Source organism: Cetorhinus maximus, chromosome 7 (genome assembly GCF_964194155.1).
Source record: "Cetorhinus maximus chromosome 7, sCetMax3.hap1.1, whole genome shotgun sequence".
Lineage (NCBI taxonomy): Eukaryota > Metazoa > Chordata > Chondrichthyes > Lamniformes > Cetorhinidae > Cetorhinus > Cetorhinus maximus.
In genome coordinates this window covers 13,513,153-13,616,587 of record NC_135885.1, presented here as the reverse complement: position 1 = coordinate 13,616,587, position 103,435 = coordinate 13,513,153, and the positions used below count along the sequence as shown (strand labels likewise).

The 103,435-nt window shown below is 43.2% G+C and overlaps 1 protein-coding gene across 2 annotated transcripts; it reads left to right on the top strand.

Moving 5' to 3' along the window:
• Positions 1-36,659: 36,659 nt before the first annotated feature.
• On the top strand, positions 36,660-101,471 carry cd99 (CD99 molecule). 2 transcript variants are annotated; one of them, XM_078545086.1, is made up of 12 exons: positions 36,660-36,968; positions 58,738-58,767; positions 67,742-67,804; positions 70,672-70,698; positions 72,364-72,420; positions 75,964-75,999; positions 77,058-77,108; positions 81,832-81,906; positions 91,979-92,002; positions 93,390-93,503; positions 96,817-96,879; positions 99,176-101,471. In XM_078545086.1, the coding sequence occupies exons 1-12, from the start codon at positions 36,908-36,910 to the stop codon at positions 99,217-99,219; spliced, it is 645 nt and encodes a 214-aa protein (XP_078401212.1). In that variant the 5' UTR covers positions 36,660-36,907; the 3' UTR covers positions 99,220-101,471. The 2 variants fall into 2 exon arrangements, with proteins under 2 accessions (XP_078401212.1, XP_078401213.1); XM_078545087.1 differs by lacking the exon at positions 58,738-58,767 and having other exon boundaries at positions 36,675-36,968.
• Positions 101,472-103,435: the final 1,964 nt, after the last annotated feature.

Here is a 103,435-nt window from a genome sequence, read left to right as displayed (position 1 = left end):
CACGCAGTAGTCGGAGGCACGCCCACTGACAATTAAGCGGGCGATTAAACCCATTAACGGTGCAATCGTCAGTGATTTTTCGTGCCCTGTCCAACCTTAGGGATGGCGTCGGGCCAATCGGCCAGGCGGCCTTTACACCTGCCTTCAGGGAGCTCGGTGGAAGCGCTCACCCAGCGCCCGCGGCGACATCGTCCGCGTGTTTGATGCTGGCTGCCCGTCAATTGGCCAGCCAGCGTGAAATCGCGGTCAGGGGCTGATCAGGCCAATGTGTGTGTGTTTTTAAACAAAAATGGCTATTCTTGTCATTAATGTTGCCGATCCCTGGGTTTAGATGATGCAGGGTGAGAGCTTGTGTGGAGCATAACACTAGCACACACACACACACACACACACACACACACACACACAAGTTGGGCCAACTGGCCTGTTTCTGTGCTGTAAGTTAATTCTATGTTGTTTTGCCTTCTAGTTCTCAGATGTAAGGAGGGCTTAACCATTTACAGATGCTTCACCAATACAGCCTGGAACACCCTGCTGGGATGGCCTCAGTGTGTAACTTAACTTGCTTCGCTTAAGAGTCACCGACTGCTTCCTTCCTACTAGCAGAAGGAATTAGAGATTTATCTTCATGTTAAAAAGCTACGCGTTTCAAAGTCACTTCAATGATTCAAGCAGTGCGGGCTAAGTTGATTCTAATTTAGTAAATCGTCAACGTCATCTTGTGACTTGGCAAAATTGAAGTAGTGAAATGATATTCAGCCTTTTCATACCCAAAGTTTCTCTGTGAATTTTTGTAAGTCAGTTAATAAGGGTGACTCATTCTGTTGTGAGGCTGAATGCTGTTTGGCCGATTTCCTGACTAGTAGATTGGAAAGTCAGGGTGGGGCAGTGTTTAATTTGTTTCAGCTTAGCACTAAACATATTGTTTTTCCAGGTCACATATATATTATCCTGCCAGTGATAAATTCCTTTCTCGTGCCTCAGGCAACTCTTCTGAACAGATTTCTTGTTTTGTTGTATATTCCTGGTTGCTTATCTGCCTTTGCAGTAAGGGAGGTGATGGAGTTTGATTGTCTTCCTTAATTAAATATCTCTGACCAGAGAGCAAAAAGATAATCCAGGACAAAAACAAAAGTGCCTGGAGAAACTCAGCAGGTCTGACAGCATCTGCGGAGAGGGATACAGTTGACGTTTCGAGTCCATATGACCCTTCATCAGAACTAAAAAAATATAGAAATGAGTTGAAATATAAGCTGGTAGATATATTTCATCTCATTTCTATATTTTTTAGTTCTGATGAAGGGTCATACGGACTCAAAACGTCAACTGTATCCCTCTCCGCAGATGCTGTCAGACCTGCTGAGTTTCCCCAGGTATTTTTGTTTATGTTCCAGATTTCCAGCATCCGCAGTATTTTCCTTCTAAGATAATCCAGGACTTGTGCTATTGGCCACATTATCCAGCTGTATGGATGTGGCAATGGGGAGTGGGGTACAGTGTGGTATTGAGTAAGGACAAGATTGGGCTAGGCTTTGTATCACCCACAAATAGTCTTTTTTTTCATTCATTCATGAGATGTGGGCATCACTGGCTAGGCCAGCATTTATTGCCCATCCCTACTTCTGAGGGCATTTAAGAGTCAACCACATTGCTGTGGGCCTGGGGTCACATGTGGGCCAGACCAGGTAAGGACAGGCAGATTGCCTTCCCTAAAAGGAATTCCTGAACCAGATGGGTTTTTATGACAATTGCCAATGATTTGATGGTCATCATTAGACTTTTAATTGAGTGCGTGTTCCAGAATACCACGAGGTGTCAGCTGTGGCTCAGTTCATAGCACCCTCGCCTTTGAATCAGAGGGTTGTAGGTTCATGTCCCACTCCCGGAAACCAAGAACTGTGATTGTACTCGAAAGAGTTGCAATCTGTGACTGTTGATAACTCGAAAGAGTTTCCAGAATACCACGAGGTGTCAGCTGTGGCTCAGTTCATAGCACCCTCGCCTTTGAATCAGAGGGTTGTGGGTTCATGTCCCACTCCCGGAAACCAAGAACTGTGATTGTACTCGAAAGAGTTGCAATCTGTGACTGTTGATAACTCGAAAGAGTTTCCAGAATACCACCACCTGTGGCAGGATTCAAACCCTGGTCCCCAGAGCATTACCATGGGTCTCTGGATTACTAGTCCAGTGGTAATACCGCTATGCCACTGCCTCCCCATTGTCTCTTGGTATTTGTAAGAATGCTAACAACCAATAAACTATTATATTAATGCAAAAGGCACCAGAGAAACCTTTAATCCCCTTCACCTTGATCAAGACACCTTTTGCGGTTTGCAGCTAATCTCCTTCCAGGGATTACCAGATCCCCAAATATGATTCGATGCTCTGTCCTGTTAGAATTATATTAACATTCATATGACCAAACCCCTATTAGGGTATGCATAAAACTACAGGGTGAAAGAGTGGTGGAAGCAGCTTTAATTGGGAAGAAACAAAGATTCCTTAAGAAGCATTCAGCATTAGAACTGCATGTGCTGTTAAAACGTGGATTCCTTTATTCTCCTTCTAGCCTCCCTCTGCTGGTGTCTGGGTATGGTGGCCTTAAGTGGACAAAGCGTCCAATGCAATTTTCAATGCACTACATCGGCTTTCGACAGGGAATTCAGCATATATTTGGGGAAAAAAATGATTCGCTGGGCCATGGGAATTGTGGTGGGTATTGTGACCAATGCATTTGCTCTTTCAAAGGGCAGGCACACTGTGCAGTATGATTCTGTAAACCCCCATCTTGCCAAATCAACAATTTTGAAATCAGACCATGGAGCCATAAAGCTTAATTTCTTTATTAACACCTCAATGGGAGGGGGCGGGGTGGGAATTTTTTTTTTAACAGGGGAAAGGAGAAGGATGACGCTACTCAGGAGCTGTCTTCAGTGTGCGGGGGCTTAAATTTTTCTTTGATACGGGAGGCAATGCTTTCTTTGGTCTCAATGAAGACATGCTGGAAGACCATATTTGTGCTCACTGTGTTGGTGGTGGCGGGATGTTAAGATAATCTGTTTAGTGATGTTGGTTGAGGGTTAAATATTGGCCAGAACACTGGAATAACTCCCGTGCTCCTTTTCGAAATAAGAACAGAAAATGCTGGAAAAACTCAGCAGGCCTAACAGCATCTGCGGAGAGAGAAACAGAGCTAACGTTTCGAGTCCGTATGACCCTCCTTCACTCTCAAGGGACATACAGACTCAGAATGTTAACTCTGTTTCTCTCTCCGCAGATGCTGTTAGACCTGCTGAGTTTTCCCAGCATTGTCTGTTTTTATTTCAGATGTCCAGCACCCGCAGTGTTTTGCTTTTATCCCCTTTTTGAAATACTGTTTTTGGGATCTTCTAGGTCCACCTGAGAGGGAGGAAAGCTCGGCCTCCAGTTTAACATATCGTTCAAAAGATGGCGCCTCAGACAGTGCAGCACTCCCCCGATGCCACACTCAAGTTCAAGTCCCTGGAAATATAACTTTCTGATTCAGAGTAAGAGAGTGCTACCCACTGAGCCACAACTTGTTTGAGCATGAATTTTTGCTCAGCAGGGTGGAGTTACATTGTTTTCTACTCAGTGAGGCTAGGGGAGAATTTCTTCTCCGTGCTCACATGTTGCTATAACAACCCCAAAGAGCACTTTACAGCAATGAAGCACAGTCAGTGCTATAGTGTGTGAAAAGTGGCAGCAAATTTGCACACAGTGAGGTCCCACAATAGCAGTCAGATAATGACCAGATAATCTGGTTTACTGATTCTTTACCATGTTAAAGACACTATATAAACACAAGTTGTTGTTGTTGTTGGAAGATAAATGTGGACCAGGCCATCAGGGAGAAGTCCTCATTTCTCCAAACTACCATGGGATCTTTTACGCCTGCCTAAAAGGGAAAGCATCGCATCTGACATCTTTGACAGTGCAGAGGTGCAGAGCTAACACGAGGTGCTGAATGGTCCTGTTCCTAATTCGTATATTCGTAGCATGCCCTCACGATTACATGGGTGTATTAGCCTGGATTATGGACTAGAGCAGAGAGTTGAACCTTCGAACACAAAAACAAGAGTGCTACCAAACTGAGTTACAGCTGATAGCTGAGTGAGTGGTTGGGAGGGGGGGGGGGGGGCGGGGGGTGCAGTGGGAGTGCGAGCAGGAGGGGGTGGGGTGTGGTGGGCGAGAGGGAGAGGGAGGTTGATGTGTTTTCTTCCACTTAGTTTCTGGGTGTAGGTAGGTACATGTCAGCTCAATTAGAGGGTGGGGTGATGACTGGATTTCTGCTCACAGTATGTGAGGAGTGATTCATAACAGAGGGGGTGGGGAGTTGTGCTCAGTATCACAGTATCTTTACAGTGCAGAAGGGAGCCATTTGGCCCATCGAGTCTGCACTGGCTCTAGCCCCACTCCCCTGCCTTATCCCCCTAACCTTGAACATTCTCTCTTTTCAGGTAGTAATCCAACTCCCTTTTGAATACCTCGATCGAACCTGCCTCCACCACCCTTTCAGAAAGTTTGTTCCAGACTCCAACCACCCTCTGGGTGAAAAAATTTTTCCTTACATCACATTTACCCCTTTTGCCAATTATTTTGAATCTGTGCCCTCTAGTTCTTGATGTTCTCTTGAGTGGGAATAGTTTCTCACTATTTATCCTGTCCATACCCCTCAGGATCTTGAATACCTCCATCAAGTCTCCTCTCAGCCTTCTTTTCTCCGAGGAAAACAGTCCCAACCTCTCCAATCTATCCTCATAGCTACAGTTCTTAATCCCTGGAATCATTCTTGTGAATCTCCTCTGTACTCTCACTGCAACTTCTTCTTTAACACATATAATATCCTGAGTTGAGCGTAAATTACCATTCCTTCATTATCACGAGTCAATATCCCATAATTCCCTATGGGAAAGCACCCTACCAGTGGCCCGGTGCTACTCTCCCTGACTTATATTGCCGCTTAGCCACCGAGCAAAGATAGAGCCAGCAGATCTGGCAGGAGCTCTAAGACCCACTAGAAAGAAAGATGCCATTTATGTTACTAATTCCTGTATTAGAAGAGTGGCTACACTTCAGAGATACTTCATTATAAAGTGCTTTGGGATGCCCTGAGGTTATGAAAGGCAATATATAAATGCAAATCCTTTTTTCTTCTATCATAAATAACACTGGGCGAATTGAGTGAATGCCATCTGATATAGTCATTAAACATGCCTGGTCAGCTGCCTTGGTCACCAGCTGCTGGGAGGCACAGGAAGAGTTTCCATTCAATGACACAACCTTTCTTGCTGTAGGAAGTGAATCATCAGTTCCTGATACTCCACCACCCAGCTGGAAGATGATTTTACAGCAGCAAGCATAAACTTGAATGCTGGCATTCTCAGACCCATTGTGTTAGATATCAATGCAGAGTGTGACTGGGCCTTATTCTGAAGACAGGGGAGACTCATTTTTCATGACTCTTTGCAATGCTGGTGCTCAGTTGGTAGCACTCTTACCTCAGAGAGCCAAGGTTGTGAGCTCAAATCCACTTCTAGAGTTTAAGCACAAAATTGTATGCTGATGCCTGTAAAGAAATTGCACTTTTCAGGATTTTATAGGCACACATTGAGGCACCACCTGGTAGAATATTGTTTCTCTCCCTCTCCGGAAAGACACATAAACAACCCCTGAGCAGAGGAATTATCCCTGGTGTCCTGGTCAATTATTCATCCCTCAATCAACAGCACAAAAATAGGTTATCTGGCTATTAACACACAGCAGTGTGCTGGACCTTGCTGTGTGCAAATTGGAATACATTACACCAGTAACCAGTAGGGATGGCCTCAAAGCATCCCAGAAGAGGTCAAGCATCCCCGCCAACTCATGAGAGACCCTTGATTTGTGACCAACCAAAAGGGAGAAGGCTTATAAGGGAAGGCACCAAACACATCAAGAGACTTCGTCCCGACTGTGCAGAGGTGAAGTCGAGGCATCGGACGGACAGTAGAAACCTCCAAACACAGCATCTACCCAACCCTTAAAGCACCACCTGTCCGGCATGTGGCAGAGTCTGCAGATCATGCATTGGATTTATCTGCCATTTCAGAACTCATGGAGCTGGAATAGAAGCAAGTGACCCATGATCCAGAGGGACTGCCTAAGAAGGAGAAGAAGTAAGTGTAAAAAGTGCTTTGTGATGTTGTGAAAGGCATTATGTAGGGACATGTCCTTTTTTTACCTTTTTCGCAAGCTTCACATCTGCCTGGTGTGTATAGATGAATGGCATCAGGTGGAAATACACATTAGTGTTAGGCATATATTCCCCATCATTTGGAACTGGTGCATTAAATCAACACGGTCTTTCTGCTATACATGGCAGATGGTAAAAGCAAAAAGCAAGGTAACCAACATTTTTAAAAAATACGAAGTATCCATTCAACAACTGCATCTCCTAATGTTTAGCAGTTGTATCCAGAATCTCATTACTGTAACAAGGTGCGAACAACTAATGGAAGCTGCTTGAAGCCTGAAATCAGTTGAGCTTTTTAAATTGTTAAGTACAGGGGAAGTTGGCATTTTAAGTACATTGCAAATGGTGTCTTTGCTATTGACAACTAAATGATTCGTACCATTTGTCTGACATAAACAGCTGCCCATGATAAGCACGGACAGCGTAAGTGGTTGGGACTGCATTGCCAAGTAAACAAGAAAGACTTGCATTTATGTAGCACTTTTCATGACAACTGGATGTCCCAAAGCACTTTACAGTCACTTTTGAAGTGTAGTCACTGTTGTAATGTAGGAAGGATAGCACACAGCACCGTGATAATGACCAGATAATGTGTATTTTTTGTGATGTTGAATGAGATATAAATATCAACCGGCACACTGAAGATAACTCCCCTGCTCTACAAAATAGCATCATGGGATCTTTTATACCACCCATGCAGGCAGATGGGGCCTCAGCTTAATGCTTCATTCAAAAGACAGGACTCCCACTGCCCTGGAGTGGCAGCATAGATTTTTGAGCTCAAGCTCTGGAACATAAGCACATAAGAAATAAACGCAGAAGTAGGCTATTTGGCCCCTTGAGCTTGCTCTGCCATTCAATAAGATCATGGCTGATCTGCTTGTATTTCGAATTCCACATTCCCATCTACCCCGCTAATCTTTGATTCCCTTGCCTAACAAGAATCTATCTACCTTCGCCTTAAAGATATTCAATGACCCCGCCTCCACCGCCTTCTGAGGCAGAAAATTCCAAAGTCGCACAACCCTCAGAGAGAAAAATTTTCTCCTCATCTCTGTCCTAAAAGGGCGACCCCTAATTTTAAAACAGTGTCCCCTAGTTCTGGACTCACCCACAAGAGGAAACATCCATTCAAGACCGTTCAGGATCTTATATACTTCAATCAAATCACCAATCACTCTTCTAAAACAAGCCCAGTCAGTTTAATCTTTCCCCATAAGACAACCTGCTCATTCCAGGTATCGACCTAGTAACCCTCCTCTGAACGGCCTTCAATGCATTTACATCCTTCCTTTAATACAGAGACCAAAACTGCACACAATATTCAAGATTCGGTCTCACCAAAGCTCTGTATAACTGATGCATAACATCCTTACTTTTATGTTCAATTCCTCTCATAATAAAGGAGAGCATCCTATTAGCCTTCTTAATTACGTGCTGTACCTGCATACTAACCTTTTGTGACTCATGCACTAGAACACCTAGATCCCTCTGCACCTTGGAATTTTACAGCCATTCCCCATTTAAGTAATACTCTGTTTTTTATTCTTCCTGCCAACGTGAACAACTTCACATTTTCCCACATTAAACTCCATTTGCCAGATCTTTGCCCACTCACTCACACTATCTATATCCATCTGCAACCTCCTTATGTCCTTTTTGCAACATACTTTCCTAGCTATCTTTGTGCCATCTGCAAATTTAGCCACCATGCCTTTGCTCCCCTCATCTAAGTCATTGAAGTAAATTGTAAAAAGTTGAGGCAGCAGCACAGACCCCTACAGGACTCCACTCGTCACATCCTACCAATCAGAAAAAAATCTATTTATGCATAATCTCTATTTTCTGCCAGCCAATCTTCTGTATATGCTAATATGTTACCCCCTACACCATGAGCTCTTATTTTTTGCAATAGCCTTTATCAAATACCTTCTGGAAATCCAAGTACAGTATGTCTACAGGGTTCCTTTATCTACAGCGCATGTCACTCCTTCAAAAAACTCCAATAAATTGGTTAAACATAATTTCCCTTTCACAAAACCATGCTGACTCTTCCCGATTATCTTGAATTTTCTAAGTGCCCAGCTATAACCTCTGTAATGTTCAATTCGAACAACTTCCCCATGACAGTCGTCAAGCTAATTGGCCTCTAGTTTTCTGCCTCCTTCCCTTCTTGAATAGAGGGGTTATACTTTCCAGTCTGATGGAATCTTTCCAGAATCTAGCGAGTTTTGGAAAATTAACATCAACGCATTTACTACCTCATTAGCCACCTCCTTTAAGACCCTAGGATGTAGTCCATCTGGACTTGGAGACTTATCAGCCCACAGAGGAGGCAGTGGTGTAGTGGTATTTTCACTGGGCTGGTATTCTAGAGACCCAGTAAATGCTCTGGGGAATTGGGTTTGAATCCCAACACGGCAGATGGTGAAATTTGAATTCAATAAAAATCTGGAATTAAAAGTCTGATGATGATGACCATGAAACCATTGCTGTAAAAACCCATCTGGTTCACTAATGTCCTTTTGATAAGGAAATTTGTCATCCTTATCTGGTCTCTCCTACAAGTGACTGCAGACCTCCAGCACTGTGGTTGAATCTTAAATGCTCTCTGAACAAGGGCAATTAGGGATGGGCAATAAATGCTGGCCTAGCCAGTGACACCAACAGCTCATGAATTACTTTTTAAAATGTCCATCAGTACTGCTTCCCTGGTGATTGCAATTTCACCAAGTTCCCCTCTCCCGTTCACCTCCTGATTTGCAGCTATTACTGGAATGTTTTTTGTATCCTCTATAGTGAACACAGAAGCAAAATATTTGTTCATTTCTTCCGCCATTTCCTTATTATCTACTATTAACTATTAACGCCCACTTTACTTACTCTTTTCCTTTTTAAATATCTGTAGAAACTCTTGCTATCAGTTTTTACATTTCCAGTTAGCGTCCTCTCATATTCTGATTTATTTCTCCTGATTAACCTTTTAGACATTCTCTACCATTCTTTTTATTTTGACCAATCATCTGTCCTGCCACTCATCTTTGCGCAATTAGATGCTTTTTCCTTAAGTTTGATGCTTTCCTTAACTTCTTTAGTTAACCACAGATGGTGGCTTCTCCCCTTCGAATTTTTTTCATAGTAGGGATATACTTACTCTGAATATTCTGAAATATCCCCATAAATGTCTGCCACTGCTTCTCTATTGATCTATCCTCTAGCCTGGTATCCCAGTTCACTTCAGCTAGCTCAGCTTTCATGCCCACATTGTTGCCCTTATTTAAGTTTAAGATATTAGTCTTAGACCCACTCTTCTCCCTTTCAAACTGAATGTAAAATTCAATCATATTGTGGTCGTTGCTACCTAGGGGTGCCTTTACTCTGAGGTCATTAATTAATCCTGTCACACTGCACAATACCAAGTCTAATATAACCTGCTCTCTTTCTGGAACCAATCTCGAAAGCATTCTAAGAACTCCTCATCCAGGCTACTACTACCAACCTGACTTTCCACATTATATATAAATTAAAATCACCCATGATTATTGTCGTCCCTTTGTCACAAGCACTGAATATTTCTTCTTGAATACTTTGCCTTACATTGTGGTTACTCTGAGGGGGCCAGTAGACCACTCCCACAGGTGACTTTTTCCCCTACTGTTCCTCATCTCTAGCCAAACCGATTCTACGATTACATCCTGATCTCCTGAACCAAGGTCATCTCTAACTATTGCACCAATGTCATCTTTGATTAACAGTGCGATCCCTCCACCTTTACCTGGATTCCTATTCTTCTTGAAGGTCATATACCGGTTAATATTCAGGACTCAATCCTTGTCGTCCTGCAGCCACATCTCCGGAGTAGGCGTTGTTCCTGTAACCTTGTGATTCAGAGGAATGAGTGCTGCCAACCGAGTGTAACTGACAAACAACTAGGGCACAAATGCCTTTAGTTTCTCTCAGCTGGGCTAGAGGTTCCATCAGTTGAACTCAGTACCCTCAGGTTATGGAGAGAGAAAGAATCAGTTCTGCTTTGGATTTTGGATTTCTTCTTCCTCTTCAGGTTGCTTGCTTTACAACCTCAGCGATCATGGCTCTCCAACTTTCAGTCTTTGATAGTAGCCAACATCTTAATGCTCTTCTCCAAGTTATTTACCAGTTCTGATGTTAAGCTCATGGTATACTTCCTCCCTTGTCTTGCTCTTCAAGAGATGTTCAAGACAGAGACCAATAGATTTTTAGTTGTTAAAGGTATCAAGGGATATGGGGATAGTGCAGGAAAATGGCACTGAGGTAGATCAACTTTTTTCTAGTTGAATGACAGAACAGGCTCAAGGGGCCGAATGGCCTACTCCTGTTCTATTTCCTATGTCCCTATGCTCCTCTTACTCTGCTACCCGCAATTTTAACAGTCACTACCCCATGTTCTCGTTCCTCTCTCCTAAGTTTGTGCCCAGAGGTTGGGATCTTCCTCTGCTGACTTTCATGCCGGGTTGAGAGTGGGTTGACTTTCCTGTTGAATCTTGACAAGAACCTGTTTTGCATCTCTTGCATGTTCATTAAAACCCCAACAGACTGGAATCATGTGGCCCCGTCAAATCCTCGACCTCACCAGCGGGAACATACACCGTTCAGTTTCCCGACTTCACAAACGTGGCATGCACCTGGTGAGGGACGTTCAAGGCTTACAGGGCAGTTGTTGCTGCCTCCACTGCTGGAGAGGACCACAGGAGATGGTGCACGTAGAAGACAGGAAGGCGGGTGGTTGGGGGGGGGGGGGGGGGGGGTGGGGTGGCGGTGCCATGGTGGGGAAGTGAGTGGAAGACTTGAAGGGGTGGGTGGACGACACGAAGCGGGGGGTTGGTGGAGTGAGGGGAGAGGGAAGGAGGACATGAAGGAGAAGGGGGAGTGATTGGAGAAGGGGGAGTGAGTGGAGAAGGAGGAGTGAGTATAAAAGGGGGTTGGGGTCAGTTGAGTCAATGTTAGAATCCTTGGGGGAGAACTGAGGATGCTGGTGGTAGGAAGGAACCATCATTGTAGGATACAGTAGGATGGTAGGGTCAGAGTTTGTGTGTGGTGGGCATAGTTTTCATCTGGAGGGTCATTGAGGAGGACAAGAATGGTGGCACAGATTACGGGAGTGCGCAGGGTGGGCATCGGCGCAGTGACTGGTGTGTGCTCAGCGGGAAGGAAGGCATGTCCAGGTTGACAGTGACAGGGTCCAGGGTGATGGTGGGAGGTCCAAGGGTTACCAAGGGGATGATGAAGGTCACATTGGGGGAGTTGATGGTGATGGTGGGGGGAATGTTGGTGGATGACAGGAGGAAGGTAAAAGGTGGTGGAAATGGTCTGAAACATTACACGCACCATTCTGAGACACAGGTAACTCACCGGGAAGGCAAAGCCCTCAATGGCCAACTGTAAAACATCGAGGTGAGAGGAGGGTGGAGCTGAAGGTCAGCACAGCTGGATAATTAAAGAGAAACCCTAATAAACGTGTGGAGATTGTATGAAAGCTTTGTGCTTTTGAAATCCACACTGTGTTGAAGGCCACATAGCAGCAGCTCTGGCCCAGAGGGTTCTCATTACAAGAGTCCAGCAAGGTGTGGCACTGCCATTCACTCTGATCCATTCGCCATCGGCTCCATTCTGAGTTAAGGAAGGAGGGAGCGAGGGAGGTGGATGTCTACAAGGTGCGTCCAGGTGAATGGCAGCCAACTCGCAACTGCAAACCTCCATCCTCAAGGGGGAATAGACCTACCTGACAAGGGCTTGTGTGTTTAGTCTTTCTATTATGACGAGACAAAAGTCTCTCCATTGAGTCTCCCAATACTGCTCCAAGTATCACGTCATATGTTAACTTGTGTTACGGCCAGGATGAGGGCACACAAATTTAAGGTTTTTAAGAAATTCAAGGGAGGATGTGAGGAAGAACTTTTTTCTGCTGCCTGCCACCACTGTTATGACGTGGCAGGTGATGTGTGCCAGGCCGATCAAATCCATGAGGGAAACTTGATCAAGCTGTCACATCGGTTTTGCTATTTGTATTTATTTCAAGATATGTGCCCTGAACACAGAAAGTCCACCAAGACTTCAGAGATTTTTTTTACAACTAGGTTAAAAATTTATGAACAAATGAAAAGATTTCAAGCATATACATAGGTCTACAAATTACTACTATAATAACTCCTAAAACCCCTAATTAACCTGGCTTCCAGTTACACCCCTGTTAAGGCAACAGTAAAAAAAATAGAAAATGCTGGAAAAACTCAGCTCTGAAAAAGGGTCATATGGACTTGAAGTATCGACTCTGTTTCGTCAACTCCGTCCACAGATGCTGTCAGACCTGCTGAGTTTTTCTAGCATCTTTTGCTTTTGTTTCAGATTTCCAGCATCTGCAGTATTTTCCGTTTATTGTAGTTAAAAAAGAAAATAGATTTTAAACAAATCCAGCAAGTTAAACACAATACCCTGGACAGTCGAATTCAAAGTGTCTTTTCCCAGCTTCGGTTTCTGTAGACAACAGGTTTAATGCACAAATTCTGGAGGTTTCTCACACTCTTGTTAGATCTTACAAGGCCTTCCTCCTCACACATAGCCTCATTCCTCTTTATAATCGTTCTCCATTTAATATGTAAATTCCATTGTCCATATGTCTTCAGAACTTTACATTTCTCATAATATAAATCTTTCATGTTGTCACTACTTTGTCAATAAACCTTGCGAAAAATAATCACATCCCTTATCTTGCTTGTCTGGCTGTTTGTAAACAGACTAATTTCCCTTTGAAAATCAAATCTCCCTTCATCTATCTACAAATGCAAATTCCCTTTACACCTTACATGCTAAGACCCCAACCATGTAACGTATTAAAGACACTTCTACACCTTACCTCTTTCCATAACTTCAACCTGCAGTCCACCTGGCTACATGATGTAATTAAATCACACACACACACACACACACACACACACACACTATTCAAACACCACTATTAACCTACTTGTACATTAAATCACGATAGTATTATGAGAATTATTATACTTTCGTGACACCACCTGGAAGTTCCCCACCAAACCACTCAACATCCTGACTTGGAAATATATCACCGTTCCTTCACTGTCGCTGGGTCAAAATCCTGTAACACCCTCCCTAACAGCGCTGTGGGTGCACCTACACCACATGGACTGCAGCGATTCAAGAAGGCAGCTCACCACCTGTGATGACGTACACCAACCAATTTACATATTCAGCAGTATGGTAGCCAGTATGTAAACTATATGCACTACAGAGACCTTCCACCCTGTCACAGATCCTCTTTTGTGTTCTTCCCCCTATTCCCTGCTCCCCTGCTTAAAAACCCTGAGATTATTAAGGCATACAAGATCCTGCGCTTTATAAAAAGGCAGAGTACAGAGCAATTATAATGAACCTTTATAAAACACTGATTTGGCTTCAACTTTTGTGTTTAATTTCGGGGCATCACACTTCAGGAAGGATGTGAAGGGTGCAGGAAAAGATTTATGAGAACGGATCTGGGGCTGAGAGACTTCGCTTATGTGGATGGGTTTTCGAAGTTGGGGCTGTTCTCCTCGAAGAGAAGGCCAGAAGGAGATTTTGTAGAGGTGTTCAAAATCTGAGTGGTCTGAACCAAGTAGACAGGGAAGAATTCTTCCCTTTGGCAGAACACTTGAGGACACAGTTTTGAGGTGAACGGCAAATAAGCGACATTAGGATAAAGAGGCACCATGAAGAAAATATCTTTGCACAGTGCGTGGTTAGGATATGGAATGCACTGCTTGAGAATGTAGTGGAGGCAGATTTCATTTTGGCTTAGAAGGCGAATTGAATAATTATCTGAAGAGAAAAAATTTGCAGGACTACGGGGAAAAGACGGGGGTGTGGAACTATCTGGGCTGCTCTTACAGAGAATCAGCACAAGACAAGATGTTCTGAATGGCTTTCTATGCAGTGACCATTCTATGATTCTATGATTTTATCTCTAACTTTTTCCAGTTCTGCTGAAAGGTTATCGTCCTTATAAAGGTGAACTTTATCTCTCTCTTCACAGAGGCTGCCAAACATGCTGTTTATTTCCAATATGTTCCGATTCCATATCAAGGCATGACTCATTGTGATTACCAGATAATTGTTCTCTTTCACAGGTGCTGCTGCCTCCTGGTATCATTAAAAAGCAGTGAAATGAATTTAATGAAGTTAATCTGATTTGGCGGTCTGGCAATGCCTCAATTTGAACATCCTTGTCCTTGTTTCCAAATCCTCCATGGCCTTATCCCTCCTTATTTCTGTAACATCATCCAGCTCTTCAACCCTCAGATTTCGGCACTTCTCTAATTCTAGCCGATTGAGCATCCCTAATTTTAATTGCTCCATTATTGGTGGCCAGCTGTTTAGGCCCTAAACTCTGGAATTCTCTTCCTAAACCTCTTTGCTCCTTTAAGGCGCTCCTTATAACCTATCTCTTTGACCACCTTTCTCACTTTGTGGCTTGGTGCTAAATTTTGTTCGCGAACACTGTGGAGTACCTTTGATGCTTTACTCATTAAAGGCACAATATAAATGCAAGTTGTTGTTGCTGGTTGGGGGATGAAAGTTGGCTGATCGTAGCAGGACTGACAGTTTTTTTTAAATTCATTCTTGGGATGTGGGCATCACTGACTAGACAGCATTTATTCCCCATCCTTAGTTGCCCTTGAGAAGGTGGTGGTGAGCTGCCTTCTTGAACCGCTGCAGTCCATGTGGTGTAGGTACACCCACAGTGCTATTAGGAAGGGAGTTCCGGGATTTTGACCCAGTGACAGTGGAGGAATGGCAATACATTTCCAAGTCAGGGTGGTAAGTGACTTGGAGGGGAACATGCAGGTTGTGGTAGGCAGCATAAAAAAGTTCTTCCTCACATCCTCCCTTGAATCTCGTGCCTAAAACCTTAAATTTGTGTGCACTCACCCTTGTGCCATCAGCCAATGTGAATAGCTTTTCTTTCCCTACCTTGTCTAAACCTGCCATAATCTTGTAGGCCTCTATCAAATCTCCCCCTCAGTTTCCTTTGCTCCAGGGAGAACAACCACAGCTTCTCCAACCTAACACTGTAGCTCAAATCCCTCATTCCTGGAACCATTCTGATAAATCTTCTCTGCACCCTCCTAAGGACACACATCCTTCCTCAAGTGCGTTGACCAGAACTGGATGCAGTCACAGAATAACTTCCCTGCTTTTGTTCTCAATACCTCTATTCGTGAAGTCCAAAATCCCATGTGCTTCACTAATTACTCCCGCAATACCTTCAAGGATCTATGCACAGAATATGTGCCTCTGCCAGTACAGTGCTCCCTCAGCACTAAACTGGATCCATGGCCTACACTTGTCAGCTCAAGTCTCTGGCGCGGGTCTTGAAGTCCCCCTAATCTTCTGACTCAGAGGTGAGAAAGCTACCAACTGAGACACAGCAGGTTGTCAATTGAATCTAATCGACCTAATCCTTCCTTTGACAATCTTGAGATTTATGGGTCCCCTTAGCAAAAGGGAAAGAACAAAGCTCAACAGTTTGTGAAATCTTTAAAGAAGAACCATACAGTTGGTTCTTTGATAGAGCTATCCATTTAATCCCAAGCCTCCATTCTTTCCACATAGCCTTTTTTTAACCTTCAAGTGTTTATCTAATTCTCTTTTGAAAGCTACTGTTGAATCTGCTTCCACCACCCTTTCAGATCACCACAACTCACTGAGTTAAAATCTGTTTCCTCACATTGCCTTTGGTTATTTTACCAATTGCCTTGAATCGACGTCCTCTGGTTACAATCCGTCTGATACTGGAAACAGTTTCTTCTGAAAAGAAAGAAGGAAAAATGAAAACAAGAATTGGCACTGCATCGTGCTTTTCATAACTGAAGGACATGCCAAAGCCTTCATAGCCAATGGGAAAATGACGATCAATTATTTCCTTTAGTAGCTAAAATAATTGTCCCCTATTTATGATCTCCCAAAGTGGTTACTCCTGTTGAGCTGTGCTTCAAAGGTGCCAAAACCCTCCCTTAATTCATCCAAAAGGCTACTTCTGATATGTCATTGGTTGGCAATGATCAGAAATGGGAAGCTAGTCATTTGTTTTCTTTCCTAGACCTAGAACACTGAAGCTGGGGTCCTGACCAACATTCATCCTTCAATTAGCACCACGAAAGAAAAAGATAATTCCATTCCCGTTTGTGGGAGCTTCCTGTTTGCAAGTTGTCTGCCACATTTCCTATATTACAACAGTGACTAGACTTCAAAAAAGCAGTACTTCATTGGTTGTAAAGCACTTTTGGATGTCCTGAGGTAGTGAAAGGTACTACATGAATTCTAGTTTTTTACTATCCACATGGACAAATCAAAAGTAAAAATTTCAACCCATTCTCTTTCGATGATGGGTTTGACTAGGCATTCCCACAAATGTTCGCTGATGATTGCCCAACGTTCATTTGCAATTCCTCTGATACTGAAGCAATCCATGTCCAAATGCAGCAAGACCTGGACAACATCCAGACTTGGGCTGACAAGTGGCAAGTAACATTCATGCCACACAAATGCCAGTCAATGACCATCTCCAACAAGAGAGAGAATCTAACCATCACCCCTTGACATTCAATGCCATTACTATCACTGAATCCCTCACCATCAACATCCTGGGGGTTACCATTGACCTGAAACTGAACTGGACCAGCCAGGTGGTGAGCAAATTAGTAGAATCAATCCTGAGAGATAGGATTAACTGTCATGTGGAAAGGCATGGACTAGTTAGGGATGGTCAGCATGGATTTGTTAAAGGAAGGTTTTGCCTCACAAATTTGATTGAATTCTTTGACGAAGTGACAAGAAGGGTTGATGAAGGTAGTGCAGTGGATGTTGTGTACATGGATTTTAGCAAGGCATGTGACAAGGTCCCACATGGCAGATTGGTCAGGAAAGTAAAAGCCCATGGGATTCAGGGTAATGTGGCAAACTGGGTAAAAGGTTGGCTTTGTAACAGGAAACAAAGGGTAATGGTCGATGGATGCCCTTACGAATGGAAAGTTGTCTCAAGTGGTGTTCCACAGGGCTCTGTGTTGGAACCCTTGCTGTTTGTGTTATATATTAATGATTTGGACATGAATGTAGGGGCCATGATTGGGAAATTTGCAGAGGACACAAAGATTGGTCGAGTAGTGGATAGTGTAGAGGATAGCCGTAATCTCCAAAACGATATAGATGGGTTAGTGGAGTGGGCGGTAAAGTGGCAGATGGATTTTAACATAGAGAAGTGTGAGGTCGTACATTTAGGGAGTTCAAACAGTTACAGGGATTACAAAATAAATGGGAATATACTAAGAGGGGTAGATGAAGTGAGAGATCTTGGCGCACAAGTACACAGGTCTCTGAAGGCAGCAGTTCAAGTAGACAAGGTTGTAAGAAAGCATATGGAATGCTCTCCTTCATTAGCAGAGGTATAGAATATAAAAGTAAGGATATAATGTTGGAATTGTATAAAACACTGGTGAGGCAACAACTGGAGTATTGTGTGCAGTTCTGGTCACCACATTACAGGAAGGATGTAATAGCTCGGGAGAGAGTGCAGAGGAGGTTTACAAGAATGTTGCCAGGGCTAGATAAGTGTAGCTACGAAGAGAGATTGGATAGGTTGGGGTTATTTTCCTTAGAACAAAGAAGGCTGAGAGGTGACTTGATTGAGGTGTACAAAATTATGAGGGGAATAGATAGAATAGACAGGATAAAATTGTTTCCCTTGATGGAGGATTCTAGAACCAGGTTAAGATTCAAGATAAGTGGCAGAAGGTGTAGAGGGGGACATGAGGAAGAACTTTTTTTACGCAGAGGGTAGTGGGTGTCTGGAATTCGCTGCCAATGTTGGTGGTAGAGGCAGAAACTTTAAAATCTTTTAAAAAGTACCTGGATCTGCACCTAAAGTGCTGTAAGCTGCAGGGCTATGAGCCGGGTGCAGGAAGGTGGGATTAGAAAGGGCACCTGGATGTCCTCGGGCTGGCATGGGCAAGATGGGCTGAATGGCCTCTTTCTGTGCTGTAACATTTCTATGGTTCTATGGTTCTATATAAATAGTGTGGCGACAAGAGCAGGTCAGAGGCTTGAGCCAGGATTTTATGGCCCCTCCCGTCCGGTGGGATATTACAGTCCCACCGATCTGAATGGGGATCTAAATGACTCGTCACATCCGCTGGGGTGGTGGCGGGGGGGGGGTGGTGGCAGGGGATAAGGAGACACTGGACACTGCGTTGGGGCCATAAAATCCTAGCCTAGGGATCGTGCGACAAGTAACTCACCTCCTGACTCCCCAAAGCCTGTCCATCATCTCAAGGCACAAGTCAGGTGTGTGATGGAATATTCCCCACTTGCCTGGATGAGTGCAGCTCCCACAACATTCAAGAAGATTGACACCATCCAGGACAAAGCAGCCCGCTTGATTGGCACCACATCCACAAACATTCACTCCCTCTACCACCAACACACAGTGGCAGCAGTGTGTACCATCTACAAGATGCACTGGGGGAACTCACCAAGCCTCCTTAGACAGCACCTTCCAAACCAATGACCATGTGGTGGAAAGGGAGACAATCAAAGATTTCTGAAGGAAGTTGGATGGGCACTTGGGGGAAATATACTTTCAGGCCCATGGGGATTGAGGGGTGAATGAGACTGGTTGGATTCTCTACAGAAGGCCAGCATGGGCTTGATGGGTTGAATGGCCTCCTTCTATGTCACAATGACTCTATGAATCCTTAGTGCACAGAAGGTTAAGGAGAGATTTGGTAAAGGTGTACAAAAGGCGTTGATAGAAGGTGATGATAGGGAAATTAGGGAGAAACTATTTCCACTATATTATACAGATTCATTTTCAATAGCCAAAGAGTTACCAGCCAGCAGACACAGATTTAAGGTGATTGGCTAAAGAGGCGACATGAGAGAAAAAAGAATAAAAACAAAAATACCTGTAAAACCTCAGCAGGTCTGACAGCATCTGCGGAGAGGGATACAGTTAACGTTTCGAGTCCAAATGACTCTTCATCAGAACTAAGGAAAAATAGAAAAGAGGTGAAATATAAGCTGGTTTAAGTGGGGGGGGCGGGGGGTGGGGGGGGGACAGGTAGAGCTGGATAGAGGGCCAGTGATAGGTGGAGATAACCAAAAGATGTCATAGACAAAAGGACAAAGAGGTGTTGACAGTGGTGATATTAGCTAAGAAATGTGCTCATGGGGACATTAAGGGTAGAAAGCAGGACAAGCAAGGGACAGATAGCCCTAGTGGGGGTGGGGTGGGGGGGGGGAGATCAAAATAGGCTAAAAGGTAGAGATAAAACAATGGATGGAAATACATTTAAAAATAATGGAAATAATGGAAATGAGTTTTTCCAGGTATTTTTGTTTTTGTTCTAGATTTCCAGCATCCGCAGTGTTTTGCTTTTATACGAGAGAAAAAGTCTACACAGCGAGTTGTTGTGACCTGGAATGCACAGGGTGGCAGAAGCAGATTCAATAATAGCATTTGGAAAGGAATTGGATAACCACTTGAATCGGGAAAATTTGCAAGGCAGTGGGGGAAAGAGCAGGGGAGAGGGACTGATTGGATAGCTCTACCAAATAGGCTCGATGGGCCAAATTAAACTCCGTTTGTCCTGCATCAGTCTATGATTTCTATCATTTGCAAACATGCCTTCCAGCATGAAAGATGCAAAGCATGTCACATGATGACTTGTTCGAGCGTCATGCAGCTGCCTTTGTTTTCTGCTGAGCTTTTGGTACAGTGCCATGGTCCATACTCCACGGACCTATACAATAAATCTTGGAACCATCTGTCAGTAGCAAGGAAATAAAAACCTCGCCATTTAAAGCAGATGATCTCTCTTTTGTTTGCCTGGCTACACATGAATTAAAAGGTGTTACAATTCGTAGAGAAACTTTCTGACCTTCTCCAACCCCACTCATTCCCACATTGACTGATCCTTTAAATGCAAACCTGGATTAAGGACTCATTGACTATTTCTCTATTGGAGGGCCTTACCCCAGATTAAAATCGATCAGCAGTGGTTTAGAGGTATTTTAGCACCTGTGGCCTATTGTTTAATGCACAGAGTTTTAACAACAGATCAATGACTGTGTTAAAATAACGGGTAAAGGAATCTATACACAGGTATATTTAGACTGTTCTACAAGATTAAATTGTGAACCAAGTGATGCTGCTGAAAGATATAGGCCCAAAATTACTTCGTGCTTTTTTGACGGGCTCCTCTAGTAGGAGTGTAGAGAAAGGACCCAGAAATAGGCCAGGATAGGCCGGGAATGAGTCCGCTTTTGGAATTCCAACTTGGCTTCACAAAGGAAGACGCCTCTGCCAATGAAGTACACTGGACACCAAGCAATGTATGCCAATTTTTATTGTAAATAGTAGCACAGCTTCCCTGGTAGCATTCTCGCTTCTCAGTCAGAAGGTTATAGATACCAGTCTCAATCCAGCACTTGAACATAATGACATAGGTTAACACTCCAGTGCAGTACTGAGGGATTGTTACACTGTCAGAGGTTCTGTTTTACGGATGAGGCATTAAACCGAGGCCCCGCCCACCCCCTGAAGTGGACAAAATTTCAAAAAAGAGCAAGTAAGTTATCCCTGATGTCCTGGCCAATACTTATCTGTCAATCAATATCACAAAGATAAATTATCTGGTCATTATTACATTCCTCCTTTTGTGAGCTGGTTATGTTCAAATTGGCTGCTGCATTTCCTACATTACAACAATACTTCAAAGATACTCCATTGGCTACAAAGCACTTTGGGATGTCCAAAAACACCAGCTAGTCTTTGGAAACCATATTTAAATTGCCAGTCAGTGTTGTCAATTTATTTGACAATGGTAGGCATCACATTAGACCCTAATTCTTTCCTAGCTCAATAAAAAGAAAAACAAGACTTGCATTTATATAGTGCTTTTCAGAGCCTCAGAACACCTCAACACTTTAAACCAATTAAGTAGTTTTATAGTTATTGTTGTAATGTAAGGAACATAGCAAACAATTTGTGCACAGCAAGGGCACACAAACAGTAAATACCAGATCAAACAATTGTACAGCACAGAAAGAGGCCATTCAGCCCATCATATCCTGCCAGCTCTTTGAAAGAGACATTCACTTAGCCCACTTCCTGCTCTTTCCTTATGGCCCTGCAAATCTTTCATTTTGAAAGTTACTATTGAATCTTTTTCCATCTCCTTTTGAGCCATTGCATTCCAGATAATAACAACTTGCTGCGGAAAAAGAAATCTCTTCATCTCTCCTATGGTTCTTATGTCAATTATTCTTTTTTTAGCAATGTTGACTGAGGGATAAATAATGACCAGGATACTGGGGAGAGGTACCTTGCTCTTCTTTGACACAGTGCTGTGGGATCTTTTCCAACCCCCTGAGAGGATAGATAGGACCTTGGTTTAGCATGTCATCTGAACTGACCACACATCCACATTTAACAGAAAGGATGAATGGGTAGAAACCAGCAGGGCTATTGGTTTACACTGGATTCTAAGGGCAGGATTTTCAGGTCAGTGTGTGGGCACGTGCCCGACACCCACGAGTGTGAAATAGTGTGCGATGACTTCGGGCAAGCGTCCTGTGGTCATTGCGCACTCACACGATGTTTCGGTCAGCGGGCACGCGCAAGAGTCGGCGGCGCGCCCGCTGACAATTAAGAGGGTTATTAAGCCCATTAATCAATTCATTAAATTGAATATTTTGCTGCCCGTCCAACCTTACGGTGGGTGGGCGGGCAAATAGGCCGGATGGCCTTTGCATTTTTTGTGAAGCCTCATCCACGGGTGGGATGAGGTTTCGAACAGTGACTAAAAAAAAAAGAATAAAAATTTTTAAAACTCATTTTTCACATGTCCCCTTTCATGTGACAGAGAAACATGCGGGGACATGTTTTCCTTATTTTAAAAATCTTTATTTTTTAATGTTAAAAACCTTCAGCTCCCTGAAGCAGCTCTGTGCCTTCAGAGAGCTTTCATTGTGCCTGTGCACACAACAGCGCTCACGCTCCTCCCAACCCCACCCCGGCAGCACTGAGGTTATCAGCGCGCGTTTCACACTGGCCGCCCACTTAATTTAGCCAGCCAGCGTGAAATCGCGGTTGGAGCCCGATCGCGGGCAGGCCGTTGGCGTGACTGCACTCGGGCTCACCCGCCCGAAGAGGGGAAAATCCCGCCCTAAGTTCTCACAAAGACTTGAAGATCACATGGCACAATTACGGCACTGTTAAATAATATTCACTGGCTTACCGCATCCAATTAAATTCAATTCTTTCCTTACAATGTGGACTTACAGGATTTTCTGGATGTTTACCACCCATTTTTCCATGAAGAAAGCAGATCAGTGGTCTCAGAGATCAGTGGAAAGAATCTGGACGATTTCTCCACTCTCTCGTCCAGGGGCACTGCAGCTCTCTGTTGACTACCTGAGGGGCTGCGCAGGCAGTTATAATAAAAGCAAAATAATATAAAAGCAAAATAATATAAAAGCAAAATAATGCAGACGCTGGAAATCTGAAATAAAAGCAGAAAATGCTGGAAAAAAACTCAGCAGGTCTGGCAGCATCTGTGGAGAGAGAAACAGTTAATGTTTTGAGTCCGTATGACTCTTCTTCAGCAGTTGTAATGTTAAGCAATCCAAACTGACCCACAACAATACCCGATAATCACTTCACATGCTGCACTTGAGGCAGGACCCGCTTCTCATGCATTGGTCTCCTTAGCCACAGCGAAAGTGCAAGATATGAAGCTACACCATCGCCATTGATTGGTCACTTGTCCATCATCCCACATGGGTTGGAAGGATGCCGACGGAATCCGAATCGCGAGTTGAAACGGGGATCTTGCTGAACTGTATATCTCAATTCCATCCTTGAACATGTTTACAACAAAGCCATCCGGAGGCATTGTATCTAACAAAAGAAATCTGAATGAATTCCTAATTTATTAATAAATTTAATATTAGGTGGTTCCCTCTGCAAGCCTTAGGCAAGTGACACTGCCATAAATTTAACCCTGAGAGAATGTTTTGTGTTTGGGGGATCTCATGCAAGTTCTTAAGCCATTCTGCTGTACTGGGCTAAAAAAAAAGACTTTCATTTATATCGTGCATTTCATGATGACTGGACATCCCTAAGTACTTTACAGCTAATGAATGACTTTTGAAGCATAGTCACTGTTGCACTGTAGGAAACACAGCAGCCAATTTGCACAAAGCAAGGTCCCACAAACATCTATGTGACAATTGTAGTTTTAGGATGTTCTGAGTTCAAAGGGTTAATGTGTGGGACTGGAGAAACAGTTCCTCCCACATGGTGATGTAAGAGAGAGAGACACATGACTAAGGTTTGAGAAGGCGAAAGCTCATGGCTTAAACTGAGTAACATCCATTGTCTGGTATGTCTATATATAGTTATGTTCATCCAATAAACCTGTTATTTTTCAGATATATCTTTGTCTCTGCAATTGTTCCTTAGCCAGTCGCAACCAAAATACAGCATGGGTTCAGAGGTGGGGTCTTACAAAAATAATGACTAGATAATCTATTTTTGTGGTGTTGATTGAGGGATAAATATTGGCCAGGACACTAGGGATAACTCCCTAATAGGGTCAGGGTATCCTTACATCCAGGGCCTTGGTTTAACATCACATCTGAAAGACAGTACTAGACTGGAAGATCAGCCTTGATTTTTGTGCTTAGGCCCTGGAGTGAGACTTGAACCTTGTAACTTAAGGGTAAGAACTCTAATCACTGAGCCACAGCTGACAGACTGCAAGGCTTGCTGTCAGGAGGAAAAGTTTTCACTGAAATTTTATTTCAATTCTTTTTAAGATCATAAGAAATAGGAGAAGGAGTTGGACATTCGGCCCATCGAGCCTGCTCCGCCATTCAATAAGTTCATAGCTGATCTGATTGTGGCCTTACCTCCACTTTCCTGCTTATCCCCCATAATGCTTGATTCCCTTATTGTAGATCAAAAATCTGTCTAACTGAGCTTTGAAAATGACCCGGCCTCCATTGCTCACTGTGGAGGAGAATTCCAAAGTTTAACGACCCTCTGATAGAAGAAATTCCTGCTCATATCTGCCATAAGTTGGAGACTCCTTATTTTTAAATTGTACCCCCTAATTCTAGATTTCCCCACAAGGGGAAACATCCTCTCATCATTTCAAGCCCGCTCAGAATCTTATAATTTTCAATAACATCACTTCTCGTTCTTCTAAACTGCAATGAACGTAGGCCTAACCGGCTCAACTTTTCCTCATAGGACAATTCTTTCATTCCAGGTATCAGCCTAGCGAACCTCGTCTGAACTGCGGCAAGTAAATCCCTCCTAAGTAAGGTGACCAAAACTGTACCCAGTATTATAGATGTGGTCTTACCAATGCCCTAGTTTTAGCAAGATTTCCCTACTTTTACACTCCATCCCCCTTGCAATACAGACCAACATTCCATTTGCCTTCCTAATGACTTGACGTCCTGCATGCTGACCTTTTGTGATTCATGTACCAGGACGCGCAGATCCCTCTGTACCACAACATTCTGCAGTCTCTCTGCATTTAAATAATATTATGCTTTTCTATTCTTCCTGCCAAGGTCGACAACGTCACAATTTCTCACATTATACCATTACAGTTAAAATTACAACGTATGTCTATTGTTGGAGAAGAACCATTCCCCAATGTTAACACTGGTGATATAATAAACAGAAATGAGAATGGTTTCCAAACCTTTTCTTGTTAGGCCGTGGAAGTGAGCTTCATTGCAGCTGCTGTTTTCGCTGATTACTTACGTGCTATTCTTGTTGGGTCTCATAGGACGATAGGTGCAGCCGTGTTACAATCTTGGTCTTCAGTTGGGTTTCAGCTCCAGGCCAGTCAGACTTGCTTGTTCCTTATCAATTTTTGTTGGTTAACCCTCTTTTTGTTTTTAATTTTCTGTCCCTGGTTCTTTAAAAAGGTTTGACCTCAGCGCTATTAGAATTGGGAATGAGCTATCAATAGGGAACCAACGCTGGAAATAGACCTTTCTAAAACTGCCAGTGCATCCTGCAAACCCACGCAGCTATAAACATAATGGCGTAGACAGCGAGGAGCATTTGACAGACTCTACTAATATAACCTGTGCTTTAACTTGAGCTCTTCTAAAATGCTGCTGCCACTACCCTAACTCACACCAAGTCCCATTCACCTGGTAAGCCTGTGCTTGCTGACTTATATTGGCTCCAGACTGGTAACATTAAATTCTCAATCTTATGTTCAAATCCCACCATGGTTTTGTCCCTATCTTCAGCCCTACAACTCTCCAGATTTCCTCCAAATCTTAACTCTTTTGCACATCAGATTTTAATCGCTCCGCTATAGCTGGCCATGCTTTCAGCTGCCTGGGTCCTAAGCTCTGCAATTCCCTTCATAAACATCTTGCTTCTCTGCATCTCTCTTCTCCTTTAAAATGGTGCTTAAAACCTACCTCTTAGACAAAGGTTTTGGTCAACTGACCCAATAACTCCTCAAGTGACCCAGTATCAAATTTTATGTGATAATGCCCCTGCAAAGGTCCTTGGGATGTTTCACATTAAAGGCACTATATAAATGCAATTTGTTGGCGTTGTGCTGCTTGAGGAGTGAAGTTTGATATTTATAAAACCTAACCTGATGAGATGGCATGCTGATCTATCTCATATCCTATCCCTTACCCATTGCCTGACATCTTCGCTTTGTGTATCATGAATAAAGGGTGTAACCTCAAACAATTTAAAGGGATTTATTTTCAGTAATAACACTGTAAAAATAGCCTGGCTGAACTGCTGTAGTGAAGACAATCCTCCAGTGGCTTAATTAAATGGTCCAATTATTAAGTAGTGTTACTGTGATGTTATGTGCAGGGAAAAAAACTACTCTGGACACTTATATGTAGCAATATTGTAAACGGGTTATGAAAATTTCCTCTGGCCTTTATTTCTGGTGAAATTGTAAACGTTTTGCTTTCAAAAGCAACCGTTCTTTCCGCACAATGAACGATGAACTGTTTGTACGGAAAATTACCTTGTGGCAAATTAAACGGCAATGATTAATATTAATTTCAGGTACAATTTAAGAAAGACTGAACCAACGAGTACAATCATGGAAGATATCAGTCTTCAGGTGAGAGCTTTGGCTGCGACAGCCAGTAGACTCTGGTCACGATGAGAGGTGGGAAGCAGCCTGTGCACGACCCTTTCATCACCCACGCTCTCTATCAAAGTAATTTCCAGCAGGGTTTTTTTTATTCGTTCATGGGGTGTGGGCGTCACTGGCTAGGCCAGCATTTATTGCCCATCCCTAATTTCCCTTGTGAACTGAGTGGCTTGCTAGGCCATTTAAGTGGGCGTTTAAGAGTCAACCACATTGCTGTGGATCTGGAGTCACACATAAGCCACACCGGGTGAGGATGGCAGATTTCCTTCCCTAAAGAGCACTAATGAATGAGATTGGTTTTTAACGGCAATAGTTTCAAGGTCATCATTAGACTTTTAATTTCGGATCTTTTATTGAAGAGTCATACAGACTTGAAACGTTAACTGTTTCACTCTCCACAGATGCTGCCAGACCTGTTGAGTTTTTCCAGCATTTTTTGTATTTATTTCAGAGTTCCAGCATCCATGGTATTTTGTTTTCATCAGGAGTAGGCTACACTAGGCCTGGTATTATGCAATGAAATAGGATTAATTGATGACCTCATAGTGAAGGTGCCCCCTTGGTAGCAGCAACCATAACATGATTGAATTTTATGTTCAGTTTGAGGGAGAGAAGAATGGGTCCAAAACTAGTATTTTAAACTTAAATAGGGGAAATTATGAGGGCATGAAAGCAGACCTACCTAAAGTGAATCGGCAAATTAGGTTAAGGGATAGGTCAGTGTAGATGCAGTGGCAGAAATTTAAAGGGACATGTCAGAATACACAGAATAGATACATTCCAATGAGAAAGAAAAATTCCAAGGGAAGGGCCCATCATCAGTGGTTAGCCTAAGAAGTTAAAGATAGTATCAAACCTAAAGAACAAGCACATAATTGTGCAAAGACGGGTGGCAGGTTAGAAGATTGGACAGGATATAAAAAACACCAAAGAATGACTAAAAGATTGATAAGGAGGGAAAAATAAGAGTACAAGAGAAAGCTAACTAGAAATATAAAAACAGATAGTAGGAGTTTCTATAGACATTTGAGAAAGAAAAGAATCAACAAAGTGAGCTTTGGTCCTATAGAATGTGCTTCTGGGGAATTAATAAGGGAAAATAAGAAGATGGCAGATGAATTGAGCAGGCATTTTGCATCAGTCTTCACTATAGAGGGTATAAGTAACAACCCAGAAATAGCTGTAAAACAGGAAATGGAAGGGAGGGAGGAACTCAAGAAAATTACAATCACCAGTAAAGTGGTACTGAGGAAATTGCTGGAGCTGCAGGCTGACAAGGTTCTGATGGACTTTGCCCTAGGGTCTTACAATAAGTGGCTAGTGAGTTAGTTGACGTGTTGGTTTTAATTTTCCAAAATTCCCAAGATTCGGGGAAGGTTCCATTCGACTGGAAAATAGCAAAATAACTCCTTTATGCAAAGAGGGAGGGAGACAGTAGGAAACTACAGACTAGTTAGCCTAACATCTGTCATTGGGAAATGTTAGAAGCTATTATTAAGGACGCGACAGCAGGGCACTTGGATAAATTCAAGGTAATCGGGCAGAGCCAACATGGTTTTGTGAAAGGCAAATCATGTTTAACCAATTTCTTGGAGTTCTTTGAAGATGTAACATGTAATGCGGATAAGGGGGAACCAGTGGGCGTACTGTATTTAGATTTCTAGAAAGCATTTGATAAAGTGCCACATCTGAGGTTATTACAGAAAATAAAAGCTCAAGGTGCAGGGGGTATCAAATTGACATGGATCAAAGATTGGCTAGCTAACAGGAAACAGAAAGTAGACAAAAATAGGCCATTTTCTGGTTGGCAAGATGTAATGAGAGGTGTGCCACAGGGATCTGTGCTGGGACCTCAACTTTTTACAATTTATGTTGTAAATGACTTGGATGAAGGGATCGAAGGTATGGCTTCTAAATTTGCTGACGACACAAAGATAGGTAGGAAAGTAAGTTGTGAAGAGGACATAAAGAGGCTATAAAGGAATATACATAGGTTAATTGAGTGGGCAAAGATCTGGCAAATGGACCGTAACGTGGACAAATGTGAAATTGTCCATTTTGGCAGGAGGAATAAAAAAGAAGCGTATTATCTAAATGGTGAGAGATTGCAGAGCTCCGAGGTGCACAGGGAATTGGGTGTCCTCGTGTATGAATCACAAAAGGTTAGTATGCAGGTACAGCAAGTAATTAGGAAAGCTAATAGAATGTTAATGTTATTGCGAGGGGAATGGAATACAAATGTGGGGAAATTATGCTTCAGTTATACATGGTATTGGTAAGACCATGTCTGTGTTACTGTGTACAGCATTGGTCTCTTTGTTTAAAGGAAGGGTGCAAATGCATTGGAAGCAGTTCAGAGAATGTTTACTAGACTAATACCTGGATTGGGCAGATTGTCTTATGAGGAGAGGTTGGACAGGCTAGGCTTGTATCCACTGGAGTTTAGAAGAGTAAGAGGTGACTTGATTGAAACATATAAAATCCTTAGGGGTCTGGACAGGGTGGATGTGGAAAAGATGTTTCCACTTGCAGGAGAATCTAGAACCAGGGATCTCTTTCTCAAAATGTAGTGGGAGCAGAGTCTTTAAATATTTTTAAGGCAGAGATAGATAGATTCTTGATTAACAAGGGGGTGAAAGGTTATCGGGGGTAGGTGGGAATGTGGAGTTGAGGTTACAATCAGATCAGCCATGATCTTATTGAATGGTGGAGCAGGCTCAAGGGGCCGAGTGACTTTGTTCTACTCATAGTTCACATGTACATGTCACTGAATCCCCCACTATCAACATCCTGGGGGTTACCATTGACCAAAAACTGAACTGGATCAGCTATATAAATACTGTGGCTACAAAAACAGGTCAGAAGCTGGGAGTTCTGCGGTGACTAACTAACCTCCTGACTCCCTAAGGCTTGTCCATGATCTACAAGGCACAAGTCAGGAGTGTGATGGAATACTCCCCACTTGCCTGGATGAGTGCAGTTCCTACAACCCAAGAAGCTCGACACCATCCAGGATAAAGCAGCTCACTTGAGTGGTATCCCATCCACCACCTTAAGCATTCACTCCCTCCACCACTGACGCACATGCTGACAGTCATGCTTACCATCTACAGGATGCACTGCAGCAACTCACCAAGGCATCTTCCAAACCCGCGACCTCTGCCACGTAGAAGGGCAGGGGCAGCAGATGCATGGGAACACTACCACTGGCCATCTCCGCTCCAAGTCACTCACCATCCTGACCTGGAAATATATCGCTGTTCCTTCACTGTCGCTGGGTCAAAATCCTGGAACTCCCTCCCTAACAGCACTGTGGGTGTACCTACACCACATGGACTGCAGCGGTTCAAGAAGGCTGCTCACCACCACCTTCTCAAGGGCAATTAGGGATGGGCAATAAATGCTGGCCTAGCCAGTGACACCCTCATCCCTGTGAAAGAGTATAAATAAAATATACCTGGCCATGTATGACATTGTTTATTTCTAATATATCTTATACAATTTCTGGGATTTCAGTGTTCACAGTATTTGATACCACGCGTAGCTAGTCTATTGAAACTTGGAATTAGACCATCCTTTGTTGTGACACTGAAGCCCCAGATCTTTTAAGCCTCTTAGACTTTTCATTTTCTCCCTCTTCTAAGGCAACCAATGCTTTCCTTTGGTGCCATTCCATGGGCGTTGGGCACACTATGGTACTTCACCAGTGTCGCCATTATTTATATGTGAACCTTGGCCACAGGTTTTTGCAGCCTACTAGGAGAATTTTTGTCATTTCGCCCTGAGTTCTCAAACGTGCACTGCAAGCGTACGTTGCTGGATGATGACCAGGAGCAACAGCTTGGCTGATGTTCCTGTCCCTAACACATGCGAGCCGAGACTAATTTTTGTTCCCCCTATTCCTACCCTGGCTGAGGTCAGCCAACTCAACACAGATGTGAGCTTGATCTTCGGGTGGATTGACAGTTCCTTCAGCAAAGTCAATGAATCAAATTAAATTCGAGACCCAAATTATTAATCACTTTTCCTCGAGTTTCTCCCCATCTTTCTGAAAGCAGTGATTCATGCTGGAGTCTAGTTCCGCAAATACCAGCAGCCCTCCTGGACATTATGCAAATAGTCATTTTTGTTTGGAAGATCTGAATATTGAGGGGTTTTTTTTAGGAGGTATTTGACCATGTGGCATCACAGTCTCCTTCAACTGTTCACCCTATATTGACTCACAAAAACTTTCTAACTGGATACCAGTTAATTTGTGATACCAAGTGGGCCGGGAGCAGCTACTTGCAGATAAAACTGTGTCAGAGGAGTGGGAGGCATTCAAGGAGGAAATAGCGAGAGTACAGGGCAAATATGTTAATACTAAGATAATGACCAGGCAATCTATTTGATGATGTTGATTGAGGGATCAATATTGGCCAGGAGACCAGGGGTAACTCTATTGCTCTTCTTCTTGGAAATATGGCAAAGTCCCACCGTTCACGGGGAGGACGTTTCAGCAAAACCTCGGCAAACGGCAAAATTGCGAATGACGAACCCACATGAAAATGGGAGTCGATTGGACAGATTCCAGCCATCCTGTCATTTGACATGTATAAAGGATTAAAGGCAATGAAAACTATGGGAAGAATTTTTCTCTCGTCGGGTGGGCGCGTGCCCGATCCAAACAGTAGAAAAATGGCATGCGATATTTCGGTCAGCAGGCATGCGCTGGAGTCAGCAGCACGCCCACCGACAATTAAGAGGTCTGTTAAGCCCATTAATTCATTAATCAAATGGAATTTTTCCCTGCCTGACCAGCCTTACAGCTGGCGGGCGAGCGTACAGGCCAAATAGCCTTTGGACTTTTGAGGAAACCTCATCCACGGGCAGGATGAGGCTTCTGTTGTTAATTAAAAATGAAATAAAAATGTTTAAATCTCATTTCTAACATCTCGCTGCTCAGGTGAGAGAGAGTCACATGAGGGGACGTGTTTACCTTCATTTTTAAATCTTTATTTGTAAAGTTAAAACTCTTCAGCTCCCTGAGGCAGCTCTGTGCCTTCAGGGAGCTTTCACTGAGCGCACCCACACGCATGCGCTGACTTCTGCGCTCGCCCTCCTCCTACCGCCCCACCCAGGTCGTGCTGAGCATTTCAAGCATGGGATTCATGATGGCTAGCCGTTAATTGACCAGCCAATGTGAAATCACGATCGGGGTCCAATCACGGGCGGCAGGATCGCTGCGACGAGGGGAAAATCCTCCACTATGTTTTTAATAAATTTAAAGAGGAGGTTACTGGAGAAATTGTTCAATAAAACAATAAAACATGACCAATGTAAAATGTGTCACACAGTACTTTACTTGAGTGTGATCAGGAATTAAATCTCACCGGCGTGCCAACAATAGCAGGCGTCAGAAGCGCAGTGCTCAGTTTCTAATGCAGGAAATATGTCGTGGGTCTATTTTTGACTTAATTTAGACATTTTTTTATTTTTCTTGGCATTTTCTAAAGTTGGCTTCTATTTATTATTTTCAGAACCGTTTCTTGGAATTTTCTAAAGTTGGCTTCTATTTATTGTTTTCAGAACCGTGGATAAGTGAACATTTGGGCCTGGGATGATCTGGGTGTAAGGACTTTTGCACAGATAAGCAAATTTGTGAAAGAGGAAGTCACAGATAGCAGCACTTTACTGTATTACCATTGGATCTGAGAGGGCAGACAACACCTCAGTTTAACATCTCATCTAAGAGACAGCACCTCTGATGGTGAAGGACTGCACTGGAGTGTCAGCTTTGATTTCTGTGCTCAAATTCTGGAGCGGGACTTCAACCCAGAACCTCAGGAGTCAGAGTTGAGAGCGCAACTGATCGAGCCATGGCTGATGAGTCATGACTCAGGATTTAAAGTGGAAAAGTAAAAGAAACAGGAAATAAATTACTGAGGTCCAGAACAAAGTTGATTACCTGCTCCAGATTCCCCTTCGTTAAAACAACTGCAATACTGAGATTGAGAAAAGCCGCTTGCAGAACAGGGCGGTCGGATAGAGCTAAATTATAACTTGGTTTCAGTGAGTTCATTTGAGGCATGATGTACAATATAAGCCTCGGAAAGCAGGAAATGCATGTGGCAGGTACAGAGTCAAGCCGACAAGACAGGTATCAGGTAAGTGGCATGCGAGAAGAGTTAGATAATTATTAGTAGAGGTGCCATGCGGGCAACCAGAAAGAATATGGTAACGTGGTGTGTAAAGTAGAATGAAGGGAGCAGAGAACACTGACAACTTCATAAAGCATTAGATTGAACCCTTGACAGATGGGGGCAGGTGGTGGCATAGTGGTATTGTCACTGGACTAGTTCGAATCCCAGCATAACAGATGGTAAAATTCGAATTCAATAAAAATTTGGAATTAAAAGTCTGATGATAACCATAAAACCCATCTGGTTCACTAATTCCCTTTAGGGAAGGAAATCTGCTCTCCTTACCTGGTCGCGCCTACATATGACTCCAGACTGACTCTGAACAAGGGCAATTAGGGATGGGAAATAAATGCTGGCCTAGCCAGTGACGCCCACATCCCATGAATGAATAAATAACTTTCATTCTGGATAATGTTCATAAGTGGATGATATCAAATTAGTCATAAGCCACACCCAACCAATTCCCTTTCCTTTGAAGTCAATTGAACTTAAATAGTATTTCACAGCTGGTGATAGCTTTATTTGTACAGGTAGTACCTGATATTGAGCTGTAAAAACCCAGAAGATCTGAAGTTTGATCCTCAGTCTTTGTGAAGTCTATTAGGATAATAGTGTGTCAATACTATTTGAGTTGGCAGAGGGGTAGGGCTCAATATAACAATGCATTTTGAATCCTGCCATCTATTCTGGGAAACAGCAGCTAATATTCATGCAGCTGGTTTCAAATGATTATCCAGATAGACAGAACTGTGGGACATATGCAGCATAAAGAACCAACACCTATACTTAATTGGCTGCAAACTACTTTGGAATGCCTTGAGGTTGCAAAAGGCGCTATCTAAATTCAAGTTTTTCTTTTGTCTTTAAAATGTTGACTAATGCGCCTCGTATTTTCAAGTATTTGAAAAGGTCTAAATTATGAGGACATGTTGCATAGGCTAGTCTTGTATTCCCTAGAATGAGAAGATTAAGGTGTTATTTAAATAAGGTATTTAAAATGATTCAATGTTTTGAGAGGGTAGATAGCGATAAATCATTTCCTTTGTGGGGGGTGGGGGTTGGGAGAGATTACAGAAGAGAACACTGCCATAAAATTAAAGGCAGGATGATTACAGGTGGTGTCAGAAAGCATTCTTTCACACAACGAGAATTGGAAATCTAGGGCTTTCTCTGTTAAAAACCTGTTTTGGCTGCGGGATCAATTTTTTTCCATTCATGTAATATCTGTGTTGCTGGCTAGGCCAGTATTTATTGCCCATCCCTAATAGCCACTGAGCAGGAGGTGCTGAGCTGCCTTCTTGAACCGCTGCAGTCCATGTGGTGTAGGTACGCCCACAGCGCTGTTAGGGAGGGAGTTCCAGGATTTTGACCCAGCGACAGTGGAGGAACGGTGATATATTTCCAAGTCAGGATGGTGAGTGGCTGGGAGGGGAACTTCTAGGTGGTGGTGTTCCCATCTATCTGCTGCCCTTGTCCTTCTGGGTGGTAGTAGTTTTGGGTTTGGAAGGTGCTGTCTAAGGAATCTTGGTGAGTTACTTCAGTGCATCCTATAGATGGTACACATTGCTGCTACTGTAGGTCAGTGGTGGAAGGAGTGAAAATTTGTGGAAGTGGGGTGCCAAACAAGTGGGCTGCTTTGTCCTGCATGGTGTCAAGCTTCTGGAGTATTGTGGGAGCTGCACTTATCCAGGCAAGTGGGGAGTATTCCATCACACTCCTGACTTGTGCCATGTAGATGGTGGACAGTCTTTGAGGAGTCAGGAGCTGAGTTACTTGACGCAAGATTCCTAGCCTCTGACCTGCTCTTGGAGTCACAGTATTTATATGACTAGTCCAGTTCAATTTCTGGTCAATGGTAAACCCCAGGATGTTGATAGTGAGGGGATTCAGTGATGCACTGCAGGAATTCACCAAGGCTTCTTGGACAGCATCTTCCAAACTCACGACCACGTGCTATTTGAAACGTTCTAATGTGTTATAAAATCATCACAATAATCTTCTGAGAAGCTAATGCTTATTGTACATCGGAGATTGTGATGGTGCAGTAATGCCACTGACTGGAAATCCAAAAACCCAGGCTAATGATCTGGGGACATGGGTTCAAATCCCACCACTGCAGCTAGTGGAATTTAAATTCAATTAATAAATCTGGAATTAAAAGCTTGTCTTATAATGGTGACCATGAAACTATTGTCAACTGTTGTAAAAACGCATCTAGTTCACTAATATCCTTTAAGGAAGGAAACCTGCCATCCTTGCCCAATCTGGCCTACATGCGAGTCCAGACCCACAGGAATATGGTGGACTCTTAACTGTCCTTTGAAATAGCCGAACAAGACATTCAATTCAAGGGCAATTAGGGATGGACAACAACACCTCTCATGAATGAATTTTTCAAAATTCTTTATGAATTGAACAAAGCCAACAATAAAGCAAATCATGAAAATGAAACTGCATTGCTGTTGCTTGCACATATGATAACTTGCAACGTGCATGCGGGAGCCGGGCTGCTTGTGTGACGTCACTCAAGTGGTGAGGATGAGGGTTCTGGCTTGTTCCCTCATATAGCTTTGGCCGTGGTGTTGCACGTCAGAGAATTGCATTTTGGATTAGCCTGAAAACAACCTGGGGGATCCTGGCTGACCACAACACTTTGAGAACCACTGGCATAGAGGTAAAGGGAAGAAGTGAGGATGCAGGAATTCCAAACTGCATCCCGTCTAACCCCAACCCTACCCAAAGCAAACCTATTCTCGCCCATTCAATTAGATTATGGCTGTTCTCTATCTTAACTCAATCTATCCATCTTGGTTCTGTAACCCTGAACATTCTGGCCTACCAGAAATCACTCAATACAACAGCAAAGCACTGTGGATGCTGGGAATGTGAAAAAACAGAAAATGCTCAGCAAGTCTGGCAGCACTCGTGGAGAGAGAAACAGAGTTAATGTTTCAGGTAGATGGAGAGTCGACAAAAGGTCATTGGCTTGAAATGTTAACTCTGTCTCTCTCTCCATCAATTCTGCCAGTGCTTCTGAGTGTTCCAGTGTTTTTGTTTGAATTTCAAAAACTTAATATCACAGTTTTGACATTTTTAATTGGGGCGGGTGGGGGGGGGGTGTTGGTTGGTGCGCGGTGGTGTAGGTATAGTGGTATTATCACTGAACTAGCAATCTAGAGACCCAGGGTAATGCTCTGGGGACTGGGGTTTGAATCCCAACATGACAGATGGTAAAATTTGAATTCAATAAAAATCTGGAATTAAAGGTCAAATGGTAGCCATGAAACCATCGCTCATTGTCGTAAAAACCCATCTGCTTCATGAATGCTCTCGAGGGAAAGAAACCTGCCATCCTTACCTATGTGTGACTCCAGGCCAGCAGCAGTGTTGTTGACTCTAAGCTGCCCGCTGAAACGGCCGAACAAAACACTCAGCTGTATCAAACCGCTAAAAAGCCTAACAGGAAGGAGACCGGACGGACCACGCGGCACCGACCTACAGACTGGAAACGACAACGACCAACTCAGGCCTGGCAACCCTGCAAAGTCCTCCTTACGAGCATGTGGGGGCTTGTGCCAAAATTGAAAGAGCTGTCTCTCAGTCTAGTCAAGCAACAGTCTGACATAGTCATCCACACGGAATCATTCCTTACAGATAGTGTCCCAGATGCTGCCACCACCACCCTATTATTGAATGCATCTCCCCCCAACAAATTGGAATGGGCCGGAGCTTTAAGAGCAACCAGGGTGTGGTCCTGGTGTTCTATTGAAGCTGTCAACTGTGATCCCGCCCTCTCCTCTCAATCTGAGCCTGCCCCCTTCCCAACGGTTGGCCAAACGCTGAGGGCTTGGTGGCCTCTCATTGGGCAAGGCGAGGTGTCAGTCAGAGGGACTGACAGGTCGCGGAGACACACCCCCCCCCCTCCTCCACTCCACTCCCCACCCCACCCTCCCCGGGGAAAGAGTCACTTTAAGCAAATTCACTCGCGCGTTGAAATCGGAGCAGGTAGGCGCCGGGATAGTCTTCAAATGGGTGTTTTGCGTAGGAAATAAAGTTCTTTGGAAGTTTTCTGTGGCAGAAGTGGCGCCATTGGCTTAGAAGAAAAGTTATTCAGCTCGGACTTTCTGCTTGTTCTGAGGAGGAGGAGGGGCTGTGTGTGTGTGTGGGGGGGGGAGAAACTTTTTGTTGTTTTAAAAAAAAACTTTGGGGAAACCATGTTGCCTTCAAGAGCTGTCCTCTTCATCGGGTTGACTTTTGTCTTTGTGGGAACGAAAGGTAAGTTTTATTTTCTTGTTCTCTATTTTTATGTGATAGAAAGGTCGAGAGAGAGAGAGTTTTTTCCTCTCGAGCGGATTTGATCCGATGTTAAGGGAAGCAATCTGGCTTCACCCTCCTCCCTAAACCTTTGTGTTTTTTTTTTGCGCGTTGCTCCTTTCGTGTCTTTTTTTTGTGTGTGAGATTTATTTTTTTCAATACTTCATCAGACAAGCTGAAAACTGGTACTGGTTATTTAAAGAAAAATAAATCACCCCCAAAGAAAAGTCAACTGCAGCCTGAGACCCTCAGAGTTTGTCTTAACTAACGAACCATAATTAAAACTATATATTTTTGTCTTTCCTTCATTACTTATGGAAACTAACTCAGTACCTGAGTATAATCTGATTTTTTTTTGTGGTAGGGAGTCTGTAGGGTGGATTTTTTTGGGGGGGTTTGGGGGGGGTGGGGGGGTGGGGTGGGGGGAGAGGAAAATATTGGTTTCACTCAGGAGCTTGTGCAGAGTTGTGGGCAGTGGCACTTCAGAGAGGGGAGTTATTTTCCCCACGAAGCTCATCCTTCTGGTTCAGTGATTGTGCCAACACCCTTTTTTTTCAAAAAAAAGCAACTTATCTTTCCCCACCCCCCCCCTTCCACCACCACAACCTCTGTTGTAACTGAGGTGGGGTTGTTCTCCTGTTGTGGGAGGGTGATTTGATAGGGGTCTTTTCCATCCATCATCGGTTTAATGTCTCATCCGAAAGACAGCATTTCCAACAGTGCTTAAAAAGCCCTGGAGTGGGATTTGAACCCAAACCCTTTGTGATTCAGAGACTGGTGTGCTACCAACTGAGCCATGGGTGACATGGCGTAACTGAGGTGGGTTTGAACGCAGGTTTGTGCTATGTTGAAAGAAAATTATATAATGTGGATGCTGCCCCTTTTCTAACCACTATTGGTTTGTACACCTTGTGTAAAATTCATCCTTGGGAATGTGGGTGTGGCTGGCGAGGTGAGCACTCGTTGCCCAGCTTTATAGGTGTTTTCGGAGAAGTTGGCGATGGGCCCCGCCGCCTTGAGTTGCTGCAATCCGTGCGGTGAAGGCTACTCACAACAGTGCTGCCTGGTAAAATTAAATACATGCAGCTGCCGAATGCTCTCCGTTTCAATCTGAAACTACAATTAAACGCACACGCGCTCACACACCCTTTGATGTGCCACTAGATCATCTGCTTTGTAGTATCTGTTCCTTTCATTGTTTAATAACTTGAAACTTTAAGTATTTGAATGCAATTTTGTGACAAAATAAATCTTCATTTTAAAAAAAAAATGAATTGACGATGTGGTTACGAAACTGGATCAGTAATCCAGATGTGCGGGCTAATAATCCAAGCAAACGTGAATTCACATCTCTTTATAGCGGTTTGAGAATTCGAAGTCAATTTGAAAAAAGAATTGGAAAGTGAAATGTAGTGCCAGTAAAAACCCTAACAGTTCACTCACTCATGCCCTTTTTAGGGAAGAAAACTATTATCCTTTACTGGTTTGCCCATGTGACTATTCTTTTCCTCTGAAGTTGTTATTGCCATTTTAAAACTGGGTGATGTACGTAGTTACTATTTTCTTTTTTGACAACTGAAAGATGAGTGGGATTATTAATTGACTTTTTGAGTATTGCTTTCTAAACTTAACGTGGAAAAATTAAGTTCTGATTTTTAAAAAATGTTCTATAACATTAATTGATCAGTTCACCCTTCTAGAATATTGCTGGATAACCACCCCCCCGAAAAAAAAAATACACAGCCCATTCCAAGCCAGAGACATTGCATTTTGGGTATGAGCCCTCCAGATTATTTACCTAATAATTTGGAAAAGTGTTTGCATAGTTATCCATATATGCTTCTCAGCTGAAGCCACAGTTATTTCCAAGTCCGTGTTGGTATGACATGCTTCATGAGTGGCTACTTTAATTTGTAAACAATTTGATATAATATTCTGTATGCAAGGAATTTAGCTAATTCAGTTGGAAATGGCTTTTGGCAATGCAAAGCTGTTTGCAGCTGCTTCGGGATCTATTGCTTTATCTCCACTATTGATGCTTTTCCGTAGGGTGCTGACAAATGTTTGGAGGCCAATTAAATTGATGGTTGAGGAATGCAGATAGATTTTTAACATGGAATAAACATCTGAAGGATGTACATGATGAAGTGATGTCCCTTAGTAATGGGTATAGAAGAATTTTGAAAGTTGATTCTAGAGTGTAGTTTTGAGCCCTTAATAATTGGCATCAAAATATCTTCTCAGTAGTATCTTGAAGATATGTGGATGCACTTTGAAACAAGACACAAGTTCGTGAGATCACAGTTGGCATATTGAGCACCTTTGCAACAGAGTTCAAACAAAAATGATGGGAATGGTCAGAGTGCTGTTTGTCTAGATAACAATGGTACTGAGGGTTCTAGAAAGCTGTTTGTCTAGATAACAATGGTACTGAGGGCCCTAATGATAAGTTGACATAAATGATTACAGTGTGAATGCAATGCTGTTGGATCGGAATGGGTAAAGACTGAGTGTGGAGCATATGTTATTTTTTTGAGATGTCTTGCTAGAGTCTTTGGGGGCAGGGAGAAGATTTTCTACACTTATTTGTGAGCTGTTGTGGAACTTTATACCATATTTCCTCTGAGATTTCAGTGGATGTAAAGAGGTCCATGGGCGATAGAACTGTGCACAGCATGTAGGAGGAATAGGCCAAATGGCTATTTCTTTTTCTGTGTTTTATCGAGTGTTGTGGAAAATCTAATAACTTTTTCAGGAAGAATTTTGATTGGGTCACAGCCTGCATGTTGTTAATAGTACATTAATTATATTATGGTATACAGATGATGGGCATTGTTTAATTACTTGGAGCACTTATAAAGAGAGACTGCTGGGACACGAGTGGTAGGTAGGAACCGTGACACATTTAATGCCACATTCTGTGAATAAGCTTATTATCAAGAAAAGTATTAGCATCCAGTTTCATACTTCAACTGATTTTGGGATTGCGATAACACGTTATAAATGATAAAGGTTTATTAATTCTCCATTGCATAAACTTTCATTTTACTTAAAATGTTAGAGAATTAACCATTGCATTGAAGGGTCTGGTGCTGGGATGCAGATAATCGAGGGAGGCAGTGGCATTGTGGTATTGTCACTGGACTAGTATTCCAATGACCCAGGGTAGTGCTTTGGGGACCAGAGTTCGAATCCCGCCATGGCAGATGGTGGAATTTGAGTTCAATAAAAATCTGGAACTAAAAACCTGATGATGACCACGAAACAATTGCTGATTGTCATAAAAACCCATCTGGTTCACTAATGTCTTTTAGGGAAGGAAATCTGGTGTGGCCCACATGTGATTACAGACCCGCAGAAATGTGGTTGACTCTTAATCAGAAGCATTTTTAGGGATGAGCGTTAAATGCTGGCCGAGCCAGTGATGTCCACACCCCATGAACGAATAAGAAGAAGAAATTGGTCACCTTGCCTCTTTGAGCTGATTTGTACTGAAATCTTCACCCATGATTGTGGCCCAATAAGACTGATGTGGTTTCTGTTAGGAACTACTGCAGTTCTACGTTTTTTTTTAAAAACCCTCAATTTATGCTCGGTGGAATTTTATTTTTATTGTTGCATCCCTTTTAAAAGAAGACAATCTAATACATTTATGTAATAATGTAAGTATTAATTTTAATTAATGAGTGTAGCATAGACTGGACATCAATTGTGAAATGAATATTTAAACCTTTGTGAAATAACTGAAGTAGAATTCTGATAAAGCTGAAAGGATTAATTCCCACAATGTCTTGTATTTACTCTCTCTTTCTCAACCTGTATCATCAGTGGATAGAAATAACAGTTGGAAGCCCTAACCCTATTTTGGACTAGATGTGCTACTGGCCTCACGATAAATGGCTCCCAACATACACTGTCAGTTGAGGAACAGTGGCAAGAGGACTGAACTTGGAGGACCTCATGACCAAGTAAAGCCCATCATTACCCTTGACCCTACCAGAAAGCATGCGGCTAAGGATAAGGATTAGAAGTGGAGAGTGGGATTAATTGGATAGCTCTTTCAAAGAGCCTGCAAAGATACTACAGGTTGCATGGCCTCCTCCAGTGCTGTAGGATTCTTTTAAATGGGAACCTTGTTTAATCAGGACTTCTGAAGCTGGTTGTAGTTAACTTGGCCTGGAACAGAAGTTGAACCAGAGTTCTGATCTGCACTTATATAGTTTGGCACCAGTTTAGGTTAAATGGTGCATGTTTGAAGGTGACAATGAGTCATGGGGGCAGGAGAACAGAGGAATACCAAGGTCAAGCTTCTTCTGAGATTTACAACTGAACTAACCCTTGGAGAATTTAAATTTCCAGAAGTGAGGCAAAAATCTGTTCCTGCGTTGGAGTTTCATAAAACCATAAGACATAGGAGCAGAAATTAGGCCATTCGGCCCATCGAGTCTGCTCCGCCATTCGATCATGGCTGATAAGTTTCTCAACCCCATTCACCTGCCTTCTCCCCGTAACCTTTGATCCTCTTACCAATCAAGAACCTATCTATCTCGGTCTTAAATACACTCAATGACCTGGCCTCCACAGCATTCTGTGGCAATGAATTCCATAGATTCACCTCTCTCTGGCTAAAGAAGTTTCTCCTCATCTCTGTTCTAAAAGGTCTTCCCTTTACTCTGAGGATGTGCCCTTGGGTCCTAGTCTCTCCTACTAATGGAAACATCTTCTCCACATCCACTCTATCCAGGCCTTTCAGTATTCTGTAAGTTTCAATCAGATTCCCCCCTCATCCTTCTAAACTCCATTGAGTATAGACCCAGAGTCCTCAAATGTTCCTCATATGTTAAGCCTGTCATTCCTGGGATCGTTCTCGTGAACCTCCTCTGGACCCTCTCCAGGGCCAGCACATCCTTCCTGAGATACGGGGCCCAGAATTGCACACAATATTCTAAATGTGGTCTGACCAGAGCCTTATAAAGTCTCAGCAGCACATCCCTGCTTTTATATTCTAGTCCTCTAGAAATAAATGCCAACGTTGCATTTGCCTTCCTAACTACTGACTCGACCTGCAAGTTAACCTTAAGAGAATCCTGGACTAGGACTCCCAAGTCCCTTTACACTCCAGATTTCTGAATTCTCTCCCCATTTAGAAAATAGTCTATTCCTCTATTCTTCCTACCAAAGTGCATGACCTCGCACTTGCCCACATTGTTTTCCATCTGCCACTTCTTTGCCCAGTCTCCTAACCTGTCCAAATCCTTCTGCAGCCTCCCCGTCTCCTCAATACTACCTGTTCCTCCACCTATCTTTGTATCATCTGCAAACTTAGCCAGAATGCCCTCAGTTCCTTCATCTAGATCATTAATGTATAAAGTGAAAAGTTGTGCTCCCAACACTTCTCCCTGCGGAACTCCCCTAGTCACCGGCCACCATCCTGAGAAGGCCCCCCTTATCCCCACTCTCTGCCTCCTGCCAGACAGCCAATCTTCTATCCATGCTAGTACCTTGCCTCTAACACCAAGTGCTCTTATCCTACTGAGCAGCCTCCTGTGCAGCACCTTGTCAAAGACCTTCTGGAAGTCCAAGTAGATAACATCCATTGGCTCTCCTTTATCTAACCTACTCGTTACCTCCTCAAAGAATTCTAACAGATTTGTCAGGCATGACCTCCCTTTGATGGAATCATGCTAACTTTGCCCTATTTTACCATGCACTTCCAAACATTCTGAAATCTCATCCTTAATAATGGACTCTAAAATCTTACCAACGACCGAGGTCAGGCTAATTGGCCTGTAATTTCCCGTCTTTTGCCTCACTCTCTTCTTAAACAGGTGGGGTTACATTAGCGATTTTCCAGTCCTCTGGGACTCTCCCTAACTCCAGTGATTCCTGAAAGATCACCACTAATGCCTCAACTATCTCTTCAGCTATCTCCTTCAGAACTCTGGGGTGTAATCCATCTGGTCCAGGTGATTTATCCCCTTCAGACCGTTCAGTTTTCTTAGCACCTTCTCCTTGGTAATGGCCACCATACTCACCTCTGCCCCCCGACTCTCTTGAACTTTGGGGATGTTGCTCGTGTCTTCCACCATGAAGACTGACGCAAAGTACCTGTTCAGTTCCTCCACCATTTCTTTGTGCCCCACTACTACTTCTCCAGCGTCATTTTCCAGCGGCCCAATGTCTACTTTTGCCTTTCTCTTACCCTTTATATATCTAAAAAAAAACTCTTGCAATGTTCTTTTATGTTACTGGCTAGTTTACCCTCATATTTAATCTTCTCCCTCCTTATTTCTTTTTTAGTTGTCCTCTGTTGGTCTTTATAGGCTACCCAATCCCCTGGTTTCCCACTGCTCTTCGCCGCATTGTATGCTTTCTCTTTAGCTTTGATGCTGTCCCTGACTTCCCCTGTCAGCCATGGTTGCCTCGTCCTCCCTTTAGTATGCTTCTTCCTAGGGATGAATATTTGCTGTGTCTCCCAAATTACTCCCAGAAACTCCTGCCATTGCTGTTCCACTGTCTTTCCTGCTAGGCTCATCTCCCAGTCAATTCTGGCCAGCTCCTCCCTCATGCCTCTGTAGTTTCCTTTATTCAACTGTAATACCGTTACATCTGATTCCAGCTTTTTCCTCTCAAATTGCAGGGTAAATGCTATCATATTATGGTCACTTCCTCCTAAGGGTTCCTTCACCTTAAGCTCCCTTATCAAATTTGCCTCATTACACATCACTAAATCTAGAATTGCCTGTTCCCTAGTGGACTCCACCACAAGCTGCTCCAAAAAGCCATCTCGTAGACATTCCACAAATTCCTTTTCTTGGGATCCACTACCAACCTGATTTTCCCAGTCTACCTGCATATTGAAATCCCCCATGATCACTGTAACCTTGCCTTTCTTACACACCGTTTCTATCTCCTGGTGTATCTTGTGCCCCACATCCTGACCACTGTTCGGAGGCCTGTACATAACTCCCATTATGGTTTTTTCACCTTTGCGGTTCCTCAACTCTACCCACACAGATTCTACATCATCTGACCCTATGTCATTTCTTGCTATCGATTTAATTTCATTTCTTACTAACAAAGCAACCCCCTCTGCCAACCTGCCTATCTTTTCACTTTCAAATATCCTCGGATATTTAGCTCCCAGTCCTGATCCCCTTGCAGCCATGTCTCCGTGATGCCCACCACATCATACCTGCCAATTTCAATCTGCGCCACAAGCTCATTTACCTTATTTCGTATACTGCGTGCATTCAGATACAACACCTTCAGTCCTGTATTTCCCGTCTCCTTTCTCATTGTCGTCCCTTTATCTGATGTGCTTGAAGTTAGATTCCTAGCCCTTTCCAAACACTCTGTCCTATTTTGTGTTCTGGAGACTTTAATAGCCTCTCCTGGACTCTCTTTTCAGTTTTTTCATAATTTTCCATGAAGTGAATCCACCCCCCACCACGCTAACCTGCTTTGTTTCCCATTAGCCATACTTCTTGGAGTTTTACCCTTTCCTCCACCACACCCCCCCAAACTTTCTAGTTTAAAGTCCTGTTGACCACCCTATTTACCCTTTTCGCTGGAACATTGGTCCCAGGTCGGTTCTGGTGGAGACCATCCCAACGGTACAGATCCCTCATGTTCCAATACTGATGCCAGTGCCCCACGAAATGGAATCCCTCTTTCCCACACCACTCCTTTAGCCACATGTTTACTTCCCTTATTCTCGCGTCCCTAAGCCAATTTGCATGTGGCTCGGGTTGTAATCCGGAGATTATAACCCTTGAGGACCTGTTCTTTAATTTAGTTCCTAGTTCCTGATAATCCCCGAACAGGTCCTCTTTCCTATTTTATTTGTCCTGACGTGGACCACAACAACTGGATCCTCCCCCTCCCTCTCCAATATCTTTTCAAGCCGGTCAGAGATGTCCCTCACCCTAGCACTGGCAGGCAACATACCATGCGGGACTCTCGATCCTGCTTACAAAGGAAGCTATCAATTCCCCTAATTATAGAATCCTTTACAACTACCACTTTGTCTTTTTCCTCCCCTCTCTTGAATGGCCTCCTGTGCCACGGTGCCATAGTCAGCTGACTCATCCTCCCTACAGCCCTGTTCCTCATCCACACAGGGTGCAAGTACCTCGTACCTGTTGGACAAGGTCAAGAGCTGAGGCTCCTCTGTTTCTGAACACAGGATCCCTCTACCTGCCTCACTTGCAGTCACACCCTGCTGACCCTGACCACTGACTGAATTTGAGGTACTTCATCTACCGGGTGTGACCGCCTCCTGAAACAAAGCGTCCAGGTAACTCTCCCCCTCCCGAATGTGCTGCAGTGTCCGGAGCTCGGACTCCAGCTCATCAATTCTGAGCCGGAGTTCCTCCAGCAGCCAACACTTGCTGCAGATGTTGTCACAGTGGCTCGCAATGGGATCTGCCAGTTTCCACATCATACAGCTACAGCATGTCACCTGCCCAGCCATCTCAACTTAATTAATTAATTTATTAATTTGCTTTGCAGTGTTTTTTTTTCAAATTTGGTGCAGATTTCCTACCAACCAATCAGGTCACAGCTTTCCTGTGATGTCACTTTTTCAGTATTGGCTTCAGTTACTCTGTGCTCCGAGGTCACCGCTCCGGTGCTCCTCCCTCCGAGTCTGCTCCCTGGAGACAAGGCCGCGAATCCCTGAGGTAAATTGGATTTATACTCACGGCTCCGGTGCTCCTCCCTCCGAGTCTGCTCCCAGGATTTACTCGCCAATCAGCTGCTTTTTAAAAAAAATCCACTTTGAGAAGAGTGTCCCTCGCAGGTCTGGTGCACTCCTGAAGGCACTGCCTCTTCCTCTCTTTTTTTTTAGGTTTGAGGAGGAGGGAGGGATGGAAACACTACAGCAATGTAATGTTTGGGGCTATTCCGTTCTTTGACAGTGGGTCCTCCTCGATTCCCTCCTGAGTCGTGGTGTCTGCGGTGACTTCTCCCAGAATGCTTCAGTCACTTCTCACCAGCGCCCCTTTCCTGTGTAGGGATTTATACACGCTTTCAAAAAGCATTTCCTCACCCTGCCCTTGGTTTGAAAATAATGTGCATGCAGTTTGCATATCCTGTAGCATTCTGAAATGTGTAAGCCTTTGTCTTTTGGACAAATTAACCCTATTGTCTGCTGTGCATATGTAAGTTTTGGTGCTGGGGCATTTAATTTTAAAACCCCGAGCATTTTACATTGGAGAGAGATTCCGTGTCCTGAAAATGGATGGTTTTCCAGTGATGCTGCACATGGCTATTTTTCAATGCAAATAACAAAACATTAAGGAAAAAGTACTATTTGCCACTTTGAACACTCTGCTGAAGTGATTCTATGCCATTTGGATCATTGAGCTGGTTCTACTATTTGTTAGTCATGACATCTTTTCTCTTTTTAATCCCAATTTCTCTTTTTCCTTCCCCCATGTTTTGCTTTATAATTGAGTGTTATATAGATTACCTTTCTATGCTGTGTGGTAGTTTCTATCGCAGCTCTGCGGGCATCTCTATCCATTTGCTGAAGAAAGTCTATGCAAACCATTGAAGGAGAAAACGCCTCAACGGCTTTTTAAAAAATTCATTCATGGATGTGAATGTCAGTGACAAGGCCAGCATTTATTGCCCATCATTGCACCTGGAGAGGGTGCAGAGGAGATTCACAAGGATGTTGCCTGGGCTGGAGCGTTTCAGCTGTGACGAGAGACTGGATGGGCCAGTGTTTACCTTAGAGCAGAGAAGGCAGGGGGGTACCTGATAGAGGTATACAAAATTGAGAGAGCATAGATAGGAAGAAACCTTTCCCCTTAGCGGAGGTGTCGATAACCAGAGGGCATAGATTTAAGGTAAGGGGCAGGAAGCTTAGAGGGCATTTGAGGAAACAAGTTTTCACCCAGAGGTTGGTTGGAATCTGGAACACGCTGCCTGAGGGGATGATAGAGACAGGAACCCTCAACATTCAAGAAATATTTAGATGAGCAGTTGAAATGTCATAGCATTACAGGGCTTTGGGCCAAGTGCTGGAAAATCGGATTAGAATAGATAGGTGCTTGTTGGCTGGCATGGACACGATGGGCTGAAGGGCCTGTTTCTGTGCTGTATAACTCTGACTCTATGACTGAGTGTCTTACGAGGTCATTTCAAAGGGCAATTAAGAGTCAACCGCATTGCTGTGGGCCTGGAGTCACCTCTAGGCCAGTCCAGATAAGGATGGCAGATTTCTTTCCCTAAAAGACATTAGTGAATCAGACGGATTTTTATGGTAATCCAGTAGTTTCATGGTCACCACTACAGACACTAGATTTTTTAAAATTCCAGATTTATTTAAGTAACTGAAGTTGCCCTGCTGCTGTGGTGGGGTTTGAACTGTCATCTAAAACAATGCTTCAAATGGTCAGGGGTGAAGTTAGCAGCATGTGGTGGGGCGGAGGGTGGGGGTGGTTAGAGGCTGGTGTTGAGGAGGCTGAAATGGAAGACCCCTTGTATTGTTCAAATGTTGGAAGAATTTGATAATTTATTGGGCATTTCAGGCTCATGAGCGAACGATGGTAGTATCAGTGCAACATCCATACAACCATAGAAAAGTTACAGCACAGAAGGAGGCCATTTGGCCCATCTTGTCCATGCCAGACCAAGGACACCCAGGTGCCCTTTCTAATCCCGCCTTCCTGCACCCGGCCCATAGCCCTGCACCTACAGCACTTTAGGTGCAGATCCAGGTACTTTTTAAAAGAGTTTAAAGTTTCTGCCTCTACCACCAACTTGGGCAGCGAATTCCAGACACCCACTACCCTCTGCGTAAAAAAAGTTCTTCCTCATTTCCCCTCTACACCATCTGCCACTTATCTTGAATCTATGTCCCCTGGTTCTAGAATTCTCCATCGAGGGAAACAATTTTATCCTGTCCATTCTATCTATCCCCCTCATAATGTTGTACACCTCAGTCAAGTCACCTCTCAGCCTTCTTTGTTCTAAGGAAAATAACCCCAACCTATCCAATCTCTCCTCGTAGCTACACTTTACTAACCCTGGCAACATTCTTGTAAACCTCCTCTGCACTCTCTCCCGAGCTATTACATCCTTCCTGTAATGTGGTGACCAGAACTGCACACAATACTCCAGTTGTTGCCTCACCAGTGTTTTATACAATTCCAACATTATATCCTTACTTTTATATTCTATATCTCTGCTAATGAAGGAGAGCATTCCATATGCCTTCTTTACAACCTTGTCTACTTGAACTGCTGCCTTTAGGGACCTGTATACTTGTACACCAAGATCTCTCACTTCATCTAGCCCTCTTAGTATATTCCCATTTATTTTGTAATCCCTGTAACTGTTTGAACTCCCTAAATGTACGACCTCACACTTCTCTATGTTAAAATCCATCTGCCACTTTACCGCCCACTCCACTAACCCAACTATATCGTTTTGGAGATTACGGCTATCCTCTACACTATCCACTACTCGACCAATCTTTGTGTCCTCTGCAAATTTCCCAATCATGGCCCCTACATTCATGTCCAAATCATTAATATATAACACAAACAGCAAGGGTTCCAACACAGAGCCCTGTGGAACACCACTTGAGACAACTTTCCATTCGTAAGGGCATCCATCGACCATTACCCTTTGTTTCCTGTTACAAAGCCAACCTTTTACCCAGTTTGCCACATTACCCTGAATCCCATGGGCTTTTACTTTCCTGACCAATCTGCCATGTGGGACCTTGTCACATGCCTTGCTAAAATCCATGTACACAACATCCACTGCACTACCTTCATCAACCCTTCTTGTCACTTCGTCAAAGAATTCAATCAAATTTGTGAGGCAAGACCTTCCTTTCACAAATCCATGCTGACCATCCCTGACTTCCTTTTGATTGACATTAACTCTTAGCTCTGTCGCTTGTTTTCTTGGCATAGTTTCAGCTATCCAAGCCATTTGTGTATTTTTAAAAAAGAAATACCAGGAAAACGGAACTTTGGAGACCCTTTATTGCACCTATGTTCCAGGATCAGAACGTAATCCAGTTGGGAAGGTTGTGTATTTTCACTATGTATGGTTTGTGCAGATCGAAAGGCTGTTGGGATATTCAGGCAGTGCAGGAGCAGGGTTTGTGTCTGGCTGGTGGCTCAAGTTTTGCCATTCGACCGGCTTCCCCAGAGAGATCAGTGCGCTTGTAGGGCAAACAGAATCGCCCTTGAGGTGAAGGCTAGAAGCCTTTCAAGTTTGCTGCTGGCTGTGCTTTGGGCCTGAAAGCTGCCCTCATTTGCGTTGGCGTTGCTGCTTGCTGCAATGTAAATTGAACTAGATTAGCAAGCCATTACTTGACTCAAATTGCACCAAGGCAATTGGTGAAACGGAATTCAGTGGGCTGAAGTTTCCCAGCCCTGTGGAAATGGTTTGGGGGTGGTGACAACGGTGGGGGGGGAGGGTTACCGGAAACGGGGATGGCTCCCTGACACATCCGTGTATGCGAGGACTTTCCCTGGGTGGAGTGGGCACCAAGACGACTGCCCACTCCATGGAGACGAGCAGCCAATTAGTGCAGTAAAGGCCCCACTTAGGGGCCATCTTGTGCCAGCATTTTACCAACATTGGAGTGGCCTCCACCATTCTTAATGGGGGATTTAGAAAGTTTCCTCTCGGCAGGTTGCAATGGTGGGCATGCTGCTGTCATGGGTGGGCTCAGGAGCCTGACATACGAGGCTGACATTCAGATCCCAATGCCTGTAGGAAAATCTAGTCCAGAAAATGTAATAATTGCACAAGTTGGTTTCAGTTATGGAATGAAGACCGCATAGAAGGAGGCCATTTGGCCCATTGAGCCTGTGTTGGCCCTCTCTGGTACAGCAACTCAACAAGTCCCTCTTCCCCTGCCCTTTCCCTGTAGCTCTACAGGTGCTTATCCAATTCCCTTTTAAAGCCAACCCCCTTCCTACAGTGCAATCCAGATTGTAACTGCTCATTGCGTGAAGTTGGGTGATTTTCAGGGTCACGTTGGAAAACAGTGAAGAGTTAACTTTGTTAGTGTGGGGTGGAAGTTGGAGAAAGCCAGATCAGGTAAGAACAACAGATTTCCTTCCCTCTTGGGGGGGTATAACAACCATCCAAGAACTACGTGCTTACTTATACATTTCTTTTCAGACTTTTTTTTTTAAACTGGTTTCAAATTTTTAATCTGCTTTGGTGGTATTTAAACTCGTGTTCCCTCTATTTCTGAACTCTTGGTTTACTAATCCTTTACACTATGCACCAATGCTTTTTTTTATTCTTGGGATGCAAGTGCCCCTCACACATGAGGCCAGTATTTATTGCTCATCCCCAATTGCCCTTGAAGGCAGTGGTGAGCTACCTTCTTGAACCACTGCAGTCCATGAAGTATTGGCATACCCACAGTGCTGTTAGGGAGGGAGTTCCATGATTTTGACCCAGCAACAGTGAGGAAATGGCAGTATAGTACCAAGTCAGGATAGTGCATGGCTTAGAGGGGAGCTTGCAGGTGGTAGTGTTCCCATGCATCTGCTGCCCTTGTCCCTCTAGGTAGTAGATGTTGCAGGTTTAGATGGTCATGGGTTTGGAAAATGCTGTTGAAGGAGCCTTGGTGAATTGCTGCACTGCACCTCGTAGATGATAGACACTGCTGGTACTGTGCGTCGATGGTGGAGAGTGTGAATGTTGAAGGTAGTGTGGATGGGGTGTCAGTCAAGTTGGCTGCTTTGCCCTGGATGATGTCGCGCTTCTTGTGTTGTTGGAGCGACACTCATCCAGGCAAGTGGAGAGTATTCCATCACAATCCTGACTTCTGCCTTATAGACAGTGTGTTCCAGGTCATTAGCACACAAGCATTAAAAATGCCTCTGTAATAAAGTATAATTGTTTCTTGACGAAACCAGTCTGCTCCATAGAGTCATCACAATCTCCTCTACTGCAAAATCACATCCAAATCATAGTGTGATTTCCACCACCCCCTGTCCCAAGTGCCTTGCTACCACATTTCTAATGTTTTTGGTGTATGAGGGTCTTGTAAGCCAGACCAGGTAATGATGGCAGATTTCCTTCCCTAAAGTACATTGGTGAACAGTTGAGTTTTTAATGACAGTCTGGTGGTCAGATGATTATTAATGAGACTGACGTTTTATTCCAAATTTATTAATTTAAATTCCGCAGCTGGGACTTGAACTCTTGTCTCTGGAGCATTAGTCCAGGCCTCTGGGTTTCTCGTCCAGTAACATCTCTGCTACCATTCCCTAGCATTTTCCCTGTTACTGGTGTCAGGATAATGGGTCTGTAGGATCTGTCTCCGTCCTCTCTTGAACAGTTGGGGTTACACTTGCTACCTTGGAGATTTTGGAAGATCAGAATCAGTGTGCCCATTATCTCTGTTGCCACCTCTTTCAAAACCCTATGGTGTAGGCCATCTGTTCCAGGGATTTGCCAGTGTTTAGAACCATTAATTTGTTCAGTGTGTTTTCTTTACTGATGGTTACATCAAGTTCCTCACTCTCATTAGACCCCTTGTTCCCCACTTTCTTGTAAGCACTTTGTGTTTGTCTTTACAGTAGCAGACACAATATTTGGTGCCTCACTGAACCCTTAAGAAGGTTTGACATTGAGCCACGTGAGATGAGACATGACCAAAAGCTTGGGTCAAGCAGGTGGTTTTTATGGAATGTCTTAAAGGAGAAAAGCTAGATGGAGAGGCGGAGAGGTATAGGGAGGGAATTCTAGAGATTAAGGCCATAGCAGCTGAAGACATGGCCAGCAATGGTGGAATGACTGAAATCAGGTATGTGCAAGAGACAGGATTTAGAGGAACATAGGATTCACAATATTTACAACACACGGAGGCCATTCAGCCCATTGTGGCTCCCCATTGGAGTAATTTACCTAGTACCACTCCCCGGCCTTCTCCCTGTGAACCTGCCTCCTCCACACCCTCAGGCAGTGCATTCCAGATCCTAATCACTTGATGCATGAAAATGTTTTTTCCCATGTCACCATTGCTCCTTTTGCCAATCACCTTAAATCTGTGCTATCTGGTCCTTGATCCTTCCACCAATTGCAACAGTTTCTCCCTATCTACTCTGTCTAGACCCCTCATGATTTGGAATACCTCCATCAAGCTGCATCACACTTTTGAGTCCCAACCTCTTAATGATGAGGCGGAACAGTGGCAAAGAAGGAAAGAAACAGAAGTAAACCCTACACTCCGGATCCCACTACCTCATGGAACATCCTGCCCCATATGCTTAAAGATCTGTGGGCTGAGAATCGGCCTGTTCAGTCACATGAAGGCCCACGGTAGAAACCAGGGGCCCTGAGTTGGCCTCAGCCTTGAATTGAGGGACAACTGATAGGATTGTGGGGCTGGAGGTGATTACAGGAGATAGGCGAAGCCATGGATTATTATTAAAAAATTATTCCTTGTTTTCAATTTGAGGCATTGCATAACCGGAAGCCACTATAGGTCAGCAAGCAAAGAAAGGAGTGATGGGCAAATGGGCCTTGGTGCAAGCAAGGACACTAGCAGCAGAGTTTGAATGACCTCAAGTTTATGGAAGTGGTGGTGGGGTAGAATGTGGAATAACAGCCAAAAGTGTATTGGAAATGTCAAATTGAGCAGTGTAGATGAGGGTTTCGGCAGCAGATGAGCTGAGGTAGTGGCAGAGTTGGGTAATGGTGCAAACATGGCATGGTAATGGCATGGACATGGAGTCAGAAGCTCATCTTGAAGTCAAATATGACACCAAGGCTGCAGACAGTCTGGTTCAGCCTCATTGTTGCTATAGAGAGGGAGGGAGCAGGTGGCTTGGGAATGAAGCTTACAGCAGGGCCCCCAGTAGTCAATTGGAAGAAATTTCTGCTCGTCTAGTACCGATGATTGTTGGTTACGCAGTCCAATAATTTAGCGACAGTAGGGGTGTTGAGAGAGATGATGTAAAGCTGGATGCCATTGGCATATATGTGAAAGCTGCAATGTTTTCAGATGACTTCACCAAGGGGCAGCAAATAGATTTGGAATAAGGAGGGACCAAGGTGAGATCTTTGATTTTCGGGGAACACCAGAGATAGCGAGGCAGGAACTGGAAGATAAGCTATAAGAATGGAATCAAAGTGCAATTCCACCCAGCCGGATGACAGTGGAGGGGGGTTGGAGGAAGATGGTGCTATCAATTGTGTCAAAGGCTACGTGCAGGTCGAGAAGGACAGGGAATAGTTTACCTTTGTCACGGTCACATAAGATGTCATTTGTAACTTTGTGTGCCATTTTGGTACATTTCGAGGGACAGAAACCCGATCGAAGGAGCTCAAGATGATGGCAGACTTGAAGAGGGTCAGTACTTGAATCAAGGAGGTGAGTCTCGTGGACACAGTGAGCTCGAGTGAAATGGGAGTGGGGTGGTGGGTGTCATTGGGGAGGGGGGGGCAGTTTGGGGAAGAAATGATGCTCCGACAGGGAGGAAGTTTGGCCTGGTGGGCCAGGGGAAGGGAGGGTAGTGGCAAAGGAAGCTGATTATCCCAATCCTAGTGACAAAGAAGCCTGTGAGCTCCTTCCACTTATCGGTGGAGGAGAACAGTGATGGTTTGAAGTCGAGAAAAGAAGTTGAGGGTTTTCTTGGAATTGCATTGTGTTCTCTAATAAACACCAGAATTTTAAAAGAAAATTAAAAGTTAACATTGCCACATGTGAATTTTACCCTGACTGCATTGTTTTGTAACATTGAATGTCTCTCATCTGGCAGGTGCCACTGTTATTGTTTACAGCCCTGTAGGAATAGCCTACGGCCTGCAATTTACATAGCCACCTTTTCCCCCATCGTTTTTTTTTTGGGAGGGTGGAGTGAAGGGGGCAAAGACAATGGTATGAGGCTTTTGCTGTACTTTGCTGTGAAGTGTTATTATGGATCGACTTTGCTATGATGCACATGTGGCCAAATAGCCCAACTAGACGTTCTCTAGGCGCCCACGTCAATGATGGTCAGTTGAGATGATGCGCTGAGGTACTACGGGCAACCTAGTGCAACCACGCTGGAGTAATAGTTGATACATTCAGGAGAGGAACTTGGGGAGGAGGAGGGTTGCGGAATACATGAAAACATACACTCGGGAAGAAGAAAAATAGAAAAGAGAGCAGCGAGCGGGAAGAGAAGATTGGAAAAATCGTCAGAATTTTTGCAGCTTCCTGCTAAGATTCCTGACCGTAGATGAAATAAGCCTACTTTAATCTACACCTTGGATGACCAATAAATGGTGAAGGCTTTTAACAAAGTAAATTCAAAATAAATATTCCATTACTATGTTGATAGCAGTATACAAATACAAGTTGTTACTGTTTCATTTCTGCTGCCCAGTGCAGCCTTGATGTGCTGCAATGGGTTATTGCTCCACCCTCAATACTTCTGGGGGTTAGTGGGAGAAGAATACTGATTTCCTGTAGGTGGTATGGAGTTCTTTGCATGAATAGCTTTGTCACTCTGTGCCTTGACACCTCTCTCCATGCTGGTGGCCAGGAACTTGCCAACGTAAGAAATTACAATTGGAACATGCAAACTCCTGGTCTACCAAACCACTTCCAGCAGTGAGTGCCATGGTGCACGCACTTGATGTTTAGCTGCCCACTTATCCTATGTAATTTTTCCAGTGTCATTTTGAAGTGCCATAAAATAGTAGAACATCTGCTCGCAACTCTAATGTCACATTTGACCCTGAGATGAGCTTCTGACCTCGTTTACACCGTCGCAAAGGCTGCCTATTTCCACCACCTAACATCGCCTGACTTCACCCCTGTCTCAACTTATCGGCCGCTGAAGCCCTCATGCAAGCCCTTGTTACCTTTAGATTTGACTTTTCCAATGCCCTATACTTGGTCTCCCACGTTCTAACCCCAGAAACGTAAGGTCATCCAAAACTCTGCTACCTGTGTCTTAACTTGCAGCAAGCCCTGTTCCCCTATCACCTGTGCTCGCTGACCCACATTGACTCCCAGTCAGGAAATGCCTTGTTTTTAAAATTCTTATCCTTGTTTTCAATTCCCTCCATGGCCTTACCCTTCCCTAACTGTGTCATCTTCTGCAGCACCACAGACTCCTGATATCTGCGCCCCTCTAATTCTGGCCTCTTGAACACCCCTGATTTTTAACCACTCCAGCTTTGGTGGCTGTGCCTTCAGTTGCTTCGACCCCTAAGCTCTTGAAATCCCTGCTTACACCTCTCCACTTGGTTACTTTGCTTTGTTCCTTTAAGACACTCCTTAAAACCTACCCCTTTGACCAAGCTTTTGGTCACCTGCCCTAGTATCTCCTATGTGGATGGGTGTCATACTTTGTTTTATAATGCTCCTGTAAAGCACCTTCAGGCATTTTATTATGTTAAAGGCACTATATAAATGAAAGTTATTGTTGTATTTATGACTTATTAGCATGTGACTGGCGATTTTCTGAGCAAGTGTGCAACCTTAAATATGTGAACCGAGGCAGTATGTGGTTGGTAGGTTAGTTCACTGGTGGGTACTACAGGCAAGCCAGATTCTGTTGCCTCTCCACCTTCTGTTTCCATCATTAGGTTAGCAACAGGAACCTGGGTATTTATATTTCACGTCTTTCTCCAGCACTGCTGCCACCACACTCCCAGCTAGGGATCCTGAGGCACTAGGAGGAGGGGAACATGTCTCCTTTGTGTTTTCTATTAGACTAATTTCAGTTCAAACTTGATCTCCTTGGCTGTGCACACTATCAAAGGAGTCTTTTTCCCTACATTTTCCATTTCCGTTAGTTTTATAGTTTTCAGTGCTTATTTCCATCTATATTTTCCATCAATAATCTTTGGCTGATTTTATTGAAATCTGATGCTATCCAATCTTAGTTTTGCATTTAAAGCTGTTGTCTAGTACCCCTCCTTAGCCCATGCAATTTATCCTTTGCCAATGCAATGCTTTATAACAGCAACTTGCATTTTTATACTGCCCTCTTCATCCAATAAAGCCTCAGAAGGTGCTTCACAGGAGTGTTGCCAGATATTATTTGACACTGAATGACAGCAAGGAAGTGTTAGACCAGGTGACCAAAAGCTGAGTCAAAGGAGGTTTTGAAAGGAGGGTAATTCCAGAGCTTGGAGCCAAGGTATCTGAAGGCATGGCTGCCATTGGTGGGGCAATAGAAATCAGGGATGTACAAGAGGCCAGAACTGGAGGAGAACACAATCTCTACGGTTTCTAGAGCTGGTGGAGGTTAGAGTTAGGAAGTGGTGAGGCCATGGAGGGATTTGAAAACCAGGATGAAAACGTTTAAATTTGAGATATTGGTGGACCTGCAGCATATGTCGGTCAGTGATGATGGGTGAACAGGATTTGGTGTGAGTTAAGGTATGGGCAACTAAATTTTGATGAGTTGAAGTTTATGGAAGGTGGGACACCTTCTTTCCTTAATATAAGTTAACATATTCGAATTGGAAGGAGCGTGGACACTTAATTGGTTTTACGATGATGATTAGCAATCGGTGAAAGTTATGACCCTTCAATGCTAATGGAACTCTGAATCTCTGGCACTGGCCTGGACCTGAATAATTGGAGGTCTGGAGAGTTAACACTGGTACTCCAATGTGGTCCTCCCAGGGCACAAAGAGGATCCGTGGCAAGCTGATTTTTAAAAAGTGGCAAAGTGGCACACAAGTTATGGATCTTTGCTACAGCTGTTTATAATCTTACTATATTTTGTGCTTACTATGACCCTAGCCAATTAGTGATGCACTGACTGGCAGTAAAACTCCTGGGGTTGCTTGCTATAACCAATATGTGAGTACACATTCTATGGTATGTAATGAAAGACATTGTTAGTGCAGTCATATTGGTCTTTAAGTCTAGAATCTGTGACTAAATTCAATTTGGAGAAGATTTTATGTATTTGTTCATAAGCAGATGTTATGTCAATGATAGCAAGCCTATTTTGAGTTTAAGTTTTGCTGGTAATGACACTTGATGTTTGAGGATTTCTTCAAACGGAATTGCCTTGCCTATTTGCTTTGTGGTATTTCCATTTATATATAATTTTTTGACATTATTAGAATCTGATGCTATCCTATTGTGTTCTATTCCATATTATCCTCCCTTTCCATTAAATTTGAGTTCTCCTTTGCTCTTCATCCTTTTCCTAAGTCATTGTTTTATTACCAAGCTTCGTCATGAGTCCAACAGCCTGTTTATGCCAGAGTTATCTGTTCATTTATTTCATTGCTATTCGTACAATGTGGGTACAGTAGCATAGCGGTTATGTTACTGGGCTAGTACATAGGGGACCTGGGTTAATTTGAAGGCATGAGTTTGAATCCTGCCACGGCAGGTGGTGGAATTTAGAGTGAATTGATTAGATAAATCTGGAATAAAGATATGGTATCACTAACGGTGATGTTACAACTATTGGGTTGTTGCAAACATTAAAAATTGATTCATTAAATGCCCTCTTAGGGAAAGCAGTCTGGTCAAGCCTCTATGTGGCTCTAGACCCACTGCATTGTGGTTGACCCTCTGAGTGACTTGTTCGGTTGTATTCAAGGCAGCAGGTCACCCCCCCACCACCCGGAGGGTGATTGGGGGTGGGGTATGAATTCTCGCCTTGCCAGTGATGCCTGCTGGACTTCACTGTGCAAATGGCTGCTATGTTTCTCAGATCATAAAAAAGTGCAATATTAAGGGCAGGCTCTTCTCTCTCCTTCACGCTTTCTTATTTGCTTTCTGATGCAGATGAATGTGTCAGTGTGCGAATGGGTGTAAAAGCTTGCATTTTATATTGTGCTTTAAACAGGCTCCTGGATGCCCCAAAGTGGCAGTGATTGTAAAGCTCCACACACACAGCAGTGATTTGTAAGGCCAGATGACACTTTATTCAGTAATGTTGGGTCGATGATAAATGTTGGTCAAGAAACTGGGAGAATTCAGCTGCACTTCTTTTGAATGTAGGTCATGGACCTTTTACGTCCTGCTGAGAAGACAGACCTGGTTTAGTTTTAATTGAAAGACGAGTACAAATGTTTAAAATCCCAAGCGATTGCACATTTTGTTGTGTGACCCTCTTCAACATGCACTCAAAAAGGAATGGCTTCACTGACTGAAAGTTGGATGGCCTGGCTGTTGTAGAACATGTTAGTTAAGCCATTGGCTTGGCTTTTCCAGTGGCTTATTGGCCATACCAGGTGCACTTCCAGAGTGTGTAGCTAAAGATATAAGTTGACTAATCTGATCGGAGTGGCAGTGGAAATTCTGTGGTTGGCACCAGGATCCCCAGGACACCTTTCTCAATCCAGATCACTATCCAGTGAATCTGGTTGAACAGTGTGTTTGTATGGGTGCCAGGTGAAACCAAGATTGCCTGAGATGTTAAGCTTCTGGGGTAAATAACCTGCTAGCTTTCTCTTAATTTTTTAATTAACTCCCTATAACAATGGCCACTTGGGTGAGATGCAAAAGGGCTTTCTGCATCTGTGAAAATGACGACATCAAATAAGTGTAACTTTGGCTAAAATGGTGAGATGGCGAAGCTTGTATTTGAGCCTCCAGCTGCTTCTGCTTAACTATTTTAATGGTGCTTGGTGTTTCTTTTGTATGTCTGCTGATTCACACTCGTGCAGATCCGTTGGGCTTAAAGGTTTTAGTATTAACTGCCTGCTTTCGCACTAAACAGTAATGGGCTCTTCCTTTTTTTTTCCCTATCTCTTTCTGCAGCTGCTCCTACGCAGGGTATTAATGAAACAGGTGAGTACGGGAACCTTATATGCATGAAAGCTGTATTGACTTGTGCGTTAATGTCTGTAGATTTACACTACTGTGTGTGTGAGATGATTCAACCAATAATGCTTTGATGAAACAATACTGCACATTAGGTGTGGAATGAAATCCTTTGAGTCATGAATTGTTCAGAGCTAGAGAAATGCAGCGGAAATGTAACTTGTTATGAAAGCCGCAATTAATTCACGGAAGAACTGTGCGTTTTGTAAGATTTCACTTTGTGCTGTCCCAGCTTGGTTGGGCTCTCAGATGGGAAGGTGGTGGAACAGACTGAGTGCTGGTGGTGTTGGTACAGACATCTGTGAAGACTTTTAAAAACCGCAATCTGCATCATAGACTCAAACCCAAAAATTTTTCGCTGAGTCCACTTTCTTTATATTCTGAATCATTTAAAGGAAACAAATGGGGCCACAGGATGTAATTCCACCGCCCAACAGAAAAATAGAATCCTCAAATTCCTCAAATTTGACCCAGTTGCTGTGATCTTGCTATTTATTCATGAACTTAACTTTAGCGACAAGGTTTTGCTTCCCAAAAAAGCTAATTAATTAAGCAACCAACTTTGCAATTTGATCAGAAACAGCAATGTGGGCAGTGAGATTTGGATGAAGATTACGCAGGAGTTCTGGCCTAATGAATGGTCAGCTGATTCTCTTCTCATTGTCGTGCTTGGGGAATGCTCGGTTGAATCTAACGGGTAGTGGGGTTTCCCGCTCCTGCCACCCAACTAGTTAGTGGGGCATGCATCATTGCCAATCATGGCTGCTCCTCTTTAACTTAATGCTCCTGAGTGAAGGAGGGGGGATGTCCTGCTTCAGCTGAAAGCCAATTTGACTCTGTAGACCCAACAGCAGCACTGGGAGTGGTGGTCACTGCGGGGATACACATAGTCCCACCAGTCTGAGTGCTGGAGCCCAAAGAGTCATGTAAAACTTGGATTTCACTGCAGGGTGGGGTGGGGTACGACAAGGTAAGGGTGTCCTGATGGCAAGGCCAAGGAGGAGAGAGAGCGCCTGGGATGGTGGTGGAAGGGTGCAGGGAGGATGGCAGAGGTGGGGGCAGTGATGGAGGCACCCTACCTCGGGTTTTCCCCAGTCCCTGAACTCATTCTGTTGGCCTCAATTTTGAGGCTGGAGTGGGAAGTGGTCCTTTAAGTGGCCGTGAATTGGCCTCACTGGCACCCTGTAAAAATTGTGGACAGGCTGAGGTCAGGAAGGTTGTTTTTCTATTAATTTACGGAATGTGGGCTTCGCTGGCTGGGCCAGCATTTATTGCCCACCCCCAATTGCCTTTCAGAAGGTGGTGGTGAGCTGCCTTCCTGAACTGCTGCAGTCCCTGTGGAGTAGGTACATCCACATTGCTGTTAGCTACAGGATGTTGACCTAGTAGCAGTGAAGGAACGGCAATATATTTCCAAGTCAGGATGCCGAACGTATGCATGTGTGTGTCCAGGGCTAATTGCACAGGGGGAAAGTTACTCAAGACGGGTTGTCTTTGAGGGTTAAGAGATGAAAAAATAAAGGTGTTAGGTTGATGCATTTGAAATGAGAAGTTATGGTGAGGTTGAGTTACAGGTGAATAGGTTGGATTTAAAACTTGCATTAAGAGATAAGTGGGAAACTTGGCTTTTCAGCTGTTGGATTTCAAAAGGGTTTTGGAGGTCGCAAGGAACATTTGCATCTTACAAAGGCTTCATGAGTGAACAGGGGAAGGTATATTAAATCTTATTGACCCGAAAATAGAGACAAAATAGAAAACATGAAAGATTTTTATATTTGGGAAAAGTTGATTTTATAGGTGTTTGAGGACAATGGAACCTGAGATGAAAGAGGAAAAAAGATATTTAAGGAAGGATATTTAACTGAGTTGGTGGTGGCTGTTTTCTGGGGGCTAGATGGGGCGGGGGGGTGAAGACCAGCTCCTTGGTGTGTGAGCCGTTGAAATACAGTGATAAGTTTTGAATTGGAGGCAGCCACCCAGTGTTAAGCCAGGAAATTTGTGTTTTAGGAAACAGCTTGCTTCTGAACCTCTCTTGGAATTCCATGTCAGAGTAGAAGTGTTTGAAAAGTCTTGAGATGTACCTTTGTTAATGTGAAGGCAGCTCCTTGACTTGGGTAATATTACTAAATTGTTAACCATAAAAATCGTAAGGGGTTGTTGCCAAGACGGTAGTACTTGGTACTTTTGACAAAGCAGGTTTTTTTGGGGGTTGTTCTGTAAGACTCTTTTAATTGTGTAACTTTAGTCTTGTGTGCTTAAGTTTTTCTTAAATCTTTCAATTTTTAAAATTCTAAAGGTGTCACTGGAGTTCTGTGCTTTTGAAGTCAGCATCTTTTCCTCCTCGCTTTCACAAAGAAAAGGTTTATCATCAGTGAGACAGGCTTCACTCTGGGGTCTGGGTTGCTCAGCAGTAACATCTGCTGGGATTGTAACAACACTATCCAGGACAAAGCAACCTGCTTGATTGGCACCCCATTTGCAAACATTCACTCCCTCCACCACTGATGCACATTAGCAGCAGTGTACACCATTGACAAGATGCACTGCAGGAACTCAGCAAGGCTCCTGAGACAGCATCTTCCAAACCCACGACCACTACCACCTAGAAGGACAAGGGCAGCTGACACATGGGAACACCATCACCTGGAAGCTTTCCTCCAAACTGCTCACCATCCTGACTAGGAAATATATCGCCATTCCTTCACTGTCACTGGGTCAAAATCCTGGAACTCCCTTCCTTAACAGCACTGTGGGTGTACCTACACACATGGACTGCAGCGGCTCAAGAAGGCAGTTCAGTGCCATCTTTTCAAGGGAAATTAGAGTTGGGCAATAAATGCTGGCCTTGCCAGTGACACTCACATCCTATGTATAAATTTTTTTAAAAATTACCACTACAGCCTGCTAACAAGTTCTCCAAATACTGCACAGGTGTCAATATTACGATTGCAGCAGAAGGTTCCAACAGTGCATTTAAATGCTGTTATCAGAAAATGTACAAACAAAACCTCATATACAAGATCTTGAACTAATGAATTTGTATCTTGAGAAAGCTGCAGCTGGCCTCATTCTGCTTCCTTCCTCTGATCTCCCTTCCTGCTACTGTACACCTAAAAGACCCTCTAATGGAAACTGGATATAACAGAAGTAAACAACTTTTGTCTGGTTAAAAATCCAGTTTTGTGCCAACCTAATGGGTAGAGATTGGAAAAGCAGTTTACTTTTACCCTGTGCAAGTAGAATGTAGTTATTAGTGATGGCCTATTTATTCTGAGATTGGGTCAGTGCTGATTTCTAAATGAGGATGGAATTGTAACCAGTGTTTTTGTTCAACAGCCACTTTAGGAATGCTGCAGACGACACACGACAGGGTGCAAATCTACAGCAGTGATTTCCCCCACACTTGAGTCATGCGTCTGTGGAGTTACCAAATAAAGCTTGCACATCCCCATATGGAGAGAAATAATTTATATCATCAGTAGCTCTCTATTACTTCCCACCATGCAGCAAGTGAAAAAGGAGTAAGGATAATCCTGCCTCCAAGTCACATTTCCATACTTTTTTTTGTTGCTGATGTTGGGCTGGATTTTAGTTCCAGGGTCCTGATCCCAATGCCAGGATTTTAAAATTCTCCTTGTTTTCCTATTACGAAGGTGACACTTGATTTATTTATGAATCGCCATGTCCCAAACCCGGGGAACAATTGGGAATTCCAGCAACACTCGAGAAGCTCAACAGCATCCAGGACAAATCAGCCTGCTTCATTGGCAGCCCATCCATCGCTTTAAACATCCACACCCTCCACTGCTGATGCACATTGGCAATAGTGTGTGCCATCTACAAGATGCACAGCAGCAACTTCTAAACCTGTCACCCCTACCACCATGAAGGACAAGGGCAGCAGATACATGGGAACGCCACCACCTGCAATTTCCCCTCCAAGCCAGACACCATCCTAAATTAGAATGATATCGTCGTTCCTTCACTGTCACTGGGTCAAAATCCTGGAGCTCCCACCCTAACAGCACTGTGGGTGTATCTACAACACATAGACTGCAGCAGTTCAAGGCAGTGGGGAGGTGTCTTCTCGAGGGCAATTAGGGTTGGGAAATAAATGCTGGCCTAGCCAGTGACGCTCACATCCCACGAAGGAATAAATTAAAAGATAAAATTACATTCAATATCCTCTGGAGGGTGCTCAGGGCTAATGTTTAATTCCCACAATCTGACGGTTACACCGTTCAACTCTTAATGGGTCAATCACATTAACACCAATGCACTCGGTATAAGAGGAGGTATCAGTATTTAAAAGCTACAATATGCTTCTTTTTCTAACCTCGTAATTTCGTAAGAAGTAATATCTTGTGTGTGACTCATTGTTTTTAGCAACAAGGAATTCATGCCATACCATAACAGTGAGGCATAGGGCTTAAGCCATGCCAACTTGTTCTTATTTAAATATGCTGCAATGCTTTAAATGCAGCTTGTTCATTGTCCTCTAAAGGTAATGGGCCTTTTTTTTTAATGCATATCTGATTCTTTTCCAGTTTTACTTTTGAAATTGTTTTACTGAGGAATGTGCTCCCAGAGATATGATTTTCTAGCTTTAAATGGATTTTAAGGACCTGAAAATTGGGTAGGGTAACACTTCATGATGGCAGTGCATAATTTGATCTGAATAATGATAGCTCTCAGAGGCAGGCCAGGAGCTCAACCGGCATAAACACTGCCACAACTTGAGACATGGTTTAGGAGCGCCTGCTCTGTTTTCCTGAATAAAGTAACTGTGTTGACATTTTCTGACAGTTTTAAAGCCAAGCCATCATTCACCTGTATGGGATAATTAGCTTGTGAGGCGATCACTTGTTTGCCTTGGTGCCTGTAATGAAACACCTAGGGCACTTCACAGAAACATTATAAAGCAAAATTTGACACTGAACCACAGGAGGAGATATTAAGGCAGATGACCAAAAACAAGTCAGTGGTAGGTTTTAATGTGCGCCTTAAAGGAGGATTACAATTGGGTAAGCTCAGGAGGTCAGTTTAGTGCAGATGCTTTGGAGAGTTATGGAGCTGGAATCCATGAATGAGTTGGGGAGGATCAAGGCCCCCTGGAAGGACTTGAAAACAGTGAGAATTTGAAAATGATGGTGCTGCTCAACCAGGAGCCAGTGTAGGTCAGCGAGCACAGAGTGACGAGTGAATGTGGCTTGTTGCGGTTAGGAACATGGGCAGCAGAGTTTTCGATGAGCTCCAGTTTATGGAGGGTAGAATGTGGGAGGTTGACCAGGTGTGCTATGGAATTGTTAAGTGTACAGGTTTAATATAGAAAAAAAAAGGCATAGGTGAGTGTTTCAGTAGCAGATGAGTTTGAATTGGGTGATTATTGTGGAGGTAGAAATAGGCAGTTTTGGTGTGATGACATGGTTGGAAGCTCATCTCTGGCCCAAATGACGCCAAGGTTTTAATCTAGTCTGGTTCAGCCTAACAGTTGCTAGGAAGGCATTGGCTAGGGAGCTGAATTTGTAGTGGAGACTCCAGACAATGTCTTTTGTCTCCCTACTATTTAAGTGGAGAGAATTTCTGTTCATCCAGTACTGGATGTCAGACAAGCAGACTGATAATTTAGTGAAGGTGCAGGAGTCGAGAGAGATGGTTGTGAAGTAGAGCTCAGGGCCAGTGTGCATGCTCAAACTGATATTGTATTTTCAGATGATGTCACAGTTGGGCAACATCTAGATTTGAGAAAGTTGTGTAGTAAAATTGGTGCTATGATATTTCGAAATAACATTGGGCTGTTTTTGATGCAACACAGGATAACTATTGAAGTTGGGGAAGTCACCTATTAGTAAAACATCCCTGAGGGGTTCTGACACATTTGTAAACTATTTCTCAGGCTGACCTTTCAACTGAATTAAAATTTACCCTGCAAAACTGTAAATTTCACACCAGCTGAACAGGATCCTCTCTTATGCCATGTTCTAAGTTTTTTGCATTAATGGGACCTTTTCTTACCTGATCATTCTTTTCCATCTTCTAATATATGGGTGAAAGTTTTGTTTGAGGGTGTAGTAGTACTTAAATGTTCTTTCTTTCATAAATAGATTTGGCTCATATGAAGTTGATTTAATTCTGATTATTTTTAATGGGGCATATCAATGATTGGTTTTTTTTGGGGGGGGGGTGGAACTGTAGTACCATGTAAGGTAGTAGATCCAGTCCTTTTCTCTTCCACTGCTGCCACCCCCCTGAAGATAGTAACTCCTTGTTAAAAGATTTTCTTGCTGCTGTTCTGTGTTTGAGCAATGGATAATGATTATAGCCAATGGGAGAAAGGAATAGTAGGAAAGACTTGCATTTATAGAGCGCCTTTCACAACCTTGAATTTTAAGACACTGACTATATTTTCAGTATAGCAACAGCTAATTTGCGCACACGATAGGCAACTGATCCGCACAAGTTTCTGCAGAGCAGATTAGGTGTTTGCCTTCGAGTGTGGGCTCCTCTGCCAAGGCCAACGCTTGTTGTCCATCTCCCACTGCCCTTGAGAGCAGTTAAAAGTCAACCACATTGCTCTGGGTCTGAAGTCACATGTAGGCCAGACCCAGGTAAGGATGCCAGATTTCCTTCCCTAAAGGGCATTAGTGAACCACATGGGTTTCTACGTCAATCGATGATAGTTTCAAGGCCAACATTACTGAGACCAGCTTTCAATTCCACTTTTAATTAATTGAATTGAAATTCCGCTGACTTCCATGGTAGGATTTGAACCCAGAGCATTAGTAACCTAGCCCAGTGACATTATCACGGCTACTATCTCCCAATAATGACTCCTTTTGTGTACTTCCAGAATTCCTTATGTCAATTAAACTAAAAATAAAATGTGGTAAACTAGTACTATGCCCCACACTTGTGAAAGCTGGCTAAATTGCTTTGCTTTTTGATTGCAAGGAGGGGGGGCAGTAAGATGGAAAATTTAGTGAGTTATGTGACTCCCACCAGTTTATGCAGCCTTTAAAATTGTTCATCTTACTGCCCAGTCTGTGTCTCAAAAAACCTGAGTTGGACTTGCAGTTCTGTGTGAGGGGAGCTATGTTACGTCAGATGTACGGCACAGAAACGAACAGTTCTGTCCAACCAATCCATTCCAGTGTTTACGCTACACTTGAGCCTCCTCCCATCTTTCCTCATCTAAATCTACCATCCTAACCCTTTATTCCCTTCTCCCTCATATACTTGTCCAACTTGCCCTTAAATGCATTGATGCTGTTTGTTTCATCCACCCCCTGTAGTAGCAAGATATGTGATAGATAAAAGATCTTAAAACATATTTGGTTACTTTACTAAAATAACAACAACTTGTATTTATATAACACCTTCTAATGTTATAAAATGTCAAGTGTTATCAGTCAAAATTGGACATTGAGCCACCTAAGGAAATATGAAGACCGGGTGTCAGAGGTATCTTTTAAGGAGCACCTTCCAGGAGGAGAATGAGTGGAGGTTTAGGGAGGGAATTCCAGAGCTTTAGGCCGAGGCAGCTGAAGACATGGCTGCCAATGGCGGAGCAGTTTAAAATTGTGGTGTGCAAAATGCCAGGATTGGAGGAGCTCCAGAGATCTTGGATTGTAAGGCTGGAGGAAGTTGCGGGGCTGAGGCCGCAGACAGATTTGAGCACCGGGTTGAGAATTTTAAATTCAAGGCATTGTTGAGCTGGGAGCCAACACAGTTCAGTCAGTGAGCACAGGGATGATGGATAAAAGGGACTTGATGTGAGTTAGGATACAGCAGGTGAATTTTGTATGAACTCACGTTCAGAGTGTGCAAGGTACAAGTATTTGAGTAGTTGAGTCTAGAGGTTACCAAAGCATGTTGTACTTTTTTAAATATAAAATATATACACACACCATTTGTTTACAAATTCCAGCCAAAGTTGCCTCATGACATTGACAACTGTTAAAGTATTGAAACAAGTAGAAAAGAATGAATTGAATTAATTTAACACCTTCACCTTTGGGACAGCAGGGACGTGCATTTGAAGTCTAGACAAGTCTATGGGGAAAGGTATAAACAGCTATTCCTGTCTGAAGTGATGTGCCAAATATACACATTATTGGGACATTATGACACAATTGTTAATGTAAATGTTCTGATCCCACACCCGAATGTAAACCAGATGGCTTTCTTAAAAGAATTTTCTAAGTTTGAGAAAATTGGAAATGGGAGCAGAAGTAGGCCATGTACCCATTAGAGCCTGCTCTATGATCATGAATGATTTTTGACTTAAACTCCTGACTGACTGATCACCATATGCTTATATTTTTGAGCACTGAGAGAATCAATCAATCTCGGCCTTAAATATACGAGCTCATTGAATCAATGACTGAGCATTCACAGTCCTCTGGGGTAGAGAATTCCAAAGATTCACAGTCTTCTGAGTGAAGCGATCTCTCCTTAGTCTCAGTGGTTGCAACCTACAACAGAGTTAATGTCCCCTGTTGCTAAACTTGCCGGCCAGGGGGGAACAACGTCTCATCATCTATCTTGTCAAACCCTCCAAGAATCTCATGTTTCATGAGAGATCACCTCCCACTCATCTAAACCCCAAAGAATATAGACTCATTCTACTCGATCCCTCCTCACAGGACAAGGCTCTCATTTCAGAAATCAATCCAATGGACCTTTGCACCTCTTCCTTCCTTGGGTATGTCATGGCACAAGATACATCAACAAAGGTAGTTCCTGTCTTCAGGCCCTTGTGGAAACTGGCCTCGGTGTGTTGAGGTCAGCGTCAGGACCTGCTTGGAGCAGTTGTTTCCTGTACATAAGCCTGCCTTTTCGAGTGGGGTGGGGGTGGGGGGGGAGGTGAGAAGAAATTGCTGCCTCTTGTAAGTAATAAGTTGAGGTTGGCTTATTTCATCACTTGTGTTTTATCTTTCAGGGGAGGACGGTTTTGACCTTAATGATGCTTTAAATGATGGTCCTACTAAAATCCCGCCCCCAGGTATGTACTAAAGAATTTTATTAATGATCTAGATTGTGAGTTCATGATTTAATACTACATAAATGCATGTATCTTTTCAAATTGAAAGGCCTTTGAAGATTTTACACTCTTGTGCAAGAAGGAGTTACTTGTGACTGTGGCTTAATCGGTGCTATCCGATACACCAGCAGAAGATTTGCTGTCCTGCAGGGACACCAGATGCAACATTGAGGGCATGTTTTCATGTTCTTCCTGCCCCATTTACATGTTAATTAAAAAAATAAAGGAAATGGAATCACCTACTTAATCAATTTTTTTTGTTAGTTCTGACTGATGGGTGGACCTTCTGTTATTGTTGGCTTGTCTCAGGATTCACTGGATTCTTACTCGAAGAGATCTTGCTGGAGATGATGATCTTTCATTCAGAGTACCTTTACTTAAGTCACCAACTATTTACGAGGTTATAGAATGTCAGGACATAGCTACGGCTCCTCTCTACAGCGCTTCTCATTCATCTCCTCTGAGTGACATCACTGTGACATTGCTCCTCACGCACATGCTCAGTAGCTATTATTAGAGTTAACACTTTACTCTACAGACTTCATTCTGAGAGCCAGGTGGAGTCATTGGGATCAGCTGAAAACCTTGTGTCTCTACCTGCTGGATTAGCACCAGTTCTTGCCTTTGCTTACTAAACATGGATTATAGAAATTGGTGCAGCTTTTTGGCATGTCCATTCCTGTTGCAGTCAGGAAAAGCAAGAAGCAGATCTGGCACTTTGTTTTTGCAGCATTTTGGGGATTTTGAGCATTGGAGGAACCCATATTTAATATCCTTGCTGTAGAGGCTGTTTTTTTTTGTGTGTGGAGAAATGTCTAGTGCTTCCTTTCAGTCCAGGTGCAGCTAACGGCTCATCGCATTCAGCATTCCTTTTCACATGCAGGAAACATAATCTTGAAAGTTGTTGATCGCACAGAAGTAGATCATTTGGCTATTCAAGCAGGCTAATAACTGTAAAGACACCGAATTTAGCCTTGTACAGTGGTCCTGGTGACTTTTCATGGCTTCTCAGTGCTGATTTTGTACAATTGGTAATATTGTTGCCTCTAGGTCAGAGGGTTCGGGATTTGTGCCCCATTCTCAGCACTTGAGCACACCACGTAGGAGGACTTTCTCTTGTATAAATCGAAAAACTTTACTTCCCTGTTGCAGTAGTTGAGGCTCCCATAATGGTATTTGAAGAATTTGAGTGGTGTTCTGGCAAACTGTTTAACACCATTCCTTGGTAAACACAATCTGAAAATATTTGACTGGCCATTTATTTTGGCTCTGTTTGTGGTAACTTGCTGGAAAGAAAATAGCTAGTCTGTTTGCCAGTATACGTTCCCTTGCATTTCAAAGTTAATGCAGGCTTATAGATGTTTGAGGACTATGAGCAGGCCCAATATAAATATCGGTCTGTCTTTATCCTGCGTGAATTGTGTTGGAAAGGTTCTATGTGACTGCTGTGATCTTATCCTCATCAGGTACCTTGCAGAGCGACCATTCAATAGCAATTAGCGGGCAGAATTACAGGCACATTACAGTCACTCCAGGCACATTAGGGTTGCTAACCGAGTGTTTGCTCTAGTGGAAAGTAACTAATGCAAAATAATTGAGACCCTCTTAGCATCAGTATTGCATCAAACCATGCACATGCCCACCAAGCCATTGGAGAGCCCTGCATTAACTTTCATTTATATTTTACTTGAAAAGTGAATCAGTCTTTTCATCTTAAAGTTGGAATAAAATGGAATGGCTGGGAGGTTTCTGTATGCAGTGTATTATTTTTAGAAATACTTTGAAGCATTACTGAATAAGTGAAATGTTACCTGACTGCAAATCTTTCTGCTGTCCCCTGCCTCTCCCTGTCCCTCATCAGCCATCTGCAATGGGCCAGTGCTTCCCAAACCTATTCATACAATAGCTGTAATATTTGATCACATTGTTACAATATTGGCAGAGATCAGTAACAACTTTTCCAATAGAAGAAGTATGAAATCCCAGTTATTTACTAAAGGCATGAAGCCATAAGAATCCGCAGTTTAAAACAGAAGAATTTTTACCGCACAAGAGTCAACAAAGCTAACACTAAATGCTATCCAACCTATACTCTAACATCCAAAATTAACATGAGTTAAAGCTTAATGGGCAAATCGTGTTTGAATATAAGCTATAAATTGCACAGTAAATGGAAGTTACCACTAAGACATATCTTATGAATTAATACAGCAGCCCACTCAGATTGCAGTGATCACACTGGGTCACGAAGCCATTCAAACTCTATCATCCTCAAGGAATTTCAGTTCTGATGCTTTTAGGAGCTAGTTTGATCGCCAGGCAACAGCAGTGCCCTGAGCAACCTGAGCTCCACAGGCATCGTTTTCACCACAAATGGCACATGTTTGCAGAACCTACTCAACTTAGTCCGGATAGCCCAGATCCGCCACTGTTGCCTTCAAGTAACGGGAACAACTGCAAGAACTTTACCCTCTCTCTTTTGTCCTCAGCTTCTGAATCTAACCTTTTCTTGAGTCATCTTCAGCTTGAGGCCACTGGAGCCACTGCACAGCTTGGACTGATCTGTGCTCTTTTATATTTTGCACCAAGGTTTCGGTTCAATTTCCCAACCAGCATGCTCATGATTTCCTTAGAGATTGGGAAGTTTCATTTCTGCTTCCCTTTCAGTTGTATTTTCAGTTCCGTTTCTATTTTGAGATGGGGTCTCCTTCAAAAATATATAAATTAAATTTAAAAATATAGATTCCCACTATTTTCTACAGATGTACTTGAGAGTATTGCACCCAGTAAATATTTCTGTTCTAATTGCATATTGTTTTCCTCTGCAGCTGTAGATCCTGAATTACCTGATGTTGGTAGGTTATTTTTATGTCTTTTGCATGGTAATAGCTTGATTAGAAGTATTGTTCTTCAGATGATGCTTCTCCAATATAGGTTAGTTCAAAAAGGTTTTGCCTTTAGTGTTGGTTTAGAACGCTTTTTGACTAGATTCAGAACCCAACTGAACATATTCCATTATTAAGAGGGAGTATCATTTTCAGTATTTAAAATAAAACTGCTTGTATGCAGATTATTTCATCCATTAGATAGCTGTTGGATAATGTCCTCATTGCTGTATATTGTAGAGATATTAGTTCTAATACTAAATTGTATTAATAATAGAATTATTTAGAGTTAACAATTTGATTTAAATGCTGCTTATTGGTTGAAAAATATGCAACACATTTCATATTAAAATTTGATATCCTATTTTTCTATCCAATTGCACATATATCAAAAGCTATTTCAAATTATTACATGCATCTTCAATCACTTTTGCACTCCCTTCATCTTTTTAGTGCATTTGCAAGTCGTATCAGGTGATAATTGGTTTCTGTCCCTTCAAAAATAGGATTCAAGCACCAACTCCTTCTGTGCCAATTTTTCCCATTTACACGCCTAGCATTGCACTCGCTCTCCTCAGGAGGAGTTGTAGTAGTTGTAGTTTCCTATTGAATCCTACTTATTATGCGGACCCATGTTCATTCCTGCATTCATTTTAAAAAAAATACTTTGAGCAGTCCCTCGTGGAACCCGTCTGAAAATCCAAATTGCGTTGCCGTGAGTTCCCCTATCTGCTCAGCATCTGCAGCATCAGTTGAGTTTGTTGAGCAGGGTCTTCCCCTTTATAAATCCATGCTAGCTTTTCTTTTTGGAGAAATATACTTTATTCATAAAATATCTGAAAGAACATTACAAAACATTTCAAAATGGCCATCGCAAAAAGTGCAGTCATCTTCAAGTTTTTCCACATAAATCATGAGGTGCTTCAGTGCAGTCAATGAACATTACAGACGTTTCAACATGGTCATTACAGACAGTCAGTGTAATAGTATTTAAGTTATCTACATAGATCATGTTGCACTTTGAGGTATAAATCCATACTAGCTGTTAAACATAGGGTACATACCTAAGAACATAAATAGGAGCAGGAATAGGCCAGACCACTCAAGCCTGCTCCACCATTAATTAAAATCATACTGATCTACCACCCCACCTTGTCTCCTCTTCCTCACTCCATATCCCTTGGTTTCCTTACTGCCCAAAGAATTAAGTATATTCCTCCATTCTGTTATTTTACCTGGACTCCAACATCCTCACAAAGGTAATTAAGGGTGGGTGATGAATACAACTTGGCCACATTGCTGAACAATATTACAAAAAAAAATACTTTGCTTCTCCTTGAGGGCATCCCAGTCCTTGATTAAACTGAACGCTTCCAGCCAGGGTTACTAGATAGATTTCAGAAGTGGGAGCCCTACTTCCTTTCCCTACCCTCTCAGGCTAGGGATGCTTAAAGCTAGTCATAGCTGAGATCTGCTTACTCTGTACAAGGCACGGTTTTGAATCTGGCATCTTATTCGAGGGTGTGGCGTGCTTCTACTGTGGGCTCTTAAGGACTTTACTGCTTCAGGTTGCTGACTTTTCATCATCCCAGTAGCTTTATTCATATCTTATAACCCTTTGTGTTTATTCTGTAGCTTTGGATTTTGAAGGTGGCAAAGTCCCTGTAGATCCAAAGAACCGGAATGGCAATGGTAAGTTTGTGCATGACTCGCATTGAAGCCATCTGTAGTATTTTCATGGTTCATCTGTTTTCCTTTTTCTTTTAAAATTAATGTTTAAAGAAAGAACTTGCATTCATGATGAGCCATCAGTAGGTCCCAAAGTATTTTATGGTCAATGAAATTGTTTTAAAGCATAGTCACTGTTGTAATGGAGGAAATGAAGCAGCCAATTTGTGGACAGCAAGGCTCCTTAACGTGAAGTAATTGGAATAGTAACACTGGTTAGGGATTAAGTAGTGGTCAGGAGATGGGAGATATCCTGCTGCTGTTTAAATAATGCTATGGAGCCTCTTGCATCCACCCAAAGGACAACATCTCTGACAACACAGCGTTCCCTCAGTTCCACACTGATGTGCCAGCCTAGACCTTGTACCCAAATCTCTGGAAAAGACTTTGAAGCCACAACCGTCTGACTCCAGGGCGCCGCAATGCTGAACCACGACCGACACTTTGCCAAGAAGTTCCTTTAGTTTGTAGGGAAGGGGTTGACTAAATGTAGTTGGCCTCACTCCAGGACTTAAGCACGTCGTCATGTCTGATGTTCTGGTGCAGCGGCGAGGGAACATGATTTGCATGAGACGTTGAACCAAGTTGATCTGTTTGGTAGTTTACGTCGATGTTTAGGATCTCATGTCCCGGTTCAAAGGTAAAAAAGTAAGGAAATCTATTTTCCTGGCCAATGTTCTTCCCTCTATCAACGACCCCCAAAAAAAACTGCCATTAATTACTGTTAGTGGGATTTTGCTGCCTGCAAAATGACTGCCACATTTGCCCGATTGAGTGTAACCTGTGCCTTGGTAACCCTCCTGTAAATCAAAATGTCATGGGTTCAGGCCCCACTCCAATGAGTATGTAATCCAGACTGACACTGCAGTTTTGAGGGTGTTGTCATCCTTCAGATGACATGTTACTCTGAGGTCCTGACTCACTTCTCGAGTGGATATAATAGCTTCCATGACTCAATTCCAAGAAGACCCTGAGTGTCCTGGCTAATATTTATCCCTCAACCAGCATCCGTTCAAGAGATGATCTAGTCAGTTATCTCTGCTTTTTATGGGAACCTGCTGTATGACAATTAGCTGCAGTATATAACAGTGACTACAGTTTAATAGGTACTTCATTTAGCAGTAAAGTACTTTGAGGCACCCTGAGTTCTGGGCTGGTGCCCTAATAAACCCAAATCCTTTCCCCCTTTTTAAGGTCCTACCATATCTCTCACAACACAACACTTGCAATAAATTACTTTGAAATGTGAAATATAAATGGAAGTTTCTATCTTTTTCTTCAGTCTTGGAGTTTCAATTTAGTCATCAGGAATTTCAAGTCTTGGAATTTGTTTTGGATGCTGGAGCTAAAGAAAAAAAAAAGTACAGGGTAGTTTGATAATCCTGGTGTTTAGAAATGTCTATTTTATTTATCACTGAATAATGCCCCAGAAAAACACTTCACCCAATGCAACAGTGCAAGGATTTATGAAAACTTCAGTTCATTTATTCTGCGGTTGAGAAAGCAATAACTTTTATCATTGTAATAGCACCCTTAAGAGAGTTTGTTTTTTTTCACAGTACACTTGCTGATAGCTTCTCCCTCTGTGCAGTGTAAATAACCTGCCCCTGGTGCTGTTACAGGAGCAGCAAGCAACCTCAAGCTGAAGAACACCAACTAATTGAAGGGCAGCAATACCTAGATTAAGACATGCCGACCCTCCTAGCTGGATTTCAGATTACTATCTGTGCTGGTTTCCCTCGCCATTGCAATTGCAGTCCTGGTCAGAAATGAGAGGAATGGTTTGCTTGTGTGCATATACCGCCCCCCCCCGACCCCTTGCTGGTCTATTACAGAACCTTGCCCTGTGATACATGCTCTTTTTGAGATCACGACATTGGTCGTTCCCCAGTAAGGGAGGAGTGTAATTTCTGACTAATGCATATCAAAAGATTGTGGATTTTATAAAAACTAACTAAACGATGAAATGAAAGAAATAGCTTTGTTGGTAATGTGTAAGTGCAGTTAGTAGTTCAGATAGTGATTGCATCAAATGCTAACACTTGCTGTATACATCTGAGTAAATCGACATCATAAATTTGGCAAACTGAAGGTTATGTTGTTCTTTCAGTCCCATCGGTTCAAAGGAAGAGTGTTACAAAGCAATCAAGTTCGGCAATATCACAGACCGTATGAACAAATCCTGATTACCTTGAATTTTTAGGGAGGGACACAGAAGGGATGATTCCTATAAACTAAGCTACATTTACCTTCTGTTTCCAGTCTTGGCTAAAGTTAACTTGAGTATTTGCAAGTAGATAGGAACTGGTGAGAAAATGTCAGGCAGAACCAGGCTGCTCGACCATCAGGATTTGAAGCTAATTTACACAGCAATAACTTTTTTTTTGGAGTGTCTGCTGGCAGAGATGAGGGGGATGGAGAAGCAAAGAGCATAGCAGCCAGAGTCCATCTGTACACAGAATACTGAACAGGTCATTGGGATCTAAAAAAGGAATGGTTAATGGTTCAACAGTTGTACTTTATAATTAAAAAAAACACTATGAAACCTCTTGCAGAACCATGGATGTTGCAGTACAGGAGGAAACATTTGGCTGGCTAGGTTTGTGCCAGCTCCTTGCTACAGCAGTCGACTTCCTACTGTCATATGTCCCCTTTTTCTGCTTCATCTTACTCTACAGCTCCCTCGTCGCCCAGGGAACTCTGACTTCGGTTGTCCTTCCATTCCCCCCGCCCCGAATCATCTCCTCCACCTCCACCTTTAAAGGCTGCCCATTGTTTCATTTTGCGTTTCTGTCCACCATTCTTTGACTCCAGTTTAATCAGCACTATGTCCACCACCGTCCCCCCCACCCCCATTGTGGATACAGGGCCACTTGAAGTTTTTAGGAAAGCCATCAGTAGATTTTTGTTAAGTAAGGCAGAGGGGGATGTGGGGTTGAAGTATAAATGCAGCATAATCTGATCGAATGTTAAACTGGGCTGAATGGTTTGCTCCCATTTCTCTTTTCCCACTGCCCTACTTTCCAGTGTGGGTGCTGTATTTTCCTCTGCTTCAAATGCATATGTTTTTTTTATTTCTTCCCCCCCCCCCCTCACCCCGCCTTCCCTTTTATAGCGCAATAATATCCATTGACTTTCACTCCCTGTGGCAAAGCATTGCACGTCCACATCGAGTTTTGGCGAAGGATCCCAGCAGACATGTTAACCTGTCTTATCTGGACTTTCTTTTCATTTTCTGACCTGGCCTACTGTGCATTTCTAGGATGCTCAATTTATTGGGAACACGTTTTTATTTTAAATCCCAGCATTTGCTGATTTATTTTTTTCTCACTCCTCCATTTGTACAGACCTTTTAAACATTATAACTCCTGACTGAAGGAAGCTGTGTATCTAGTAACTTGAATGCATAACTCGATGCTTATTTCCTGCGTTTGTAAAGTCTGACCACTTCTGTGAATACTTGTCAGTGTTCCAAGATTCTGCTAACTTCACTTCTCTTTTTCTCAGATGAATTTGATCTAAGTGATGCCGTTGATGGTGAAGGTAAGTACAGTTATTTCAAATCAACTTTAATAGTACAGGATTATAGACTATAATTTACCCATTCAGTAATTGATCCTTGGACCAAGCCATAAAATTGTGAAATATATTCAAATATGGACTGTTCAAATTGGGGTGGGGGATTATACCCTGAATCTGAAATGTTCTGTGAAGATTTACAGCATTCAGTAACTTCGCCTCGTATGCTGTGTAATTAATGTGAAAGTATTTATGGTTGAAATTCGATCCCTCCAAGTAACTAACTTAATTATGAGTTTCGCATACTTATTGGAACGGATAGAACTTTACTCGCAGTTTAGGGCACCCTCAAAACAAACCTTGAGGGTGCATCCTTGTGCAGTTCCACAGGCACTGAGCTTTCTGCCAGTCTTCATCTGTGAGCTCACAGATGGACTTTTCGACCTTGGGAGGATCACACCCAAGTCTAGTGCTGCTTTTGTCCCCGCACATATGCACAGCACCAAGGTAGTTGGAGTGAAGACCCTGCCGTCTGCCTGTCTTCTGTCAATCCAACACAGATTAGGATTTCAAAGTTTGTATGCAGGTATGGATTCTCCCATCGCTGCAACGGATGAGTGTAGAGGGGATAAGAAACTCTCAATAGCCTAGGTTGATGTCTCATGTGACGTTAGGCCAAGTCTTGATTTGCATAACCAATTGCAAATTCTACATATGAAGTTGGTGTTGGAGGTTGGATGGATGGAGGCATTAGCTTTGTATGTATATAGCTTAGTATTACGTCAGCTGCTTTGCTTGCTAGACTCCTAGCTAGGGGGAGCTATGGCCTTGATTTGCTTTGTATGTCAGCGGGCAGCTAATCCAGCCTCGGTTTTATCAAACATTTGGGTGTGCAGATGTGTATGCTTCTTTCCTTCTATGATACTTGGTTGTTGAGGGATCACTCTGCTTTTGTTCTGAACTCTAATGTACATGAAACTGATGACCTAAACAAAATGCACAGTGGAGGATGTCATAATGTATTGTAACCTGCCCTTGTGATGGATTTCAAATCCTAAACTGTAGTTTTACTTTTCTAACAGACAAATATACTCCAACGAGGCTTCCTAAACAGCCAGCTAATGGTGATCCAGGTAATGGCACAAGCTTTTGTGTGTGTTGGCGCATGGCATAACCTTGTCTTGAAGAAAAGTTGTGTTGCCTTGGTTCTTCTTAACAGGAACTCACCCAGTCACACACACAGCATCAGAATGGCTAGATGTATCCGCCAACCCTTTTGACATTTCCATTTCTCCTGCCAATCAACCTTGTTTTTAAAAAGTTTTTGAGACATAAGTAGGAGTAGACTATTCAATCATTTGAGCCTGCTCCTCCATTCAATATGATTATAACACAGAATCTTTACAGTGCAGAAGAAGGTGATTCAGGCTGTCGCGTTTGCACTGGCTCTCTGAAGGAGCATTCTACCTAACCCCACTCTCCTGCCTTATCCCGTAACCTTGCACATTAATTCTTTTCGGATAGCAATCCAATTCCCTTTTGAGTACCATGACTGAACCTGCCTCCACCGCTCTCTGGAAGTTCGTTCCAGACTCCACCTACCCTGTGGGTGAAAATATTTTTCCCCTCATCACTTTTACTCCTTTTTAACAAATATTTTGAACCTGTGCCCTCTACTTCTTGATGTTCCCTTGAGTGGAAACAGTTTCTCACTATTTACCCTGCCCATACCCCTCAGGATCTTGAATACCTCTATCAAATCTCCTCTCAGCCACCTTTTCTCCAAGGAAAACAGCCCCAACCTCTCCAATCTATCGTCCTTAGCTACAGTTCTTCATCCTGGGAATCACCCTTGAGTGTCCTCTGTACTGTCTCCAACGCCTTCACATTGTTCCTCAAGTATGGCACCCAGAACTAGATGCAGTACTCTAGATGAGGCCTAACTGTCTTATACAAGTTTAACATGACCACCTTACTCTTGTACTCAGTGCCCCTGTTAATAAAGCCTAAGACACTATATGCTTTATTAACTGTTTTCTCAACATGCCCTTCCATCTTCAATGAGTTGTGTACATATACACTGATGTTCCTCTGTTCCTGCACCACCTCTAGAGTTTCTCCTTTTATTTTATACTGTCTCACCATATTCTTCCTGCCAAAATGAATCGCCTCACACTTCTCTGCATTGAACTTCACCTGCCACTTGTCTGTTCAATTCACCAACGTGTCTGTCCTTTTGAAGTTCAAGACTATCTTCATCACAGTTGACAGAGTTTCCAATCTTCGTATAATGTGCAGATTTTGAAATCATGCCCTGAACACTACTATCTAGGTCATTAATATACATCATTGAAGAACAAGGGTCCCAACACTGACCCCTGGGGAACTCCACTACAAACCTTCTTCCAATCTGCAATTTATTACTACTGTTCCCTGTCACTCAGCCAATTTCTTATCCAAGTGCCTACTTTTCCATTTGTTCCATGAACTCGAATTTTGCTCAAGTCTGTTGTGGCACTGTGTTAAGTGCCTTTTGAAAATCAACGTACACCACATTGTTTCCCTTATCAACCTTCTGTCACTTCCTCAAAAAAAACTCCAAGTTCGTTAAACATGATTTTCCCTTAATGAGTCTATGCTGGCTTTCCTTCGTTCTCCTGCACATGTCTAAGTGACCTTTGATTTTTGTCCCGAACTGTAGTTTCCAGAAGTTTCCTTACCATTGAAGCCAGTCTGTGGTTGCTGGCTTATTCTTGCACCCCTTTTCAAACAAGGGAGTAACATTCTCAATTCTCCAGTCCTCTGGCATGACCCCTGTGTCTAAGATTATTACTAGTTCCTCTGCATTTTCCACTCTCACTTCCCTCAGTACACTTGGAGACATCTCATCCGGTCCTGGTACCTTATCTATTTTAAGTAAAGATAGTCTTTCTAACAACACCTCCTCCTCAGTTGTAAATTCTTCTAGTGTACCAGTTACTTCCCCTCTCATCTCAACCTGGTAGCATCTTCCTTTGTAAAGACAGATTTAAAGTACTCCTTTAATACCTCCGTTAATTCTCCTGCCTCCATGTGCAAGTCCCCTTTTGTTTTTTAATCCCTAATCGGCCCTACTCTCTCTACCACCATTTTCTATTATTTAAATGCTTACAGAAGACCTTGAGATTCCCTTTTATGTTAGCTGCCAGTCTCTTCATGCTTTCTCCTTTTCTTAAGTTTTTTTTCACTTCCCCCTCTTGTCCTTTCTATATTCAGCCTGATTCTCCATTATATTTTCTACCTGACATCTGTCATACACGTACTTCTTCCTTTTCATTTTCATTTCTATATATCTCTCTCATCATCCAGGACACTCTGGATTTATTGGTCCTACCTTTCCCTGTCAAGAAAATATACCTTGACATTGCCTGCAATAATTCTTCTTTGAATGTGGCTCATTGTTCAACCACCATCTTTTCTGCCAACATGGCTGATGGTCTTCCTCCGTTCCACCATCGCACGTTATCTTTGTATCCCTTGCATCTCTTAGTATCCAGAAAACTATCGATCACAATTGGCAGTGCACTGGGGTAGAGAATTCCAAAGATTCTCCTAACAGTTTAGTGAAGAATTCTCTTCTCGGTCATAAATGACTGACCCCTTATTCTGAGATTGTGCCCCCCTAGTTCTAGATTTACCAGCCAGGGAAACATCTCTCAGCCCCTTAAGGATTTTGTTTCAGCAACAACTTGTATAACGCCTCAATGTAATGAAATCTGTGCTTCACAGGAAGATTGTAACACACAGAATGACACCAAGCCACAAAAGTGGTTTGGGGGTGGGGCGTGGGTGTTGGTGGGGGCGGGGGTGGGGCCTGGGTGTTGGAGGGGGTGGGGGTGGGGGCGGGGCATGGGTGTTGGAGGGGGTGGGGGTGTGGGGGGAGGGGGGTGGGGGTGGGGGGGAAGAGGTGTGTGGGTGTTGGAGGGGTGGAAAAGCGTTTCCCGAATGGCAGGATCTTCATTCCGAGGGTGCAGAATGGAGTCCAGCCTCCACCCCCGGATGCAGCTCAGAGGTGGGCACGGGGGTCTGCAGAGTGCTGAGGTGGGCTGTTTAAAAGGCCAGCCTTGGTTCTCTGGAACATTGTCCCAGCTGTTTGCTTAAACATCAAGTCCTCTAACAAAAACAGAAAATGCTGGAAAAACTCAGCAGGTCTAACTGAAGAAGAGTCATCAGGACTCAAAACGTGAACACTTTTTTTTCTTTTCTCTCCACAGACGCTGTTAGACCTGCTGAAATTTTCCAGAATTTTCTGTTTTTGTTTCAGATTTCCAGCATCCGCAGTATTTGCTTTTATTAGGTCCTCTAACTCTTGCCCTTCACAGCCCCTCGCTGCCCCATCCACTCCCCATTCCCACTCATGCCAGCCCATGCACCCCACCCAACCCCATGACCCCTCTGTCAACTTAGTGCTAACTCGTGAGCCCAACGCCCCCCCCACCCCACCCCATTCACTTCCCTTTGCCCTTACACACTCCATGCCAGTTCATCTAGTATGCACCATGGGGAGATCTCAGGAGCCATGTTCAGATGAAATAAAATAAAGTTCTAAGTATCTATCTATCAGATAGATAGGCTAGAGCAGATTTCTTTTTTTTTTCAAGTCTTACAAAGGTGGGCAGTTTTTCTTTTTAAAAGGTTGGCCATAATTCTACAGAGCTTATCCACACGTCATCTGCTGCACCATAACAGGGGTCTGTTTGAACTTAGTGCTGAGTTCACATGGCTTGCTGAGTTTGGGCTTTCCACATCTGGGAGTCATGTTCTGCCCCCTCTAGTCAAGTCTAGAGGCAACAAAGGTATCCATGATGGTTTCAGCAGTGAATCAGCCGACACTGTTGAAGTTGAGCAAGGTTACATTGTGGAAAAAGGCTGTCTTTTTATGTTTGACAGGCACTGGTTGATTTTTCCCTAGTTTCCCCAAGAAATGGTGGTGAGCCATCCTCTGGGTAAGCTTGCCAATTGCTGAATTTGGCGGTTGTTTCACAGGCCCCTGCCTATTGGAAACTGTACATAAGTGTGTAACAAATAAAAATAGCTGGAAAAACTCAGCAGGTCTGACAGCATCTGCGGAGAGGAATACAGTTAACGGTTCGAGTCCGTATGACTCTTCAACAGAACAGACTCGAAATGTTAACTGTATTCCTCTCCGCAGATGCTGTCAGACCTGCTGAGTTTTTCCAGGTATTTTTATTTTTGTTTTTGTTTTGGATTTCTAGCATCCGCAGTCTTTTGCTTTTACATAAGTGTGTGTTTTGTTTGTTTTGTTGGTTGTTTTTTTGCTGACAACCTGGTCCAATAGTGAACTGAAGAATTTGCGTGTTTGACTGAAGCAATTCCTAACACTACAATAATAACTTTTATTTGCCTAGTATCCTTACTGTAGGAAAAGCACTGCAAGGTGATTTTTAAATACAGTAGCTAACCAAGTCCTGTTGGGGGTTGGATTTGTGGTTTTTCTTCCCCTTCTGAAACTGGTTGGCTCCTTTGATGGAGTGTAGTTTCCCAGGTGCTGATCAATTTTTAATGTCTTGCCCAAGTAACTATTTTATCAGGCCAGAGGCAAAATACTGCGGATGCTGGAAATCTGAAGCCAAAACAGAAAATGCTGGAAAGACTCAGCCGGTCTAATAGTATCTGTGGAGAGAAAGACAGAGTTAACGTTTCGAGTCCTTAGGACTCTTCAGAGCCACAGAGAAGTAAAAATGAAATAAAGTAAAAATAAAAATCACATTTTTTTACTTCTGTTTAGTTTTCAGTGTAGCTGTTCCCTCAGTCTCCAGTAATGAGTTCCTCACCGTTGTTATTTTCATTTGGTAGATCATCAGTTTGGGGACGATGATCTTGTAAATGCTGCAGGCGGTGCTGTTGATCCTGAAGGGACCAATCCTAAAGGTAACATTTACTTTCTTTCAGAATCTTTATTTGGTTCCTTTTTGATGTGCTGCTTGCACACCTTGTTGTACTGTTGAGTAAATAGTATACTATCTATGATCCCCATAGACGCTAATAACTTTAATGAGATTTGAACACTCTGACCATCTCAAAGGATCACGCAACAAAGTTTCGCATTTTTAAGACCTTTACTGTAGCACTCGCTCTCGCAGTAGTGATGCGGATAATAACCAGAGTAGGCAGGAAGGGATGGAGTGTGCACCAGCAAGTAATGTCAGTATAGGGAGAAATGGTTAAAAGACAGAATTAAAGGCTCTTTATCTGAACATAAGCAGCACTTGTAACAAGGATGAATTGATGGCACAAAAAGAAATAAATGAGTATTATATGATAGCCATATGAGAGAGATGTTGCAAAGCGACATGGATATTCAAGGGTATTTGACATTTCAGAAGGGCAGGAAGATAAGAAAAGGAGGTGGGGTAACTCTGTTAATTGAGGATGAGATCAGTACTGTACTGAGAAATGATCTTGGTTCGGAGGATCAAAATATTGAGTCAGTTTGGGTGGAGGTAAAAATAGCAAAGGAAAAAGTCACTGGTGGGAATGACTGAGGAGTTTTTTTTTGAAGGTTGCTAGTCTGGGGAATTCTCTTCCCCAGAAAGCACTGGAGGTGGATGATTGAACTTGAGGCTGAGTTAGATAGATTTTTGATAGACAAGGGAGTCATGGGTTATGGAGGGCAGAAAAGAAAGTACAGTTGAGACCACAATCGGATCAGCCATGATCATATCGAATGGTGGAGCAGGCTCAAAGGGCTAAATGACCTGCCCTCACTCCTGCTCCTAAGTCTCATGGTTTATAAGCCCTCTGACAGCAGCTATGCTGTAGGACGGAGTATAAATCAAGAAATAATGGGAGCTTGTAAGAAAGGTACAGCAATAACCATGGGTGACTTTAATCTTATAGATTGGGTGAATCAAATTGGCAAAGGTAGCTTGGAGGATGAGTTCATATTGTATGTATTCAGGACAGTTTCTTAACGCAATATGTTCTGGAACTGATCAGGGATAAGGTTATTTTGGACCTGGTGATGTGTGATGAGGCAGGATTAATAAATGACCTCACAGTGAAGGATCCTCTGGGTAAGAGTGATCATAACATGATAGAATTTGAGGGTGAGAAATTTGAGTCTGGGAACTCATGCCTTACCCTTGTAATTGACTTTAGCCAATTCTCCTCAAGCATCAATAAAGTGGAATGGGAAAAGGAGTTTAAAAATAAGATGGTGGAGAAGCAGTGGCAGACAATAAATAAATCTCTCAAAGCTATATTCCATTGAGAGAGAGACTGAGAAGAGGCACCATCCATGGCAATGTACAATGCTGCAAAGATCAGTGATAGGCCAGAAGATTAGGAAAATGTTAGAAACCAGCGAAGGATGCTCTTTTTTAAAGAGGGAGGAATTGGAGCATGAGAGAAAACTAGCAATAATATAAGAACAACCAGTAAAAGCTTCTACAAGTATCGGTGCTACTCTTTTTTTGAGTACTGGTCCCTTAGTGGATGAGACTGGAAAATTATTGATGGGAAATGAGAAATTGACCGACTTTGACCAAGTATTTTGTATCCACCTTCACAGAAGACACAAAAAGCATCCAAAGAATAGTAGAAAATCAGGGGGCAAAAGGGAGGGAGGAACTTGAACAATAATGACCAGTAGAGAAAAAGTACTAGGAAAACTAATGGGACTAAAGGCTGACGAGTCCCCTGGACCTGATATCTTGTACCCTTGAAGTGGCTGCAGAGATTGTAGATGCAGTGGTTGTAATTTTCCAAAATTCCTAGATTCTTGGGTCCTAGCAGATTGGAAAACTGCAAACGCTACTACTCAAGAAAGAAGGCAGACAGAAAGCAAAAAACTTTAAGCCAGTTAGCCTAACATCTGTAGTAGGGAAAATGCTGGAATAAATTATTGAGGATGTTGTAGCAGGCCATTTTAGAAAACCATAATACAATCCAATAGAGTCAACATGGTTTTGTGAAAGGGAAATGCTGCTTGACAAATTTATTTCAGGATGTAACAAGCAGGGTGGATAAAGGAGAAACCAATAAATGTATTGTTTGGATTTCTAAAAGGTATCTTATAAAATGCCACATAAAACGTTACTGCACAAGATGAGAGCTCATGGTGTGGGGAGGGGGATGACATATTGGCACGGTCTAATACAGAATTGGGTAACTAACATGAAGCAAAGTCAGGACAAAGGGTCATTTTCAGGTTGGAAAACTAACTAGTGGAGTGCCACAAGGATCAGTGCTGGGGACTCAATTATTTAGGAACTATATTAATGACTTGGATGGTTATATGTTACACTGACCCTTAAGTGAACATTTCACTCTCCAGAAACCAGCCTAAAATTCCCAGCTTCCAATGGCTTGCTTCCTTTTTTTTCTTTCCTAGCTGGGTACCCTCTAATGCCTGGAACTAATCCTCCAGTAAGCAGCCCATTTGATCGGCACACCATCCACCACCTTCAACATTCACTCCCTCTGCCACCGATGCACAGTGGCAGCAGTGTGTACCATCTGCAGGATGCACTGCAGCAATTCACCCAGGCTCCTTCGACAGCACCTTCCAAACCTGCAACCTCTACCGCAAAGAAGTACAAGGCCAACTGATGCATGGGAGGACCACCACCCACAAACTCCCCTCTAAGCTATGCACCACCCTGACTTCGAACTATCTTACCCTTGCTTCAGTGTCGCTGGGTCAGAATCTTAGAGCTCTCTCCCTAACAGCACTGTGGGTGTTCCTACAACACACGCAGTTCAAGAATGCGGCTCACCACCACCTTCTCGAGGACAATTAGGGATGGGCAATAAATGCATGTTTTGCCAGTGAAGGCTACTCCCATGAACAAATAACTTTTTTTTAAAAGCTGCCTTTATGTTGTAGATCCCTCATTCTAGCCCATGCTAGGCAAATCTTCTAGCCTCTTTTAAATCCTCGCAAACTCTCTTCTCTCAAAGTGTGAGCCCCCACTGACATTCTACTTGGTGAACAATAGAGTCTGTATTTCCTCTGCTTAAGGTGCAGGCCTGGTTGCTTCTATCTCTTCCTCTCTATACCTCTTGGATGGCTGCAAACCACACAAGACTAAACTGCAAAAACTGCTGTCTGTCTGTGATATTCATGGGTTTATAGGGAAGCCTGCAGCCTGATCTCAAAATGGTTTCCTCTGCCCTCTTTCCCATGGCAACATAAAACACATTAGTCTTGTATCTAAGTAGAAATGCTAATTATCTTTGATCCGAATTCCCTTTCAACTTGAAGGTAAATGGATAGCTTACAGCACCACTATTTGCAACTTGATACCCATAATGCCTTTCTGGGGTTTTGGGAAACTCCTGGTCTAATCATTGTAGGCTGAGACTGCGGCCATTGTCTCCAAGCATAAATACTTTGCATCTTCCTCTCAGTAAAACAACCTGAGCCCTCCTTGACCTCTAAGCCTGCATGATTTGATTGTTACTGAGACACTCCAGAACAGGTCACCCGACCCCCTTCATTTACCCTAACTTTAAAACTATACTCCCCAAATATATTATAAACCAAAAGATACAGTCCTAAAATGTAATCTGATAAACGTCAATTCTAACACTTTGTCAAACACACAACTCATGGCATGGAGGCAGAGACAAAGCCATTTTCCAATGTCATAGATTTATTACTCTTCCTTGATTTCCCCACTGGGCGGAGGGCGGGGGAGGGGTGGAGAAAGTGTCAACAGTGCCCCCTACTTAAAATAGGCTTTAGCTGCATTGTGTGGGTCCACTGTTCATCATTCCATGCTGCGGAATGTTGGTGCATTCCTGAGAAAGCTCATCGAAGGAGGAAATGTCTGAGATTATGATGATTAACCAAAAGTGACATGATATGAAATGGTCTGGGCAGAATGTACATTTTGTACTTGTTCATTGTCGGTCATTTATCTGGGGAGAGGTGGTGTGGGGAATGTTCAGATGGCATGTTCCTATAACATTTTGATTTACCAATTCTGGGCAATTGGGCACTCCCATTGTAACTGCTTACAATTACTCCTTGTGGCTATGGCTTGCTTGTTTTACCTGCTGAGTTGCTGGAATAACTAACAATTCGTTCAGCCCCCTTTCATTTTTCTTTCAAGCACTCTTCCTCATCTGAGAGTGCGAGTAGGTGAATTGTGGACAAAGGTTTTCCACTATTTGCATCAAATACTTTGCAGATACACAAGATGCACCAAACTAGCTTTGCTTCTTTAGCTGGCAAGACCCATGAAAATGATTCTAAGATGCTGCCTCGTTCTTTACTTGAGAGCTGCATAATATCTGCCAGCAACTGCACATGTTCATAATTAAATTGCCTTGTTTGGAATTGGTAAGAAGTTGACAGGACTGGGCAGCAATGTGAAATTTGCCTTCAGGCTTCTTTGTGCAAATTAGACTTCAACTTTTTTCCTTTGACAATGGCCTTTTACAATCTCCAAGATTTTGAGGACTGTGTACATATTTTGTGGTGGTGCATTTATAATTTTATCACTTTCTTATTAATTGCAAGTGGATTAAAGATTAGGAAAGGCCATTCAGCACCTAAAGTTTGTCTTTTTTTTTTATCCCCCCCCACCTTGGTTCTCTTCCCACTTTTGATCCATGTTCTTTGATTAATCTCACCATCTGCTTGTTTGAGTTTTGAAAATAGCATTTGACCTAGCACCTCCAGCCCTTTTGGGGAAGTCTGGGGAAAGAGGAGGGAGCTCATTTCCATCGCATTTTGGGTTTTAAACTAAAGTGCTTCTTGATTTTGCTTGCAAATGACCTAACTCTAATTTTGTAAGGAATGCTCCCAAAGGTGATGGCGTAGTGGTTTTGTTGCTGGACTAATAATCCAGAGACCCAGGGTAATGCTCTGGGGACCTGGGTTCAAATCCAGCCACAGCGGATGGTGGACTTTTAATTCCAGATTTTTATTGACTTCAAAGTTTAAGGATGACCACGAAACCATTGTTGTAAAAACCCATCTGGTTTACTAATGCCCTTTAGGGAAGGAATTCTGTCATCCTTACCTGGTTTGGCCTACATGTAACTCCAGACCCACAGCAATATGGTTGACTCTTAAATGCCCTCTGAAATGGCCTAGCAAGCCACTGAGTTGTAACAAGCCACTAAAAAGTCACAAAAAAGGAATGAAACTGGACAGACCACTTAGGCACCGGAAACAACAACAGCAATCTCAGCCCTGTTGACCCTCCTTACTAACATCAGGGGTCTAGTGCCAAAATTGGGAGAGCTGTCTCACAGGCTAGTCAAGCAACAGCCTGACATGGGCATCCTCTCAGAATCATACCTCACAGATAATGTCCCAGACTCATCCATCACCATCCCTGGATATGTCCTGTGTCACCGGCAGGACACACCCAGCAGAGGTGGCGGGACAGTCGTATACAGTTGGGAGGGAGTTGCCCTGGGAGTTCTCAACATCTACTCCAGACCCCATGAATTCTCATGGCATCAGTCAAACATGGGCAAGGAAACCTCATGATGATTACCACGTAGCACCCTCCCTCAGCTGATGAATCAGTGCTCCTCCATGTCGAACATCACTTGGAAGCAGCACTGGGTGCAGAATGTACTCTGGGTGGGGGACTTCAATGTTCATCACCAAGAGTGGCTTGGTAGCACCACTACTGACCAAGCTGCTGAGTCCTAAATGACATAACTGCTAGACTGGGACTGCGGCAGGTGGTGAGGGAACCAACGAGAGGGAAAAACATACTTGACCTGATCCTCACCAACCTGCCTGCTGCGGGTTGTCCATGACAGTATCAGTAGGAGTGACCGCTGCACAGTCCTTGTGGAGATGAAGTCCCACCTTTACGTTGAGGATACCCTCCATGTTGTGTGGCACGACCACTGTGCTACACAGGATAGATTTCAAACAGATCTAGCAACTCAAGGCTGGGCACCCATGAGGTGTTGTGGGCCATCAACAGCAGCAGAATTGCACTCAAACAAAATCTATAACCTCACGACCCAGCATATCCCCCACTCTACAATTACCATCAAACCAGGGGATCAACCTTGGTTCAATGGAGAGTGCAGGAGGGCATGCCAGGAGCAGCACAAGGCATACCTAAAAATGAGGTGTCAACCTGGTGAAGCCATATACACAAGACTACTTGTGTGCCAAACAGCATAAGCAGCAAGTGATAGACAGATAGAGCTAAACGATCCCACAACCAATGGATCTGCAGTCCTGCCACTTCCAGTCATGAATGGTGGTGGACAATTAAACAACTCACTGGGGGAGGTGACTCCACAAATATCCCCATCCTCAATGATGGAGAAGCCCAGCATATCAGTGCAAAAGATAAGGCTGAAGCATTCACAACAATCTTCGGCCAGAAGTGCCGAGTGGATGATCCATCTCGGCCTCCTCCGGAGGTCCCCAGCATCACAGATGCCAGTCTTCAGGCAATTCAGTTCACTCCACGTGATATCAAAAAATGGCTGAAGGCACTGGATACTGCAAAGGCTATGGACCCTGACAACATTCCGGCAATAACACTGAAGACTTGTGCTCCAGAACTTGCCATGCCACTAGCCAAGCTGTTCCAGTACAGCTACAACACTGGCATCTACCCGGCTATGTGGAAGATTGCCCAGGTATGTCCTGTCCACAAAAAGCAGGACAAATCCAACCCGGTCAATTACCGCCCCATCAGTAAAGTAATGTCAGGGGTCATCAACAGTGCTATCAGGCAGCACTTGCTTAGCAATAACCTGCTCACTGATGCCCAGTTTGGGTTCTGCCAGGGCCACTCAGCTCCTGACCTCATTACAGCCTTGGTTCAAACATGGACAAAAGAGCTGAACTGGTGAGGTGAAAGTGACTGCACTTGACACAAGGCAGCATTTGACTGCGAATGGCATCAAGGAGCCCTAGCAAAACTGGAGTCAATGGGAACCAGGGGGATAACTCTCCACTGGCTGGAGTCATACCTAGTACAAAGGAAGATGGTTGTGGTTGTTGGAGGTCAGTCATCTCAGCTCCAGGACGTCGCTGCAGGAGTTCCTCAGGGTAGTGTCCTAGGCCCAACCATCAGCTGCTTCATCAGTGACCTTCCTTCCATCATAAGGTCAGAAGTGGGGATGTTCGCTGATGATTGCACGATGGTCAGCACCATTCACGACTCCTCAGATATTGAAGCAGTTCATGTCCAAATGCAGCGAGACCTGGATAACTTGGGCTGACGAGTGGCAAGTAACATTTGTGCCATACAAGTGTCAGGCAATGACCATCTCCAACAAGAGAGAATCCAACCGTTGCCCCTTGATGTTCAGTGGCATTACTATCACTGAACCCCCCATGATCAACATCGTAGGGGTTACCATTGACCAGAAATTGAACTGGACTAGCTATATAAATACTGTGGCTACAAGAGCAGGTCCGAGGCTAGGGATCGTGCGACAAGTAACTCACCTCCTGACTCCCCAGAGCCTGTCCTCCATCTACAAGGCACAAGTCAGGAATGTGATGGAACACTCCCCACTTGCCTGGATGAGTGCAGCTCCCACAACACTCAAGAAGCTGGACACCGTCCAGGACAAAGCAATCCGCTTGACTGGCGCCACATCCACAAACATTCACTCCCTCCTCCACCGATGCACAGTAGCAGCAGTGTGTATTATCCACAAGATGCACTGCAGGAATTCATCAAGGTTCCTTAGACAGAACCTTCCAAACCCACAACCACTACTTCCTAGAAGGACAAGAGCAGCAGGTAGAAAGGAACCCACAACCACTACTTCCTAGAAGGACAAGAGCAGCAGGTAGAAGTTCCCCTCCAAGTCACTCACCATCCTGACTTGGAAGTATATCACTATTCCTTCACTGTCGCTGGGTCAAAATCCTGGAATTCCCTCCCTAACAGCACTGCCGGTGTACCGACACCACATGGACTGCAGCAGTTCAGGAAGGCAGTTCACCACCACCTTTTCAAGGACAACTAGAGATGGGCAATAAATGCTGGCCCAGCCAGACACACTCACATCTCATGAATGAATTAAGAACAATGCACCTATGTACAGGGCTGCTGAATGTTGGGCTGGTGCATTCATCATTTTATCATGACTTGGACTTGGGTGTAAGGAATACAGTTTTGAAGTTTGCGGATGGTTCAAAAATTGGCAATGTTGTTGACAGCGAGCTGGATGATATTGACAGACTAGTGAATTGGACAGACATGTGGCAGATGCTGTTTAACGCGGCTAAGTGCGAGATGATGCACTTTGAGCAGAACACGTGAAGAGGCAGTACAGTCTGTTTTGAGAAGGGATTGCGTGAACCGAGAACCTGGAGATCATAATCACAAATCTTTGGACATGGCAGGGCAACTTGGCAAGGTGCTTGAAGGAAGTGTGTGGGATGTTTGGATTTCACAAGTCACTGGTTAAGCCTCAACTAGAATACTGTGTACAATTCTGGGTACCACACGTTAGTCGAGAGGTACAGAGGAGGTTTATCATAACCAGGCGATGAGGAGCTGCAGTTGAGAGGAGAAATTGGAAAGGTTGGGACTGTTCTCCTGTGGAGCGGAGAAGATTAAGGGAAGATCACGATAGAGGTATTCAAAATTGACGGAGTTTGGCACAGCAAGTAGGGAGGAACTTTTTCCTTTGGCAAGTGGGTCAGTAGCCAGGGGTCATGTACTTAAAATAATTGGCAAAAGAACTTGAGGGAGAAAGTGAGGAAAAATTATTTCATGGAGTTATATGAAAAGCATTACCTGAGAGTGGTGGAATCTGATTCCCTGGAAATTTTTGAAAGGCAGTTGAACATGTACTTGGAGAGGACTATTTTGTAGGGTTATTGGGGGGGGTGTGTGGGAAAACAATGATGTGTACATTTTACAGCTGTTTCCAAGAGCAGGCACGGCACAACAGGACAAATGCCGTCCTGTGCGGTGGATTCTATAAGATCTTGAAAACGATAAAGGATTTTCATTATATCACCCCCTCAACCCATAAACATTGGGGAATACAACCTGTACTTATAATTTAGCATTGGTACCATTCTGGCAAGTTTGCGTTTTGATTAAACATCATTACGCTCTAGTTTAGGTGAGTGCTGAGTGCACTTGAGGCGATAGATCCTTCCAAAGGGCTGCACCTGTTCTGATAGCTTGGTTTCATGGGTTTATCTGGGTTATGGTATTCAATGTTGGGGGGGGGGGCGGCGGAATAGCCAACGTTACATTGGCATCTGAAGTGACTTCCTCCCATCCCCCCCAAACACGGCTGCCCCAAGGAACTAGTGTGTCGGAGCTACCGGAAAATTCTTGGACTGCATCGCTGGAAGAAAGTCAATTATTTTCTTTTGTTTGACACATCCCAGCGTGCGATGTTGTGCCTAAGTGGACGGAGAAGGTAGGGCTAGAGATGCATAATTTCAAGATACACACTCTCTCAACAGGAGCACTGAAACGAAAAGGGAAACTTCATTTGATTTAAAAAAAAACCCATTGGCATTCATCTTCAACGAAGCAAAACTCCTACATTGCCAGGCCATCCCCATCTTGCTGCAGCTAATTGACACGGGTGAACAGTGCAACGACCAAGGAGGTAGTGGGAAATCTGCAAGCTCTAGTGAGGGATCAGATTGAGAGAGATTGTGAATGTGTCAGATTAAATGTGGAAAATGTTTGACATTCCTCTTGCTCTAAGTTGCTGATTTTTTTTTTCTCTGTTGTTGTTACTTTTGCTCTATCGTCAAGATCATTATTCCTTTGTTTAAAGGGGTTCTCACCAAACCCCCTCTGTCTTGCTGCCTCTTCAGAAGACTTTGTTTTTTTTTTTCCAAAACCGGTACTTGAAGCTATACATGTGGATCTCCTCTCACTGCCCTCACCATTAATTTCCTGCCTGGTGACCAGTTCTCCCTAAATCAGTCTTTACTACAGTCCTATTGGTTCATTTCGTCACAAGTTTCTTTCTCAGAAAAGTCTAATTTTTGTTATTAAATCTTTTGCAGGCAGTGACCAGAAAGGCAATCAAGGTATGGCTATTATCGTTAACTTTGAATCAAAATAAAGCATTTAAAGGGTTAAAGGAAATACGCATTGACAATTTAATGAGGTCACAAGGTGGACGGCCCAAGACTGCTTTGGATTTCTGAATCCATTTGCCGGCAGCTCGCAATTCTGTTTGGCTTGTTGCGATTTGTAAATGGGAGATTTCATAAAAGAAGCAGGGTTGGTGGTGTTCCAATTCACTGGGTCCAAATTACTGTGGCAACATAGATTTTGAAGTGTATGTTGCAGTCTGGAGCTATGAATAGTGATGGTAGAGGCTCCAATGTTCTTCCATCACATGGCAGATTGGGAATCTTTCCCACTCTTACTACCTGCTATTGGAAGGTGTTGAAATGGTTTACAGTTTGGTACTCAACCTGTACCACCTTTAGCCAAGTCCTGGGCTGGGACTTGTACCCAGAGCTTCTGGCTTAGAGGCAGGGGGTGCCACCCACTGTGCCGTAAGACCACCTAAAAGAAGCAGTGCAGCTGCATATTTTAAGCACACTTGATCAGCACCTCAGTGATGGCTAAGGCAGATGGATCGTGGGAAGAAATCATTGCGATCAATGCAAGTCCTCGGGACCTGATTTGTGTAGAAAAGGTAGAGCTTGTGTTCACATCATTGGGCACCCCGAAGTGATTAATCATGCTCTCACCTTGTTCAAGCAGCCATCTGAGACACCCAGTGGAAGAGCAGAGTTAAACTGGAGCAAGAATGGACCATTAAATCCACTGCTTCTCCCTGTGGAGAGAGTTATAATTGTCTCCAAGCTCGCGCGCTCAATTGCTTGTCTGGACCACCTCTTATTTTCATAATTTCCCATAGTGAACAAAAGTCTGATGCGCCCTTTTGTTTCTTTGATACAAAGTATGAGTGTGTGATTGTGCTATCTCCAACAGTGAATCTGCACACTAACTTGTGATTTGCCTCTCCACCTGCCTCTGTCATATCCAACGTGCTGTGTTACCTGCCCCACCAGGCCACATTCATACTGCTTTGTGCCAGGCTATCAGGCTGAAGTCTTGAAATTGAAAATGTGGAGTCACAGCCATGAGTATTGTTCTCTGTTATGCGACATCTTGACTGTATGATGCCTATTTCAGTGTAGATCTGACTGAGAGAACCTGACAGGTTATCTCCTACTGGCTTTCTGGTGCTGCGTACTTAAGTTTGCCGTACCTCAGATAGCCTCGTGTCCAAGTGTTATCACAAGAGGAAAACTGCTGTTGTGCTTACACTTTATACCTTGCTGCCACCTAGTGGGTCATGTACATGAAGGCGTCATCTGTAAAAATGATCAGAGATAATGAAAATAGGCAGGGTCTCTTTAAAGAGAAATAATGTAATTGTGTCTCAAACATTTTTAGGTGCTGGCAATAGTACCATTACTGGTATTATCACAGGTGTGTTGCTGGCTTTGGGCGGTGGAGTGTCCAGTTATGTCCTTTATCAAAAGAAGAAATTGTGTTTCTCTTTGACAGGTAAGCTTGCTTATGATTTACAAATTAATTGTAGGGGGAGGGGGGATTGCTCATTGATTCTTAGAAATTCTGAGGAGTTTGGAACTGCTGTGAGGCTGTATTATTTTAGGAATTTGGAAATGTCACTTAATTGTTAGGGGGTTGGCGGTGGGGTTGGGGGGAGGGGAGGGTGTTCCATGAGTCTTTATCTCTCAGCCACATTTCAGTATGGGTCTGCTTTTGCTATCGAGTAGCTCTGACTGTGTAGTGTTGGTCTGCACTTGGGGATGATTTTTGCTTTGCATCCTCATTACGTTACTTTCCAGGCACCAAGCAGATGGAAGTCAGATACCAGGAGACGCGACTTGCTGGTGTCCACAGGAAATGGACTTTGGTGCTCGTACCCTAGAGTATGAGGATCTCATTAAGGGCAGGCAAAAAACACACTTGGGAGCACCAAGAATTTAAGTACATTTTTTTTTTTCAAAGCAAGTTGAATATTGGTACCAAAGAGGCATTCTAGTTGGAGACCATGAAGGCAGTGGCTATTACACTCCTGTGTCTAGTTTTGGCTGCAAGTCCTCTCCAAAAGGTGTTCCTGCACCAAAAGAGAATGACCTGCACCACCAGATAGTGGGCAGGTTTAGTTACTGTCAGTGGAACATAGTTTTGAGCGTCCATCCAACTGTGTTGGGGTGAGGGGATGGGAGATTCGTCCCTCAGTGTTTTCATCAGCAACACGCAAAATGCTTGGTGGGTTTTTTTTGTATGTGTATGAATGAAATGGAGCTGGGTCAAATTCAAACTCTGCAAATAGTCTTGGTACAGATACATGCTAACTGTGGAGAGGACTCTGTGAAGTGATGCAGTCTTTTCTAGGGTGTTTCACTCGGCTGCTTTCGAGTTTCAGGACAGGCCCTGCTGTTGGATTCTGACTTCCTGTACACTATTAGTGGCGTTGGTGTGAAGCCAAACCATTTCACTCTGTATAAAGCACCCTGAGGGAACCCAGTCTTCACTTTCCAAGGCCATTTCCCACAGCCAGTGCAGATGCATTAGCTAAATAACATTTTTATGGTTATGTGAACATGATTGCGCCCTTGATATGATTGTATTGTAGTGAGACATCAGTACTGAGTGCAGCTAGATCACTGGCAGGAGTCATTGAACCGATGCTGCCTCCACTCATCAGGATCCTTCCTAACCATTCCATCACGCCCAGTAGGGGTGGAGAAATTTAGGTTAGGAACTTTGGTTGGTTTTAAATTGGCTTCGGGATAGAAACAACCTGCTATGTCAGAGTGGTCAGAACATTTATAGAATGCTAGAGCAGGAGACATGAAGTTGCTTGCTTTATGTCATCTGCTTTCAACAACAACAGTCTGAGAATAACAATCCCTGCATTTGTATTACTCCTTCAATATAAGATATCAGAATACTCGATTTTTTTTTTATATAGTGGGAATGTACTTAGCTTAAGGGGAGGACCCACCATCCATAGTTAACTAAAGTTATTAAGGAAAGCATCAAACTTGGAAAGGTACATAACTCCACAAAGATGAGTGGCAGGTCAGATGATTGGTCAGAATATAAAGAATGGCAGAGAATGACTAATAAGTTGGAGTATAAAAAGGAGCTGGCTAGAAATGTAAAAGCAAGAGTTTCTACAGGCATTTAAGAAGGAAAAGAATAAGTAAAGTGAGTGTTGGCCCTCTAGAGAGTGACAATGGGGAGTTAATTGTAGATAATAAGGAAATGGTGGATGAAATGAACAAATATTGTGCATCTGTCTTAACTAATAAATGATACAAAAAACATTCCAGTAATAGCTGTAAATCAGGAGGTGGAAGGGAGAGGGGAACTTGGTGAAATTACAATCACTGGGGAAGCGATACTGAGCAAACTGATGAAGCCTTGGGCTGACAAGTCTCTGGGTCCTGATGGACTTCATCCTAGGGTCTTAATAGAGGTGGCTAATGAGGTAGAAGATGTGTTGGTGTCAATTTTCCAAAACGCACTGGACTCTGGAAACGTTCCATCAGACTGGAAAGCAGCAAATATGACCCTTATATTCAAGAAGGGGTGCGCCGCCTCCGGCCAGGAGTGCGCCGCCACATGGACTTGCAGCGTTACCTCTGTTTCTCTCTCCGCAAATGCTGTCAGTCCTGAGTTTTTCCAGTATTTTCTGTTCTATAAAAGTAAAGATGTTAGGGTTCAGTTATACAGGACATTGGTGAGACCACATCTCGAATACTGTGCGCTGCTTTGGTCGTCTTATTTAAGGAAGGATGTAGATGTGTTGCAGGAGATTCAGAGGAAGTTTACTGGACTGATGTTTGGAATGAGTGGGTTGTCTTATGAGGAAAGGTTGGACAGGCTGGGCTTGCTTCCGCCGGAGTTTAGAAGAATGAGGCATGACTTGTTTGAAGTTTTCAGGATCCTGAATGGTCTTAACTGGAAGGCTGTGGAAAGGATGTTTCATCTCGTGGGTGAGTCCAGAACTAGAGGGAGGGCACTGTTTTTAAAATGAGGGGTTGCCCTTTCAGGACAGATGAGAAGTTTTGTCTGAGGGTTGTGCAACTTTGGAACTCTCAGCTTCTGGAGGTGGGGTGACAGGATATCTTCTAGGCGGAGGTATTTTCCTGTTAGGCAAGGGAATCAAAGGGTATCTGGGTAGATGGGAATGTGGAATTCGAAAGACAAACAGATCAGCCATGATCTTATTGAATGGCAGAGGAAGCCCGAGGGGCCAGACGGCCTACTTCTCATATTTAAGAATAATTTGCATCTGTATTACTCCTTCTTCAATATAAGATATCCCAAAGCATGTTCCAGGAATGTTATTTGACAGCCATGTGAGATGATATTAGGCAAGGTGATCAAACGCTCGGTCAAAGATGTAGGTTTTAAGGAGGAAGGAACAGTAGAAGAGAGGCAGGTTTTATGGAGGGCATCCCAGAGCTCGTGGCCTGGGCAACTGAAGGCGCAGCCACCAATGGTGGAGTTGGAGGAGATTATAGAGATGGTAAGGATGAGGTCATGGAAGGATTTGAAAGTAACGAGCAATTTTAAAATCACGGCATTGCTTAACCGGGAGCCAATGTAGGTCAGCGAGCACAGGGGTAATGGTTGAAAAGGTCTTGGTGTGGGCTAGGACACAGGCAGCGGAGCTTTGAATGACTTTAGGTTCGACTTTGGAGTGTGTAACGCCAGCCAGGAGTGTTGGAAGCGTCAAATCTAGAGAGAATCTAGTTTTCCCCCAAAATGAACCAAGCTCATGGGAAATAAATCAAACTGCTTAAAAACACTCAATTTATCCTGTTTGTATTACCAGGGAACTCGGCTGATCAGAGCACTAAGCAGGAGAATGTTCATGGCCAGCGAGAGGACCCCCAATGTATGTATTCAGTTGCACAGTCAAGTACAACAGTATTTTTGCTTATCAATGTGAAAATGAAATAATACAATTACGTAGAAACCTGATCAATTTAAGTTGATGTCTTTCCAACTTGTTATCTTCATCCTGAGAGTTAGAGCCTAGTCTCCACTTGGTGAAATTCAGAGGCCAACACTGAGATTGAACGTCATAGGATTTCATCCTCACTCCTACTGCTTATGGGTGTCTCTTTTTGGAATTCCAGCCAGTTTGACTCCTATATCTTAAAATTATAAGTCTCACCAAGTGCCCTAACATGAAGCAGTTGAATGCTGAAATATTGAGATAATTAACTGTGTGGTGGCGTGTTACAGCTCGCTCTTGGAGACAGTTGTTGTAGCACCAAGCACTTTTCCATGTTGTAGCCTGGAGCTATGGATGGTGATGGTAGAGACTCCAGCCATGTGATGGAAAGAATGTTGACCAGGAATCTCTCCCGCTCTTACCACCTGTAATTGGTGTGTTGGAAGGTTTTACAGGTTGATACTCTACTGTTTGGCCACGTTATGAACGCACCTTACTTGGCCATCAAGCTCTTGAGTTGAATTTGAACCTAGAGCTACTGACTGAGGCAAGGATCTACTCACTGCCACATGACCCATTAACTGAGTACACGTTAATTTTCCTTCCGCTCCCCCCCCACCACTTTTCTGAAGGAGCAAGCCTATATTTGGATATGTCACCCCAAATTGTCCAAGAAATAACTTTAATTTTAGTGATGACTAATCGCAATTTATTTTTGGAGGATCCAGGGATGGAGACTATAGGATGAAGAAGCTTCACAGTTGAGTTAAAAACCAGAACCGCTGTGTCTCAGCATTGTCCATGCGGTGAAATGCTTTCGCAGTAGGGGTTAAAGGTTCAGCCCACCACCACCACCACTTCTGGCCAACTAGGCATGGTTGATAATTGCTGTTCTTGCCAGTGACACCCACATCCCATGAGATGCGGCCTCAGTTTTTAGTCCAGTCACTAAAGGGACATTCCTGAAGTTGCTGGCCGGCTGCTTGAAATTGATGTGTTGTGTAAACCTTGCAACTTCCCCTCTTTACTCAACCAGGAATCTGCTAAATCAGAAGAGTTTGAAGATTGGGCCAGGAGCCTTCTGCGGTCAACATCAGGGCACTTGGCCAAGAAACCCCGCATTTCCATCTACAAGATTCAGATTAATCTGGTCTTCCTTTGAATATGGAAGATTAAGGGTGATCTAATTGGGGTGGTTAAGATAAAATAAAGGAATTAGTAGGGTAGACTCCCCCTTTGGTGGGGGAGTCCAGAAGGCATAACCTGAAAATTAGAATAAGGTCATTCACTGGTGATATAAGAAGCACTTCTGTACCCTCTGATTGCCTCACTTAACAAAAATCTATACATCTCAAGTTTTCAGTTAGAGTTTTCTAGGTTTCCACTATCATATGTATGAAGAAGTGCTATAAATACTGGGAGCAGTTCTAGATCTCATGTAAATCAGCAATGGCATAAAAGCAGCTAATCAATCAGATCCATCCAGTGTTTACACTATTCAATCCTGCCATTAGCCTTTGCTCTTTCCCCAGAAATGTGACTGTTAATGCCTGATCTTTTAAAGTCAAGATGTATCCAAACATTGTGTGTTTTGGTCTTTTGGTTAGTTCACAGTTAATTTCAATGGCATGAGGAAATATACCATCAAAACATTAAATCGATGTGAAAAATGGTGCAACAGTTGACTGTAATGCTGGCATTTCTGCTCTGCCCTTTTCTGAGCCTAGCAATGTTTGAGACCAGTTCTAACAGATACTGCGATTAGCTGACTGCACAGACCAGGGGCTGGATTTTCTCCTTGACCTATCGGTACTGACCCTGATGTCACAGGATGTGGGGGTCACAACCTGCACCTAGCCCCAACCTCTTTGAGGGTGTAATTTGAATTTCTGGACCTGTGGCCTCAGTTTTTCTGTCTCTCCGCACCCATTCTTGACTTTATTGGGACACAACGATCCACCAGGATTGAGTGGGGCATTCATTCCTAGTTTGTTTTTTTTTGGCATTTCTCAGTTCCACAGTAGCAGTTGCATGTAATAGCTGGGCCGCTGGGCAAATCAGTGGAATTGACTGTTATGTTACCAGCATACTGCTCAGCTATGAAGGGGTGGAAACTCTGATACTCCAGTGAATTGGAATGGATGGAAAAATCATAGCGTAAATCAGAAGCGGAATTTCTATTCCAAAGTATTTAGTGCAAAGCGATTAATCAAATCTTCTTTGTGTTCTGCAGCTTACAGTACTCTTTTGAAAGAACAGCCTGCTGGGAGTAACTAGAAAGCAGCGGAGGGGGGAGAAAAAATAACTGGAAGCAAACGTTTGTCCGACCAGAAACTACCGTGTTCCTTCAGATTTGTTTCTTGTGCACTCGTATCTATAGTGTTCAAATTTGTTTTTGATTTTTAATTGTTTTTCTAATGGCCCTGGATTTAGGAATGTGGATTTATCTTCACCTTCGCTTTCGAATGAGAAACTTGACCCAAACTTTCCGGAGAAGTTACAAAAGTTTCCTTTTTTATACAGAACCAGATGGAAATTTAGAGAGTATCTCCGGCACCACCTTCCCCTTACAGCTGTAAATTAGTTAAATGGGCTTGAGCTTTTTCTAGAAATGTTAAATTGTGAATATAACTGCTTTTTTTTTTTAAATGCTTCACTGTGCTGAAAATATGCATAAGATTGAGGAGCAAATAATGACTTGATTTTAAAAATAAAACATGTTGAGCAAGCCTAAAGTATGCACAGTGGAGTTGTGGATTATAGAAGTTTTAGACCTTAGAATAGTTATAGGTAAAGTTTAGTTTTAAGTAGTTTTGTGACTTGCACAAAAAAAACCTGGTGTTTTTACTGAGTTATCATTGCTGATAAATGTCATTCAGAAAGTTTGTATAGTTTTTCTGTAAGACTTGCAGTGCTGTGCATTTTATGCTCTGGTAATTGAATAGAAATTTGTTGGGGGATTTTTTTAAAAAATAATTATTTTTGTTCTCCTGCTGCCCCCTCTTGGCAGATTTTTCTTATTGACTTGGAGAGGGAGGTGCTGATTGGAGGGAGGGAAGTTTGTGTGTGTGTAGAGGGATCGCCATTAAGTGAATTGGTAGCGTGAGAAGTATGTAATGCATGTCTGTACAGATTTTAAGTTCCGTTTCTTTCTTTTCCTACCCCATTACCTCCATTCCTGACCTGCAGAATTCAAATTTCAACGGTAATTCAGAAAATGTTAACTCCATTAAATTAAATCTGTGTGTCAGCAGACTTTATTTTGCACAGAGTTGATATAGTTGTGTGATGCACTCCCAAGTAACAGCATATACTGAGTTTCAAAATAAAGGTGGCAAAATGCTATTTTTATTTCAACCTGCAGAAGGGAGGGTGTGTGTTTTTCATATTATGGAAAGTATCAATTGCTTGATCTTTAAATTTGGAATACACAAAAATTTCATTTCCAATCCTAACTCATTCAGAAATTTCAAAATCCCAGGGCAATGTGCCCCCATGACAGCTTGTGGTGCTGCAGGTAGCCATACATCACTTTTAGGGTATTTTTGAGTTTTGGTGCTGTTTTTCGCTCCATTATTGGTGTCAGTCAGGTTCAGCTAATTGCAAGGAAGCTGCATTGGTTTGGGGGGGGTGGGGGTGGATGTGGTGTCTCTTTGGCATCAAGATGGTTCACGATAACATGGGTGTCAATGGAACTTGGTAACCCACTCAATCCATCCTCTGGCAGATTCTGGCTGTGATACGCCAGGGTTTTGGTCACTAAATGGAAATTGGGTTGGTGGTGGACCTGGCCCCCCAGCATTAACACCCTGCCTGCCATCCATTGCTTTGGCTTTTGTAGCTAGGACTGCGTGCTCTGTGAAGCCTAGGAGAGCACTCTGCTGGTCGGCTGTGGTTTCGGGCCATTAAGTTCCAAAGGGCATCCCTATTAACAACTGGGTGTCACGAAACTCTTGAGTCCAGACTCTCCCGAGATTCTTCACTTCAACGAGAAAATTGAAACTGCCATCTGGAATTTCTTGGCTTGGAGACTCTCAAAAGCACAATGATAGCATGTGAAATAACCGGATAATTCCAAGAAATCTTTAGATCTTGTACAGTCCCTTAAAGTCCAAGGAAAGCCCATGTAGGAAGATCACAGAAGCTGAAATACCACATAGCCCTTATTGGTGGAAATATTGCTCTGTACTCCTGGTTTTCACTAGAAAAAGTGTAGGATCTTTCCCCCAGTGATTGCCTCACTTAAAAACAATTAAACTCAATCTCATTAAAAATACAAATTTGACAAATGATGTATTTTTAAAAATGGAGCAGTCTCATTTGAATGGGAGCTTGTTCCTTCAACTAACTATGATTGGCTGAGAGAGTTGGTGGGTGGGGTTGTTGAGGGAGGAACCAGATCAGGAGAGACTGTTTTGCATTGCTTTACATCAAATATGGAACTGTAATAATAAAACAAATGTTACTATTTGCATATGTGTAACTTTGCTATAGTGTGTGATTAAACAACTCACTGTTTGTGAACCAAATTATTTAGTCTCTGCTTCAGATACTTCATAAACATTATTGCAGGACAATCCATGTTTTGGACACATTCCCAAGGTTTTCAACATTTTGCAGCAATCTTTTTCCCTGGATTTTATTTTAAGTAGCGTCACCATCCAGTGAAAATAATTTTCTTTTATTTATAAACATGGGTATACACAATGAGACAATGGCATTGTGGTAATGCCACTGAACTAGTTATCCAGAGGCCTAGGCTAATACACACCATGGCAGCTGGTGGAATTTAAATTCAATTAACAAAACTGGAGTATAAAGTTAGTCTCAGTAATAGTGACCATGACAACTATCATCAATTGTTGTAAAAACCCAGCTAGTTCACTAATCCCCATTTTAGAGAAGGAAATCTGCCATCCTTACCTGGTCTGGCCTACATGTGACTCCAGTCTTACAGTAATGTGGTTAACTCTTAACTGCCCTTTGAAATGGCCTAGTTGACTTACTCAGTTCAAGGGCAATTGGGGATGGGCAACAAATGCTGGTCTTGCAAGTGATGCCCACATACCATAAAAGAATAAAGGGAGGGCAGGGGTCGGGGGGGGTGCGGTGGTAAAAAACCTCCTTTATCCTTTAAAAATCCAGGCCATATATCTGGAATGAATGTATTGATCCTGTGGGTTGTCACCTGTCAATATCCAACATTCTCTTAAATGGATCATTATCACGTTGGCAGGCTGCAACTAGTAAAAATCAATGCTTGGGCCACAGCTGTTCACAATCTATATCAATGATTTGGCTGTGGGGACTAAATATAATATTTCTAAGTTTGTGGATGACAGAACCCCACCTAGTTTTGTGAGGAGGCTTCAAAGGGATATGGACAGGGTTAATGGGCAAGAACATGGCAGATGGAATATAATGTGGATAAGTGTGAAGTTATCCACTTTGGTAGGAGGAATGGAGGTGCAGACTATTTCTTAACTGGTGAGAAACTGGAGTGTTGATGTCCAAAGGGACCTGGGTGCCCTTGTTCATAAGTCACTGAATGCTAACATGCAAGTGCAGCAAGCAATTAGGAAGGCAAATGGTATTTTGGCCTATATCACAGAGAGGATTTGAGTACGGGAGTAAAGATGTCTTGCTTCAATTGCATAGAACCTTAGTGAGACCACACCTGGAGTATCGTGTGCAGTTTTGGTCTCCTTACCCAAGGAAAAATATACTTGCCATAGATGGAGTGCAACAAAGGTTCACCAGACTGATTCCTGGGTTGGTGGGACTGGCCTATGAGAGATTGAGGAGAGTAGGCCGGTATTCTCTAGAATTCAGAGGAATGGGAGATGATCTCCTTGAAACTTTATAAAATTCTTAAAAGGGTTAGATGGGGTAGATACAAAAAGGGGGTTTCCCTTGGATGGGGGTGTGGTCTAGAACTAAGGGGCACTCTTAATGTAAGGGGCAAGCTCAGGAATTTTTTGACTGGGGGAGGGAATCTTTGGAATTCTCTACCCCAAAGGACTCTGGAAGCTCAGTCATTTCAGCATGTTTGGGACTCAGATTTTTAGATAGTAATGATACCAAAGGGTATGGGAATAGCGTGGGAAAGTGATATTTGTAGTAGAGCCATGATCTAGATGAATGGCAGAGCAGGCTCTGGGTTGAATTGCCTACCCTTCCTATTCGACGAATGTCACTTTTACATTAACACTCCCTTTTGCCTTCCAATCCATTAATAATATCCATTATTACAAATTTTAATCTGCTGTAATACCCTGGGTTCAGTGGCATCACTTATTCCCTTAAATGGCCTGAGCATCTTTTATGGGAATTTTTTTGTGTTGCCCTGTATCTGCTCTTATAGTAGCATAACCTGTGTGTGCAATAATATCATGCTTGGATGCTACTGACAACATATGTGGTTCCATTGCATGCTTAATAAGATCAGAAGAAATAGCAGCAGGACAGGCCATTTTGGACCCTTGAGCCTGCT

Bases quoted from the DNA above. Each gene is read 5' to 3' on its own strand.
- cd99 (XM_078545086.1), top strand. From the start codon at position 36,908: ATGTTGCCTTCAAGAGCTGTCCTCTTCATCGGGTTGACTTTTGTCTTT. The intron at 92,003-93,389 runs GTATGGCTATTA...AAACATTTTTAG, and splicing joins TGACCAGAAAGGCAATCAAG to GTGCTGGCAATAGTACCATT. The intron at 96,880-99,175 runs GTATGTATTCAG...TGTGTTCTGCAG, and splicing joins CCAGCGAGAGGACCCCCAAT to CTTACAGTACTCTTTTGAAA.